Source organism: Neovison vison, chromosome 6 (assembly GCF_020171115.1).
Source record: "Neovison vison isolate M4711 chromosome 6, ASM_NN_V1, whole genome shotgun sequence".
In the NCBI taxonomy this organism is placed as follows: domain Eukaryota; kingdom Metazoa; phylum Chordata; class Mammalia; order Carnivora; family Mustelidae; genus Neogale; species Neogale vison.
Window position 1 is genome coordinate 90,440,587 of NC_058096.1, and position 144,179 is coordinate 90,584,765.

The window sequence follows — 144,179 nt, forward strand, 5'->3', positions numbered from 1 at the left end:
TTTTCCCTTTTTGAATTAAGGGTCTTTCCCATTTGTCATGTAATAGCCATTACTAATCTGTTCAAATAATTTATAAAGTTCTCACTTTCCATCAGTGCTTGCTATATTTTTTAATTCACAAAGAACAAACGGTATATTAATTTTGCTACCTTCCTTATCTAATGGAATTTCTCTTCCAACCCACCTTATGTGAGTCAACTGACATGTGGCAAGTACTAGTCTCACAGATGGATCAGTAATGACAATGACACAATTGCTGCATTTTGTAACACAGGTGCTTGGATTGGCTTTGCCTGCTGGCCAGCAATTCACAAATTTTTGGCAGACCCCCACAGTTGTAAAAAGCAGCAAAGAGAGAGCACATACTCATTCGGCTGGCTCTCATCCTACTCTGCAATGGGCCCTATAGTCGAGCCAGACTCACAGCTATCTTGCTTCTTCATCTCTGAATCACTGTCAGATTCTTAACCCCTCTCTGCAACTTGCAAAGAAACCATTTTGATTTAATTACAAATGTACAAATTAAGTAGTGAAATAATGTGTTCCTTCAGGCAATCTTTGCTACCAAAAAAAGTAGAAACTATGATCCTTGAAGACAGTATATTTTCTTCCCAATCCAAAATGAAACATTTTTGCGACAAACTTAAAAAATACACTTAAAAACAGATTTTCTTTAATAAAAGGCATGTATTTGCTATTAATTTTCAAGTTTAACCTTTGAGTTTCCAATCATACCTTTGACCTTCAAACTTGAAGATGTTTCTAGAGAGAGTGACTATTTATATGTATGTGGATGAGTATGAAAATAGTGTTCACTGTGAGCCATTTTTCAGCATGAGTGCATATGAAAATTTGTCTTTAGTGAGAATTTATGCACTGGGCTGGTTTCTAGGAATCTTAATATGAGTTGGAGATAGACTAACCCTTGAGGAACTCATGGTGGAGTTGATGAGAACATCAGCGTGACACCTTTCACTAAAAAGTATGACTAAAGTGAAGTAATATTTCTGGGGGAGAGGCAGTTGGGCCTGAATGGGTCAAGGAAAGTAATAGAAAGATACTGACATACACTTAGGGCTTATAGGGTATGCAGCACTTCCTTAGGAAAGTTTTCAGATGTAGGAAGTTCAAACAAAGGGAAATGGAGGAGCAGACTTGTTTTGGAAAATGGATTTTGGGTATGTTGGAAATAACTAAAGATGTAGTTGGACAGAGAGTCTTAGATCAGGCATGATCTAGTGGTTTATCCTAAGGAGTATGGGGTTTATTTAAACACAGGCCATGCAAATTATAAGCATGCCCAGAAAAGAACAGCTGAATTACACATTCTGTAATAAACTTGTTCCATTTCCTGACCTGCCCCATCTCAGTTGCCCCATCTCACTGCACCATGGTACATTGAGTGAATCTAGCCAAAATCTTAGAGTCATTCTGAAGTCTTTCTATTCCTTCACACCCTATGTATCAAAACATTAAAAAGTTTTGATTTCACCTTCAAAGCATGTTCTATCTTCTTATCTGAACCTTCACCCTTATTTTTCACTTTTAAGCCACAGTCATTTCCTGTTGGGACTATTATAAGAGCCTCCATATTGATCTTCCTGCTTCTGTATGCTCTACCTTTCCTGGAAATCCATTTGTCACACAACAGAATGATCTTTTAAAATCTGAATCAGATCACATCATTCTTCTTATTACTCCCCTAATAGCTCCCCATGATAGAATTTAGAATAAAATGCAAAGTTCTTGGGGTGCCTGGGTGGCTCAGTGGGTTAAAGCCTCTGCCTTCAGCTCAGGTCATGATCCCAGGGTCCTGGGATCGAGCCCCACATCGGGCTCTCTGTTCAGCAGGGAGCCTGCTTCCTCCTCTCTCTCTCTCTCTCTCTGCCTGCCTCTCTGCCTACTTGTGATCTCTGTCTGTCAAATAAATAAATAAAATCTTGAAAAAAAAATGCAAAGTCCTAATGCTCTTAGGAAACCCTACATGGTTCAATTTGATCTCCTGTGACTCGTGCTCTCTTTTTAAAACTCACTATCTTTTCATCAAACACAATAAGCTTATTTTTGCCTTGGGGTTTTAGCACTAGCCTAGAATGTTCTTTCTCAGGTATCTCTCAGCTATTTTCATTTCAGATTTAGGTATCACTGACTCAGGGGACCATTTTGACCATGCAACCCAAGTCAACCTCCAGATGTTCCTTATCAGTGCTCTTCTATGTAAAACCTTCTGAGTGTTTGGAAATGAGAATAAAGAAACTGCAACAGGATGTAAAACAATGTACTTTTTTTCTTTATCAAGAAAGTTGTGTAACAAAAAAATGTCAATTAGATTTTTTAGACTAATTCCACATTCACACATAAAAGTTACCCTCTTTTATATTTTGTGTGTAAGAGTATTACTTGCTTTGGTTCAGCAACTACAGCCAGTATGATAGAAATTCTAAGAAGAAGTAGTTTTATCTTGATCAGAAAACAGACCCCATGAGGGTGTGCCTGGGTGGCTCAGGCCACCCAGGTTGGTTAAGGAATGGACTCTTAATTTAATCACAGGTCATGATTTCAGTGTTGTAAGATCAAATTCTGTGCTGGATGTGAAGCCTGCTTAAGATTCTCTACTTCTGCTCTCTCTCTTTCTTTAAAAAAAAAAAAAAAAAAGTGATGGGCTGAAAAAGAACCTCTCTGGGCATGTATTCTGACTTTTTCCCTTTGCTACCCTCTTATTTCTTATCAGCAGAAAACAGGAGGAAGGGAGTGTATATGCATAACGCGAGTATCAAAGAAGTTCTGTCTGGGTGAGCTTATGATACCAAAATGTTGGTGCTACTTTTCCTTTATCTTGTGAGAGAAACAGGAAACTGCATGGGGCAGACAGGTCTTCCCAACCATTTTATCTATTCTAACAGCAGAGGATATAGATACATTCTGATATTGATTGAAGGAAACTGTAAGTGCCCATTTAAACATTCCATTATGGAAATTAAAAACTATAAATTGTATTTTTATTTAAGAAGTTTATTGGCTTTTTTTTTTTTTTTTTTTCCTGTAAAAGAATCAATACCTTGGTTGAGATTCTAGTGTTCTGTGCCACAGATCATGCAAGAGCCATTCTGGTATGGAAATGTTAAAAGGTAGTTGTTACTGGGTATTCGTAGATATTGAGGAAATTTAGTAAATCTCTTGCCAAATGTGGATTTTTTTTTTTAAGACCCTACTTATTTATTTGACAGAGAGAGACACAGCGAGAGAGGGAATACAATCAGGGAAGTAGGAGAGGGATAAGCAGGCTTCCTGCCAAGCAGGGAGCCCAATGTGGGCCTCAGTCCCAGGACCCTGGGATCATGACTTAAGCGGAAGGCAGACGCTTAACAACTGAGCCACCCAGGTGCCCCCAAATGTAGAATTTTGAATAACACTACTTTCAAGGGTCCTCCAGGATTAGTCTGCAGCAAAACAACGCTCTAAGTAGTTGAAGGCATTAACAGATCGGATGGGATTATTTAACATCTTCTGTTATATTGCTGAACAATGCCTGCCAAAAACAACAGTATGGGTATTTAATTGTGGTTGCATTTTCTTCCCTGACAATAATTAAACGACAGGTTAGGCTATCTTTTTAAAAGTACATGTTATTATTTGCTTTGAGTAGATAATATATGCACATGCTGCAAGGTATAAAAGGCATTCAAAGATAGAATATACAAACTAATTCTCAGTTCCACATTTTTATCACAGCCAGCTAGTTCCTTCCTCAGAGGCATTAACTGTAACATTGCCTAGATGTGTTTCCAGAGGTAACCTAATGTACATACAGGCAGACATCCCATGCATATTGGCCTTAAACAGAAATCATAATTCATCTGTAATATTGTGCACCTTGATTTCTTTCAATTAAAAAAATCTTGGAGGGGCACAGTGTGGCCCAGTCATTTGGGCGTCTGCCTTTGGTTTGGGTAGTGATTCAGGGATCCTGGGATTGAGCCCTGCCTTGGGCTCCCTGCTTAGCGGGGAGACTGCTTCTCTCTCTCCCTTGCCCCTCACCCTACTTCTGCTCTCTCTCTCGAAAAACCAAATAAAATCCTAAAAAAAAAAAAAAAAAAAAAAAAAATTGGAGATTTTTCCATATTCACAAATAAAAAGTTACACCTCTGACTGCTTCATGGTATTCCACCTTATGGATAAACCAAATTAGCTTTGATACTTTCTTGTTATTGGGTATTTAAGTTGTGTTCTTATCCACCTAATAAGAAATATTGTTTTTTAAGCCTTGTAGAATTCCTAGCATATGTGTACCATTCTTCTTCTTCTCCTGAGAAATAGTGTCCTTTCTTAGTTTACACACAAAGGTTGTATTTAACAAACTACTTCTTGAATTACATTAATTTTCTTTTTTCTTCTACTTCAGCTCTCAAGCTTAGCAAGATGATTGTGTTAGATTTCCTTTATAATTTTTTCCTACCAACATTTTTTTTTTATAAAACTATTATTTACTTTTATTTCACTTACTTTTCAATCCTATCATGTTTTCTTAGTGTTTCAGCTGGGATAATTATTTTCTGTGTTGCTTCTAATATGGACTTTATACCTGAGATTTTATTTTTTCCTCTTCTTTCCTGTGTTTTGCTAACTTATATGCTATCTTTCTCTATTATCTACACATCTGTCCTGGATTCTTGTATTGCTGCTTTGAACTATAGATCATGTCATTTTTTGATTCATTATTAAGATTTTTTTAATTTAACATCAATATATTTGATCACAATTTTTATCTGCTCAATGAAATCGTTTTATTCCCTAGTGGGTTTTTGGTTTTTGTTGTTGCTGTTGTTGTTGTTCACTTTCCCACTTTCCCTCTTATTCTAATATTTTTCTGTAAATGCTGTGCTGGTTTCTTCAGTGAGTTCAGTTCTGGGACCAACAATTTACAGAAATTTTATCTGAGGTAGGAGTTCTTCTTAGGACATTATATTAGAGCAACATTTCCTTAATCACTGGAATAAATTACTATATTCCAAATAAATTTTGATATTTAATGATGACATTTAAAATCTCTTGGCTTAATTGGCCTCCCATGTTCATCTTGGCTTTTATCAACAAATATTTTCATAAAATACTGAAAAGAAGCAGCATAGGATGAATTTAATATGTTTGGCCAACAAGAGTTGATTTATTCTAACTCTAGGTTAGCAGCACCAAGCTTCTTCACTCTTAATTGAAAAAGACACCTCAGTGAAAAATACTGGGGAGTCTTTAAATGCTACTGAACACATAAGCATATTATGTATTGTATTCTGAGAGCTATGGAGCCTATCACAAAGAAATAAAATCGTTAGTAGAAGTGCTACTCAAACTGAAAATTGCAGCGTTGTGATTCAGTAAAAATAATTTTATATTCTTATCTGATGGTGTTGATATTCATTTTTTTAATAGAAAAATTAATAAATATTTTGATCACCAGCTGATCACTATGTGCTCATTATTTAATTTTTCTCAAGCTAAATGTCTCCTTGAGATTGTGAAGAAAGGTTTTGACATACTCATCTCCCTGTAGTTTTTGAGGATATATCTTTTCTCTTCTTTTTCCAGCATAGGAAATTCTGCACTGGTGTCACACAGAATTCCAACATAAACCTTTACACTTTCAGGATTTTAAAAATCTTTACCACTCTAGGTCAGCACCATTTGGATTCTATCATTTAAACTAATCATGTTTCAAATACTGAAAACTGAGCCAGGCAAAGAATTAACAGACCTCTGAAGGAAAATCTTGGCAGATCCCAAGCCATGGAAGGCTAAAATAATGCAAACAAAACAAACAAGTAAAATGAAAAATAAATTGGAATGAGAGATTGCTAAAGCAATTTTCTGTCTATCACACCTGTTTTGGAGAATAAACTCTCCAGAATCCAGATAAATATCCTTTTTGCAATAGGGCTCTCCACTGGAATTTCTTGGGCCCTTTCAGATGTCAGATTTCCATACTGGTAAGTTAAAGTTATATCAAATATAATATGACTCTTCTTCCTTTGTCTGTGTCTGAAGGGTTAAACCAGGAATACCTACCTATTTCTGACAAACTTTATCTCAGCATTTATATCACATAATATTGTGTTGGCATAAACTTACGGAAAAATAATTCATCTAAAGATGTCTACATCTAAAAATAACCTGCTTTTGAAATCTTGTTAGTAAGGAAATCAATTTTAGAATATTTATGAATATAAAAAAATATGTTTTTAAAAGACTAAAGGGATTTTTTGCATTTATTAAATTATAACAATAAATCATGAAAAAATAAAAACTATGTGGGATGCAAAACAAAAGTTATGAAATTTAATGAAAATAATGGTGGTAATAAAAATAATGGATTACCTACAGAACTCAAATCTGGGAGAAGGAACAAACACTGGATGAAAATGTCCTGAATCAGAGTTTATTTCTGAGGAGAGGAATCAAGAAAAATGAACATGAGTCCACATTGGGACAGATCAGATAATCAGATTCATGTATAACATACTATGGAGGAGAGGCCAGAGTGCACAGAGTACACAAGGACATGTATCAGATAAAGATAGATTTCAACTAGCAGATTGAAATGCCTTTGAAAACCTAGAGGAAATTACATTAGATAAATAGTATTTAGATATACAGTGGTGAAATTTTATGTGTATGTATTTGTTTCCTATGGCTGCTGTAGTCTCTTAACACTGATCTGATGGTTTAAACAATGGAAATGTATTCTTTTGTAGTTCAAGAAATAGAAAATTTGAGATCAGTTTGACTGTGTTGAAACCAAGGTGACAGCAAGGCCACCTTCCTTCCATAAGCTCCAGTAAAGAACTCATTCTTTGTCTCTTCTAGCTTCTGGTGAGTGTTGGCAGTTTTTGGTTTGTGGCTGAATCACTCCAGTCTCTCTCCTCTGTGGCCACACTGCCTTCTCCTCTTTTTCTTTCTTTCTTTTCTTTTTTTTTTTAAGATTTTATTTATTTATTAGAGGGAGAGAGAGAGCATGCAGGGAGAGCGTGAGAGGGAAAAGCAGACTCCCTACTGAGTAGAGAGCCTGAGATCATGACCTGAGCTGAAGGCAGAGGCTTGACTGAACCACCCACGTGCCCCCCTTCTCCTTCTTTGTGTCAACCTTCCTCTACCTCTTTCTTACAAGGATACATGTGATTGCATTTAGTGCCCTGTGGATTGCCCATTCTCTTCCCCCCTCCAGATCTTCAACTTAATTATTTTTGCAAAATTCCTTCATGCAATATAAGGCAACATTTATAAATTCCAGGGGTTAGGAAGGGATATATTTTGGGGGGATATTACTCAGCCTGTGATTTATATGTATGTATGCATGCATATATAAATCTTGCAAGCATCCAAGCACAAGATACAGATTACATGCATGGAAACACAATTCTAATTGTCCTTAGAGTATTATTCTGTAAAGAATGCTATGGAGTTGAGAAAAAAAAAAAAATATTTGAATGGTCCTATTACAAATTCAACCAAATATTCATTTATTTGCAAAGGCAACCAAAAGATTTTCTCGGTTATAGAAAGTCTCGGTTTAGTTTTCTTGAAGAACATTTTTGTTGAATTACAGATGGATGGGAGATGACTCAAGGTTAGAAAGTTAAAAAGAGGGAAGTTTTTTATAAAAGTCTGGCAGTAAGCACTATAGCTCAACAGAGACATAAACATCAAATTATAGTCTCCATGCTGGAGTGCTGCTCGCTCGGGCCAGATTTACACTCCGTCTCTGGGTAGCCTCCTTCAGCACTGTGACTTTGCATACCATCTGCATGGTGGAGACCACCTGATTTATATTTTGAATCTAGGCACCTCCCCTCAAGTCTCCTCTCACTTAACAATGTTTTCTCTCTTTCTTAGATACCTGATAGGCAGCTGAAAGTTAACACACCCTGAACCAAACTCTTGTTTCTCTGTTTAGATCTGCTGAGCCTATAGCTTTCCTTGTCTCCGAATATGAAATCCATTTAACTAATTATTTTTTTTCAATTTATTTATTTTCAGAAAAACATTATTCATTATTTTTTCACCACACCCAGTGCTCCATGCAAGCTGTGCCCTCTATAATACCCACCACCTGGTACCCCAACCTCCCACCCCCCCGCCACTTCAAACCCCTCAGATTGTTTTTCAGAGTCCATAGTCTCTCATGGTTCACCTCCCCTTCCAATTTACCCAAATTCCCTACTCCTCTCTAACGCCCCTTGTCCTCCATGCTATTTGTTATGCTCCATTTAACTAATTATTTAGCCAGAAAATCTTGTATTTGTTGCTTATTCCTCCCTGTCTTCCGGAAAATCCTTTTGGCTATTGCCTAGAGCTCTAAGAACCATGACACCTCTCATTCCTCCACAGTTCGGACCTAGCTGGAGCTATTCTCCTCTCGTGCCTTGAGTAGATCAACAGTCTGGTCTGCACCCACTCTTGCCTTATCATAGTCTAGCCTCCAAGGAACCAGAGTGATCTTCTAAATGAAAGTATGATCATGACTATGTTATTTATCTGCTCAGAGCTCTGCAATGGCTTCCAATCGGCCCCTCTCATTACCTGGCTTATCTCCTACCACCCGCTCATTTCCTCCAGCGGCGTAGGCTTCCTGGCTGCTGTCTCAACACAGAATTTAGGAGGAAGTACACCCAGAACCTTGTCATTATCCCCTCTGAATTGTTCTTCCCCCCATACTTGCATGGCTGTGTGTCTCACCTCCTTCAAGGTTGCCTCACATATCCCCTGTTGTCCTGGCCCCACCATCATTCTCTATTTCCTTACCCAGCCGTAATTTATTTCTGGTTCTGACATTATGCAGGTGCTATTTATTTATTGTTCACCGTGTATTTCACATCATTTAATGTGGGCTTCATGAAAGCAGAGGGTTTTTCTATTTTGATCATTGCTTTATCCCCCAGGCCTGAAAGTATACCTGACAGGTAATAATAATAGCTGTCAATAGTTTTGAATAAACACATTAAATGAATAAATAGTGAGTAAAAATTTATCCTGATATATCCTGAGGCACCTTTAAAAAATATGTGTGTCATGTAATCATATATATGTTTTTATATATGTAATATATAAATATTCATGAATAGGTGCATATGGAGTTATACCAAAAGAATAAAAGATTATCTTTGGTCACTATGATTATAGCTTTTCTTTTTTACTCTTTCTTATGTTCTAAGATTTTTTTTTCAATAACATATATTTCTAAAACTAGGACTTATATGATGAGCATTTTTTTACAGATGAATAAGATAGAAAAAGAGAGGATAATTAATTGAGGTATGGATATGCAATCATTAAACTGTTTTGAAGATGAAAATACCTGCCTTTTTATATGGCAAAGAGTCCTCCTCTGAAGCTACCTTTAAAATTTGTTCAGTAGGAGTACTTTAAAGGGGAAAATATCCCAAAACATTCCTTCACGGAATTTCTTTATTTGAATCCAAGCCAGACTCACTTAAATTGGCGATGATGATGGTAATACGTTGCATGAGGACATTAATATGTAATAATTAAAATTTTGTTCTTTCAAGAGATAGTGTAAAAGGGTTAAAAGATGATTAAAAGACATCATAGAAAAAGAATATTTTTCAAATAATGAAAAATGTATATAGAATAGTGGAATTTCATATAGCAGTACCAACCAATGATCAAGAAGCTTAGGTGTTCTGGAATTTGATGCATTCCTTGGTAGCCTTCAATCTACTCTAACATAAATACTTTTTTGTCTCTGCAACTGACTGCAATACCAGGTAAACAAAGAAAAGACATGGTAGCCATTCTCTGCCTTTGAAAGCTCCAGAAATCTTGAAGAAGGAATGGTGTCCTATTTGAATTCTAACTTAATATTTTGCACATGACTTCAAAGGGACAACTCCAAGGGAGATTATTAAAATTTTATCTTTCATGGTTATGTGAAAATGTTAATTCACTTAACCAAAGAGAATATTATACACACATTTGGTTTAAAATTGAAATGCCACAGCAGATGTTAGCATTTGAGTTTTTCACTCACTTATTACCTTGCACAAAGATAGTAACTTCAAAATTAGCATATTACAATGTTGTAAAACAAAGATAACACATTTCAGCTAAAGAAAACCAAGGAAATATCTTTGAGAACAGTGGGAGAAGAAGACTCCTTTTGGACTAAAAATGTTGTTCTGTACCTGGGACTAAAGGCTCATTTCTGTTGATGGTGAAAAACAAAAGCTAAATCAAATTTTGTTCCTCTCAAAACTCGTATCTTTCTGGCAACACTTTGAAAAAAATAATATGAGATTACAATACAAATTACATGTAGTGCCTTTAAAGGAGTCCTTGCAAGGGAAGATTCCTGAAGTTTATGTTATATTAGCTTCATGATGTGTCTTTCTCTATGAAAATGTTGTTTGTTATCTGTTCCTAAAAGCCTATGAGTGTAATGGAAATTTGCATTACAGATTTGATGTAATCCTTTATATCACAAGTGACTTCTAGACCACAGCACAAAGATCTTTAGTTATTCTTTTACTTTCATGAAGGAAAAGAAAAGAGGAAAGGAGAGAAGAAAAAAAGGAAAAGAAAAGAAATCCTATATGCAAAATAGGAGAATCCATTTGTTCATGGCCATCCTAAGAGAAAAACAGTATGACCATGAAAATTTAATTTGACATAAAAGGAAAGAAAAATAACAGAAAATTAAGAAATATGCTAAAAACTTGACATTAACACAGGAATGCAAATTATTATCTGTGTAAGGTCTAGAGGAGAAAATCACCGAAAAGTAGGTGTTCAACACCTCATGAAATCAAGTTATGCTACCCTCTTAATTAGGTTGTCAGGGGTATCAGTCTTTCTGAAGGATATCAGCTATAAGAAAATATTTGTGTTTTCCTGATGTGGTCATAAAAAATTGGTAGAAATGGGAGTGTGCCCCAGGCACTTAAAAAAAAAAAGTGTTGGATTTTGGTTTAGATTATTAAAGAAAAAAATGTACTGGACAAAATATAGCAGGCAAGAAAGACCTTATTCAAGACTACTACAATAGTGGAGAAAGACTGAACTCTTGAAACAAAAGGAAAAGGATTGTTAAATGCTGAGGTGAGCTGGCAGAAAAGTACGGGGGGACCTTTGGGGAGGGTGGACCCATGGAAGGCATTGAGCACACTGGATTATTCTTGAGTTTGCAAATGTTTTTATCTGTGGTTGGGGCATCTGTGTTTGGCACTTGGCTCTCACTGAAGTTGGAGAGACTGGGAATTGGAGGCACTATGTCTTCTACTGCTGAATTTTAAAGTACTAATTTCCATGAAACAGGCAAACATATCAAAAAATGGGCAGAAGATATGAGCAGACACTTCTCCAATCAAGACATACAAATGGCTATCAGACACATGAAAAAAGTGTTCATCATCATTAGCCCTCAGGGAGAATCAAATTAAAACCACATTGAGATATTACCTTACACCAGTTAGAATGGCCAAAATTAACAAAACAGGAAACAACATGTGTTGGAGAGGATGTGGAGAAAGGGGAACCCTCTTACACTGTTGGTGGGAATGCAAGTTGGTGCAGCCTCTTTGGAGAACAGTGTGGAGATTCCTCAAGAAATTAAAAATAGAACTTCCCTATGACCCTGCCATTGTACTCCTGGATATATACCCCAAAGGTACAGATGTCATGAAAAGAAGGGCCATCTGTACCCCAATGTTTATAGCAGCAATAGCCACGGTCGCCAAACTATGGAAAGAACCAAGATGCCCTTCAACGGATGAATGGATAAGGAAGATGTGATCCATATACACTATGGAGTATTATGCCTCCATCAGAAAGGATGAATACCCAACTTTTGTAACAACATGGACGGGACTGGAAGAGATTATGCTGAGTGAAATAAGTCAAGCAGAGAGAGTCAATTATCATATGGTTTCACTTATTTGTGGAGCATAACAAATAGCATAGAGGACAAGGAGTGTTAGAGAGGAGAAGGGAGTTGGGGTAAATTGGAAGGGGAGGTGAACCATGAGAGACTATGGACTCTGAAAAACAATCTGAGGGGTTTGAAGTGGAGGGGCGGTGAGAGGTTGGGGTACCAGGTGGTGGGCATTATAGAGGGCACGGATTGCATGGAGCACTGGGTGTGGTGAAAAAATAGTGAATACTGTTTTTCTGAAAATAAATAAATTGAAAAAAAAATAAAGTACTAATTTCCGGGTCCTTCAAAAAGGCATTTTCTAAGAAGCAAAACTGGCAAGAGGCAGGGAAATTTGCATTATTTCAAAAGGGCAGAGAATGGATTTACAACTGCAAGATCTTTCATGTAAATGCTCTAAGAAACAGGAGGTCAGAGGCCTGCAGTCAGGAAGAAATCTGTCTAGAGTTTAGTCAAGGCGAGGGGAACATTAAGTACATCTTGCTCCAAACAGTGACTTTGAATTTATATTTCAGGTTAGATGATATATAGGAGTCACATTCCTCTGGTCACCACTACCCACATTTGCTAAAATTGGGAGTGGTAATTTTAGATGGGGATGATATACTGATGATGATAGATAGATAGATAGATAGATAGATGATAGAGATCATTTTCTTGGCATATTTATTTTCAAGTATTTTAGAATGCTTAACATTATTAAATACATTTTCATATTTTATTCTCCAGAGATATTGTTAATAATTTTTTTTTCTTCTTCTTCTCCCTAACCCGTTAAAGGAAATCAAAACAATTAGAATGGGAGGTCTCACTTCAGAAAAACAAGGTAATACAGTAATTGCCTCCAGCAAAATGCTTCTGCTGATTCTTCTGAGATGAAAAACAACTCTTAGTACTCACCTGCTTAGTTTAATAATCATTAAGTAATTAATCCTGACAACATTTCTTTATGAGTCTGGCAAGAACGAAAACTTACTTGCATTTTTGAGAGTTCAGAAGACCATCAAAACATTCTTACATGAAAAGTATACTAGAAAATGAGAATCAAAGTTTTGATTCCTTATCTTGAATCTAAATTACTATCATCAGTTATTGTTAAATGAGCCAATTTGGGTTACCTCAGTGCAAACAATTATCTTCTATAATAACCACTATTACACACACCACTATAAAATATTATACATATTGTATTTACTCATGTTATTTTTCAAACATAGCTCTCCCCACATCCTACATTTTTTTTTGGTAAAAATGATGTCTTGTACAGAGGAAGAAAATATGCACCCCAAATGTTTTCCATAAATTCAGTAATCTCTGTTATAGTTCCTTGTTTAGAGAAAAACTATTCGTTTCTCAGATATCAGTAATAGGTACATTTCTTTGTCACATAAATTTGCAAGTTTTATAGTTATCTGTTTCTCAGTACTAAAAGAATATGAATATCTTCCCTGTTCTTTAAATTAACCATCTGGAATGGGCCATTGGTTCCCAGATATTGCTGTATATTATGACGGGTCAGGAATCATTACCAGGGACACCTGGCTGGTATAGTCCATCGGAAGTCCAACTCCTGGTTTTAGCTCAGGTCTTGATCTCAGAGTCATGAGATTAAGCCTCGCATGGGGCTCTATACTCAGCTCAGTCTGCTTGGGTTTCTCTCTCTCTCTCCTTCTTACCCTTGCCATGAGTGCTCTCTCTCCCTCTCTAAAATAAATGAGTAAATCTTGAAGGAAGAAAGGAAGGAAGGAAGAAAGGAAAGAGAGAGAGAGAGAAAGAGAGAGAGGGAAAGGGAACGAATCTGTGGGGAAAAAAAAGAGAAAAGAAAAGAAAAAGAAATACTGGTGCCTAGCTCCCACCCTCATATTGTGATTTGATTGGTATTAGGTGGGACATGGATACCATGGATATTGGGATTTTTTTTTTAATAACTTCTGAGGTGAATCTAATACATAATGGAATTTAGGAATTATTGACCTAGGACCCATGATTGTTCTTTTTCTCTAGAGAAAGGGTTGTCTTTAAATCTGTCAAGACAAACAGTGCTACCATAGAAAAATAAATCAGTGTATTTCAACCCAATAAAATCAGGATCACCTGAGAAACTAAAAAATATTGATGTCTAGACACTACTCTCACATTCTAGTCCACCTGGTCTGGTGTGTGCAGGCCATAGTTATTGCCAGGGTTTCTAATGTGTAGCTGAGGATGAAGGTTGAAGATCACTGAATTAAGTACCCTATATATCAGTATAAACTTATTTAATAAATTCTATCTGTCTATCTATCCATCTATCTATCTGCAATTTTTTTCTCATGATCTCTTCTGCCTTAAAACTCTCAAGTACCCACACAGATCATTTGGATAGATTCAGTTCGAGGTGGAGGCTTTCTCCTTCTTCTGCTGCTCCTTCTTGTCATCCATTTTTCTTTTTTCATGCTTCCTCAGGTCTCCCTCGAGATTCTCACTTCAATTTTGCTCCTATGTAATGGAACTTAACCATGCTGTATCTTCTCATTTATCCACTCAGTCAACAAGCACCAGATAGAGTATGGCAGCATTGTGCACACAGTTCCTAGCTGGAAATCCACACACAGATGAATCTCATAATTATCAAGACATTGGCAGCTAATTGCCTTGGAAATTCAGATTTTTTTCACCTTTCAGGATAATCATAAAGAATTAAACTAAGCTATGAAAATGAGCTATGCTAGAGAAAAAAAAAAGACTTTTTTGGTGAGATGAATGAATTTTGTATTGTGTGTGTATTATACCTGTGTTATAATTCACCTCTAAAATCACTACGCCCCTTCTTTTTTTTTTTTCTTTTTTAAAGATTTTATTTATTTGTTAGAGAGAGAGAGAGATACAGAGCGCAAGCATAGGCAGACAGAGTGGCAGGCTAGAGGCAGAGGGAGAAGCAGGCTCCCTGCCAAGCAAGGAGTACGATGTGGGACTCGATCCCAGGACACTGGGATCATGACCTGAGCCGAAGGCAGTCGCTTAACCAACTGAGCCACCCAGGCGTCCCACTATGCCACTTCTTCATGACTTATTGTCTCATCAACTGGTAACTCTAATAGTGAGATTTTAGACCAAGGATAACACAGAACGAGGTAAGCTGAACTCATGGAAGCTAGGGCCTAAGGAAGGAATTTGCATCTTTCTTTTCCTTTCTTTCTTTCTCACCCTCTTTCTTTCTTTCCCTCTCTCTTTCTTTTTTTCCTTCCTTCCTTCCTCCCTCCCTTCCTTCCTTCACTTTCTTTTCGTTTTTTTCAGAAAAATTGAAATTTTAGATGTTCTTCACATTTGGATATAGTATTAGACTTCTAGCTTGACTATATAAATCTTTTAACTTTTCTGTCCCCTATAACCTGTAATGCCTTTCCTGCATTTTGACTGACAACATACCTCACTCAGTAGTTGGTCTGTTATGTGTCTTTTCAATCAATTTATAAGTAAAACATTTTCTAGTTACAGCAGCTTTTGTCAATGACATGGCAAAGTGACTGTTGTTTTATCAAAATTGGGCTTAATACAATCTATATTATATTATATGATTTAGTAATATTTTAATAATTATATATTAATACCTAATAATATATATTTATAAAATATAAATTATATTTCACTTCAGTGTCTCATGCATGATTAAATGATCATCATATGGCCATCATGCACTTTCCTTTTCTAATACTGATCTCCCATGACTTGCCATGAGTAGGGTTACACCCCAGTAAACCAGTTGTAAGTTGAAAATATTATAGGTCAAAAATGCATTTAATTAAAGCATTTAGTTTACTGAACTTCATAGTCTAGCCTAGCCTATCTGAAATGTGCTCAGAACATTTACATTAGCTTACAGTTGGGTATAATTGTCGAACAGAAAGTCCACTTTATAATAAAGTATTGAATGTCTCATGTAATTTGTTGAATACGGTACTGAAAGTGAAAGAATGGCTGTAAGGGTACACAATAGCTGTAAATGGGTAGGTTGTTTATCCTCATGATTGCAGAGCTGATTGGGAGCTGTGGGTCACTGTCACTGCCCAGCATCATGAGAGCATCATACCACATAGCACTAGCCTGGGAAAAGATCAAAATTTAAAACCTGAGGTATGGTTTCTACTAAATTCCTATTGCTTTCACACTATTGTAAAGTCCAAAAAAATCCTAAATTGAACCATTTTAAGTCAGGGATTGTCTATATTCCAAGTCCCTGTTATTCCCCTGTCTTGGGCCTATTTAATGAATTCTTCAATGTGAACATCTGCTGGACATGAATAGAGTAGTCCTGTATGTATAAGTGTATGTATTTATGCATGTACCTGAGTGTGTATATTTTCAAATCTGGTGTTTACTTTATTCTTCAATAATCTGAAGTTTCCACCAAGATTGAATTGATAAACCATATTGCGGGTTTACTCTGACATTAAGTACATTTAATTTATATATATATATATATCTTATTTTCCTTACCATCCTAATTTTAAAACGAACTCTTTGTAAAGAGAGCACCTTTGTTGCAATCAGTAAGGTTACAGACAAAACAGGAAATTTTACTAGCTGTTGAGTTTGTCATCCTTCTTCAGCAATGTCAGAGAGGCTCCATTTATTTGAATATTCTGCTAAACATGACACAGCTGTAATTATGTTAAGATTTATCCATGAAATTTAAATTCTGATTGGCCAGAAATTACTTACCTTGCCTTCATGCTGATAATATTTAGCAGCTAATTTATTTGAAAAATAAAACAAGTTATATTGGTATTTTTTTTGAAGGTATGTGACTTGTTACCTTAATCCTTCTGCATAGTACATGGATACCAAACCGCAAAGGATAATCGATTTTCAATGAACCCTATAATGCAAAGTTTTATGAAGAGTGCCACAGTGAAAGAAATAATGCTTTCGCTTAAATAATTGATCAAGCTAAGTGTTGTGATACTGGTTAGACTAATTCCATTTGTTCTATTGCAACCTTAGACACAATTTTCCGTCATACTTTCAATAGACGTCCCTTAAATTTTTACCAGAATTAGGTGATAGCCTCCGTGGCTTGTGTATGTATGCTAATATCTCCCTATACTCTGCTTTCTGGGAAGGGTTTTATGCCATTTTAGGTTTTAATGCTTCTGTACTGCTAGTATCTCAGACAACCAAAAGTTCTTTCATCTATGAGCCTGCTGAAAGGCAAATCTCCAAGTGTTTCCAGATACTTATTTCCATCACTTTATGCACAGATTTTTCCCTTGGCTTGGGGTCCCTGAATTAAAATCCTGCACTGAAACTGCCTTTTAAATGGAAATCATAGTAAGAGAATCTGTATAGACTCTGTTTTACAGTGTTTCCTTGAAAAGACTTAACCTGTCCTCATGCAATTGTGCTGGACACAGTGGATTCACAATAATTTACTTACAGAACAAATGCAGAGGGGTTTATGTGCTGGCTGACAGTTCTCATTGCATTTGGATATAAGCTTCAGAGGAAGTCAAATGTTGTCACAGTAAAATTCAAGAACAAACCAACTGGTTGTCCAAGGTAGGACAAAGTGATCCATGGGATCTTTTCCAAAGACTAGAACCTGTCATTTAAGGCAGGTTACAGGTGTTCTATAAATATAATTATGTTTTCCTAATTGTTGGTCTCATCAAGAGTGTCTTTAAAGGGTCTTTAATGCTGTTGAAGAGGCATCATCCTGTTGTTTTATGTGTCAGAGGGTTCTACATCAAACAGAGGCTCAAATGATTTGGAAAACATAATGGATCCTGGAAGAATGGTACTGAAACAAAGATGGTGGTATAGAATGGAATGTCTGCTCATTTGCCTATCATTTGTTTTTTGTTTTTTTTTTTTTGTCTGTTTTTGTTTGTTTTTCCGTTCATCATAGGCTGAGGGAAGAACTCTAAACCAAAGATTTCCATTTACACAGCACTGAAGTGACTTGATTTGTATAATAAATTCTCTCTCTAATCAGCCAAAGCTGATAAAATGGCCTGAAACTTTGAGTGAGCACGACAGACCATCCTGGATCTAACTATGAACATCCTTATGACCAATGAACAATGGGACATGCTTTAACCAGTGGTGTACAGACCTATATATTAAATACTTCGTCCTATCTTTAGTGCTGGATTTCAGTATTTAATTAACATAATCAACATTCACTGCCCTTTTCTGAAACTTAAAATCTCTGACTTCTTCCTGTTAATGAACTACCTGTTTAATTTATTCAACGGATGTGTTTGGTTGCCATGCCTATTAGTAAATGCAGCTTTGTAATTTTTTTAAATTATAAAAATGATATCATTTATCTGAAGAAAGTATAAAATTTCTTCCCTGGAATTAAATAATTTCTCTATTAAAATCCTAATATTTATTTGTCAAAGGCAAGAATTCCCCACCCCAGATCATATATGAGTTCTGACTTAGACTCCTGCTCATCTGCATGTTTTATTTTTCAGTTTCAGGAAGAGTAATTTACAGATGTACACCTTTGGGAGAGACTTTGGGAGTGGGGAGGTGAGGGAGGGGCAGAGTTGAAAGAATGAAGAATAGAATAGAATTTGAGGACTCAGAGCATACATATTTTAAAAAATAAAAACAGAAATAATTATATTCATTTATGTTTCGTCTCTTGGGAACAACATTTTGTTTTAGTCATTAGGTGTTTCAAAGTGACCAAGTCTTTTACTTTAAGGTTCTCTCTTGTCTTCAAATAAAAAAAAAAAAAAAAGGGAACCAATTATTTTCTATGCTTGTTTCAATATCCCATGTTGACATTAAGTTCATAAATTCTTAAGGGAAATAGTATTATAAATTAGTCTCCAATGTTTCAAGACGTAGTTCCTGTTAAAAAGATATCTTTTTATGAGTGGTAATGAAAATACACAACTAAAAGTAGAATACAGGTATTTTCAAGGGAAAAAAATCTATAAAGTTACTCAGGAAAGAGAGTTTGAAGCTGTAAATCATTTTAATATGCATATAATTAATTGTCAAACTTTATATTGTAAAATTTAATTAAATGTGTTCTAGCCATTTGGGTTTTGAAATGCTAGGTACAATACTAAGTGGAAGATGAGAAGAATCGATATTATCCTTCCGGCATTTTTGTTTCAGTTATATAATAGCTTTCTTACTAGGTATGTAAGAGAGCTACTGATATTTTTACCTTGATCTACAGGAAAACGAACATTCTATAAAGGGTAAATCTATTAATTAGAGACCTGCACAGCTTTCTTTCTTGCTAGTATAATCGTTAAATTGATTTTTCCAGTCCATCATGTAATTGTTCCAGCGATAGAATCCTGCTCTCCATTCTCGTTCTGCTTCATCAATGTTTCCTGTAAAACATGGAATAAGTTGTATTAATCTAAATTTTAATCTGTTTACATTAATTGAAAATAATTTTGATTATAGATGCCATTTTCTCCAAGTACACTGCACAATAATTTTTAATATTTCATTATTTATTATCAGCTTCTTTCACTACCTAGAAAGCTTTAAATAAAATTTTATACATTATATGAAAATGCAAGTTATATGTATGTATAAATTGCATATAGCATAAAAATATGAAAATGAATTGATGTATCACATCTAATTATATTATATAACATATATTTACTTTCATTTCTAAGAAGATATATAGATATTATTATCTTGAACTTCAATGCATAACAGAAATCCCATTAAATGCATCTCATTTACATATATAATTATATAGCAGACTTATTTCTGATGAAAATATTTATATATATTTATTAATGCCTAAGGGGTAACTCTGTAACTGACACTGCATGTAGATTTTACTCTCACTCTGTATCATATATTTTAATTCCAAACAATGCATAGTCATTGAAAGCAGTTTATGGAAGCTAGTACATGAAAGTAGTTTATTAATTGCTTTGCAAATTAGAAAGATGACTAAGACAATTACTGCTTTCCAGTAGTTTGCAAAGTGTATGCATGTGGCAGAATAGGGGAGTGTTTATCCCAGAAATATGTGAAGCAGTTAACCAAAAATGGTCTGCGTACTAAATCTGTTAGTATTTTACACATTTGTAGTTCTCTTACTTCTTAAACTTTTAGGATGCTGTGCTCTAGTCACTGAATTAAAAAATAAGATCTTAACGGAATTTCAGCTATTCTGAAAATGAAGACTCGACAATTTTTAAATATATTCTTTACAGATAGGCATTTTTAAAATTAATTACAACTCTGTAAGATATTAATTTGGAGAAGACAGTTCATGTGATCTCACTACATTATACATGAAAATGTGTCTTTATTTATACTAGTAATGATGGAGTGATTTATTTTTATATATATGAAAATCAAAATATTTAAAACATTTATACAGCTATTAAAATGTCCCCTGTAATTTAGGATATATGTAAGTTTGAAGTGTTCATACTGCTTGGACTTTGGATAAATATTTGGGAATATATACAAAAATGTCCCATTTACAGAATGGCTTTTAGAAGATCAATGGCTGTAATTATTTTGTAAATAATAGAGCTTTTCTAAAAAACATTAGATGTGAAAGACATTAAATATCACATCAAATGATCTACTCATTTGGTATTTTTTATAATTAAATGCTTTTTTAAATGTTATGCCAAATAAGCCTCTAAAGTTCAGAAAGAACAAACTTTTGGTATAACAAATAAGTGATAATAATCTACCACTTACTCCATGAATTTTAATACTCAGAGTAAAGGTCTTAGATTCGATTTTCTTTTCTTGTGCATAGAATACCAAATTCATTGACTCATGTAAATGTAAATATATTTCCTTGTGTATCATAATCTAACACTATACAGTTTAGTGAACTGAAATACTTTGTTTTTTAGTGTACAAATGCTTTGTAGGCCTGATTACTTTATTTAATAATAATGAACATTGGTTGAGACAATAAAACATGAAACATTTGATTATTTTCTAATACAATTCAGAACTGAATACACCACAGTGAAAAGTTAATAAAAATTTTGAGTCCCATGACATAAATCAAAACCAAACTTAGGTTTTTTCCTTCCCCCTACTTTTCTTCCTCCAAATTGGAACACTAAAGTGACTATAGACTTATTATCTGTGAGACATACATCTATTTGTTTTGTAGTTAACAAGGTACTACACTGTGAAAGAAGGGACATTATATAGTCTATGGAGGCACATGGGTTAAATTCCAGCCTGATCATTTACTATATTAGTGACATGAAAAAAATTCATAACTTTTGAAACTAGGTTTCCAATGGTAAATGAAGTAGGTGATCACTATTTTGCAGTGATACTATGAAGGATAAATTGGCTGGTATGTACATTATGAAATTGAGTTCTATACACCTATTGGGAGCTCCACTAATGAATTTATTGCCCTCTTGCAAATATTTATTCTTAACTTTTCTCCTTATTGAATCCATCTACAGCTAGATCAATACCAGTAGTTCATAAACATACTGACACAACTTTTTCAGGACTTTTGTGATCCTTGATTTGTCCATATTGTTGGCTTATTTGGAAACAAGAAAAAGTCAAGCTTTCTTCCCAACAGAAAGAATGATACTAATTAGGCTACTTTTTGTCTTGTCAATGAAAAAAGAGTGAGAGCAGTATTTCGCCAGAATAGAGTCTATGTAATCAAGTTTGAGACATTGAGAAAGAATACAGGAGAGGTGAGTCAACTCAAAATTATTCATGGAGGTAAAGTTAGAAGAAAAAATTAATTGGATTTTGAATTGTGCTAATCATTATAATAAAAAATAATTCAAGTACTCTGAGATTTCACTGAAAATCTCTTTTGCTCCCATTACTTGCTTATTTCTCCATTTGTTACCCAATTAATAAAGTTACCGAGGAATACATAATTCTTGATGCTGCTGATCAGAAACGCATTAGTTGTCCTGTTATGATCCTGAGTGTGGGATGAGAGTGAACCACAACTGCTACTGCAGAACGAACTGCTCTAAACTCAGGCGAGGTTTCGTGAACACTTCGCATACAGGCATACCCATTCCATGGCACTTCACTGTATTGTGCTTTGCAAATACTGCATTTTTTCAAAGATTTTATTTAAATAAACAGACAGACAGAGATCACAAGCAGGCAGAGAGGCAGGCAGAGAGAGAGGAAGGGAAGCAGACTCCCCACTGAGCAGAAAGCCCGATGAGGGGTGGGGCTCGATTCCAGGACCCTGGGGTCATGACCTGAGCCGAAGGCAGAGGCTTAACCCACTGAGCCACCCAGGCATCCCAAATACTGCATTTTTAATAAATTGAAAGTTGGTGGCCACCCTGTATCAAGTAGGTCCTATCCACACAATTTTTCTGACAGCGTTTGCTTACATCATGTCTCTGTGTCACATTTTGGTAATTCTTGCAATATTTCAATCTTTTCATCATTATCATATTTGAATTGCTGCAACCTCATGATAAAACTTTAAAGGATGAGGAGTTGCTTCCTTTGGATGAACAAAGAAAGTGGTTTCTTGAGGTGGAATCTATTCCTTGTGAAGATGCTGTGAAGACTGTTGATTTGACAACAGAGAATTTAGAATATTATATAAATTCTGTTGATAACATGGCAGTGGGCTTTAAAAGGATTGACCCCAGTTTTGAAGAAGTTCTACTGTAGGTCAAATGCTATGAAACAGTGAAACAGTGTCACAGGCTACAGCAAAATCATTCGTGAAAGGAAGAGTCACTCGATGTGCAAACTTCGTTATTGTCTTATTTGAAGAAATTGCCACAGCCACCTTCGCCTTCAGCAACCATTAGTCCTGATCAGTAGGAGCCATGAACATCCAGGCAAGACCCTCCACCAATAAAAATATTATGACTCAACGAAAGCTCAGATGATGGTTAGCATTTTAGCAATAAAATATCTTTAAATTAAGTGTCTTCCTTATTTTTTTAGGCATAATACTGCTACATACATAATGAACTACAGCATAATGTAAATATAACTTTTTTTTTTTTTTTAGTGAGACATAGTAAATAAAACTTTTGTATAGATTGGGCAAGTAAAAAATTTTTGACTCACTATGTTGCAATATTTGCTTTATTGTGGTGGTCTGGAACCAAGCTGCAATATCTTTGATGTATGCTTGTTTTTAAAATGAGACAAATGAAAAGCCACTGGATCTAATATTTTTCTGTACTGGGAGGAGTTGGAGGTCAAAGTGTTTTTTTCCTTTAAGTTAATTTATTCTTTCACTTTTAGTGAGAAATACTGATATCTTATTGACATTGAATGGGTCATTTCTCTATTTCTTTTTCCTTCTTTTTCAAACAATTGTGAAATATTGTGCAGTTACATTTTCTAGTGAAAATTTTGAATTTGATAACATTTAAAACAAATATTGCACATTTTATTTCTTGCCAGTGCAACCCTAATAGCATAGGCATATGCTGAAATATAGTCTGAACTTTAAGTGCTAGAATTCCTGTGTTTAAACAAGTCTTAAGGATCATTTTATTTGAGAACATTTATTGCTTAAATGTAAACTACTTCTCAAGTGGTTCTTATAAATCTCATTGGGTTTCCATCTTGAGTGAGGTAAACATTCCCACCTTTAAGAAACCCAGTCAATAGTTTTCCTCTGAAATTTTCCTTTACACATAGAACTGCTTTTTAAAAAAATGTAATATTTCCATAGGAATTTCAGCCCAGGTCATGTGAATAACCCCAATTCTCAAAATATTCAATACTGAAATGTGTGAGGTTTTACACCTTGAAATACACAAAATATGATAAGAACATGTGTTCTTTTTTTTTTTTTTTTAAGATTTTATTTATTTATTTATTTGACAGAGAGAGATCACAAGTAGGCAGAGAGGCAGGCGAGAGAGAGGAGGAAGCAGGCTCCCTGCTGAGCAGAGAGCCCAATGCGGGACTCGATCCCAGGACCCTGAGATCATGACCTGAGCTGAAGGCAGCAGCTTAACCCACTGAGCCACCCAGGAGCCCCAGAACATGTGTTCTTAATCTTTTTAATCACCCTACATTATTTATTTGTAAAATCTAAAAAAAAAAAAAAAATTCAAACTCGTTCTGTTTATTTATTATTATTATTATTTTATAATAAAGATTTTATTTATTTATTTGTGAGAGACAGAGAGAGAAAGACAGAGGCAGAGGGTGAGGCAGACTCCCCACTGAGCTGGGATCCTGATGCAGGACTTGATCCCAGGACCCTAGGGTCATGACCTGAGCCTACGATAGGCACTTAAACCAGCTGAACCACTCAAGTGCCCAAACTGTTCTGTTTAAATGTAAAACATTTTTTATTATTAATGAGGATGTGTTGATGTTACAACAATTCTATCATGCATTTACTGTACAGTTTATAAAATATATTTAATATAACCTTTTTGGGGTGAGTTACCTGAAAAGATGCTGAAGGCTAAAATTATGTTTTTAAGGTACTTTGGAACAATCCGAGAGCACGGTATTAATCCAGAGCAAGGCCTACTATTTCCATACAGCTCAGCGTTGCTCAAAGTAGAAAGGAGTTCGACACTGCCTAGAAGGAGTGGCAGCTAGCCAAAAACTTGGGAGCTTGTTTGTTCAACCCGCTTTATGGCGGCTGAGTATTTAGAGATAGGGATTTTGAAGTACATCTTCAAAAATTGCTGATACTTAAATTTTAATCTATCTGCAAATAAATTGCAACAGACCACAGCAGCTTGAACCAGAACAAATAGTTTGGCTTGTAATAAATTGGTCATTTAAAATCCTCCCCACCCTTTTTCATTGCCCTTAAGTTATGACCTTCTCATTTAAAAATATTTTAAGTAAAGATTAAAGACATGTATTCTGGGTTATGTTAAATGGTACCTCTTTTGGTCTCTGGCAGATGAAGCAGGTTACCTCATTGTTATGCACACCCAGAGAACACAAGGACAGCACTGTAGCTTTGCCAAGGGATGCAGAAACCCATCTCTGGATATATATTATGTCACAGAACATTTGGTAATACACAGAGCACTGGTATATCAGAAACATCTCCCAAACAGATGGAGTACATAATTATAATTTTGGTGAGTAATGTCTGATAATTAAAAAGCATATTAAACAATCAAATACAGCTCTGAGTTGCCCATGTTTGCCTGAAACTAACCCCCAACCTCTCTAAACAGGAAACTACGGCATCTACTCTATTGTAATATCTAACATGGCCCCCAAATTACAGAGTATTATGATGAACAGAGTGGTAAAGTCTAAGGAAACTGGGCAACAACATGTCAGATGGCTGAAAGTCAATTACTTTTACTTGCAAACTCAAGGCCTGAGGAGTCACATGGGTTAGAAACAGCTGGGCATTTTAAAACTGGCAAGTGAATGAGATATGTATGTCATTTTCCTCACAGCAGAGGCGATCACTCAAGCTGATCCTTCAAATTAATTTAAATATTTTCTTACTAATGAATTTTCAAATAACACTATAATCGGAACCAATTTTCCTAGATTTCCTTATATAAGCTTACGGAATCCTTTCCTTAAGATTAGTTAACTAAATTAGTTTATTGTATTGTGTAATATATGTGTGTGTTCATGATAAATGTCTCAAAGCTCAGAATATTTAGAAATATTCGGATTGTGTTTTTAAATATTTAAATTCTGGAGGTTTTTTTTCCCTCCCTTAGAAATCAAGAGTTCTATTTATCAATAAATTTGTTTTTACCTCTCTTTGAGTATAAATTAAATTCATTCTATATTTTTAATTATATTTTTAATTCTATACATTGCTTATTTTTTATTTATTCATTTTCTCATTAATTAATTCCACAAAGATGAGCTGAATAGAAAGTAGTGCCCTATTTTAGTTGCACTACTAGGTTTTATGTTCCTCTAGGGGAAAATCTCTACCTCAGTTTTCTTTATTTTACTACTAAAGTGCTGGTCATATAGTAAGCCCTTAAATATATCTAAACTTGCTAGAAGAAAGTTGTGAAAGAATCAAGTAGTTGTAAATTCACAGATTAACACCATCACTGTGCCTTGGATACTCTACCTTTTCTCCCTTTTACATAATTAACAACCAATTATTTGACGAAATACTAAAAAAATACACACCTGTCATTTCCAAGACTTTGGGAAAATATAGTGTCCAGAATCGGCATTGTTGAGCACGTAGTTTAGTGTATACCCTTGGTGACTCTGTATTCAAGGTTAAATATTTCTGGTCAGTGTTTTTGAAGGCAGGCCATCTTGTGCTATTGTTCTGGGTTCCATCAGGGTTTCTAAAAAATTAAAGAGAGATATTATAGTTCTACTGAAATCATTGTTAGAGAGAAAGAATATTGTTCTCAAAAACCAACAACAGCTTTAAAAAAGTCAGAAAAAAAATGTGGTTTTGTTTTGATGATGTAAAGTAAAAATGAACTGGGTGGAATGTTTTCAGCAACTTGAAGCACTAAATTATAAGTGTAAAACTTAAAATTTAAAGAATAACTTTTACATGCATTTCTGCTTAACAAACAGGGAGAAAAAAATATTTTCTATTTCAAGAATGCTAATGTTTTCTTCACACTTAAACACGCTTGAAGGGGCAGTGTTCCTTTTGTCTCCTTTTCTTCCTTTACCTCAGACCCAATCTTCTCTACTAATATCTTGCTTCCATGTCATTCTATTTGCCCTTGTCATTACTGCCTGAGTTAGTGACTGATTACATGTTCTATTAGGCAAGTAACTTCATTACTATAGGAAACTCCCTTCCGTCTCACTTTCAAGTTGATTTACATTCTTATAGATCTGCTCACTGATGAAAATGTTTCAATAATTCCCCAGTGGGTTCAGATAAACTTAACACACATGGTGCCATTCATATTTTCAAGCTTTCTCTCAGGTAGTCTTTGCGAGAGTCAACCAACAGGAATTAGGGACAGTTACTTAGAAATTCCCTCCTCTATTTCACTCCCTCGACTTTGCCCCAGCTATGAAGCGTGGGATTCCTTCATTTCCCAAGGGCATGGGCTAGCTCAATTCAGATTTTCTTTCTCATGTTCTCTTTTTGTGCTGATATTCCCCATATCTTTTATTGTGATTTTTACATCAAAAACACTTGATTTTATTTTTTTTTTAGAAATGTGTAGTTTGGGGTTTGTTTACAACTCTGTAACACTCAATAATATGGTGTTACCTAGGTCACACAAACACAAACTCAAAGAGTAAACATTTTGCAAGTGGCTCCATGTAGTTAGTCATTGCCAATTCTACTGATTTACCTTTAATATATTTTTATGTTATGATTATGAGCTAAACACTGCTCTAGGATCTAGAAATACAAATAAACATGGGAAACATAGTTTTCCCCCTGAAAATTTACAAGGAAGAACGTTCATGAAAACAAAGAACCAATATAAAGCAAACATAAACAAAGGGACACAAATTGTCAGAAGAGGGAATAATCACTAAATTTGAAAAGAAATAACCTGAAGGAAAGAGCTTTAAGCTGAAGTGAGGAGAGTAAATAGGAACTGAAGGAGAAAGAGACATTGGGAAAGCTAGAGAAGGGGAAGAGAATTACATCGTTCCAATTAATGAGTGTTCATCTTAGGTCAAAAGACAATGAAAAAACAAGTTTTCTTCGAATATAGGATAGAGGAGATCCTGTTAGAGTTACAGCTTTGGGATATTAGTGTTATCACATTAAGACCTGACAGCCTAGGAAAATGGTTTAGACTGTAACTGTAGGCTTTAACTATACTTGAGGGATTTTTGACTAAATGGCTTATTTTGAACATAACATTTTAGAAATACTGACCTGGAGGTTTTCCAGAATAACCAAGAAAGTTAAAAAACTAGTTACATGTACTTCTATCATAAACAGAAGACTGAAGTGATAAGGATAAGTAATTCATTCCTCTCTCTCTTAGATTCATTCTACCTTAAATAAAATCATGTAAGAAAAACTCCAGTTGAACTTTTCTAAAAGTTCAGCACACAAATTCCTTCTTTATTCAAATATCTTTGTAGATTGGTAACAGATAGAAAGCTGGTAGTAGTGATAGCAGATATAAGATTTCTTTTGGCCACAAGTCTGTAATCCCAGTAGATTTGGAAGGAGAAATAGGCATTCATTGAGCACGGTTATCTAGAACAAATTTTGCCATCAAGAACTTGTATCATATAAGAACCACAAATTCATATTTCATCATAGAAGCACACATGAATTCAGGAGCTTTGGAGATAAATAGCTTCTTGATGGACTAGTTGATTTTATGTAGGAATTAAATGATTAAAAAAGAATTATTAATAACCAAGTTATTCAAGCTAAACCAATATCATAAGAGGATTGAAACCTCCTGATTTAGGGTATTATTTGAGAGAGGTCATGAAGAAAATTTCTCCAGATCACAGATGGCACTCTTGTCTAGGTGAATTATGTAGTCTTTTCCCTTTCTTTTAAAGCTTTAGAAACTAACAAGTACAGCTGCTGGAGGCTGGATATTAAACCAGGAGAACCATTGGTCTGATTCGGTACAGCAATTCTTATGTTCCTAAATTGCCCACTTTCCTTCTAATTCCACTCTAATTAACTTATGGCACCATTTTAACTGCTCATTCTTTCCTGGTTTCTGCAAATGGTGACTTGAACAAAGCTGACTCGTACTCGAGTTCAAGAGCAAACCACTACTGGCACTGCCCCTGTTCATTTGACAAACTTTGTTCTATGAGATATCTCATGACATTCCAAAATGCAATTCAGAGATAATAAAATTCCTTTGCCTATGGATGCAGATATCGTTTTCAAAAAGTGATTGAAATAGCTATTAAAGTGATGGAACATTTTACTGTGTAATTTGAAGAAATCTTCAAAGACTTTAAAACTTAAGAAGAGATATAATTCTCTTTCTATCTGTATCAATTAAAGACTGTGAAATACAACACATTTTCCAGATACACAATTCTGAAACACTATATAATTTTAATCTCAAAATTATAAGGTATATTTAAACATCTTGGCTCTGTTATTTATCAAAAGTATTTCCTGTTCTTGTCACAAAATAAAGAGTTTGAAGTGGTAATACCTAAAATTTTCCATGAAATAGAAAAATCTCTGCTCTATTTTTACTATGAGATTTTTGTTCTACTTTGTGGTATACAAAAGTGGTCTAAAGATCATCCATTATACTTTTTCTCTTATGTAAGTTTGAAAAGTTTTGTTAGCTTATTTAACCAAAAGACAGAGTATTTTCCTAACATCTCTATTTCAGGAAATTACCTGCTTGTCAGTGATATTTGAGCATAGATTTGATATCTTATTTTATGAACAGATTTATAAAAAAGACATTAATTGACTCAGGATGCCTTATATGAAGTAGTATACATTCAGCTCCATGCGTCAAGTTTTCTTGGGATTATAAACCCCAGGATTCCCATCAATCCTAACATAGGAATAAGATTTTTTTGTTAGGAATTCAGAGGCAGTGATGTCTAAGAAGGTATACAATGATTATATTTCAGTGTACCTTACAATCTAATAAAATAAAGCCATAATTTGTAGTTGTAAATTGAAAGGCCAGATAAATATTCTACCATCCTGAGAGGGCTAAGGAAATACAGATTATATTGGATAATTTCTTAAATATACAAATATTTATAGATTCCTATTCTATGTCAGGTCACACTTAAATAAAATTATATTTTAATTTAAGGAATAGAGGGGCTGTAAGGGAATCTGAATTTGTCAAAACAAAATTCGTCTATTCATTCAACAAATATTGAGTGCATACTATGTCAGGCTTATTTAAGTCACAGAAAACCAACAAAGATAAAAATAGGAATTCTTGCCTGTTGCAGTTTTCTTTCTTTGAAGAAGATAGACAATAAATAAGACAAATAAGGAAAATATATAATATGTTAGTAAGAGTTGCTAGAGATGGGACAGTGGTTAAGGAGTGTGTAATCATGAATTTCATTGGCCTTTGCCCATAAATCTTCGGAATTTTGCACTGTACCTAATTGTTTATGCTAACAAGATGACTCATGGTGGGCACCTGATGGCTTTTACTAAAGGTATGATTCAGGGTGAGCCTGCTCACACTGATAATCTCAGGGAAGGAACAGCCATACCAGAAAGACCAGCCATGCGATTAGAAGGGTGGGACTTTGAGTCAGGTGATATCAACATGGCCTCCTGAAGTGGGGGAGGATGAAGATTGAGTTCAATCACAATGGCTAATAAATTAATTGATTATGCCTATGTAATAAAACTAAAATAACATTCTGGACCTCAAGCTCAGGTGAGCTTCCCTAGGCTAGCAATACTCCATGTGCACATTGCCACAATTAATGCCCTGAAGGTAATGCATCTCTGAGGTTACAGAAGCTTTACCTTTGGAATACTGTGAGTACCAGATCTTGTTTATGTATCTCTTCTTTGGATGAGTTCTTTTTTTTTTTTTTTTTTTTTTTTTTAAGATTTTATTTATTTATTTTTGTGAGAGAGACTGAAAGAAAGAGAGAGAGAGAGAGAGTACAAGTATGGAGAGGGCATTAGGGAGAAGCAGTTTCCCTGATGAGGAAGGAGCCTGATGTGGGACTCAATCCCAGAACCCTGGGATCACGACTTGAGCCAAAGGCAGATGTTTAACCAACTGAGCCACCCAGGTGCCCAGACAGGTTCTTTTTTTTCTTTTTAAATTTTATTTTTTCAGTGTTCCAAGATTCATTGTTTATGCACCTCTCTGGGTGCTTCCTCGTTAAAATGCACCACCAGGCTCACCCATCCCCCCACTCCCTCCCCTCCAAAACCCTCAGTTTGTTTCTCAGAGTCCACAGTCTCTCATGGTTATAAAATATCCTTTCATTATACCAGAATTCCAATTGTATTTATAGAACCCTCCTGAGTTCTGTGAATCATTCTAGGGCACGATTAAATCTGAGAAAGTCCTTAGGGATCTCAAATTTATAGCCAGCTAGTCTGAAGTGAGGTGGCCCTGGTAACCTTGAATCTGAAATTGGTATCAGAAATCTTGAGGCAACTTCAGGGCACCTGGGTGGCTCAGTCAGTTTAGCATCCAACTCTTGGTTTTGGCTCAGATCATGATCTCAGGGTTCTGAGATCAAGCTCCACATTGGTCTCCACACTTAGTGTGGAGTCTGCTTGTCTCTCTTCCTCTGCTCCTCCTTCTGCTCTCTCTCTTTCCCACTTCCTCTCTCTCTCATGAATAAATAAAATCTTAAAAAAAAAAAAAAAAAAAAGGAATCTTGAGCCAACTTTGAAGCCTGGAAGCCTGAGTGCTTAACCTTGATTTTGGTTACCTCTGGGTAGGGAAACTCTGCAATATTTGAATGGAAAAAACAAACAAACAAACAAAAAAACTTTTAAGTGGAGATTTGAAAAAGGAGGGTAATGAGCTAAACAGTGTTTTGGAGGAAGAGCATTTCAACAGAAGGAATAGACAGCAAAGGCTACAAGACAGAAGTGCATCTGGAGTTCTCCATGAAAAGTGAGTGGAAGAGTGTGGCTAGAGTGGAGCTAGCCAGGGAGGGGACAGTCTCAGGCAAGGTTGGAGTGGTGAGAGATGCCACATTATTTAGTGACCTGTAGGTCACTGTATGATTTTTATGTCTACTCTCAGTAAGAGAAGAAATAATTGGAGGGTTTGCACAAAGAAAGGATAAGATCTCACTTAATATTTTTCAAAAGATCATCTGGCTGGAATTCTGGGAATAGTCTACAGATACTATGGGAATAATTTAAGTGAGAGATGATGGTTGTTTCAACCAGGGAGGTAGTGGTAGAAATTGAAAGAAATGGTCAGATCTTGAATGTATTTTGAAGGTAGGCAGTGCCCTAGCAATTAGACAATGGAGTAGAAATAGAGAGAAGGCAAGGATGACACTAAGGATTCAGGCCTGAGAGATTGGAAGGATGAATGGAGTTGCCATTACTGAGATAGAAACTGCTGCAAGAGCATGTTTGAAGCAAAATATTGAGAATTCAGTTCTTCACATATGAAATTTGAGATCCAAATACAGATTGGAAGTAGACAGTTGGAATTTAGTAGTTAACCATTATTTTCTTGAGGGAATCTCTGCCTTCCAAATGGATCCATAAGCTTTCTAATGCAATATTCCACAGGAATACCAAAATTGTGACTCAATTTCCAAATTTCAATACAGAAATGATATTTAAAAATACACACATTGCAATAAATTAATTCATAGGATACACAGCACCTGTACCTTCCCAGATTGTAGCTCTTTGTTCGATGCTGATCCTACCATCTCTTCAGACAGGTCTGCCTTGATGACTCCATTAAAATAGCCAGTCTTGATTTCCTCATATTTATATATTTTTTTAAGTTTTCATTTATTTATTTATTTATTTATTTATTTATTTATTTTTTAAAAGATTTTATTTATTTATTTGACAGAGAGAAATCACAAGTAGTCGGAGAGGCAGGCAGAGAGAGAGAGAGGGAAGCAGGCTCTCTGCTGAGCAGATAGCCCGATGCGGGACTCGATCCCAGGACCCTGAGACCATGACCTGAGCCGAAGGCAGCAGCTTAACCCACTGAGCCACCCAGGCGCCCCTTAAGTTTTCATTTAAATTCCAATTAGTTAATATTAATTTCAAGAATACAATATACAATATATACAATATAGTGATTCAATTCATCACCTGGTTCTCATCCTAGCAAGTGTACTCCCCATCATCCCCATCATCTATTTTACCCATCCCCTCACCCATCTCACCTGTGGTAGCCAGCAGTTTGTTCTCTAGAGTTAAGAGTCTATTTCTTGGTTTGCCACCCTCTCTCTCTCTTTTCCCCTCTTTGTTTATAAGTTTGTTTCTTAAATCCCACATATGAATGAAATCATGTGGTATTTGCCTTGCTCTGTCTGACTTATTTTACTTAGCATAATAATTTCTAGCTCCATCCATGTTGCTGTCAATGGTGAGATTTAATTATTTTTTATGCCTGAGTAATATTAAAAATTGATTTTAACTGTAAATTTTTCTCTTTCCTCATTACTAAGTGCTATGACTTGAAGGATTACGTGCTCCCCAATAAGGTGATGGTATTAGGAGTCGGAAACTTTGCGAGACACTTCAGCCATAAGGGCAGGCCATCATGAATGAGATTGGTGCCTTTATCAAAGAGGCTTTAAAGGGATCCTTTGTCCCGTCTAGCATGTGAAGACACAGTGAGAAGGAGCTATCAATTAGGAAGAGGGTCCTCACCAGAAGCTGATCATGCTATAGTTCACAGAACTGTGAGCAATGAATTTCTGTTGTTTATAAAGTACCACATCTGTAGTATTTTTTTATAGCAGCCAGAACAAACTAAGACAGAGCATAAGCTCCATGCAAACCATCATCTGGTAGCTTTGTTTACAACCTGAAATTGTGCCTGACTTATAGTATTTAGGCAAGATATATGAGTAGAAAATTTTAAAAAAAAATTACAAATGATAGTTCAAGTTATCTAATTTTCCTTTAACTATAGTAAATATTCACATTTAAAAACTACCACCGCAATTTGAAGGGTTTGAAGTGGCGGGAGGGTGGGATGTTGGGGTATCAGGTGGTGGGTATTATAGAGGGCACGGCTTGCATGGAGCACTGGGTGTGGTGAAAAAATAATGAATACTGTTTTTCTGAAAATAAATAAATGGGGGAAAAAAAAACCAACTACCACCGCATGGAGAATTATATTTCAAAGATGACCTTTTCTCCAATTTTGGTAAAATTAGTATTTGGAGCCAAATAATATGAAATTCTTCTTCAAATAAATTTTTAATAAATCTGTAAGAGACTGTGGGATAGTTTTAACCTGTACCTTACATGCAAATTATTTTTTACCATAATAGTTTAACATTTAAATAAAATAATAGATAAGACAGCATAAGCTTATGCTTAGAAGATTGACATTTAAAAATGGGAGAAGGGGGGTAGGGTTATGGACATTGGGGAGGGTATGTGCTTTTGGGTAAATTGGAAGGGGAGGTGAACCATGAGAGACTATGGACTCTGAAAAACAATCTGAGAGGTTTGAAGTGGCGGGGGGGTGGGAGGTTGGGGTACCAGGTGGTGGGTATTGTGGAGGGCACGGCTTGCATGGAGCACTGGGTGTGGTAAAAAAATAATGAATACTGTTTTTCTGAAAATAAATAAATGGGGAAAAAAGGGAGATGTGCAGATTTACTATTCTTAGAAGAAAATTAGTAACCAATTGAGCAAAATTGAGCAAAAAATAAAATAAAAAGGAGATACTTATTTAGTATCATGATTAGTAGGGATAACAGCAGTGAAAATTTCACAAGTTGCTTCTATTATTTTGACATATTTATATAAAGAAGAGACAAAGCAATTTTCAAATAGTAAACAAATTTTCTCTATATTTAAATATGATGATGAACATGAATTCATAATAGAATCTGTCTCAGAAAAATATGAAAACACTGGTAAAGTAGTGATGCTAGTAAATAGCAAAGAATAAATAAAATACTGTTTCTCTGAAGATCATGGTCGCTGCTTCATTTCGTATACAGGAAACTACTTAGGATAAACATAGACTTCAAATACATTTTGAAGTAGTTTTGGATTCCCTCTAGAGGAATTTTCTGTGACTAATCCATTTATAAATTTGACTAAGTACCATCGCTGGTTTCATTTAATTAAGTGCATAAAATCTGTTCAATCTTTAAAACCTACCCAAAGATAGCTTTCTTAAATTAAATTAATTAATTGTACATTTATTCTTAATTATATGACCAATGAAATGGCCACTGAATTCTATTCAAACAACTTAGTATTAATTCATGAATGCATTCCCAATAATGTAATCATACTGGCTCTATTTTAACCTATAAGACTATATCCTAGGTTGATTGATTGGTTTTATAAAATGGGAAAAAAATCAGAGAAGGAGACAAACCATGAAAGACTCTGGATTCCGGGAAACAAACTGAAGGTTACGGGGTAGGGGGGTGGGACAGAGTGAGGTAACTGGGTAATGGGTATTATGGAGGGCACATGTTGTGGTGAGCACTGGGTGTTATATGCAACTAATGAATTGTTGAACAATACATCAAAAACTAATGATGTCCAATATGCTGGTTAACTGAACATAAAAAAAAATAAAAGAAAAATATCTATAGTAAAATGCCATAAATACTACAGTAGAAAACAAAACTTATACTGAAGTTTACGGATTCCTAGAAGCTTCTAAGATGAATCTTTAAAGACAAATGGAATCATTTAAATAATTTTCCTTTGCAGATATAGACATATACACACACAATCATGCTTATTTCTGTGTATCTGAATCCCAACATGTGTGTGTGTGTGTGTGTGTGTATTCTGCAACTTGAATATTAGGGGTACCAAAACAATTGAACAAATATCACTCACATACAAATTAATTTGTATCATCCTATTTAAACTCACTATACAAGTGCCAAATTGTATATGTAATAACTGTATTTTGAGCTTTAGAGCAAATCACATTTTACTCACTTTTGCATATTCAGCATCTATCATAAGCCTGCACAGAAAGTATATGCTCAATAAATGCTTGCTAAAACAACTAAATGAACAGCCTTCAGAATTTTGGAAACACTTGGATTAATTCAGTATCAGTTATAGAATACTAATTTTCACAGTGTTAGAAGAGAGGAATTAACTTTATTCACCTGTGTTAAGATGACAAAAAAGTCTTGTAAATAATACTCTTCTCAGATTGAAAACTTGAAAACTTATTGATTCTTCAAGTGCCTAATGTAATAATACATTTGATGTCAAAGTCCTACTTCAGCTGAGGGGGAGTTACAATATGCATGAGTTTCTCCTAAGCCTTGTTCACAGACTGAAATTCACCTCTTTTCCAAGGGCCATTTAGCCCCTCATCTAGCCTCACTGTAGTTTTTTAGAAAGGTTTTTATGATTGTATTGTTTTCCCTCTGCAGACAATAAGGGCAAAAATATTAGTCACTAAAGCAATATGCAGTGTATAATAATGTAGTTGTGCATAGAGAGTTTTTTAAAGAGGATTATTTGCAATTTAAATTATATTTAATGCAAATATCTAAATCTAGTTCACTTTTGTTATTTGCTTCCTTCCATCTCCTGACATTTCCATTGTAAACCATGGAGATGAGAGAAGTAATTATTGAAGAACTATTCCCTAGATTCATTGCTTTGTTAAGTTTCTTCCTTACTTCAACAGGTTTGTTTTTCTAGGCAGGAATCTGGGTACCCAGAGGGGTACTGTATTAGTACACCACAGAAGTTGTTAGTAATTCAGAAATGTTCTAACAATGACTTCTTGCATCTCAATCTGTTGTGTGGGTAGAGTCCATGGTCAAGTTGGTTATTAAATTTTTATTATTTCATGATTCCTAAGTAGTGGATTGGGATATATTCTCAACCTCACAGAGAAATAAGAATACAGAACTTTATGAGAGAAAGAGAGACCAGAAGAAAGGGAAGAGACAGGAAGGGAAGGGAAGAAAAGAGAAGAATCTTAAAGGAAATATGTAAACTGTAGGATCCTGTGACCCAATCTACTCAAAAGGCAAAAACATATCAATGGGCTCAACCTCCAATGGAAGAAAAAAGGGATAAAGATTTATTTTAACTCAGCATTAATAAAAAGGAAAAGATTATATTTCAGTTAAATAAATACCATTAGGGAAATGAGGTATGCTTAGTTGCAGGTCATTTTCTAACTTTTGAGAATAATTAGCAACTGTTGTAACTGAAGGTATGCAGAAGATGGGCTGAGGTTTCAGCACTGGCAATAAGCAAAGACCAGTTATGACCTAATACAGCTAGATATGTGCTATGAAAGTGGATGCCTGGCCAGTAGGAAAGAAACATCCAGTCTAAAGCATGATCCTAAAAAGTCAAGCTGCTGAATATTGCATGTAAAGGGAGACTTCTTCAGTGCTCCTTGGTATCAGGGACCTTGTCTAAACTTTTTTTTTTTTTTTTTTTAATAGCCCCTAACGAAGAACCTGGCACTGGTTATCAGTGCTGTTGAAATCAATCATATTTAAGAAAAAAAGTGGGAGTACATAAAAAATGCCTCAAACATGTCTCAAACTCAAACATGTTTTTCCTTTTAATCCAAAATCCTCCACATTTTCACCTTTGCTGAAGTGTAGTATTCTTTTCCTAAATTTATAAGTAGGAAGAAGATGCCCACTTTAAAACACATCTTCTTTTTTGTAAGAACTTTTACATTTCAATTAGTATTTCAAAGTGGCTATTAGACTTACCCCACTCTCTTAAATACTTCACCAAAATAGTTGGATAGAGTCATGATTTGGTTCCCAATGCCCAGTTGCCATTTATTGGGTTGCGCTGCTCATCTTCAGTTTTCATCAGCTGAAAGGGCAAAAGTTGTTAAACAGAAGATCTCTAAGATCTTCACTATCCGGTCAAAGTATGGTGTGATGGATGAACAAAGATTTCATGGGCTTGAAGGTTATTCTTTCTTCCATCCTCTGCATTGTTTAGACAGAAGGAATTGCTTAATTACCTGGAGAGTTAAAGAGGAATACCAGGCAATGTTTAGCTTCCTCCAGCTCTCCAGCTAGAGGAACTGGGCTGAATCTTAGACTGAATTGTTTGTTTACTTAGCATTTTTTAAAGTTTTTATTTAAATTCCAGTTCATTAAGGTACAGGTAATATTAATTTCAGATGTACAATACGGTGATTCAACATTTGCCTACATTACCTGATACTCATTTCAGCAAGTGTCCTCCTTAATCTCCATGACCTGTTTACCCATCCCCCAGCCCACTTCTCCTCTAATAGCCATCAGTTTGTTCTCTATGATTATGAATCTGTTTCTTGGTTTACCTCCCTCTCTCTCTCTTTTTCCCCTTGGTTTCTTAAATTCCATATATGAGTGAAATCATATGTTATTTGTCTTTCTCAGTCTACCTTATTCCTTAGCATAATAATTTCTAGCTCCACTCATGTTGTTGCAAATGACAAGAGATCATTATTTCCTTGTGGCTGAGTAATATTCCATTATGCATACACTGCCTCTTCTTTATCGATTCATTGGTTGATGGACATTTGGGCTCTTTCCATAATTTGGCTGTTTTTGATCATGCTGCTATAAACATCAGGGTTCACGTGCCCCTTTGAATCACTGTTTTTATAACCTTTTGGTAAATACCTACTAGTGGAATTGCTGGGTCATAGGGTAGTTCGCTTTTATTTTTTGAGGAACCTCTATACTATTTTGTAGAGTAGCTGCACCAGTTTGCATTCCCACCAACAGCGTATGATGGTTCCCTTTTCTCCACATCCTCACCAACACCTGTTGTTTAGTGTGTTGTTGGTTTTGGCCATTCCGACAGGAGTGAGGTGATATCTCATGGTAGTTTTGATTTGTATTTCCCTGATAATCAGGGATATTGAATATCTTTTCACGTGTCTGTTAGCCATCTGTTCATGTCTTCTGCCCATTTTTATTATTCATGTTTGGGTGTTGAGTTTTGTAAGTTCCTTGTATATTTTGGATAGTAACCTTTTATCAGATACATCATTTGCAAATATCTTCTCCCATTCTGTACATTGACTTTTAGCTTTGTTGATTGTTTCCTCCACTGTGCAGAAGTTTAGAGAGAAGAAGAAACGTTTTCTTCCTCCCTTCCTCCCCCCTTTCCTTCTTTTCATCCTTCTTTTCTCTTTTATTAGCTTGGCAAGTGCACCCAGATATCTTGCCTAATTTCCAAGTGTCAAAATGCACTATATTTGTACCTATTTTTGTTTTCTAGTGACACTAGGGCAACCACTATCATTTGGATAACTCACATGATTTCCCAGAGAGGCTATAGTCCAAGGGTCTGTAGAAAGTTCAAAGGCACTTTCCCATAATGGCAGTAGAGCACTTACTTTAATAAAGGGTGGACTTAGCATTAATTATGGATAGAAAATAATCTCAAATTTGAAGCAAATTGGCTTCTCTTTTGAGTGTTCCAAGTTCTACCAGTTTGCTCTTCTTTGTGTTGGTTTGCTCTAGTCTCTGCCATAAAGTTAATGGCAGCAATCCCACAGTTTCAGGAATAAGCCTAGGAAATGCCAAGAAAAAGTCCTGAAAACTTTGTTTTGTAGTAGCATGTATAAGTCTTAAAATAGCTTGATTTTAAGGGAACACTTAAACATTAGAAGGGACTTGGGAAATCAAATGCTCTAAGAAAATTATACAAAATCGTAATTATTGCAATTTTTTTTTCCTTAATGGGTAGTTTGAGCATATCAAATAATTCTTCTTGAATTCAAAGTTATTTTCTTTATATCACTATTCACTGGAGGTCCCTATATTTGAGTAATCACCTCCATTAGAGTGAAAAGCTCTATGAGAGCAGAGAACATGACTGTTCATTCCCATAGCCTAATATAGTCAGTGCTCAGTAAAGCTACTCAGTAAAAATTTTACTTACCAGAACCTGCTTAAGTAAGTAAACCATTACATTGATTGTATTGGAACTTAGTGTAATTTTTGTACAGATATATAAATATAATTTTTTTGATGTGCAAAGAAAGAAATTAGCTAATATGATGAATACATTGCAAAATAAAATTAAAAGTTATCTATATATGTGATTTTAGTTACATATTTATGGAGCATTGTTTCTAGGGAAAATTAAAAGAAACAAATGTGCTACATTAAGGTACATAGACAGTGATTAATATTATTTTTGGAGAAAACTGTCAGTACAACAAATAATTTAACTGTGTTTTATTGCAATATGCATATATACAGAGCTTCAAATGATGCTTAATGAATTTTCCAAAGTAAGCACCAAAGCATATTGAATTTCTAATCATTAAAATTGTTAGGTATACAAAATAATCTTATTTCATTTTAATGAAAGGTGAAAACCTTTGATCTAAATGATAGTAAGTCTGTCAGATATAACTGATAACTTATCAGAGATAACAGTAAATACCTGTTTGCCACCTACTATATAAAATATGATGTTATTTTTTAATAGTTTTCTATTAACTATTTGACCAATAATTAGTAAATTCAAAATTATCCTATCCATTTTTTGCCATTATTTAAAACTTTCATGATGCCCCATTCAGCCTTAAACTATTTCTCATTAACGTATTATATTTTATTATTTATTACTGTAGAGTTGGACAGTTGGAGTGTTATAGTCAATGATTCTCTATTTTTAAATTAACTGTTTTGGGGGTATTTTTTCTAACTTTTCTATTACTTAAATAATTTTTATTTTTTTACTCAAAGATAAATAATGTTAAAGGTTTCTTGAAATACTGTTGTCTAATCTCCTATGCAGTGTTTCATTTTCTCTAAAATGAATAGAGCACTTTCTATAATGGGATGTGCCTCACATTCTGGAGAAGGTCATTTTAACCCCTGACAACTCTATTGCTACTAACTCTACTTGATAGAATAGACCTGTATTTAGCCTCTACTAGAATTCCAGGCACTGAGGTTGTTTTTTATTCTTTCTCAAAGAGAAATATGTTTTTTTTTTCTTTTTTTAATACTAAGTTAAAAATGGTCTCTGAATGAATTTTATCCAAAGGTTCTCTGCTTTGTGCCCACATAGAATATATCTAAACTCTCTTTTATGACACAATTTTGTTTTACTTGAAGCCACATACACTGACCCCCTCAACGAACCCTTTTTTATATATCCTCCAGACTAAACGTAACCTCTTCACTTGTGAGACAATAAGGTTATTCTTAATTGTAGATGTATCACATGATAGTGTTTTACTGAATTTTTTAAATCCACAATAAAATATGAACCTCATTTTATTTTCAAGAAGCTGATTATTATTTATTTTGAATTTGTTTGCCAGTTTTTGCCAGGAACTCCTTTCTGGATAGTAGATATAGCATTGAGTAGGACTGAAAAGGTCTGTGATCACAAAGATCAGTGAATAGGACTGAGAAGTTCTGTGATCACAGAGATTTATTTTAATCTGTGGAGATAGACAATACATAAACAAAGTAATGGATATTAAAAATTCAGATAGTAATATTGTCTTTGAAGAAAGATAAGGAATACAACCAAACATCTTTGAAAAAAACATGTACTAATTTAGAAGTGGCTATTTATTGAGTCATAGAAAAGAGTTTGAGGTGAGCCGAAGGATATTGAAAGCAAACCTTACTTTATGTACTGCTTCTTAGCTATAGTTTCCTGGTTTTTCCTTATGAAAGGAAATGTGAGAAGGATGAACAGAGTGGACTGTGCAGTTCTCATAGATGCTAAATACAGCTCAGGCAATTCCTTCCAGACTTTTCCTTAGTGATGATGATGAATGTAATTTCTGAACGACTTGCAAATTGCTGCCAAGTCAGTCACAGGATTTTACTTCTTATATTCAAAGCAGATGTACCATAATAAAAGCTAAAAAGATAATTATTTTCTACTGGCTAGTATGATTTAATAACTTGTGAATATAAAGGAAGTGTTCCTTGGACACTTTTTCATGAATTTTATGCAAAAATATTTGAGGTAATGCTGAAGAATTAAAAATATTTTCTCTATTAAATTGTATGCTATTTTTTGATAAGAGCTACAGAAATAATTATCATGCTATAATCAAATATATTTTTAACATTTTATGTCCAGATGTAAATATGAAATAAATATGTTGTGAAATTTACAAAATTAATAAATATACATTTGAAATTAGAAATCCTAAAATGTCCTTAATCTGAGAGGTGGGATAAAAGTTTATTTTCTACATAGTAAGCTATATAAGGAAAGCTATATACTTTCTATAGTAGCTATATAAGGAAGATAAGGAATATTCCTGCCAACAATACATTTATCTCACAGTTTAAAGTTTTCTAAACTGCTATTTCAGGTACCATAATTTAGAAACAATTTTGGTATCAAGAAATGAGGCAGAAAAAGTGTTTATGAAAAATGTTATTGGCTATGTGACCTTGGGCAATTTGCCTAAACTCTCCAATCATCAATTTATTTGTAAAATAAGGCTATTAATGCATTTTATATAGATTAGTTGTAAAGAATGCATGAAATATCTATGCAGAATGCTTAGAGTCATACCAGGGTCTTGATAAAATATTTAATAAATTCAAGGGTGATTATGAAGTGGATACAAATAGCATCAGTGAAGATAATAGCACTGTTCTACAACACCAAAACCATTCTGGCTGCTGCTTTTAGGCTTTCCGCAGTAGAATACCTATGACTGTATGACTCACTGGACAGGTTTTTCCAATAAAGATGTGAGGTAGGTTTATTAGGGAAATAGAGACCCAGAGGAACGAATCACTGTGGAAACTATATGGTAAACATGAACTTCAGCATCAACTGCATCTTCCTCTAATGGCCATGTTCATGCTCTTTCTGATCCATTATAGTTAGCTGGAAGTTCAATAACAAAACAAGGTTATTTTTTGTTGGAGGGGAGTGAAAAACAAAGAAACCCATAGTTCAGTGTGTGTTTAGATTTTCAACTTTTATTGTGATTTATTTTTAATATTTTTAAAATTAAAAAGTAATGAAAATGAAATAGTGTTTCATCTTTCAAATATATGTGTAATTTAAAAAAAAATTCATCCCAACTTTTTATTAAAAAACACATTCCTTCAGATGTGCATTTACCAGTAATTTATCTTATTTGCACATTGATGAGAATGTTATCCATGACAGCACTTTTTAAAAAAAGATTTATTTATTTATTTGAGAGAGACAGACAGTGAGAGCAAGCTTGGAGGTGGTGAGCAAAATGGACAAAGACTCTCCAGCAGACTCTGCTAAGTGTGGAGCCTGGCATGGGCTCAGTCTCAGGACCCTGAGATCATGACCTCACCCTAAATCAGGAGTTGGATGCGTAATTGACTGAGCCACCCATAGGCACCCCTCATGACATTGTTTTTAATTTAAATACATATTTTTTTGCTATCTATCTTTTGTTACTATCATCATTTTCTATTACATTAACCTGCATTTTGTCTGTGTAACTTGAAAAAAAAATGTTTTAGGTGTGTTTGTTTCCTATGCTATAAAGCAGTGATTCTTAATGGGAAGCGAAATAAGAGAGGAGAAATAAGAGAGGAGAAAACGAAATAAGGAGACACACCTATTTAGGGGTTGTTCAGATTTATTTGCAGAGCTTTTTAAAATTGCACATGCTCACTTAGAGATTTTGATCAAGGTGTATGTCCTCTTTTCTATCTTTACAGTCACAGTCATTGTGATCCAATATTCTAGAGGCCAGTAAGACCTCGCTATTCAATTGTTTGCAATAAATTAAAAAATCAAACTGCTATTTGGTTCTGGGCTTGCAAGAGATAACTTTGACTCAAATTTTCTTTCTGCATCTATCCACTCCCTTGACAAACATATCCATTCTCAGTTTTTTTTTTTTTTTAAAGATTTTTTATTTATTTGTCAGAGAGAGAGAGAGGGAGAGAGAGCGAGCACAGGCAGACAGAATGGCAGGCAGAGGCAGAGGGAGAAGCAGGCTTCCCGCCGAGCAAGGAGCCCGATGTGGGACTCGATCCCAGGACGCTGGGATCATGACCTGAGCCGAAGGCAGATGCTCCATTCTCAGTTTTAACTATGCTGGTACATGATGAACTCACAAGTCTCCACATTCTTTCATCCACAACACCTTGCTGGGCTCTAGCCAGGAAATCCCTGCCACTGCATATACACCTACATTTATCATTCTGCTTTTCTTTCAGCATTATGAAACCACACTACATTTAACCTCCCCAATGGCACCCTCTGTGTTCTCAGATTCAGTTAATGTCCCCAACATGCACCTATTATCACATAACACCCCGAGGGGCCGCAAAATGTGTGGTTTGAAATCACAAACTTCGAAACCAGAGTCTGCTTCTAAAAACGGCTTGAATTTGCATGATGTTATTCAACTTCTCAGAGCCTGTTTATCCATACATTTTTAATAAGTGATCTCAAGAGGACCACAAGGTTGGCTGGACCATACAAAGCAGAAAGAGAATCTTAATAGAGACGGCCATAGAACATGTGACATAGGCCCTTTTAGATAATGATAAGAAATTTAGATTTTATTCTAGATAAAAGAAGAAATCACTAGAGAGCTATTATCTAGGCAGTGACGAGATCCGGCTAACATTTTGAAAAGATAACTGCAACTATAAAGAAGGAGAATAAACTATAAAGAGACAACAGAGGAACCAGAGAGACTGGCTATTGTAGTAAACGAGAATAGGTACGTCGGTGGTACAGGACGGGCTTGTATCTGAAACAGTGAGACCTAAATTATATTATATATATATATATATATATATATATATATAATATTAAATTATATATATTAAATTATCTATATATGTATATATTTAATATATATATTAAATTATCTATTTTGAAGATTGAACCAATAGAATTCACTGATGTAGAATGAAGAAAGTAAAAAATTAAAGATAGGAAAGATTGACGTTTTTGAACAACTTACACATGTCAGAGACATTTATAGACCTGCAAATGGAATTAATGAACATATATATAGTGTTTAAAATCATCAAAATAGAAGAGCTTACTTAGGGGAGGGTATAGAAAAAAAAAAGGGAAGAGATCTGGAGAGGTTTAGTGCTAGCGAAGTTGAGAAGAATCCATTGAATTACTTCTTTACTTATTGAACAATTGGTCATTGACTATGGCATCTATTATGTGCCCAACAATGTTACAGGTACTGGATATACAGTTCTGAACAAAATAACAAAAACCTCTATTTTTCTGGATCTTATATATTGGTGGGAGATCGAGATGATGTATAAAATCAATCTGCTAGATAATACACATGAAAAGGACAAAAGTATAGAGAAGGAAAATGTTAAATGCATAGCAAATTGAGACCGTGTTAAGACAATCAGAAAAGGCTCCCATAACTTTTGTATAACCTAAGAAAATGAAGAACATATTTGTGCAAATATCTGGAGAAGGAGGCAAAAAGAGATCAGTGGGGAAGAACTCTGCAGATGGTCAGAGGATAAATGAATCGAAGGAGACCCATCCATTCAAGAAACAGCAAGGAGACAGCAAGGTGTGGAATGGAGACCATGCTGAGAGGAGATGAAGGTGGAGCGAACATAAGAAAACAAACACCAGGCAGAAAGTTAGAGGGAAAAATACATGTGAGAGATGATGGTGGTCTGAGCCAAAGGCATAACAGTGAAATAGTCAAGAGTCCTAAACTCCTTCCATTTATTTGTTCTATGCTGTAGTACAGACACTGCATTCTTGAACTAAGCAGTTTAGTATGCCTCTCCCTCTCCCTGAAATGGCCATATTCTTACCTAGCTAAAACACTGCCATACCAATAAATTTCACAATAATTTCTTAGTATCACTGAATGCCCAGGCTCTATTTATGACTATTTTAGATTTAAAGATATGCAATGAGCATTAATCACTGTAAGCAACATATACTCTTCAAGGGAAGTCTGGAGTGGTTATATTCCTAAAGGTCAAGTTGACAGAATTTACCAACAAACAGGATGCAGGGAAGGATGAAAAGGCAGACAGCAACACTGATCCTGATAGTTGGGGCTTAGGCAAAGGAAAGAATGGAGTTGTTCTTAACTGAGATGAGAAAGCCTGTGAGGAGAATATTACAAGAAAATTATGGCTATTTAGTTTATGATATTACTAAATACCCAAACAGATACAGATATAAGGTCCAGAGGTTCAGGGGAGAGGTCTGGGCTTCAGATACAACTTTGGAAGAAGTCATTGGTATATTGGTGGTAGTTAAAGTGATGAAATTGGATAGGATCACCTATGGGATGAAAATATACAGAAAAGAGAACACATCCAAAGACCAAGTTTGGGAGTGCTACAACATGCATTGGTGAGAGGAGAAGAAACAATAAAGGGGATGAAAGTAGGTTTGGAAAGGTTAGACAAAACCTGGCCATGGCTGGGTTCATAGAACCCAACTAGAGAAGATGCTTCCAGGAGGTGAGAATGTAGGAAGGTCAAACAATAGTGACAGGTTAAGCAAGAAGATTGAGAAATGATTATATAATTTGCTTACTATTATGAGACCATCAATTTGAGGTGACTGGGGTAATGGGATAATGAAATTTACAATGAGAGAAGAAAAGTAGGCAATTGGTAGAGAAAACTCATTTAGAGAGTTTTGTTGTCAAAGAGAATAGGAAAATGAGAAAGTAGTGAACAATGTGAAGTCTTTTTTTTTTTAAGATGAGAGATATATATTAATAAAATAATGGGAATGATATATAGAGAAATAAATTGAACAATGTGAACAATGTGAAGTCTTTTTTTTAAGATGAGAGATATATATTAATAAAATAATGGGAATGATATATAGAGAAATAAATGATGAAAGAGAGAAGGACAATAATCTTAAGAGCTAGTTCTTGCATTGTCATGAGTGGATGGGCTGTATAGAATCCCACTCACAGTAGGGATGGGAGACAGAATGTTAACTACAGAAGGAGGAAGGTAAGATACAGAGGCATGAATTCTGATAGGTTGATCGATTTGGTGAGCTGACCAAGTGTGTGTGTGTGTGTGTGTGTGTGTGTGTGGAAAATGCAAGTTTATAACTGAAATTATGATGGGAAGCAGAATTTTTAAGCTTTGAAGAGTGAGAAAATATAAATATTCTCTAGAAAAGCTGAAGAAATAAATTGGCTAGTGACATTTAATACCAGGCAATATTAAAGATCTTGAGTTTAAATTCCTGAATTTATTAGCAATGTGTGTGTGTGTGTGTGTGTGTGTGTGTGTGTTGACATTAAACTGTTTGGTTGCAATTATATATTTAGACATAAATAATACTGTGATTCCTGCAGGTGAGAAATATTGAGAAGACTCTAAGCATTGGATGGATTATTGTTATGAATGCTAAAATATTTAGAGATGGTTATGTGATTTATGGTACAGAGAGGACAAGTGTGCTAGATGCTGGAAATCTCTAGTGAATGAGTAAGATTCACTAGGATTTAAACAGATAATACAGCAAGAATGGGGAGTGGGTAGCAGAGTCTGACAGTGTTTCACAGAATTCACAGAATTCAGAGTTGAATTATTCTGAGGGAAGTGGGAGGAATGATGCTTTGGAAATGGTGATGAACACTCAGGTAGATATTTCTACAACACTGTGGTACATGAATACTGGAATAAAGACAGAAATCACCTGAATGGACTGAAGGTAAAATGGAATCTTCAGGATCAGTTCGATATCAGTTAATACCAAAGAATGAAGGAAATGTTTAAAAACTGAAACTGCAATGAATTTTGTTGCCAGACTGGGAATCCCAGAAGGGACAGTAGGAGGGCTTTGGAAGCTTAGAAGAAGTAGAAATTTGATTAGCTCATATTTCAGTATAGCTTCTTAAAGACACATAAATACATTTCCAAAGGGATTTTAAACACAAGATTATTTCATAGTGGTATAAGATGTTATATTACATATTTTGAATAATCAACTTAATGGTTTCACATATATATATATATATATATATATATATATATATGGGCAGAAGAAGAGACACTTATCTCTTCATGTGATTCTGGAAAATCTAAGATACAGCACAGATTAATGACACCAATGACCTAGATCATTAAATATAAAGGTAATTTCTTTGGTGCTTATTTTGCTAATTTTTTACCTTTCTTTTTAAGAAATTTACTTCCACTGCCTTTAGAAACACCACAAATTTCTTATTTTTATCTTTTTCCTTCTAATTTTCTAGCCACTCCTTCCTACTCTGAATTTTAGGTTCCTTTTCCTTTTCATCCTTCCTAATATCAGTTATTGTTAAGCATTATAGGCCCGTTAGGTTCTCATTGTACATAAAATATCTTAGTAATCACACCCAATTTCGTTAATTAAATTACCATTTATAACCAAGTACCTACCAACTTATTCCCTTGGGTGTTTCATAGGCACTTATCCAATGTATGAAGAACTGAAAACAATTTAACCCTGTCATCCACATGTACCTAACTCAGGAAGTGACCCTGGCTAGTCAAGTCAAAAAACTGGGTAACGTTCATAGATTTCCCTTTCTTCTCTAATATCCTTTATACCTATCTAAGACTTACATCCACTGAACCTCTCAAATCCAGCATCTGGCTGATCTTTTCATTCTCAAAAGAGCCCTTCTATTCTAGGCTTATTATTGCTGCCCTGAACAACTAAAACCCATCTCCAAATCATATTCCCTGTCACCTTTCTTGCTCACCTCTAGGCCATCCTTTTCCCTGTAGGCAGGATGATCTTACTAAAATGCTAATTTAATAGTATTCTACCCAGACTTAAACAAAGAAGCAACAAAACGAAATGTTTCCACATGGCACCCTTCTGATATAATCCCAAACTAGTAGGATTGACACAATAATGAACTGGTTTCTGCATGTCTCTCCAGAACCACGTCTTCCCACACCGGCTTGCCTTCTTTGTTTTCTCTTGTCCTTTCTATCACCTTTGGGTCTTTGCAAATACTATTTCATCTTCCCAAAGGTCTATTTCCTTGAGAAAGGTTTCCATAATACTCTAGGACTCACTCGAGGTTCTTCTAGTTGTATTTCACAGAGGTCTATTTTTCATTCATGGTGTAGTCTTTTTCACTGTGCATGGTAAATTGCTATTTGCTGCTCTCTTTCAGCAGTAAATGGTACCTCCTGGATGGTAGGACTGCATTTTTTTCTACCATGTATTTCTACTGATTCCACTGCATTTAACATGGTGCCTGGCTTATAATTAGTGCTCAACAGTTTTTTTTTTCAATGAATAAAATTATAAAATATTATAGAGATGTGGGGCAAATTTTAATATAAAATATTTTATTTTTTAAAAAATATTATATATATATATATATTTATTTATTTGTCAGAGAGAGAGAGAGAAGGCACAAGCAGGCAAAGTGACAGGCAGAGGGAGAAGCAGGCTCCCTACTGAGCAAGGAGCCGGATGCAGGACTCGATCCTAGGACTCTGGGATCATGACCTAAACTGAAGGCAGCTGCTTAACCAACTGAGTCACCCACGCATCCCTAAAATATTTGATTTTTTATAATCATAACTTTTTATGCATAATATTGCATGAAGCAGAAAGGGACTAGAACCAGATGCCTAAATAATGATATAATCATATCATTAACAATAAGGATTATGTAGTTTATTTTAATCTGTCTGAATAATAGTCAAAATGGATAAAATATTGTTCTGATTGTTTTAATGACCAAACTGGGTTCTTTCCATGGCTGTGTTGATTGAGTATGCAGAACAAAAAATTAGAGAAGAGCGTGACTAGAGCACTGTAACCTTATAGAAACACCTATCATTTTATGTGGGCTATTAGGGAAGGTGGATGGATAACATTAAGCCCATGTAAGTGAAAATAGGTACAAAAAGTAACTAAACCAATTTCTGTGTGATTTCAAATGAAAAACTTTGAATTTTTTTTTTTTCAACTTTTAGGTTAAGACCACACTGTTGCCAAATTTGAATATTCATGTCCCTCTTGTGCTGAACACTAACTACAACTTAAATGCAGGACATTTTTCAAGTTTGTTGTTGTTGCTGTTATTGTTATAAAAGAAGAACATAGGATGAATTAGTAGATTTTAAAGATTTTTTTGACATTCAAAATGCTTTAAAATACTACTCCCTTATATCTAAAACTAATAATATACTATATGTTAATTAGTTGAATTTAAATAAAATAAAATAATATAAAATAAATATCTTACATCCCATTATTTATATATCTATATAATCATACATGCATAACCTTTTAGACCCAATGCTCATGTTTGGCATAAGTTTAACAAGGATACATAAGGCCAATATTTGTGGGTATATTATAATCCAAGCACAGCATAATTTCATATTACAGTATCTTCCAAAGTAAAGCACATATGTTAATATTAATACAAGTTCTCTAAGAAAAGTGACATCATTTTATGATGATCAAACATAATAGTAAAAGCTGACTTTAAGCATGTCTAGTAGAGCATGGCCCTTAGTTAAATTTCTCAAACTGTTAAGATTTAAAAACAAAAAGTGGGGGTATCTGGATGGCTCAGTTGCTTAAGCATCTGCCTTTGGCTCAGGTCATGATCCCAGGATCCTGAGATTGAGCCTCACATCAGGCTTCTTGCTCAGTGGGGAGTTTGCTTCTCCTTCCCCATGCTCTTGCTCTTTCTCTCACTCTCTCTCTCCCTTCTTCTCAAATAAATGAATAAAATCTTTAAAGTAAAAAGTAGCTACTTTTAGGTACTAAGCTAAGTATTCTTTTATTATTATAATTTATTGAAAAATGCCCATATCTGGTATTTTAAAGAAGTCAGTAGAGTTTTATACAATCCTCGGATGGTACCTATATTTATGATTATCTATATTATTAAAAATTATTGTTCTTATTCATCTTTATTATTTGCACTGTCCTTAATGTGGTATCTTCCCATGATGAAAAATGTTTAACTGATATTTCATGGAAAGAAGCATAGTACTGTGAATAGGCATGCACTCTAATAGTGTGAGATGGTATGTCTTCTTATTCTTTTTTTTTTTAAGATTTTATTTATTTATTTGACAGACAGAGATTACAAGCAGGCGGAGAGGCAGGCAGAAAGAGAGAGGGGGGGAAACAGGCTCCCTGCTGAGCAGAGAGCCCAATGCAGGGCTCGATCCCACAATCCTGGGGTCATGACCTGAGTCGAAGGCAGAGGCTTAACCCACTGAGCCACCCAGGTGCCCCTGATGGTATGTCTTCTTAAACAAGGATGTGTACTCTAGCCATGAACAGTCTATGCTACAAAGCATTGAACATTGGCATTAGTTCCTCCAGATTTTGTTTAACCCCCCTTTCTCTGTTATCTATCATTTCAAGTTATTGAACATGTTCAGATGCCCTTCATAATGTCATGAGATTGTCACGGTTCTCTAATTGCTAGAAAATCTTTACTTTCATGCTCAGCTTCAGTGAGGGTCCTCTGCATATATTTGTAACGGTTTTCGTTTAAAATTTTTAGTTTTAATCAGGACAAAAAATGATAGAAAGAGAAGCTACTGTGAATTAAACAAGACAAACTGAAAAATTATGATCAATCAGTGCTCTATAGCATGTTGATAAGTAAGAGAAAGATACTTTGTAGGTAGACTCTTTTTGATGTTGAAATAATTTTTATATTCTTTTACATATTGAATTATCAAATATTTGTGTTGATCGTTTTACTATAATCATCTTTTCTCTTCTGGTTTTCTTCCTTATTAAGTAAATAATTTTCAGTTCCTGATCACTAAAGATCGAAGATCAATTTTGATTTTTCCATCTTATTTTCCATTTGTAGATATCTGATTATATCAAGAATAGGTTCACAATAAGAGAACTTAAATATGTATACCAATATTTGGTAAAGTCAACACTGCTTTACAGTGTTCATTTTTGTCATTTGACAATAAATATGCATTTGTAAGTTTTAAGCTAATTTTCTGTAAATGTCTTAACATAAGGAAGGCCAATTGTAAAGATGATGTTCAATTTAATGTTTAAAAGTAATAATTTTTCTCACTGTTACATTATTTATTCATTATATATAAATGATGTCTATTGTACTAATAGTAGAAATAGTAGAAAAGAAGCGTAATTCAATAGAGAAGGTATAAAACAATCAACGTGGCTCCATGTAATAATTTCAGTAGAGATCAAAAAGCCAATCTTAATTTACCCATAGTCTATTATAAGCCTAAGTAATAGAATATCTGAACCCAAATTTGATGGAGATGATAAGATTAGGATTTGTACTTCATTGAATTTTAATCATTTTTAAAAGTGTTAGGTTTCTTTGACTTCTATAATGTTTACTTTGTAATAAAACCCTTTATATAATTACAAGGTCTGAATAATTTATTTCTAATAACTCAAATTTATAAGTAAGCAGAGCATTGTAAATTGTTGTTTTTAGTAGCAAATAATTTGAAAATGAAATCTGAGATTGACAAGTCCAGTGTTATAAATAGAATAGAATGTTAGAAAATCCTGTAAATAATGTTTTTGTTTGTTTGTTTGTTTGTTTATGTTATTTCCCCCTCATTCTTTATTTCAGGTTTCATTAATATGATTCAAAGTCTTCAAAAAAATGTTTTCATAAATAAATGAATTATTTATAAATAAAATGAATTATTTTATGAAACATTCATTTCCCAGAGGCTATCTTTTCTTAGGTGGAAAAGGAGAGTAAAAGATTAAAAAATAAACAATAAAAAACTCAAGTTGAATATTCAGAGCTTTGGAGATTTCGACTGAGGGAAAAGAAAACCTTATTTCTGTTGTAATCTTAATATTTTGATCAACCTTTGCTCTTTTGATGTTAATGTTTGCTCACCTCAGCTCAGGACACTTAAATCCTAAACTTGCAAACTGAGCCCTGTCAAGCCCTAGAGCTAATCTTGAGGAATGCAGCCAGGATTTAAGAAATGGAAGGTGTTCCTTCAGAGCCCCATTCTCCAGGCCCTGCTGGCCAGATACAATTGTGAGGGCCAGTTCTCACTACAATGTTCTGTATTTCCTTCTGTTTTCCCTCTGACTTAATATGTCCTTTACAGAACCTTTCTCAGCTTTTGCCAAATCCTGCTCAAACTCAGAACACTCTGTAGGCCCTCTGACTTGCAGTTAGAGTCGCCAGATTAAGCAAGAACCAAACAGACAACAACAACAAACAGAACTCCCAGTTATATATGAATTTGTTGCTTAGCTCAACAACACATAATTTAATTCTTTTAATATAGTATGCCCTGTGCAAATTTATGAAGGATACCTAACACTAAGAAAAATCATCTGTTGTTTAGCTGAAATTCACATTTAACTAGGTATCTTGTACTTTATCTGGCAATGCTACCTGTAGTATGTGTCTGGAAATATGTCAGCTACTTTGCATAAAGTTTTTTTGAATTTACATGCTAACCCAGAAGATAGGTATTAGCACCCCCATATTAAAGATGAGGAAACTAAGGACAAAAAGGATTCAATTATTTGCTCTTTCCCTTTCCCAGTGGCACACACAATCCTAATAGAGAGGGGGCGAAGTATAGGGAAGAGAGAAGTATCTGTGTTCTCCCATCAGACCACAGAATTCAAATTGGGGATCTTGGGTTTTCATTAATACCTGTAGGAATCTGAGGCAGCTTGAGCTCTGTAAGCTTCAGTGCCCTATCACACCATCTGTTGATGACCACCATACTTCCTTAGAGAGTTGCATAATGGAAGTGAAGTCCTGAGCAAACCACCAGAACATGTTAACAGGTAATGTATTTTCATTGATGCTATTAATACAAACAATAGTCTAGGCTTAAAATTGTTAATCCAAAGGCTTCTCAGGACTTTCTTAAGCAGATTCTTACCACACAGTAAGGCCAAATTACTATTACTTATAGGTCCCTTGCAAAGAGTGTTGCTTAAGGCCTCAGTTATTTTAATTATAACCACATTAATCTTTGTTAACAAATTAATTTTCCTGACAGGCATTGCACAATATTTTCTTGAGTGTGAAAGGATACCTAGAAGGCATTCCACAGCATGTTATTTGATCTCAGGGTTAATATTGCATTATCATTGTCACTAGCTGAATAGGAAAATGATGGGACTTCAAGTTGGAAAGAAATAGGGACCCCATCTAGGCTCTGAGGTTATTTCAGGGGTACAGACACTGAGACAGAACAAAAATAAAGACAAGGAAGCAAAACCAGATGCCCTGTCTCAACTGTGAGGGCTCAAATATTTTTCTAATAATTACAGTGTAACTACAGAAAATAGAAAACAACCACAAAAAAATGACCAGGCCTTGAAGAAGTTAACTATAAAGATTAATCAGACCTAGCAAAACCTATCTATAGATCATAGATGTCACAGAAAACAGAAAGACTCTCACACAATGATAACATCATGTCCAGTTCCAGATCCGTGACCCATCGGTAAGTTCCTGCTAAAATTCTAACAAAAGTTCAGAGATAAAAACCTTAGGTGGCACCCCCGTCAACCCCTCTCACTCCTGAGAGTTTTTCCTTTATCCTTGTTTAATAAAACTCTTTGCTCTGCTCACTCTCCTTTGTCCTTGAGATTCACGCTTGGACTCTGTGAGAAAAAAACCTTGCTTCCCTGCTTCATAGCTAGGGTATCAGAGGTTACGTTCCCCCTAGTTGCTTGTCTTGCTGTTCCTGTGACCTCTCAGACTGTTGCAAAGTTGCTTGCTTTCTGCCTCAGCTCTCAAAAAACTACTGCTTCTGATTTGTTTCTCATTTTAAAAAACAAACGAATTATTCTTTTAGAATTTGTGGCACATTACAAAGCCAAAAGATTCCAAATGATGAAATACCACCTTCTCAGTGGAATAAATATCAAAGAAATATCTCAGGATAGCTTTTTTTTTTTTTTTTTTTTTGATGTTCCGATTATTTGGGTGGTGGTTTTGTTTATTTTCTCTTTGATTTCCTATTCTTTTTTTTTTTAAAGATTTTATTTATTTATTTGACAGAGAGAGATTACAAGTAGGCAGAGAGGCAGATAGAGAGAGAAGGAGGAGGAAGCAGGCTCCCTGCTGAGCAGAGAGCCCGATGCGGGACTCGATCCCAGGACCCCGAGATCATGACCTGAGCCGAAGGCAGTGGCTTAACCCACTGAACCACCCAGGCGCCCTGATTTCCTATTCTTGATTCCATTAATTTGTGCTCTGCAACATCCAAGTTACCGGCAGCCTGACTTCTAACTAAGTAGTGTACATTATATGGAGATTCATTGTTTTCTAAAACAGAAAATAAGTAAATAAGTACAATTAAGTAGATGGTTATGAGGCTGATACAAAACCAAAATAGTCACATTAATCACTCATTGTATTAGTCCCATCAGCACATAGACATGTTGCAATATCGCCCATCAAAAAAGCAAAACAAGGGTGTCTGTGTGGCTCAGTCAGTTAAGCATCTGCCCTTGGCTCAAGACATGATCCCAAGGGCCTGGGATCGAGCCCCACTTTGGGCTTTCTGCTCCTCGGGGAACCTGCTTCTCCCTCTCCCTCCACTGCTCCCCCTGCTTGTCCATGCACACTTTCTCTCTCTCTCTCTCTCTGTCAAATAAATGAATAAATAAATAGATAAAATCTTTAGGGCAAGACCCACAGCAAATATCATCCTCAATGGGAATAAGCTTGCAGCCTTCCCATTGAGATCAGGAACAAGACAAGGATGCCCACTTTCACCCCTCTTGTTCAACATAGTATTAGAAGTCCTAGCAACAGCAATCAGACAACAGAGAGAAATAAAAGGTATCCAAATTGGTAATGAAGAAGTCAAACTCTCTCTCTTTGCAGATGACATGATTCTTTATATGGAAAACCCAAAAGACTCCACCCCCAAACTACTAGAACTCATACAGCAATTCAGCAACGTGGCAGGATACAAAGTCAATGTGCAGAAATCAGTGGCTTTCTTATGCACTAACAATGAAAATACAGAAAGGGAAATTAGAGAATCGATTCCATTTACTATAGCACCAAGAACCATAAGATACCTGGGAATAAACCTAACAAAAGAGGTAAAGGATCTGTACTTGAGGAACTACAGAACACTCATGAAAGAAATTGAAGAAGACACAAAAAGATGGAAGACCATTCCATGCTCTTGGATCGGAAGAATAAACATTGTTAAAATGTCTATACTGCCTAGAGCAATCTATACTTTTAATGCCATTCCGATCAAAATTCCACCGGCATTCTTCAAAGAGCTGAAGCAAATAATCCTAAAATTTGTATAGAATCAGAAGAGACCCCGAATCGCTAAGGAAATGTTGAAAAACAAAAACAAAGCTGGCGGCATCACCTTACCTGATTTCAAGCTTTATTACAAAGCTGTGATCACCAAGACAGCATGGTACTGGCATAAAAACAGACACATAGACCAGTGGAACAGAGTAGAGAGCCCTGATATGGACCCTCAACTCTATGGTCAATTAATCTTTGACAAAACAGGAAAAAATATACAGTGGAAAAAAGACAGTCTCTTCAATAAATGGTGCTGGGAAAACTGGACAGCTATATGTAGAAGAATGAAACTCAACCATTCTCTTACACCGTACACAAAGATCAACTCAAAATGGATAAAAGACCTCAACGTGAGACAGGAATCCATCAGAATCTTAGAGGAGAACATAGGCAGAAATCTCTTTGATATCAGCCACAGCAACTTCTTTCAAGATACGTCTCCAAAGGCAAAGGAAACAAAAGCGAAAATAAACTTCTGGGACTTCATCAAAATCAAAAGCTTCTGCACAGCAAAGGAAACAGTCAACAAAACAAAGAGGCAACCCACGGAATGGGAGAAGATATTTGCAAATGACAGTACAGACAAAAGATTGATATCCAGGATCTATAATGAACTCCTCAAACTCAACCCATACGAAACAGACAAACACATCAAAAAATGGGCAGAAGATATGAACAGACACTTCTCCAATCAAGACATACAAATGGCTATCAGACACATGAAAAAATGCTCATCATCATTAGCCCTCAGGGAGATTCAAATTAAAACCACATTGAGATATTACCTTACACCAGTTAGAATGGCCAAAATTAACAAAACAGGAAACAACATGTGTTGGAGAGGATGTGGAGAAAGGGGAACCCTCTTACACTGTTAGTGGGAATGCAAGTTGGTGCAGCCTCTTTGGAGAACAGTGTGGAGATTCCTCAAGAAATTAAAAATAGAGCTTCCCTATGACCCTGCAATTGCACTCCTGGGTATTTACCCCAAAGACACAGATGTCGTGAAAAGAAGGGCCATCTGTACCCCAATGTTTATAGCAGCAATGGCCACAGTCGCCAGACTATGGAAAGAACCAAGATGCCCTTCAACGGAGGAATGGATAAGGAAGATGTGGTCCATATACACTATGGAGTATTATGCCTCCATCAGAAAGGATGAACACCCAACTTTTGTAGCAACATGGATGGGACTGGAAGAGGTTATGCTGAGTGAAATAAGTCAAGCAGAGAGAGTCAATTATCATATGGTTTCACTTATTTGTGGAGCATAACAAATAGCATGGAGGACAAGGGGTGTTAGAGAGGAGTAGGGAATTTGGGTAAATTGAAAGGGGAGGTGAACCATGAGAGACTATGGACTCTGAAAAACAATCTGAGGGGTTTGAAGTGGCGGGGGGGTGGGAGGTTGGGGTACCAGGTGGTGGGTATTATAGAGGGCACGGCTTGCATGGAGCACTGGGTGTGGTGAAAAAATAATGAATACTGTTTTTCTGAAAATAAATAAATTGAAAATAAAAAAAAAAATCTTTAGGGCAGGGGGGAGCAAGAACAATTGTGAAAAAATTGGCATTCCTAGAGCCACTGAGCAATCACTGCAGACAAACTGCCTTATGTGCCTTTGTTTGCTCTGGGCCAAACCTTTGTACTTGCTAGAAAAGCAAGTGCTTTAAGCAGTTGTTTCAGAAATCGGTGGGAAAACAGATATCCTGGTCACAAGACTGAGACTTGTGGACTTTCTGAAGATAAAATCTTCAGTCCACTCGTGTATAACCCGGAGTAATCTGCGACTTAACACCTGCAGAAGCAGACTAACAACCACAGAAAAACTTTGTCTTTCCTTCAACTGATATAATTACCCCCTTCTCTTTCCTCACAAAACTGCCCTGTTTTCACCTGTAAGTGAAACACTATTTGGGTCTCTCCCTGATTCTGTGCTCCCCAAATTGCAATTCTTTAATCCCAAATAAATACTCATTTCCCTCTCATCCTGGCTCTTAATTTTAAATTGACACAATCAAAAAGGCTCCTGCCCTCTTTTCCCTGCCTCCCAGATTTGATCTCCCTACTTGACTTCAGAGTAAGCCTCTTCGAAAACTTGATTCAAACTGAAATTTCTTGTTCCTCTTCTTTTTTTCTCTTTGGAATCTCCATTAAAGTTTTAGTTCCCAACCACTCCATCAAAAATCCTATGCCTTTGCCGCCAATAATCTCCACATTTCCAAACCCAAAGCTCTTTGTGTACAGTTTCATGTAGTTTTCATTATATCCATTCATTATATTTAATACTTTCATTACCCCTTCCTTGATACGTTTTGAAATGAAATTACCCTATCCTTGAAAGGTTTTCTTCATTTGCTCTTGGAGAGGTAACTTGTTCTCCTAGTTGCCTTTCTAACTCATTGGTTACTCATTCTCTCTGCTGGTTGCTCTTTTTCCTCCTGACCTCTAGGCTAGGAGTGCACAGGCATCTGCTCCGTCCACAACCTCTATCAATCTCGTGGCTTTAAATACCATCCTCATGCCCTTAGATACCAAATTTATATCTCTAACCCCAACCTTTCCCCTGAGTTCTAGACAACAGTGTCAGAATTGTTATTTTATTGCTCCAAGTATCTATAAAATAGACATCTTAAACCTACAACATTTGAAATAGCACTTTGGGTTACAAAATCCCAACCATCTCCTCCCATAGGCATCCCTATCTCAGAAAATGGCACTTCTTGTGGCTCAGACCAAAAATTTTGGGACATCTTTGCCATCACTTACTCTTTCACATCCCACACCCAGTCTGTTAGTAAATCCTACGAGATCTTTCTTCAAAGTACAGGTATGTCTTGTTTTATGGTGCTTCTCTTTGTTGCCCTTGACAAATACTGCATTTTTTACAATTGAAGGTTTGCAGCAACCCTGCCTCCAGCGAGGATATTTGCATATTTTTTTTCCAGTAGCATTTGCTCATTCTGTGTCTTTGTGTCACATTTTGGTAATTCTCACTACATGGCAATTTTTTTTCATTATTTTTTATTATATTTGTTATGGCTATCCATGGTCAGTGACCTTTGATGTTACTATTGTAACTGTTTTTGGTCACCACAAAGATTGCCCATTTAAGACAGAGAACTTAACAGATGTATGTATTCTGTCTACCAAACATTGCTTACCCTCTCTTCAGCCCTGTATATTATATGACCCAACCATACAAAAAGTTTTAACTTGTGATTAACAAGTACTCTATAAAAAATGTAGATTTTCATATCAAGGACTTTTACAAAATGTCTGATTTTCATACCTCCAGAAACATTATGAAACCAGTACAAGCATGATTGGAATTATGGCTTTTAAACAAGCAAGGAATTCTAACACTTGTAATGCCATTGGGTTATTTTGTTGGTTTGTAATGTTTTACCAGATAAAATATATTTTGGTAGCTAATATTTTAACTCTAGTCATAAAAACAAATATTATTTTGGTAGCAATCCTTAGAGACTGATACACCAAAAATAATGTAATTTGTATAAGATAAAGACTCAATTGCTTTTATATAACAAAGGTCTGTAGCAATTAAATACAGGCATTTCATTTACAATAAATCTACAGATTATCCTACCAGGTTAATAGTATCTATCATGCTAATAAGAAGGAGTCTAGGTAAAATATTAACATATAAATAAAAATCAGGTGGAGTAATGCTTTTTAGCACTAGGATCTTGAGTGTTATTGATTAGGAGGAAAACTGAAGCAAGAATAATTTCTTAGAACTCATAAATCTAAAAAAAAACAAAAAAAAACCCAAAAAACCTCATAAATCTGACCAAACACATTTTAGTTATATCTAATTATGAAAGTCAGAGAAATTGTATTTTATACAGTAAAATACTTAAATTCACATTTTGGCTACTGCATTTTGTTACTTAGTGAAATATGACGTATTACTTCATACCTTACAGGTCTTCTGAAGTATTGCATTTATATGTCACTGAAATAATGACTTTGATTTTTAAAATAATAATTCATTAATTCTACTGTCAGACTGAACTTTAGATTTACAAGTGCACTGAATGCTATATTTTTTCCCAAATACAGAAAACATTTCGAAAACCATATAGAACAAATCACATTGTTATTTCCAAGTAAATAACTCCTGTTAATGTGATTTTCCATGTTTTAATGAGCTCCCTTATACTATAAAAGCATTAGTTCTCCCCTACTTCACTGTGATAAAGTATTTCAAAACATTTAGTCAAATGTATTTTAGTTTTATAGCTATCTTCATAGATGCAACCCCTGCATAGATGCAGGGATCTGGTATTTTCTTCTCAGACGACTGTCACTGATGGTAAAATATCGCAGCCCTCTAAAACGGGTTTGCAAGTGATCCTATGTACACATTAAACTGTCCCATAATGTAATTCCTCCTTTTCAAATAAGTTACACTAATGCATGTATATATATTTTTTAAAAATTTTATTTATTTATTTGACAGAGACACAGCAAGAGAAGGAACACAAGCAGGGGGAGTGGGAGAGGGAGAAGCAGGCTTCTTGCCTAGCAGGGAGCCTGATGTAGGGCTTGATCCCAGGACTCTGGGATCATGATCTGAGCAAAAGGCATAGGCTTATCGACTGAGTCACCCAGGCACCCTGCATGCATTTTTTTAATCTACAAAAAATCTGTTAAACTTAAGGTACTTTACACTGCAGCTACTATTCATTTTTTATTCCTTACAGAGTAATTTCACATCTAATTCCTCGGGAGGGGGGCAGAATTTGAAGTGATAGAACACTGATGCTGTCATGATAGCAATAAAATAAATTCAAGGGGATTGGAACTCTGACCCTTTTGCAAAGTCATCAAAATATTTCAGTTAGGTTAATTATGATAATGTACCACAAATAATTATAGAATCAGAGGGTAAGGATTTTTTTTCTTCACTCTGGAAACCACATGAACTATTATCTGTCAGAAAATCTAATTATAAGCCTGATAATAATTGCACTAGATGGCCAGATGACAGCCTTTCACAAACTTAAACTTGTCTCTACATCTCATGACGTCTAATTTTAGTCTGTTCTCTGCCCTTACCCTTGTAACATTAACCAGGCAGGTATCAGCATGCTAACATGTTAAAATTATTAGTTTGCAACCAAATGCATTTCCTAAGACTGTTTAATGACTGCTTTCAATAAATCATGGTGAAGGCAGCCTGGTGAATGGATAATACAAGGAAATGAAAGTTAATAGTCTAGAGTCATAGTTAATCTTTGTTCTGTCACCTATTAGCTCCAATTCACTTTTCTTCTATGGACCACACACTTCTCATCTGAAATGTTAGATAATGTCATCATTCTGGCATTTTTTTCATTCTAATAATAGAACCCATACACTTCATACCTTGCAAGTGTAATGATATCATTCACATTAACACAATCGTTACCTGCTATCCTTTTGCTATATTTAAGGCAACTCTTATTGAGAAATGTGTTGTAATGAAGTCCCAGAATATTTATTTTGTTAAGTTAAAACATACAACAAAAATAATTTCAAGTATAATTTGAAAATTAATTTCTTGGTGAAGAGATTTGTGCAAACTTTACATAATGAATAGGGACACATACTAATTCCTACAGAAATTTAGAATGAAAAAGCACTGGTTTTCTACTTACACTTTCTTTGACTTTCCTTAGTTTTTCTATTACCTTTTGAAAATATAAAATGATTGCAGGAGGGGGGAAAATAAGAACACACAAAGAAAATACACTCACTTAAAAAATAAGTGGGGTTGGGGTGCCTGGGTGGCTGCTTGGGTTAAAGCCTCTGTCTTCGGCTTGGGTTATGATCTCAGGGTCCTGGAATCGAGTCCAGTATTGGGCTTTCTGCTCAGTGGGGAGCTTTCTTCCTCCTCTCTCTCTGCCTGCTTCTCTGCCTACTTGTGATCTCTGTCTGCCAAATAAATAAATAAAATATTAAAATAAATAAATAAGTGGGGTTGAAATAATTGTCCTTTCAATCACTTTATTTTGTGTGTCATATGTAAGTAAACGAGATAGAATCACACCTACTAAACACTAATATTATTAAATCTACTTTGTATTATAAATATTACAAAATACATTATTATTGCATGTCTTCCTACTAGTACAGTGAAGTTACAACAATGTCTTTGAAGCACCCAATCCTTAATGCATGTGTGTATATGAAGATATATATATCTCAAATATTTTAAATCGGAAACAAAGTTTACTGCATTAGAAGTCTGACAAATCTCTAAATCATAATCGTTATAATTACAATTTAGTATATTAAAGCATGCCTATTTTTAAATTGTCTCAATTATTAAAAAAAAAATTTCGTGCACTAATTATGGCTTAGCATTTAATTTAATCACACCTACTTTCCAGTACAGAAATCAGAAACTGTTCTTATTGTTTTTAATGGACCAGTGAATCATGGGACTGAAAGTCGTATATTTTTGTTTCCTTCTATTAAATTGTTCCATCTGTGATAAAGTTTTTTCCAGTCTAAAGGAATAAATAGGAAATAAATAAAATACACAAAAGTAGCAGCAGATACGCTATAATCAAGTTACAAATACTTTGTTAAGGAATTTTTTTGGTGTCATGATATTAAAATAAGACAAAAGTATGCCATAACATTTATGTCTGGCCAAAAAAAAAAAAAAAGTCAGGAAACATTATGCACTTCAGAGAGATTCTGAATAAATGGATTATCACCAAAAAGACAGAAACCAGTTAGCTGCTTCAACTTTTAGTTTATCTTTATTTGTTTGAAAACTTCATTAATTAATTCCTGTGGAGCTGGGAAGTAAACAACTGTACATTTGGGGGGAGAAGGCAAGTTCGATCTTATGTAAGAATAGATTGAAGTAGTTTGTGCCTGGTAGGGGGAAAATATGTTTTGTTGTTGTTGTTGTTGTTTTAATTGTAAGGGCGAATGCAATTCTCTGTAAATGATAAGTTAACATTTACATATGTCAGTAATGGAGGTCTATTTATATCCCCATTTTATAGATAAGGAAAAATAGTAGGGAGTTTGAAGTAAGTTGCCTAAGGTGATATAAACATAAGATCTGTAGAAAGATGAACACTGGATACATAAGGGCTGTCACATACAATTGGGATGACTGTGTAACTTAGCGGTGAATGGCTCCCCTTGAAGTTGTACACTGGAGGAGCTCTGAATATAGTACCTGGAGAGGATACAGTAAACAAAAGATTATCTGACACAGTGGGAAGCAACAGGAGGGGTCCTGGAATAATGATCCTCCACTATCTTACATTATGCTACTAATTATATTTTGGCTATTTTACTTTCTTTAGCTGCTCTGGTCTCTCTGATAAATCAAGTTTGAATTCACCAATTTCCTGTATAATTGGGATAGTGCTGAATGGATGTTATTAAGTTCTGCTTAATTTAATTTCTTGCCCATCAGGTTATTGCTTAGGGGCGCCTGGGTGGCTCAGTCGGTTAAACATCTTCATCTGCCTTGGCTCAGGTTGTGATCCCCGGGGGTCCTGGGATCTAGCCCCACATCAGGCTCCCTGCTGAGCAGAGAGTCTGCTTCTCCCTCTCCTTCTGACCTTCCTCCTCCCTTGTTAGTTTTCTTTCTCTTTCTCTCAAAAATAAAGTTATTGCTTGGATGAATGATTGATGGATACATATGTGAATTGATATTTCAACATATAATGGTATAGAGTATTGGGTGTAATGCACAATGGACCTGTGTATTATTTGGGTAAGGTTTTAAATTCATTTTCAAAGATGGGATTGAGGGAAAAGTAGGAGCAACCCAAGTACATATAGGTGGTAATTACAATTAGCAAAGGTTTACATGATATTGTGGCTTCTGTTTTGTAAGGAATTTAAAGTACTACAATAGAGATACCATATCTGAATACACTTTAGTGCTATCACAAAATAATGTTTTCTCATTTTTGCCAAGAAGTCAAACTAAAAAGACTTTTATATGTCTTGAAAATTGATAAGATATTCTAAAGTAACTGCAAAAAAGAGTTTCATGTAACCAAATGAGAAATACAAAGGTTAAGATTCCTTTAAAATACAAATGGGGGAAGTTTGGACTTTTGTGTTTATCCACGATGGAGTGATTTAAACTAGCTTAACCTTTTCACCATAAACAATTATAATACTGGACAAAAACAAAAACAAAAACAAGGCAGTGAGTTTGAGGAACCAGATAACTGGCAGCACAAGTCTGTGTTCTTTGAATGCAGGGAACTCCAATGTAAACCTGTGCTTACTGCAGTTACTTACAGGAGAAGAATTTCTTGTCCAAGATGCAGGGAGCATGAGCCTAAGCAGTTGAGTAGCTTCACTGAGGTCAAGGGACAGAAATAAGAGTTCCTGGATACAGAATCTGCAATCTGTGGAGCCCGACTCCAAGAAGGAAGGAGTGAGGCTAAAATTCTCTGCAGGGATTTCCTGCAGATTTTTGGCTGAGGCCTGGGATGATTACGTACAGGGTGAGAGTCTAAGAGGCAGAAGAGAGAGAAGCAGCAGTGGGGCTGAGAGCAGAAGAGAGATGGGAAAAGTTGGAGAGCAAATAACTATCAAAATGTTGTCAACACTTCATTTACATCACATTAGTACCTCTTTAATACTCAGCTGGAGGCAAAGCTAAACCTTACAAGTAAGGAGTACAGGGAGATTTGGTCTACCACATCCTAATAGATCCTGAAACCAAGTACCTCTAACACCCTAAGTAAAGACAGACTTTTAAACCTGACTTTTGAGTTTAATTCCTACCAAGTTGGAGGATCTATAAAATATCTTGGACCTCCCCTGGATCCACTCCAACATAATATAAAACCATGCCTATTACACATTTGAAACAAACTTCAGTGTATATACAACTTTTAATCGAATCACCTGGTAAAAAAGGAAAACATTCTTCAGTGCAAGCATACTTCTTCTGAGAGGGATAAAATAATACAGTTTTTGCTGCATATAATCCATGAAGTCCACTATAAAGTTGATAATTATAAAGCATGCAAAGAAATAGAAAAATAGAAACTGAACCCATGAACCAGATATTGGTTGAGCAAACAAAACCTTAAAACTGTTTTAAATAAGTTCAAGAACTTAAAAAACAATATATTTTTAAATAGGAGACAGGGAGGGACTCTTCTCAAAGAAATGAAATTGTTTTTTAAAAAGGAAATTTTTACCTGAAAACTAAAACAAAATAAAAAACTCATGGGATGGGTTCAGCTACAAACTGGAGAAGGTTGAAATGCTCAGTGAGCTTGCGGAGAAATCAATAAAAAATACTTAATTTGAATAACAGAAGCAAAACTGAAGAAAAGGGAATAGAAATTTAGTGACCTGTGAAATATTAAACTACCTAGTACATGTATAGTTGGAGTCTTAAAGGAGATGAGAATGAGAAGGAGGCAGAAAGAATATTTGATGAAATGCTGACCCAAAATACTACAAATGTGACATTAAAATCAACAAGAAGAGTCTTGGTGAAATCCAGACCCCCCCCAAAAAAAAGTTATACTTGGAAACATCATGGACAAACTATTGACAATCCAAGATAAAGAGAAAATTTTAAAATCAACCCAGAGCGGGCGCCTGAGTGGCTCAGTGGGTTAAAGCCTCTGCCTTTGCCTCAGGTCATGATCTCAGGGTCCTCGGATTGAGTCCCACCTGGGGCTCTCTGCTCAGCAGGGAGTTTGCTTCCTCCTCCCTCTCTCTGCCTGCCCCTCTGCCTATTTGTGATCTCGCTCTCTCTGTCAAATAAATAAATAAAAATATTTTAAAAAATGTTTAAAAAAAAATCGACCCAGAGGCGTGGAAAAAAAAAAAAGACATTGCATACAGGGAGAAAATCATATGAATAAAATCTCACTTCACATCAACACTAGAGATACAAGAAGATAATGGAAAAGAAAAAAAAATCAGCTCAATACTCTATATTCTTTTTTTTTTCTTAAAGATTTTATTTATTTATTTGACAGACAGAGATCACAAGCAGGCAGAGAGGCCAGCAGAGAGATAGGAGGAAGCAGGTTCCCCACTGAGCAGAGAGCCTGATGTGGGGATCGATCCCAGGACTCTGAGATCAGGGCCTGAGCTGAAGGCAGAGGCTTTAACCCACTGAGCCACCCAGGCGTCCCAGTACTCTATATTTTTAAAAAATATCCTTCAGTGGAGGTAAAATAAAGGCATTTTCAGATAAAAGAAAGCTAATGAATTTGTAGCTAGTCAACCTACACAATGAAAAATCCTTAAGAAAGTTCCTCAGCGTGAAGGGAATGATACCAGATGAAAACTAGAATCCACAGGTAGGAATAAACATTAGAAATGGCAATTCTGTGGGTAAATATGAAAGACCATTTTTCCTTTTCTTTTATAAATTTGCCTAAATATAACTGATGGTTTGAAGCAAATAGTTTTTTAAGAGAGATTTTATATTATGCATTGCCTAAACATATAACAGCAAGGTGAGGAACACTGAGAATACATGAAATAATGTTAGTTTCTTACATTTGTGAAGAAGTTTGGGTGATGTAGAAAATGGGAAATGTGAATTGTGAAGAAAGTGGAAAATGTCAGTTACAAAATGCAGAATGTTTCAGTTTAACGTAAGTTGACTTTCAGAAATTAAAGAAATAATTGCTAGCCCTAAAGCAAGCATGAGAAAAAATATTAAAGGCAAATTAAAATGTCTATATAAAAATCAAATGGAATAAAAAAGACTTTCAATTAATGCAAAAAAAAAAGCTGCAAAGGAGCAACAGGAAGAATGAACTTAAGAAAAGGAAGATGATATACTTAAAATCATATTGATAAACACATTAAATGTCAAATGAATTAATCATACCACCTCAACTGTAAGGGAGATTTCTTTAGAAATCTAAGTGAGATAAAAGGATAGAACAAAATGTGAAACATAAGTATAGAAAACTTGACATGTTTATCTTGATATTAAACAAAGCCAACTTTGGGATGAAAAGAAACACTTTGTGATGATAGAATGGTCAATTAGTCAGGACTACATAATCCTAAATATGCACAGAAATTAATAATGTAGATTTAAAATACTAAAAGAAATTAGCAGAGCTAAATGGGGAAATGAGTAACACCACAATGACAGCTGAAGATGTGAATACCTCTTCGTATTTGAAACAAATAGGCAAAAATATTAAGGAGAATATAAGAAGACCTGAGCAACTGTGAACTAACTGATTTACAGAACACACCATACCAAGTAATGGAAGAGCACATAAACTAATCACCCATCCAAATTGTAAGGGACATAAAGCATTTTTTTAAAAAAAATATATTTCAAAGGGGAAGATCTTACAGAGTATTATCTGTTACTAGAATGGAATTAACCTAGAAATCAGTAACAAAATATCTAGAAATTATCCAAATACTTGGGAGTTAAATAACAAGTCTACTAAATGACCCATTGGCAAAATAAAAAATCACCAAAATTATTTTGAATTTAATTTTTTTTAAGGTAGGCTCCAGGCCGACACAGCATGGAGCCCAACAAGGGACTTGAATTAATGACCCCGAGGTCAAGACCTGAGCTAAGACGGAGAGTCAGACACTCAACCAACTAGGAACCTCTTATTTTGAATTTGATTATAACAAAAATATAATTTATAGTAGACATTATTTACGAAGGAGAATTTGTTAAAGCACTTAATGAACCATGAACTTGAAAACTCGTTTTTCTGAATAATTATTACTGCTCCTAGTTCTACTTTTTTACTTTCTTCGTGTGTTATTTTTGTGATATGAAGAAATAGGAATGTGCAGTTTCTCCATCTTGGGATAACTAACATTTGCAATGAATAGTTCTTTGTTGTGGAGGCTATTCTGTGCTTTGCAGGAAGTGTAGCAATATCCTTGGGCTCCTTAGTAGCAATTCCCCTTCCCAGATGTGGCACTCAAACACAGATCCAGACATTACTGAATGTTTCTAGAAGTGGGAAGGTGAGGAGGGGTCAGGAAATTAATCTCCCTGCATTGAAAACCACAGAACTAGAACTTTTGTGGTCACTTTTGTAGTCAGATAGATGGGGATGGATTTACAAACTGTACATTTACCAACCTTTTTTCGTTTGGAGTTTTCTTAACCATTCTAAGCTTCTGTATTTATTCCTAGGTATACTTTAAAGGAAGATAATGTATACCAGGTGATTAACATTGTGTTTGCCAATAAGTGAACCCTCAACACATATGAAGTATTATTTTTTCTGTTTCACTGTGCAAATATGGACTGTAAAGAAACTCCTCAATGAAAATGACATTTTGTGATAGCCAAACTACTTCAAAAAGTTTACTTTAATCTTTATGATTTATAATCTCATTGAATGAATTTATCATTATAATTAAAATGTGTCAACCTTCACATAATCCCATGAAATTATGCTAATCATGGAAGTAGATTAGAATTCAACAGTCTATTCCATTGAGCATTGAAGAGTCTCTCTTTGAACTGTTGCTGTGTGTCAAGATATTCATTACATCTGATTCTCAGTATTCTCCATTGTGACATAAGAAAGTATAAATGCTTTGATGATTTCAACATGCAAAATAAAGTTCTTTAAAAATTACAGGCATCAATAATTTTAAGAAAAATATCTCCTTAAATACTCTCTAGAATTGTAAGAAAGAATTTAAAACATAATAAAATGATTTAATATGGATATAGTCTTTCAGGCGAGAACAGAATGAGACAGAAATAACTCTAATGCTTCTCTAGAAATGATGATCTTCAGCAGAAAATGACGTGGAGAAGTCATAAGATATTGCACAACTACAATTAATAGCCCACGTGTCTTGAACATATGTATGTTTTTTACTCATTCTAGCCTTAACCTGTTTTTGTTCAATGGTTTGACAACCAAATATTTGATAAATATGTCACATACCCACCCAGTACTTTAATAGTAAAATCAGTTTCTCTTTTCAGAAGCTAGTTCAGCCTAGTTTGGGAAGCTCAGCATACAATGAAAAAGCTCACCCAGACAAGTTACGGTCAGTAACTTCTGTTGAGAGTGAAAAAGAGATCTGAAGCAATTACAACTCTAAGAATTGAAGATACGCTAGGTGAAACTTCTGGCTGCTCAGGACCTTAAAAAAAGAGTAGGACTCATGTCATTAAAAAGGAGAGGGGCAGCTGTTCTAAACAGGATGCAGAACAAGAACAAGACTGGAAGGTATATTAAGCTTGAAATCTTTGGCATTCATGAGATAACTGGCCCACCAAGAAACCAGGTATTGTTGGAGATTGTGGGTTGCAGTAAGATTATAGATGTCTTTTAATGACAGAGAGAAGAATTTTTGCTTTAGACACAATGGATAGCATTAGAAATTGTTGAGAAGAATTATACCATATAAGAACTTTGTAGAAGATATATTTAGTGACATGAAATAATGAATTTCAGATGGAGGTTTGAAGAGAAAACTAGAACGCAATAGCATCACTATCAACATTCTCCCCAATTATAAAAGATAATATGACAGATTGGATTAATGCATCTATTAATTTGTGAGTTTCTGCAAGTACTCACAGTATTTTAAAAATAGATGCTCAAATTTCTATTTCTTTTGTTTTTCTCTTTGATACGAATTATTCCAATGTATAAAATTCTTTTGGGGGTTACAAAAAACCCCTTATTTTCTATACACATACATTTGTATATTTAAGAGACACAAATAAGAAAATATATTTGAACAGATTATTTTCTTCTGACTCTTGGGGACATAATATCAGAATATTTATAACATATAAGGAAAAAATATGTTCTTCTATCATACTTCTCACTAGGTAATGTCAGCTATATGATTGCTCAAGCCAAAAGCAGTTTAGCTAAACCTGAAGACCCTTATAGCTGCTCCTGTCCAACACAGGTCACCTGAAAGCTCTGAATAAACCTATTAGGGAAAAAATTGATAAAATGCCAAATTCTGCGTTTGTATTTGAAGTAATCTGAGGGCCAACCCCAACACTGTTTTGCCCTTTGATTTTCCTGAATGGCAATGTGTTTTTCCACCTAGCAGTTACCACTACCTTTGCTTATGAGTATGAGGAGAAGATACATTCCTACACTTCCCTAAACCTTGAAACACTATAAACTTTGAGGTTAAAAAGTATGGTGACTATAACTTTAGCTTTCAAGGTTAACATCTATTTGCATATAAACTTTGGCTAATATTACTACAGTCCTTTGCAGTATTTTAGAAATGAAATCAGAAAATTTTTTTATAAAAGTTCTTCATGATTTCTTTTAACCACCCTGATGTAAGAAATTGAAATTCATTATATAATATAATGAAATAATATTATTAATATTATTTAATAAAATAAAATTATAAAAGTATATTATATTATAGAGGGCACGGCTTGCATGGAGCACTGGGTGTGGTGAAAAAATAATGAATACTGTTTTTCTGAAAATAAATAAATTGGAAAAAAAAGTATATTATAAAAACCACAATTATAAAAATTATTTAAAAAATTATAAAAACCAAAAGTAGTTTATGGTCCAAAAAGAGTAAATAATTAAAACATTTATGTGCCTTTAATGACACCTATACCAGACAACAAACAAAGCTAAGCAAAAACCAAATAAAATCAAACAAGAGCAATCACAAAAATCAGCACTTACCCATATTTTGCAAAATTTGCCCAGTATTTCATTATGGATCTACTCAAAATTTCCTCAGCTTTTGTGTAATTAGCTCTTCTTTCCAGAGGTAAACCAAAGACAAATTCAATTTCGTAACCATGCATCACTCCCATCCATTCTGGCCAAGGAAGTTGGGAGGATCGGTGTTCAAAATAGTAGAAAAAGGCATTATTTCCCAATTCTGAGAACTTTTTGGTGAACTCCAAGGCAGGGCATATGATATTATAATCCCCAAGAACATCATCCAATGCATCACGGTATTTTTCAGCTCTCTGATCATCTAACAAGTCCACATAATAAAAAAGGATTGATTCCCTTCCAAATTCACTCACTCCTGGAAAATACATCTTTAAACCTTCTTGAAAGTCTTTTCTAGTTATGATACTGTTGTTATCTTTGCTGAAACCTGGAGCACGGTATACTAAAAATGCTGTCCCTTCATTTTTATTAACACCCACCAAGATCTGTGCTTTTTTGAACTGTCCAAGTTGGAGTAGTGTATCTGGCATGTCAGTGAGAAAATCGCCATCCACAATTGGACCAAAGTTTACAGACAAAAGTGGATCAGAGGGGACAACCAAGACTTCATTCAGTAGAACTTCCTGGGGATCTTTGTTTCTAAGGCATTTGATTATCTCTGTCTCATTTTCTTTAGAGCAACCAATATATTTCGCTAAGGTCAATGTTCTGTTCCTGGCTTCATCAGGAGACATCACTGCCCAAGGGGCATTAGAGGATCCACTTTGCAGAATGGCTCTGGTAAACAATGGCTGACTTCTAGGAGAAAGTAAATGAAGGCCAACTGAACCTGCTCCTGCACTTTCTCCAAAGAGAGTTACACTTTTAGGATTTCCACCAAAGGCTGCTATATTTTTTTGGACCCACTGAAGTGCCAACTGTTGATCAAACAAGCCCATGTTCCCTGGTACCTCGGGATTTCCTGGTAAAGCTAAGAATCCTAGGGCACCCACCCTATAGTTCATTGAAACTACAATAACTCTTTCAACCCAAGCTAGAAATTTGCCATCATAAACAGGCAAAGATGATGTTCCAGTTTGAAAACCACCACCATAGATCCAGATCATTACAGTCGCATTTTTCGGTTTAGGTGTTGGAACCCACACATTCAGATATAAACAGTCTTCACTGAGATCCGTGTTTGGGTTCCACATCTCTGATCCAGGGAAACCTGGGAAACTCTGATCTGTGTTCTGATAGCAAGAATTTGCATACTTTGTGGCATTCCAAGTATCGGACCACTTGGTCAAGAACTGTGGCTTTTTGAATCGAAGTCTACCAAGAGGTGGCTGTGCGTAGGGAATTCCAAGAAAGGCTGTTACCGTGCCACCTAGAACAGGCAAGTTGATCCCTCTGACTTTTCCATTCTTGGTGGTAATTATGATGTCTTCTTCTGTGCGTGACTTCCCAATAAGCACCCAGAACAGAAGAAACCGCAAGAGAAATCGGATGCTTATGATTGTACACTTGCTCTGCATTTTGGTTTCTGAAAGAGAGGTAATCAGAAAGTTTTAAAAGCTTCATGCATCAAGTATTATATTTTATTTATGATAATTAACTGAAATACAGTAGTTCTTATTAATCCTGCCAGTTATGAAAACTAATAAATCTGCTACTACTATAAAGATTTTGTTAAACAGAAACACACACACACACACACACACACACACAGAAAATGCTTGGGGATATTTCAATTTTCAATTTAGAACAGGAATAAGTGGAATGGAAATTACCAATTATTTCACTTTGGGAAGATTCATTATCAAGTTTCTGTAAGGAAGATTTAGTATTTTAAAGAGGAAATTTGTCCTGGGTATATATACTTTTTTTTTTTTAAAGGTTTTTTATTTATTTGTTTGACAGAGAGAGATCACAAGTAGGCAGAGAGGCAGGCAGAGAGAGAGAGAGAGAAGGAAGCAGGCTCCCTGCTGAGCAGAAAGCCCGATGTGGGACTCGATCCCAGGACCCCGAGATCACGACCTGAGCCGAAGGCAGCGGCTTAACCCACTGAGCCACCCAGGCGCCCTATACTTTTTTAATCATACACAGACCCACCAAAACTGGCATTAAGTGGTAGTCAACTCATGAAGATATCATTTCTACTTCAGTTAGAGGAGAAAATATAAGCTCATGTGTTCTCTGAAATATGTACAGTTCTATTCATGGTCAGCTGACTCTTGACAGACTGTGAAGTAGATTGAGAACATTTAAAGGTCCTTAGACTTCTGTTAGTAGCATTTTCTTTTTCCATGGTCCCTCCTGTGGTTCTTTTTGCCTCCTGGTTTCTTCCTCTACACAATCCAGAAGAGAATTTGGACAATCTATTCATTGAATATTAAGTAACAAAAATACAACTGTTGTCATCGATTTTAAAAATTGTGAATACTGACAAATCTGCTGCTACTGTAAAGAACTATGGGAAAAACTGGGAGAGAGGACTGTGGATATATACCAGACAATTTTCCTGAAAGCGAGTAATGAAGAAAGCCTTCTCTAGCTGAACTACAATGTTAATGGGAGAACCAGCAGCTGATAATACAACGTTTGAGCAGATACTTCAAAAGAATTTTACATGCAGGGATTACTCAATGCACATCTGTTATTTGTTAATTGATCAAAGTATATGCAACTGGTGAGGTTACATGTGTTAACATGGTCAGATTACTTGCATTTTGATAGTGGACAAAATAAGTGAGATTGAGAGGACTAATGCTGAGGAATTACTGGAAAGAGGAGAAGAAAAAGGAATCTTTGAGACTTATGAAATCAAAACTATTTGATATTTTATTAAATAATATTTATTGATGACATGAAAAGATTGCTTATGGAAATCAAAGTTTTGTTAAAAACTCATAATGTGGAGCACCTGGGTGGCTCAGTGAGTTGGTTTCAGCTCAGGTCATGATCTCATGGGTCATGAGATCTAGCTGCATAGGGCTCTAAGCTCAGTAGGGAGTCTGCTTCTCTCCCTCCCCCTTCTACTCCTGCCCCCCACTCGTGCTCTGCATGCTCTCTCTTCCTCAAATAAATAAATCTATCTTTAAGAAAATTCATATTGCACACCAGAATTTCTTTAAAATTAATAAAACCTAAAAATCAGATTCTGAAACTTTACATGACAAAGAGGAACACAAAAATGAAATGCCCATATCATTTAAAAGAAATAACATCTTTGTATAACTGAAAGAAAACCTGATTAAAACAGTCAAATACAAACACTGATTTTCATGCACACAATAATAACAAAGGTCCATAAATGTACAAAATTTTTTTCTGTATTATTTTTTGATACTGTAATTTTAAATACAGTCTATGTGTCTAAGGTGCCTAAGAAGCTAGTGCTGTGAGCATTGAGAATTTGTATTAGTGTTTTTTTTTTTTTAACTTAGATTGTCTCAGAAGGTAGAGAGAATAAAGTACTATTCTGAAAACTCTTTCAGGGTTAGGATTCTCACATTTTAAATCAACCTCATTCACCGCTGTTAATAGTACAGTTATTGGTCAACAAGTATTTTTTGAGTCCCCCCAAAAGATCTGGATAACCTGATCAGTTGTATAGTATTTTGTTTAGTGTATTTATGGGTATTTCTATATCTATATATCTATATATTTACATCTAATTCTATCAATGTCCATATATGTATTTATATGTGTGTGCATGTATACACACACATATATGTCTATATATAATAAGTATAAAAATAATAAGATTTTAAGAAATAAAATCATGACATTATTTTATGTTATCAGTTTTGATACAATTGAATCTGTGTTAAGACTATTAAATATATTATTGAACTATATAATATTTTAATACTATTCTATACTATCATGGTATTTATGATTTCTATACTATTATGATATGATATAATATAATATTTATAATATAATATTTATTATACTAATCTGATTATTATATAATATAATCATATCATATCATATCATAATTCCATGATAACATAACAATAATGTAAAGGTTCTTATAGACTTAACACTTATTAATGAAATTTTGTATTTCTGACAATTTAGGAGTTTTAAAGGCATAGCTATCATAGTCTTATTTTTTTTCCTTCTGATAATTTCCGAGGCCTTTCAAATAGATGGAGGTGACATTTGGAGAACAAAGTGCTGCAATGGATTTTTTTGTTTCTTTTTAAAAACCTGCTTTGGAAAGAAAATAGGAATTAAAACACAAAGCGGGTTTATTCTAAGCTGCATTTCAACAGATTAATTGCAGCATCTCTGGTTGTATTCATTTCTCCCTGTGGCCCAGTTCAAGCAATGTTCTTCTGAGTCTAAAGTAAAGATCATCTGTTTTTGTGTGTGTGTATTTGTGGTTTTATATAAATATCATTTTACCTTTATAAAACAAACACCTAATGTTAATAACTTCTGGTCTCTGTTAATTTTCAAATGTTTGTTATACAGTTTAATAATTTTATTGCACAGCAAGTATAATATTACCAAAACATTTTGGTTTTGTATGTATTTAATAAGTGTAATAATTTTCCTTGAATATTTTAAAACATATCTCCTATAAGACATAAAAGTCTATAATCTCATTCATATGTCACCTAGCTTGATTTTCTTGTATGTTTTTATTTATATTTGTGCTGAATAGATGATGTTGTATAGTATGATTAATGTGAATAATAATCTTGCTTTCTCAGCTACGATCTATGAGTCCTCACCTCACAAATAATGTAACTAATAACATTCAAAGAGTATCATGGTAATCATATATTCACTGAAAGAATGGTAATATAATTCCAGCTCACCATCATGTTACCTAGTGGAGCATTAATACACCATACTATAAAGTCTAGAGTTTAATATGAAAGTATGTATATGCTCACATACATATTATTAGTGTAGGGTAATATTTTTATAGTTAGCTGCAGTACTGATTTAAATAAGCATTATGTTGTTCTTTTCATAATCTGGTATTCTCTATTCTAACAGGTTGCTCTGTATTTTTTGTATATGTTACCACAGTATTAAATAATCAAAAGATGAATCACTAAGAGAATGTGATTAGTCTATATATCTAAATCTTTATTAATAATTAAATCATTAAATAAAACTTTTTTTTTCAATAAATTTTGGTGCAAGCTGGTTGGTGTCACATTTGATAAACAATTTAAATTCTGAGAATACATAATACATGATAAAGAATGGGAAAATTTTCATACAAACTACCACTGAGTATCTGAAATAGATCACTTAACTTATGCTACAGTTTCTGAAAGAAAGGCAAAGAGTCTTTGTTTGGAATTGCAAGAGAAAGTGAATGATGGGCATGGGAAGAAGGAAATACCTGAAAGATAATGAAGACTATAGTATTCCAAAGTTGTCAAGTGGTCTAGGATATCAAAATCTCCTGGTGATTTTTGGGAAATATTTCAAACTTTTAACAATATAGCATTGAAAATAAAAAAGGCAAAAAATTACTTTTTTTCATTTTTTATTTAATTTTGAAAGTAGTATCAATTTTAAGAAATATATGTTATGCCATAAGACATGGCTAATGAAATGATTGGAAGAAAGAGCTATTTAACTTGCCATATATTTGCCATGGTTGATTATCAGCCACATTTTCAAAATGACTGGCCACCCAAGGACTTCTTAAAAGATGGTAACAGTTTTCTCTGAGTGTAATTTTCCTGTTTTTTAAAAAAGTTATAATATGTATTTCTATATAAAAGCAAACCTTCATAAAATAGTGGGACAAAAGCCATCTAGATAATGTGATCTAGAACAAGCGCCTCTGAAATGTATTTGTTCAAATTAAACAATTAAGCCTTTATACCAAACCTAAAAAGCTTGTTTTGTTGCAGGCTATCTGAAGTGGGGAATTAAGGAAGTCTGTTTATAAATAGACTATACCACAGGGATCTCTCAGATACCCACTAGTCACTAAAAGAACGTGTACAGAGAAAAGACACTATATTAGGTATGAGAAACCTAAGATCCCTATCTGTCCTTAATCAGGAAGAACATTCACAAACTTTTCATCAGGCAAATAATTCAAATGTTTAATATTAGAGAGATATCTTGGATCTTCTTTGAAAGTTGAATCTGGTGTTAGGTTGACATCTATTCAATTATAATTCTCTAACATCCTTCAGTTTTTATAAGAATGAGCAGATTTTTGTCATACAGCATTAATATGAATACAACATAAAATTTAAATATGTTATTAATAATTGTTGTCAAAAAATGACTCAAAGTAGAAACTAAATTGATAAGCAAGATGTGACTTGTAAAGATATTATTAACTCATATTTTTAAAACTGGCATAGATGTGGAATAGATCTCAAATATTTTCCTACAGTTAAAGAGGCAGGACATTAAAAGTAAACAACAATAAAACAACAACAAATCAGGAAAACAAAACTTAGCAAATCTAATGAGCAATTTTATTTGTCATTCAAAGGTGATGTTATTTCAAATTCACAGAGAAGTCTAAAGATTTTCATTTAAAGTATAAAGCAACTCTTTAAAAACACATGCTCATCCTTAAACAAGTAACTATTTACATAAATGAAATATAATCATACTTATCATAAGTATGAGATAGTTTAGATTATGCAAGCCATTATACAGACTAGTAACTCCTAGTTGAGTCTATTATTATGTAATATGTTCATAAAAATTTGGAAGGTCTACTTTTGAAATAAAAAATAAATTAGAAATAATAAACAATGAAATAATTCTGCATTTCAGTTTACTTTTAATCATTCATGCATTTTATACTCAATGCTTAATTCTCTGATTAAACAAGAACTGATGCCATCAAAGTAAAGGTAGATTTACAAGACTAAAATATCTGTATTTGCTCATTGTTTCTATAATAGTAGAAATAATAGCAAATTAACAATATTTTGCTACAATTTAAATGCACTAATAAAAAAAAAAAAAAGGACAATTAGAACCAAGGGGGTAAAGATTGTAAATCAAGTTAGGAAACATAATTTTCCTTTAGATATAAAAAAAAAAAAAACTTTGACTTTATTCTTTGCCAGTTGATAGTTTTAGATGACAAAATGTTGATTAAGAAAAGTACCCTGTCAAACCAGACAATAAGAGAACTATTCATTTCATCTCACTTCAAAAAAACAAACAAAAAACAAAGAAAAAAGAAAATAACTAAGACTAGTCAAAGACCACTTTTGTTACTCTTTTCAGAAGAGAGAGAGATTCACTGAATCGTGCATTTAAGGGTAAAATACAGCATAAAAATGTTTTCCCTTAGGGAGCGCACTAAGAACATATACCACAGTGATTCCACAAGTGCTACGGTCCTTTACACAAAGTTGAATAAATTAATTATCTCCTCAGCAGTTAAAATGGACTCAGTTTGCATTCCCTGAATAATAGGCAGATCTTATGCATGTGTCTGCTTGCTTGCTTCATCTGTCCCATTTGCAATAACTGTTTTCCACAGAGTACCAAAGGGGCACAGCAAACAAGTGAAGGGATAACAATCCTCCTTACAGAATGAGCTTCACAGTAAGTTGCATCTCTACAGGAACATGTAAATTCAGAGCAGCTTACCTGACTCACTGCAACAAAGATGATAAAGTTTGCAAGGAGTGGAAATCATGTAATACTTCAGGGAAAAGCAGTATGCAGCTGCTGCTCCAGCCTGTAAATTGGACTGCACTGACATTACAATCAACTGTTACTGACAAAGCTCGCGAGAGTTGGCAGCAGCAACTTGATCTAGAGGCAGCCAATCTTTACTTTCTGACATCTGTTCAGAGGCTAATGGTATGAATGCAATAGTGATTCATTTACAAAAGTATTACCAGATTCATGCTTTACGATTGCAGCCGTTCATTTCAGAGTGAAGAAAAAAAAAAAAAAAAGATACAGAAGCTTCTTTAACTAACAGAAGCTGAAACTGAACAGAAAATGCATGTGTTTTCCTTTTTAAATACCACCAGAACTTTTAAGGTCTTTCCCCTTTTTTATAGAATATACATTTGCGGGGTGTGTGTGTGTGTGCTCATTTTAAGATTTAAAGACGTACACATGGTTCTAAAGAAATTTAGTACTGAAATTCTTAGTACCTTCAACCTGTGCCTTTCATGTAGTTATAAAGGAGTGCAAAAGAGAAAACTGGAAACAAAATAATTACTCTGTAAATAAAGCTATGCAAATCAAAAGATTAGTTACATTAATTGAATGAATGTCTCTGTTATGTATATCCTTCCAAGCCCTGTATCCCAATACTTAAGTTCTATAAATCTCAGCATTGGTAATTTTCTGTCAGGGGTCTTACAGGCAGTCAAATGTGATGAGAAGCCACAATTTTCTGGTCAAGAAAAAAAAAATACAATGAACAATTTTCAAACTCTTAAAAAGATACATCTGTCAGCAGGAAGAATGTGAATTCTCAGGGATGTCGTTTTAAATTTCAGGCTTACCTTCCTTGAAATATATTTGGGAAAATGAAAAAGAAAAACTTTTAATGCTTGATTTCTCAACACAGTTACATTCTTTATCTCTTGCAAATGATAGCTTTCACTTTTAAATCTCTTACTTTTTGGCTCACTATGGACTAATTAGTAGGCATGTAATTGTAGGTAAACCTGTTTTTGTTTTTAATACTGTGCTAAAATTTCAAACATGCAAGTGTAAGAACTGTCATTTGTTATTGATACTATCTTGTGCCAATCATTATAGTTGACAGTTACATAAATTATTTTACTTTATTCCAAAAATATATGTTAAATATCATTAACTGTGCTTTTCAGATGAAGGAGCTAAGGCTTATAAAGATAAGATACTTGTTGTATATTTTACCACTAGTAGTTGTTGTAATCAAAATTTTAATTTAGATCGTCTGATGTCATTTCATGTCAATTGATTACAAGTTAATAGCCACTTTGGTCTTAAAAAATATCTTTTCTGCAAAAATTGCTATTCAGGAGTATTTATGAGATTAAAAAACCTCCCGATCACAATGATTTGTAAGGTTTTAGAATATAGTTCATATAGACAACCTAGTCACATGAAAGTTATAAAATATATGGTTTACCTAAAGAAGGAAGGGCTTTTTAAAAGGTGTATAATGACAATTAAGCAATGCTTTATAAATTGATGGGATTTCTGTTTAAAATGTAGTCATTCTGGCCTACAGCCATATGAACCTGAACACACCTGATCTCATCTAAAATGTAGTCATTCTGGGGCACCTGGATGGAGCAGTTGGTTGAGCATCTGACTTGGTTTTCAGCTCAGGTCTTGGTCTCAGGGTCGTGAGATGGAACCCCACCTGGGGTTCCACACTCATTGGTGTGGAGTCTGCTTGAGATTCTCTCTCCCTCTGTCTCTGCCCCTCCTGCTTGTGCTCTCTCTCTCTTTCTAAAATAAGCAAATCTTAAAAAAAAAAAAAAAAGGTGAAAGAGAGTTAATTGGTTTAGTAAGTGTGATTTTGTATGCAATTGTCAAAATTCTCTCCAACACAGCTCTTCTGCACTGTTTTCCGTGCTGGAGTGGCTTATTCTCACATCTGACAGTTAGTCAAGGGATGTTTTTGGTTGTGAATTTCGGCAGAACATTTTCCATTTTCCTCATACCGACTCCCCGTGTAAAATATATCACGTATATAAACATATTTCCTTTTCATCATTAAATAGAAAGCTAAGCAATAAAATAATCTGTTATAAGCATATTTTTTTAAGTTTTTATTTATTTGACAGAGAAGGAGGGAGAGAGAGAGAGACTACGCACATGAGCAGGGGAAGAGGGAGAGGGAGAAGCAGGCTCTCCGCTGAGCAAGGAGCTCAATGTCCGACTCAATTCCAGGACCCTACCCTGGGATCAGGACCTGAGCCAAAGGAAGCCACTTAACTGACTGAGCCACCCAGGAGTCCCACCAGATTTTTATTTTTAACACATGTTTGAATTGTCCAACTAGCAATATCAACTGACTACAAAAACTGGCTATTTTTCCTCAACTCAGCATTTTTGCTTCAGTGGGCTACCTTTAGCTATGACTGCCCCTTTAGTTTGTTTTCTCAGATTTCTCACCTATGCCACATTACCTGATGCATTATTTCAGTGCATTTTTTTTCCTCCTGTTTTATTTGAGGGTCTCTTTGTGGCTCAACATACAACAGCTGTTTTACTTCACCTTTTTTTTTTTTTTTTTTTTTGTACACATATATCCAGCGGATCATGTGGGTCGAATGCCGTGAGAGTCTTGTTTCAGGGTTAGGGAAGTGTTATTCTGCTACTTGACACCGTGGATGATGAAGATCATGTTGCTGTCGGGTATGCCTTGAAAGTGACATTGCTAAAATACCATAAGACTCTTGACAAGCATTAACATTGCTCAGATTTTGCAAGCATATATGCTGAAGCTCTGGAAAGACAGCCATTATGGTCTTGACTCTGCTCATTTGCAGTTAGCCTATGAGGCTGGCTTTTTGCTTCTAAGCTTTTATTGTAACTTAGTTACCATGGGCTGTTTCTTTCTAGATAGCAGCACTCAAGGAGATTTGAAAGAGTGGGAAATACTAATCCTGTATTATACATTAGTCTTCCTTAGGCATATATTGATGTCATAAGATACCCTAATCTTTTATTAATCCTCTGTATGTTGTTGTCATTTTTTTGACAAGAATAATACCTTCTCTAAAGAAAATACGGATTACAAAAAGTATATTTCTACATTTTACGTATCACAGAGATGAAAAAGATCATTTGCTGTATTTCATTCTAGGCTTCTAAAAATGTATGCATATAATTATAGAGTTATATATATAGCAATAGTCAAATAGGTATCATAAATTTGCTTCCTGCTTTTTATTTTATTTCATCATATTAATTTTTATTAAGTACTTTGAAGACTGATGTATTATAGTGAGCATACCATAATTTATTGCACCATTTATTATTTTAATGATAATAATTTTAAATAAAAACTGTAATTTGCAAACACTGTGCTAAGCAGCTTAAATATATTAACTCATTTAAAACTCAAAACATTTTTTTTAAGATTTTATTTATTTATTTGACAGAAAGAGATCACAAGTAGCCAGAGAGGCAGGCAGAGAGAGAGAGAGGAGGAAGCAGACTCCCTGCTGAGCAGAGAGCCAGATGGGGGAGTTGATCCCAGGACCCTGAGATCATGACCTGAGCTGAAGACAGAGGCTTAACCCACTGAGCCACCCAGACACCTTTTAAATAAGTATAATTATTATCCTTATCTTATAGTGGAGGAAATTTAGACACAGAGGGTTTCATATAGGTAATAAAAGTATTTTCTAATATATTTTCTTGTAAACACTATTACAATTGACATTTTTGTGCATGTATACTGAGGAATAACTTTTGCTTATTTTCTTAATTTTTTTTCCTAGATGTGGAATAACTGACTATGACTCATACAAAGTAGCTGTTTTTGTTTGTTTTTTGTTTTTGTTTTTCTTTTTGTGTTGTTGTTTTTCTTTTTTCTTTTTTTTTTTTCCAATCTTCTGAGATTCTCCATGGACTGTTTCCAACAGTTTGGACAAAAAGGGGACCTCTGAATCAGAATAAATTTGATAAAGTCTCTGGAACTAAGAGACTATATATTCATGCCTGGATATAATGGGTGTTTAAATGTGGATTTCTGGAAAGATTTTAGAAGTAGGCTTAGCACTGCAAACAATAAAATTATTTAAGAGTCAGTGGCAACAATTGAGGTATGTGAATGGCTCAGTAATTAAGCGTCTGCCTTCAGCTCAGGTCATGATCCCAGGGTCCTGGGATGGAGCCCCACATCTGGCTCCCTGCTTGGCAAGAACTCTCCTTCTCCCTCTCCCATTACCCTCCCCACCTCCACTTGTTTCCACTCTCGCTGTCTCTCTCTCTGTGTCAAATAAATAAATAAATCTTAAAAAAAAAAAAAAAAAAAAAGAGTTGATTGCAACTCATATGAAAGTGCCCACAGGTGATTAGAGATGCAACAAAGTTCTTTGGGAGTTAAGGAAGACTGAAAGATGGGGAGTCTGAAATAGCCCTGTGCTATTTAAGGGACATACAGGAATTTTGCGTAAAAGAGTTCTGGAGAGAGGTTTATATGCAACCAAGAGTCTGGTTAGGATCTTGAACCCTAGACTCGAAGAAGATAATTAAAATCAAGAAAAATTCATGGCTTCTAAGGTTATGTGGTACCAAGCTGATTTTTATGGAAGTTGCAAGGGCAGGAGAATCAAAATAAGGAAATACACTTTGAAATTAAATCACACAGTGCTTGAGCAAGTAAAGGAAAACTCATTGTTTTAAGCAAGAAGAAAGAGAGAAAAGGAACAGCAACCTTTTTTGTTTAGAATCTGATTTATTGAATTGGCTTAAATTTACTCTTGCCCAACATTTGATTAATCCTAGAGTTCTACTTTCAGAAAAACTGTACAGTAACATGCCACAGAATCGACCAAGGGCTCTTTAAACATCCTGATTCCTAAAAAGAATCATGCTGGACTTTGGCTTTAGTAGATCTTCGATGGGATCTTCTAAACTAGCCTCTTACAAACCATAAGAGATGCTGAACTCTAGGACACAAACCGAGGGTTGCTGGAGGGGAGATGGTGGGGTTGCCGTGGGTAACTGGGTGATGGGCAGGCATTAAGGAGTGGACTCAATGTGATGAGCACTGGGTGTTGTATGCAACTGATGAATCACTAAATTCTACTTCTGAAACTAATAATACAGTATATGTTAACTACATTGAATTTAAATAAAGAATTTTAAAGAATAATTAAATAAACTAGCTTCCTATATGGGGTTGATTGAGCAAGTTCACAGATCCCACTCTAGGAGGCAGAGTCTCAGGCGTGGGCTCCTCAAGAAATTGTTACCCCCCTATCATATGTATCCTTATCTTTTCCCTCCTAGCCACTTATGTGCCATTACACCTTTAAATTTAAGCTATTTGGAAACAATGTTAAATATAGTCTTTTGTAGTAGGCTTTCATATAACTGATGCTATCAAATATTTCTCTTCAACTTAATTTCATTGCCTGTATTTTAATCGTTTCTAAGGTTGTACTATTATTTTATTAATTCATTTTTGTTATAAAAGTGGATTGCTTTAAATTTATCAGGGGAATAGTAATATAAAAATGAACATAACATTTGTAAATATTTTTATACATTTCTTATTTTTCAGGGGATAATTACTTAAATCAGAATTGTTCAAGAGTAATGTGCACTTTATGACTAAGTTTGTATGACCAGCTACCTCCACAAAATGTTATCAATTTATATTTCCACTGCAATTTAAGAACATGTTCCTTTTCTAATGCTCAGAAGAAAATTGATTATTATTTTCCCATTTCACATGATAAATAATATTAGTATGTTTAACTCAGTTGCTTACTGATACGATTGACTATGTATTTTCTTTTCTTAAATATTTATTTATTTTAGATTGAGAGAGAGAGATTGGGGAGAGCGGTAGAGGGAGAGGGAGACAGAACTTTGAGCCAAGTCCCTGCTCAGTGTGGAGCCTGACACAGGGCTCAGTCCCAGGACTCTGAGATCATGACCTGAGCTGAAATCAAGAGTTGGATGCTCAACTGACTGAGCCACTCAGGTGCCACACAACTATGTATTGTCATGTGTTTATTAGTTTTCTGAAATGTAATTTTTACTTAGATATAATTTCAAATATGTGGAAAAGTTTCAAAACTGTGTAAAGAACTCTCAGAGACCTTTACCCAGATTCCCATGTTACTATTTTAACCCATTTTCAATATCATTCTCTTTCTTCATATGTATGTATAGAATAATATATGTATATAGACACATATGTGTCTATATTTTTTTCTGAATTATTTCAGTATTATTTGCAGTCTTCATAATCCTTTATTCTTAAATAATCCTCTAAGATCTATGGAAATCTACCTGTCCTCTGGCAGTAGATGTAAGTGATTCCCATCAGCAGTCTGACAAATAGAACACCAACTAAATAACTCTGCTATTGAGGGACAATTTTAACTTTAAAAAGGGCCACCAGTAAATGGAAAATGAGTAATATGCTAGAAACAAAAAATTTGACAAACCCTGATGAACATACTGAGTCAGACAAAAATTTACAATTGATGTCAAAATCGTCAGATGTATGACTGATGAAGAACTGAGTATATTTGATATTCCTAAGAACCCACACAGAATACATTCAGAAAATTAATAACTTAAGCAGGGGGGTCAAATTTAGCCTCATGGATGGTGTGATCAGTCGAATACTGAGCATAGCACAATACCTAGTCTACCTAAAAAATTTTAAGTTGCGTGTTTTATCATCAAGCTTTAAGATACGACTTAATATGAAACGAAGAAAATAAATTAAAAAATAAAATACATCACAATAAAGTAACCAGCAACTCCCAAAAGTGGGACGCTTGGGCCTGGCCATTTCTTTTTCTCTTTTCTTTCTTTTCTTTAAATTTAATTTTTTTTTTCAGTGTTCCAAGACTCATTGTTTATGTACCACACCCAGCACTCCATGTAGGGCCTGGTCATTTCAACAAAACTGAAGAAAGATTCATTTACAAAGACTAGGTAGCATGTAAGGGACGTAATCAGATGCAGTGCATGTTGAAGACTAGCAATGGGTTCTCGAATATTAGAAAGGATATTTTGGGGGTCAGTTTTGAAAATCTGAATAGTTATTGGTGTTACATTAGATGAGCATAATTGTGGTGAAAATTCTTGATTAAAAGAAGTGGGTCACAGAACACTATGAAAATATGATGCCACTGTGGTTTGTGCACATAACACACACACAAAGATTCTAAAGGATAAACATTTAAGATATTAACAGTGGTTGTTGCTGTACAGTGAGTATATATAATACTTACTTCTTAATGTTTGCTGCTCTCTGTTTTCTGTAATGCAAAACTATTGTTCCTATAATCCTATAATCATTATTTATATATGACTAGACAGAAAGTCAAAACTAAATAACAGTTTAAAAATTCCACCTTGGGACACCTGGGTGGCTCTGTCGGTTAAGCCATTGCCTGCAGCTCAGGTCATGATCCCAGGGTCCTGGGACTGAGTCCTGCATCAGGCTCCTTGCTCAGCAGGGAGCCTGCTTCTCTCTCTGTCTCTACCTGCCACTCTGCCTGCTTGTGCTTTCTCTCTCTCTCTGACAAATAAATAAATGAAATCTTAAAAAAAAAAAAAAATTCCACCCTGAACTTTTCTAATGATTTACCTTGTGTTAACTGGTTCAGAGAATTGGAAAGAGGAAAAACTACCCATTTGATAGTATTAAAATAATACAAACTTCATGGCAAAATAAGTTAAAGACAACAAAAAGAAAAAAAAAAAAGAAGAAGTTGCAGTTTGAAGAAGCGGACCTAGTAGATTTTAGTATGGGTAAGGTGAAAGAGCTAACAGGAGCAGAGTAGTTTGGGGAGCCGTCTTAAAGAGTACACATGTTGTGGAGTTGTGTGTCTAAGAAAGACTTTTGGAAGGGATGATATTTGCAGTGAGGTATAAATCTCTTTTGAGAATCCTTGAGTTTTTTAGTAGACTAACATGGTTTTTCAATGATTCTGCAACAAATGTGTGTGTGAGTGTTGTTACGCAATGATTCTGGAGCAAACATGTACATGAGTGTGCGTGTGTGTGTGTGTGTATAAGTAGTAGAGAAACACTGGCCGCACAATATGCAGAGTGAGGCCTGAGATGGAAAAGACAGAGATTTATGGTCTATAAAATAAAACAGTTGTGTTACTATATTTCTGAGGTGGGAAATTGTAACCTTTTGCTTTCTTCATTTCCATAATTTGAAAATGTTCCCAATTTGCATGTAACATGTTTAAATCAAAAATAAACTTCATAGAAAATAATTGTGATCATTATAAGAGCACATTTTGGAATCATTCAGTGACTTCTGAGACAAGAGTTTAAAAAGAGCTTCTGCTGACACCTTCCCTGGCAGAATCTTGCCTTCATTCCCAGGATCATCCCTCCTCAGCTCTCCCCTACCCCCAAACTTAGAAGTCTGTTGTGTCTTCTTTTCTTTCCCTTCATCCTCTTTGCAGTATTTCCAGATACGTCTGTCTACTTTTTAGAAACAAAAACAAAAACAAAACAAAACCTTATTTTTATCACCTCAGGATGACTTTTCAAATACCAGCACTTAAATCTAATTTTTGGAGAGAGTAGGGAGAAAGAGAGGCAAAAGCCACAAGGTAGACGACTGAGATTCACGTTTGTTGTGCAACGGAGTACGAATGGGATGCCAAGACAGCCTGACATTTAGCAAAGTGCCGGATCGCTGGGACATTATTGCAGTTACTAAATATAATCAGACAAATAATAATTAATCTTACCATGTCCTAGTACCATCTGGATCTTAATATTGTTTTCCAGTCTGTTCATATCTGGTGATCACATTCACAGAATAATTTGACCATATAAAGAAAATTTATTCAGAGTATATTCTTAAATATTGAGAAGCTTATTTTGGCCATGAAAGACTTAAAATAATTTGCTGCTTCCAAGCAATGGTACTACCTTTGATTTCTTCCCTAAACCCATCAGGTGGCACTTTAGTTCTTCTCTGTGCAATCATTTCTCTGATGTCAAATGTCTGGTTTTGTTTAAATAATCAACATGACATAAAACATAAATTAGTGCTGCTAACCCCAATAAACATAATATGAAAGGCAACCTCTTTCTAGCCTTACAAAGTATTCTGCCATAAATAGAGATACCTAACTTATTCAGTAATTATTAAACTCAAGGACGTAAAAGTTTATGTAAATCTGTATCACCAGGCATAGAAAAGGCTCAAAGAGCCCTCAGTGGAGACTATGTGCTTCTGTTTTATCTATTTTGTTCGGTTTTGGGGAAAATCACATGAAATGATGCATGGAGAGCATGTAATAAACTATCATATTGTTATATAGCTATATTTTATAGCTTATAAATGTACATAACCAGAAAATATTTTAATTTTTATTGCTAATCATACTATTTCCCAAAGCACAATAAAATTGTATTGTCAATAATGATTAGAGCCACTCTTCACACTTGGTCTTACAAAAGAGAGAAATGCCCTGCTTCTGTTATAATACCTGTCAGTGAAGGATTTCCGGAAGTAGCAATGTCCACATACAGGAGCAAACGCAACCACAATTAAGGGTAGTTACCACGATCTTGAGGAGGGGTGGCCATATCGCAAGAATATATTACTTTTGGAACAAGGATGTGAAAATTGAAGGATGGGTACTTAGTCTCTTTCTCTTTCTCTTCCCTTTGATTCAATCACTCAAATAAACAGTCATTTTGAAGTGAATGTTGTAGCCATTGATTACTTCAGTTAAAACATCTGAACAGGCCAGCTAAGTGGTTAGAGAAAAAAAGAGAGGGCATGCTTTTAGAGTAAATACCTTACCATACTTTGTTTTCTTTCTTTCTTTCTTTCTTTCTTTCTTTCTTTCTTTCTTTCTTTCTTTCTTTCTTTCTTTCTTTCTGTTGTTATTTGTTTGTTTGTTTGTTTGTTTTGGCAGTTTGCAAGTCGTTTTTTTCAGAATTTTGTGTTTTGTCTCCTGAATCAATAAATACTATACAAAACAATGTAAAAATGGCTACCATTTTCCCTCCCCTGACCCCCCTACCTGGGGACAATCCCCTGGGCCATTTAACTCAGGGATTCTCCAGATTTGGTCCAGCAAATGAGGTTGAGTGACACTATGGCCCCTTGAATACTCAGAAGTGTTCAGCCGGGGTTGGGGAGAGCCTCAGAAATTTGGAGGTTGACTGAGTTATGGATTAATGGTTTGGGGAGAAGAGAGGGTGCCTGGAGCAAGAGAATGCTCCAAAGAAAAGGGGGTCTAAAGTGTTCAAGTTTCCTTCTTTTGCTTCAAAAATGACATTTATTCAAAGAGAAAAAAAAAAAATGACAAGATGTCCATCCCTTGGCTCCCCTTCCTCCCCACTCCTGCTCCTCTTCAGCCTCCCAGACTGAAACCTGGGTGGGAGTAGGTAGCAGAACATCCCCTCAGATGAAGTCAGTGACAGACACTAAGGGGCATCTCCTCAGTGGAGGTGTTGTAGAAGGTCTCAATGTCTTGAAGAGTATTCTTGTCTTCCTCTGTCACCATGTTAATAGCCACACCCTTATGGCCAAATCGTCCACCACAGCCGATTCTGTAGATATGGTTCTCCCTGTTGATTGGAAGGTCATAGTTGATGACTAAAGAAACCTGTTGCTCATCAATGCCTCTGGCCTAAGTCGGGGGGGAGGACACGTCAGCATGAGAGCAAGGAAGGGACACAATCAAGCCAGAATGTACTGCAGTGAGTGTAGGCAGCCAAAGGAAGGCAAAGGAAACAGACATGCCCTCTCCCCCAGCAACCTCAGGCATGCCTGATTTTCTTCCAAGTTGCTACTTTCCTGAACTGAGGGGCTTGATCAGGCCACCGGAGAGGGAATCAGCTTGGATTTACGTAGTTTCTTAAGTTAATCTTCTTGTGGCACCCTCTTGTATTTGAGTTAATAAAATGGACATAATTTTATCTTTGTATTCTGAGCACCTTGCAAATTCCTTGGCATACAGTAAATAGTGTATAAAAAGATGGTAGTTGTTTGAATGTACAAATGAATGTATAAAACATATACAACAATTTACTCAAAACTGTTTAATGTACAGTGTGCCTATTTCTCCAAGAGTTTCATTGTTAGAAAGAGAAACTACATTTTTTTTTTTAATAACAAATGTTTCCTAGCACGGAAGATACCTTTAAAGATTTCAACTGTTCCTCGTTATCTACTACAGGAATTTGTCAGTATCTTTCCTGAGGTGTTTTATGAACACCTTCTATTCCAGCTGGGTACACTCAATGCAGCAATTTATTTGAAGGTCAGTTGGGTGTCTTTTGTCTAAGGAATGCAATAGGAGATTTGGATGATCAAATTCAACATGTTCAGGAACTAGTCAGGTATATTCCTGAGGTGGTAGGAATGCCGATTATGGTATTATGAAATATAATTGCAAAGAGAAACTTCGTGGAATGTATAGGCACAATGTAATTATCACTGAAATCCACACCTTACTATTATTGCTTTGTGGAAGATTTGTGTAAAATTTCACCACCCCGAACTTAACAACAGTTGATTATTTATGATGTTCTGAAAACAAGCCATTAGTAGTATTTTGAAAGCATTTTGATAAGAACTGACGTTTTTACTTGAATATTACAATATTTAATGGAACCCCATTTCCACAAATTGCAGACTTGTATACATTACAGAAGTGTCTGGTACACTTCTGGTATATGCCTTTTTTCCCTGCATGCTGCCTTTTACTTTCAGATGTTTAAAAAAAATAATATAGGCCCCTACCGATAGATTAAAAACTAATCAATGAGAAATATTAAACATAACTAAGTGGTAAGAACTTAGAATTAAGTAATAAGAACTTAGAGTTTTCAGTACCATCATTTTATGTAGTGATCTAGATGTTAATAAGTTTTAAATATTCAGTCCCAAGTAAAGAACAGTATCCTTTCTTAGAGATCACTCTATATACAAAGCAAGATCTTCAAAATCTCATTGGAATGACTACTTTTCATCATATTTTCTGCAATGCATTGCCAAGTCATTTCTTCACTTGGTAGGATAAGCGTGGCATAGATTTATTGACTGCATAGTCTGGACAGTGACATTGTGATGAACACAAACCTGCTTCTTGCCACTCACACTTCACCTTACAGTGTTGCAGCTGTGCTTAGCAACAAAATGCCAGATGGCACGGAGACATCAATTGATTAGTACTCAAGAGCAATGTCACCTACTAGAACAGACTACAGACAAATCAACAAAGACAATGCTATGTTTGCAGGCCTGAATGGAGAAGTCCTTTAAGTAGATTTATGGCTACATTTTTTCACTGTGTGGTGTCTGGAAATTTTTGTTTGTAGGCTAAGACTACAATCTAAATTATATAACCATGCATGTTTTCCTGGAACCGTTTTTTTTGTTTTTTTTTTTTTTTTAGTGCTTAATCCTTGTCTACACATCTAGAAGGATAGTATAACCTAGTAAAGTTCTTCATTGTCATGACTGCAAGTCCCAAATTATTCAAAGTCTTCATCAAAGGCATTCTTAGTCACCTTTTTGTGATAATCAGTTAACAATGTAAACTGAGAAGAGACAATAGAAGTATTGCCTGAAAAATTCTGGAGTTCACAAGCTTTTCAGCATGAGTTATCTATCCACAAAGATTGTCCTTTATAAGTAAGCCTTATTTTTATGGAGGCATTTATTATCATATTTGGAATCATTTTATAAAACATATCTTGAATTGTTTCCATTCAAACTTTGGCTATTAGCTATATCTGATGGCCTTAGAATGGATGCCAATATTTGAAAAACACATGTCAGTTTTCTCACCTTAGCTTTAATAAAAAAGCCATATTGACCTTTCAAAAAAATATTCCTGGGAAACTTCTTGATTATTGCAGCTTCTTAAACTTATTTTAAGAGAGATTAGTATGATAGTGAAAATTCTACTTCAATAAATACAATTAATTGCTGTTTTTTAAAGATGCATGGATTGCCTGTAACTTTTTGTTTGTTTGTTTTTAAGATAAAGAGTGTGCATTTACTTAAGTGCAAATATAATACCACTTTGGGCATAGAATTGATCTATTTATCTGAGATGTTACCAAAATGCCTCACTTGTAGGAAGGGAAAGATTTACTTGAAAGATCTAAGAAGATTATTGGGAAAAAGCCATGAATCCTGACTCCTTCTGTGTTTTAACTCTGAAGATAAGATTTTGTTATCTGTAACTGAACTCTGCTCTCTTAGACATATATTCCTGCTGATGGTGTTGACAGAGGAGTGGCCCTTACATTGGCTTATTAAGTATAATTTGATCTCTTTGGGTTTAAAAGAAGTTGCTTTTCTTTAAATACTCCGTCCATAAGTAGTTTAAGCATACCATCAGGGCTATTTCCCTCTTCAAAAGGTCTCTTCAGACCCTGACTTTCTGTTTTGACACCTTAGTTCAAAGCGAAGCTTTCTATTCTCCGCGGAAAGCATTGTCTGTACATACCTCCTTGCCTGACCTGGCCCTGACAGTCACTCTTGAACTGATGGCTGCTCAGGTCCACCTGGTTTAGCCTGGTTTTGGGCCGTCAAGCTGATGATACTGACGATGACTGCTCAGCTCTCCACAGCCTTCCATCTCAAAGTTTCGAATGCTGGTCCTCCCTATTCTGACTTTGGGCACCTTGCTGGTCAGGAGTTCTCATGAGAGTAACTCATGAGAGTACCTAAAGAGTTCTGTAGCTCTTGCCTGCTTCAAGAAAGCTCTGAGTTGGATCCCTGTGGCACCATCTCCAGCTTTCCTTCTGCCTACAAATTGTGGAGCTGCTGCTTTTATTTTTCTGTGGCTAAAATGTGCCCCAGGTTCCAGATCTTCGCTTTCAGCTTGCTCTGTGTCTTATCTTGTGTCAATTTTATCTTCTCCTCACCAGCCCCCTCCCCAAGTGGGGACTTTGGTCCCTTATCCGAAACCATACTCAATATCTTGGCAAGCCTTCTCTTCTATATACTTGTATTCCTGTTACTGTTACACACATTTATTTTTCTTTCTGAGTCACAGTAAAGCTGTCCTGGTATCATTTATATACTATGTTCTCTCTACACTTTGGTTTTGGCAAAAAGCTATGCTCAGACCTCTAAATTTTATATTGATATTTGGAAAGGAGGTCTTAAAATGTAGACAAAAATTAACACCAAAGTCGATTATCTTCTGGTAGATTAAAAAAAATCTAATTTGAAACTCAAAATTAACCAATAAATACTTTATTTGGGCTGAATTTAAATTTCCTCTGATACAATGCATAATCAGTGGATATGGAAGATTATTTGGAATAGAATTCTATTGCTTTTTCTGCAAAAATATTACCTCAGTTGCATCCTATCCCTGTAAAACACTATTTCCTTGAAAAAGACACTTAATCTTATGCCATTTTGTACTAGAAGTTGAAAGCTAAGTATTGCCCAACTTGATTTTTCTATCACTTGCCATTTCTCCATCTGAACACTAGAAGACATTAGTCTTACCCTAGAACAGTGATTTTCAGTGATTTTCAATTTGCATCAGAATCACCTGCAGGGTTTGGTGAAGAAAATTCCTGGGACCTAGTCTCAAAAGTTTCTGATTCAGTAGGTCTGCAGTGGGCCCAAGAATATTCATTTCCTTCACAAGTAGCCATGCTAGCAGCATAGGGAAATCTTTCCTTAAGCAGTTATGCATCATTTTACTGCATCTGATTCCAGAGGAATGCAGGTGTCCTCACATCCTAAATAATGACAAGACTCTTCTCTGACTTCCCAAGACATCTCGAGAATGACTTAGTGTCCACCTTACAGCACACCACCTTACAGCACATTTTCATTTTGGCCTCGTTATAGAGGCAAATCTTTTCCTACAAAATCCAACTTCTTTGGTCCAGAGAATAAATTTTCTGTAGACCAAACACCTAGGGATTGAGCTGTGAAAATTTGTATTCTGTAACTGAAAAGAGGCACTGTATTTTGAAAGTTCAGATTCCAAGAAAATGTTTAAAGGTTGTTTTCTATGTCCTTACTTTTCCTTTCTTTTTTCCCCCTTTTTACTTTTTAAGATTTTCTTTCTTTATTTGACAGAGAGAGAGAGAGAGAGAGAGAAGACAAGGAAGGGGAGTAGCAGACAGAGGGAGAGAGAAAGGATTCTAGCAGAGTGGGGAGCCCACACAGGGCTTGATCCCAGGGCCCTGGGAGAATCAGATGCTTAACCAGTTGACCCACCCAGTCTCCCCTTCTCCCCTCTCTTCCCTTCCTTTCCTTTCTTTTCCTCTCCCTTCCCTTCTTCCCCTTCCCTTTCATTCCTTCACCTCCCCTTCTCTTCCTTCCCCTCCCCTTCCCTCCTCTCCCTTTCTCTCCCCTCTCCTTCCCTCCCTTCCTTTCTCCTCACATCCCTTTCCTTTCCTTTCCCTTTGTCATTTCTTCCTCTGCTTCCCCACCCCATAACCCGATTCTTCCTTAGCATGATATCTTATTTCCCCTCAGAGTCACAACCTTGGGTTCAAATGACTAGGTTTCTATTCCCCGCCCGCCCCCCACCCCGCCCAGGAACTAGTAATGCCTCTGTAGTGCCAGTATAAATCCCCATAAGTAACAGGTCTGAATGTTTTCATCTCTGTTGTCCAGTAGTAGCTAAGGTCTTTCCCTTTATATCATTCTAATTTCATAAACCCACTAGTGTTATTCAAAAGGCTTTCAAGAAGTCTGGAAGTAAATACTGAAACATGGTGTTGGTCAGCTGGACGGAGCTCTGAAAAATGCCACAGCAAAAGTGAGAATCACTTCCCTGAGATGATTCATGAGCAACCTGTGGGAAGCTGATGAGAAGTAGAACCTACATGACTCTTCAGTCCAGCATACATGAAGCATGTGCTCGAGTGGGAAATGATACGCTTCAAGCATTGGTGTGAATCCCATGTAGTTCTATCATGGTGGTGTGACCCATGCTGGCCAGGCTTAGAATGCTATATTTGCTTCTCCGTACATGGCCTCCATTAAGTCTCATTTTATAACAGTGCCACCTAAACCCCATTCTGTGCCAGGTAAGCTACATCTTCCTGGGGCCAAGTCATGTATCTTCTTCTCTTGGCTCTTCAATTCTTGTTCAGCAGCTTATGTTCTGTGTCGTTAAGGGCCTTCACTTTTGCTTCTCAAGAATATTCTATTCTCTTAACAAAGGCCAGCCTTTATAAATGAACTCTCAAAAGCCTACAATGGGAGGATATTTCTCTTTCTTCTATTCCTGCCATAATAAAGCTTCTCAAGGCAGTGTGCATAGCTCAGGTATGGTCTGGACCTTCTGTAACTAAGGCAACATGACCTTAGGTGTAGGAAGCAGTAACTTTGATTCATTGCTATAATTCAAGATAAGGAAGAGCTAAGGCATAAAAATTAACATAAATGCAAAGAGCAGTAGTCAGTAAATAATGCTTCAAAACAGATATGTGCTGCAATTTCACAAAAGGATACCTCTTAGTTGTAAGAACATGATAATCCAGGACACAGTTTCCTTCTGTGTAGATATAGGGTCCTATCTATCATTCTAGGCCCAGTGCTTAGCACAGTGATTTTAATATTACAAATTTCAATTTTTCAAAAATTGAATAAATTAATGGAAGAGGTAGATATATATATATACTAGGGCATCCTGGGCTCTCTAATTTTTTACATTTGTGGAAAATGACAATAATCTCAGTATTGGGGATTCATTTATAGTAGAGTTTCTCAAAGTTTTGGGATTTCAGATTCTTCTATATATCTAAATATAATTGAAGAGATCAAGTAGCTTTTTATTTGAGTTATATCTATTAATATTTACAGCATTAGAACTTAAAATAGAGAAATGTTTAAAATATATATTATTCAAAATAGTAATAAACCCATTGCATATTATTTGAATACATTTTTATTTTTTTTTATTTTTTTAAAGATTTATTTATTTACTTGACAGACAGAGATCACAAGTAGGCAGAGAGGCAGACAGAGAGAGATGAGGAAGCAGGCTCCCTGACAAGCAGAGAGCCTGATGTGGGGCTCGATCCCAGGACCGAGCCGAAGGCTGTGGCTTTAACCCACTGAGCCACCCAGGTGCCCCTTGAATACATTTTTAAACAAAATAACTCTACTTTGTAGATTGCAAAACAATTTGGTCAGAAGACTAGTAATAACTTTCTTGAAAAATCTTTCTAATGTCTGTTTTAATAGAAGACAGTAGGATTCTCACATCTGCTCCACATTCAACCTGTTAGGACATCACATGCCATGTAGCTCTGGAAAACTCCACTGTACGTTCATGAGACAAAGAGTGTGGAAAAGGCAAATGAAGTCTCAGTGTTATGAGAGTAGTTTGATATTATGGAATACCTGAAAATCTCTCCCAGGAACCTGGGGATCCCCAGACCACATTTTGAAAATGTTGACCAGATTATTATTTGATAGTTTTCTTGTTCCGTTGTAACCCCTAAACACAATACCTTGACAAAAGAAAAATAAGTGAAAGTAATGAGTGAAAGAGAGGAAAATGTAGAAAAATACAATAAACTCAAGGAATTAAAAAGTAGCTCCTACATTTTTCTATTGACTCAGTAAAAGATTATTATAGTCTTCTTATTTGGAAAATGACAATTTATCATTCACATAAAAGAGATCAAAATATTGTGGAATTTATAAGTTCCAGTTTTAACACTGATTATAGCCATTTGTCTCAAGGAAAGTCCCCGATAAGATTTAAATATTTTTTTTTAAAGGGACATAGATGATTTTGTACATCAATCAAATTTGTACATTGTTTAAGCAACTCTCAAGTGTACCTAGGTTAAAAGTGTCATGAATTCAGTCTAGAAATATACAACTGAAAGACAGGTGGCACCTAATTTAGCTTGTGATTCATCACCATTGGTTTCCAGATGTAAAACTCAATAATGACTCCCAGTGTGATAAATATGTGAACATATGAGGATTTCTCTTGTATAATTTAGAAATATCATGTTGAAAATGAAGTTAAAATAATTAGTAATATTTGTTCATGTTCCTTATGGTTCCATATCTGCTCTACTGAATTTTTAGAAAGTGTTTTTGTATGTATATGTGGTATGTATACGAGAGACACACACAGAAAGAAAGGTACCGAGACAGTAAATATAAGTAAATTAGGGCCTAGAATATGCTAGGATCCATGTGTTTTTCTTGGTGTATAAATCAGAGGAAGTCAGAATTTGTGTTTGGAGTTGAGACTCAGGAACTAGAATATTAGAGACTTAAATATTTCAGTAGTAAAGGGCCAAGAAATAGATTGTTATGATCCGTGTTTCTACCAGTTATTTGTATTCATATTATGTCAAGTGATTTATTTGCCTTCCTTAGGAATCATCACTCAACCTTCTAAGTCACTAGTTCCCTATTAATATCATCTTAAAGTCCTTTACAACTCAAGTTGAGTGCCTCTGTGCCTTTGGAATACAAGATTTTTTCCAGAGTGGTCCAGTTAAGCTGCTATTCTGTGACCTGTATTTCAAGGAGAATTAACATAGCATCATAATTCATATATATTCATGTCAATGTTTTATTCTTCACTCAAAACAATATTTTCGCCCTATAACAAGTTGAAGTTTTTCTCATCACAGCCTGGAGAGCACTATGGTTGAAAATTAAAACCATGTCAAGATCTGGAAAGCTAACTTTGCAAACTCTTTTAAACCGGAGTATTTTCAACTCTTTTTATTAGAATGGATAAATTCGAAATTGATCTTTGTTATCAAAAATTTCTGCTAGAAATGTTGTGCCTGAAAAGTTGGGACCACTAATCATATTTACTTTTTAGGGAGCACAGCATCCTTAAAGCAAAGCAGCATCACTAAACGTTACTAAAAGATACCTCACCATATAAATGTCTTTCACAACAGAAGGCTCTGTCATTTTCTGAATGTGCAAGTGGTATGTGATCATGAACATCTCATTAAAAGCATCTGTGCTAAGTTTCCAGATTCATCCCATGATTTCTACATATTGGATAATTTATCATAGTGCCATCTGCTTAAAAAACATAGTTGCCAACATGGATGGATTATCAAGAAAATAAATTATTTTGTGTCTTTATGTAAATGCTCTTGATAATATATGCATGTGAAGTCTGTATAGATCATTAGCTTTTAAAGGCCAAATAACATTGCAAAGATGGAATAACCATTAAAAATAAACATAATTTCAATCAAAGCAATAACTCTTAACTAAAATGGTAACCAAGTGTTATTTGTTCTGGTCAGTTCATGAAAAAAAAACACAGTATAAAAAGTTTAAAAAATTGGTAATATTTTGGGAAAAATTTCTGTGTATCTAGAAGTTTTTTCTCTCTCTTGCCATTTGTACTGGTAATATTCGGGCAAAACTTATTTCCTTAGAAACAGGGTATACACACATGATTATTTAATTTGTATGTAATTATAACTTTTACTCCTAAGCACACTGTGAAAATAGAATGTGGCTCATCTGAGATCTAATATCTCACAATTCTTTGAGACTATGACCTTAAACTGTAGTTCATAGGAAGTCTGGCCATAAGAAATTTTGAAGTCACGTAGACTGGTTCTTTTATTTTATGGATGGGGAATTTATTATTCAGAGTGATTAAGTATTCATTATGACAGAGACAGTTGTATTAGTCTGGGTTTTCCAGAGAAACAGAAACACAGAAAAAATTTATATTAAGATTTTAAGAAATTGGCTCACATAGTTGTAAAGGTGCAAATCTAAAACCTCCAGGGTAGGCCAGCATGTTGGAGACAGGGCAGAACTGCAACCTGAATCCCAAGTCAATGCACTGATAGAATTCCTTCTTGCTTAGGAATGCTCAGTCTTTGTTCCTTTAAGTCCTTCAACTGGTTGGATGTGGCTCACCCATATTATAAAGTAGTCTGCTGTACTCAAAATTTAATTATTTAAATGTAATCTATTCAAAAATAGTCCTTTACAAAATCTTCAGAATAATGTTTGACCAAATATCTAGGCATCATCACTGAACCAACTTGACACATAAAAATTGAATTTTTATGGTTAATGTATACACTAATGTGTTAATGTGTACATTAACCATGACATTAACGTACATGCTCCACCTTTCATACTTTATTAATAATGATTGGAGAACTCTTTGGGTTTTTATATATTTTCTTCCACAAATATTTGTTACACAATACCCTCCCTTTAAGGAGCTCAGTGTGAAATTGCCATTACAAAGTATATTTTTGAAAAATGTCTTAAGTACATGACTTCTCCATTAACTGGACTAAGATGCCTTCTTAAGTTAAATAACCAGTTTTAGGGTGTTATTTAAGTACTAGAAAACAATTTTGTCTAGAAGTTTTTACACTGCTTATAAAATCTGTTTGTGATCTTTACTCTAGATCTATTGTGAAAGGAAAGAGACATTAGTTTGTTAGAATAAGAATAATAGTAAAACATTTGCACCATAATTCACAAACGTTAAGAGGAACCTTCTCAAATAGACTAGGTGACAACACATTTTAATTAAAGGTACATTTTAGCCCTTAATAGACCATTCTTTATATTTCTGTGTCTATTTCTGGCATTCTTTCTCTGTTTTTCAACTGGGGACTATCCTTCAAACCAAAATTTAACCATTTCCTGCTCTTCTTTTCTGTTGGTTCCCTTTCTCTATGTTCCCAGGTTGCAATCATTTACTAGTTTAAGCAGATCATTATTTCCTCAACAAATATATTTTTTTAAAGATCCTATTTATTTATTGGACACAGAGAGAGAGAGAGAGAGAGGCTGAGACCATGCAGGGGGAGTGGCAGACAGAAGGAGAAGCAGTCTCCCTGGTTAGTAGGGAGCCAGATAAAGGACTTGATTCCAGGACACTGAGATCATGACCTGAGGCAAGGCAGACACTTAAATGACTGAGCCACCCAGGCGTCCTTCCTCAACAGATATTTTAACACACTTAGGTCTCTACGAAAAGTATTTATATTGTCAAAGTACTAAGTAAAAAAATGTATGCAACTATGAAAGGCAACTTTTCAATCATTTAGGACTGGCCTTGGGGAATTTATTAACTTAAATAGATAGAATTCAACTTCCTAATGAGAGTAAGTGTAGATTTCAATGTGACAGCTATATTTGTTAATGTCTCTTCCTTCTTTATTAAAAAAGTAATGTTTATCCAATGTTATGTTTTAAAACACAATATCAAGGTATCCTTCAAATATCTCTCAGAATAGTTGAGCATGTGGTGTTTGATTACAACAATTGTATTAAGAGCTGAATGAAATATATTTGGGATATATAATGTCTACTATTCTAGGTAGAAAATACTTGATGAAAAGTATTGTGTCTCATTCACCTTTTTCTAAGTGACACCTGTCATCTACTATAATTGATAGTACTGAACAATTGTTACTTTAAAAACACTAAATAAAACAGATATACTATATGACTGCTATTAAGAAGACTGGATTTTGAATTTCTACCAAGGCTAACCATAATAGAATTACAAATTTATTTTTCTATATTCTCAGTGCTTCTTAAACTCTCATTTTGCCACTAACAAATATTTATATGTCACCAAATTTAGGGGCCCCATGCTATCTTTGTTTCTTCCCTTTAAAAGGATTCTGATTTAAATATCACTCATTAGCAAGTGTTTAATAATATAAGTGTATTCATCACTAAAGATTTTTAAAGACTATATCTAACATAGAAATAACAACTCAAGCAACACAATGTAAATTTGTATAAATAGTGAAGGCTATATTTGACATGTACCTCTTATTTTGAAAATCGTGAGCATAGAGTATTATTAATACCATATATGTGGACAGAATTGCATATTGTAGTAAACATATTCACTTATGCTCTCAAATGTCATCCCCCTCCAAAAATCTGTGAGACATTTATGGCTCTTAGTGTTAACTGTATAAAGAAAATCTAATTGCCAAAGTTTTCAAGAAGGATTACCAAAGTCGTATCTTCTAGTTTAGGAATTAGCAGCTGTCCAATCCTAGTATGGCAAAATGTGGCTGGGAAAGTAGGAAAAATGACTTACTTTGGTAAAAACCACAGAGGACTGTTGACGTGACGACATCCTTTAGTGTTTTACTATGGGCAAACCACGAGGGTTTGAAAATTCATTGTATTCAGTATTGCTATGTAGCAAATTACCACAAACATAGAGGCTTAGAACAAAACAAATTTTTCATCTTAAAATTTCTGTGGGTCAGGAGTCTGGGTCCAGCTTAGCTAACTTATTTGCTTAAAAGTTATAAACTGGGGCGCCTGGGTGGCTCAGTGGGTTAAGCCTCTGCCTTCGGCTCAGGTCATGATCTCAGGGTCCTGGGATCGAGTCCCGCATCGGGCTCTCTGCTCAGCAGGGAGCCTGCTTCCCTCTCTCTCTGCCTGCCTCTCCATCTACTTGTGATTTCTCTCTGTCAAATAAATAAATAAAATCTTTAAAAAAAAAAGTTATAAACTATTTGCTTATAATGGTATAATAACTAAATATCACGGTCTCACAAGGCAGCAGTGAAGGTCAGCTGGAGACACACTTCTCTGGAGGCTTGACTGGGGAAGAATCTGTTTTCAAACACACTTAGGTTTTTGGCTAAATGTTGGAGGTCGTCCTGCTAGTGGCTTTTGTAGTTCCTAGAGGTTGCCACAATTCCTAGTCATGCTGACTTTTCCAACATGCTGTTTAACTACCTCAAGCCAACAAGGATAGTCTAGAGCAAGTGTCCTCACAAGATGGAGTTTTATTTAATGTAACATAACCATAGGAGTGACATCCATCATCTATCTTTGCCAGCTTCTATTGTTTAGAAGCAAGTCACTGGTCCCATCCACACTCAGAAGGAGAGTTTTCTGCAAAAGCATGGGCAACAGTTGGCTGGGATCATAGTGCGGGAGTGAGGGACCTCAGAGGATGTCAGCTGGATTCAGTTGTGGTAGGTTTTATCAGTCCCAGATGAAAACAGCTGAAGTAAAACCTTCTCTCAAGTCTTATACCACTAGCAAATGATGACGCTAAGACTTAAAAATAAATCTTTCTTATTCCCGGAATGAAAACCTTAGTATGGTGGAAAGTTTATATCTGGCTCTTTTTCTTGGCTCTGGGACTTCTATTCCACATTTCAGCGTCATAAGCCAGTTTCGCCCTGGCTTCAACCCCACCCCAGTTTCATCCTTGGCCTCCACTCAGTATTCACTGCACCTTGCTGGTGGGTGATGTGTTTCAGATGCCTGCATTCCACACCTGCTTCTGAGATTTAACATACAGAGAGGCAAACCATGGGAAATAGGCCCTTAGGATACTGTCTGGGAAGAGAGGCCTCAAGACAAGCAGAAAATAAAATAACTCAATAGAGAGCGAGGAAAATTGAAGAACAAAAAATATGATTAAAATGAAAAAAAGAAAAAAAGCACCTCCTCCTTATGTTCTGCATGTTATATCTGGGATTTTTAAAATTGCAGACATGGCTATAAGTACAAAATTGTAGGTGGCAAATGAGTACCCTGAGGGCTGCATATTTTAAAAATGTAAAAATGAAACAGGCTGCTCTTTATTTCTCCCCCTTTGTGCACGAGAAGAAGTGACCCTGGATGTGATGTAAGGATCCGGATGAAGAGCAAGAAGTCCGACTAAAGTCCAAACCGTCGTTGACGTGAAGGGGCAAGAAGGTGAGGTACAGGCCTGAAGTACTGGGAAGCCTTATCACACAGGATCCTGTAGGCTGTGTTTGGGTTTTTACCCCGAGTGAAATGAGAAGCCATTGGAAGATTTCGACAAGCCGCAAGAAGCCTAGAGGCTTCATCAGCCATGTTGTACCTACAAGCAGGCTTCCCTGTCCTCCTGCATCGCAGATACCCGTATCCACTCCTTTCCACCTCCAAGTAATAATAATCCTATCAGATATACAGAAGTCTTCTGACCTTGTCTTAACCCAGCAGCAGATAGTCATGTGTGTCCTTGAAAATGGTTTGGAAAATAATATACGGGGATTGACAAAGACCTTTTTAACCAAACATTATTGGATGAATTGCTTTATAATTTCATTAATTTTTCATGTTGGTATTTGGCATTATAGTAACATTTTAGAAGTCTAAGTCTGCAAAGAACACTTTTGATGGATTTGCACATCACCAAAATCTAATGATAGAGATCTGTGTTGCATAAGGTCCAAGACTGAAGCCAGCGATGCCTACAGTTCATATCCTGTTTCACATGTTTCCTGCTTATGTATTTTATCTCCTTCTGAAACTGGGAAGGACCCTCTTCTGCACTCCTGATTTCAATGTTTCCTGAACATTTATTTCTTCTTCTTCTACCACTTACTTTTACTCACACACATAGAGACAATTGTCTGGTTGCTGGGTAAAAGGTAGGATTATGAAGATTTTGGGATTATGAAGTTTGACCTCTCTATTAAAAGATAGGGGCACTGAGAATTTTATCTCCTCTGCCATTCCATTTCAAACCAGTGTAAGACCAACCTAATCAGGGTGTTTGTTCTACAGACTTTATCCTTTCCAGCCTGAACTGAGGTCGGTCCTTTTGACTCTCATTTAAACTGTATACACCAAGGTAGCCTTGAAAAGCTAATATTTGGACTTTTTTTGGTCTTTTTCTCAGTGTTAGGAATGTTGGAGGTGGTCAGGAGTGTTTATTAGGTCTCTTCAAACCCCAGATACTCTTCACAGATTAAAATCTGACATTGGTCTCAAGATACAAAATATTTGGAACCAGGATAACTAAAAGAGGATATCCTTGAGAAGCCATGATTTTCCATTGTTTGCAGCTATGCACTGCAATTTTCCTTGTAAATCTCATTTTGCAATGGTAAAATGCTGCTATTAGGTGAGAATATTGCCACAGAGTCTAGGCTTCAATTGTTCATCTCTTTTGATTGAGCTAGAAGAAGTAGGCATATAATTTATGTCACACACAAAAAAATGAGCAGTATAAAACTCTATCTTAAAATGCAAACAGAAGACATGAACTCTCTTTTTAACCGATGAAAATTTATATTTGGGGAATACATGCAAAGATCCTACTTGTGTAGTTTCGTGAATTTTTACCATTGCACAAACCCATAAAGCCAGCACCTCAAATGAGATACATAACATTTCCATTACTTCAGGAACTTTGAGGTAGCTTTTACACTATACAATTTTTTTTTACATTATCTTTTTTTTTTTTTTTAAGGGGGATAAGGTCTACACAAAAGTGGGAAAAGCTTATTTAGAAAATACGAGACTATTCAGGGTTAAGTGCAGTTCAAAAAGCATTCCTCCTCACAAATCACATGGGGGGACACTATATGTCTTATCTCTGCCTATAGAATGTCATTTATGAGACTGTGTTGTGCAAATGGATGCTTTGAATGGAAAAAAAATGGGTGAAAAATGTAGAACATTTATTGAAATAATAAGCCCCCAAAACAATATGGCACTTACTTTGGTATTTCTAAAGTGGTATATCTTGTTGAAACATTACTCTTGGACACAAATAAACTATCTGTCTGGTGTTCTGAAGGCACAAGTTTTCCTGTGGTATCTTTAGCCTTGTTGGTAGACCAAACTGCAGGATAGCTAAGTGACAAAGTGTCTCTCCATCTTATCAGCTGTGTGTGGCACAACAAGTGAGTATAGAGCTATCTGTGTGGGTGGTTCCTCCCTGTAGAACATCTATTACTCTTGGGATATTTCTCCCCTCTCCCTGCTTTACTGAGAAATAATTGACATTAAGATTGTATAAGTAAGAGGTATACAAGGTGATGATTTGATACCAGTATATATTGTAAAATGTCTACCACAGAATTAGTTAAGACATTCCTATCATCTCACATAACTACCATTTGTGAGTGTGTGTGTGTATATGTGTATGGTCAGGACATTTAAGATGTATTCTCTTAGCGACTTTCATGTATATGATGTAGTATTGTTAACTACAACCAGCATATTATACTTGAGATCCCTAGAACTTACTCATCTTATAACTGGAAGTTTGTACCCTCTGACTAACCTCTCCTCATTCTCACAACTTCCAGTCTCTGACAACCATTCTGTTTTCTGTTTCTGTGAGTTTGTCTTTTTAGATTCCACATATAAGTAATATTATACAGTATTTGACTTTCTCTGAGTTATTTCACTCAACATAATGTGTGTTTTCATCAAAAGGAAGGAAATATAAATTCACTCTTGAAGATTAACAAATTACTCTTTCTAGACATTTCAGCTGAATTTTTCCAGCTAGACATATTTTGATATTTTTTGCTCCCTTAAAATGGCTTAGCAAGCTGCAATGTTTACAAAAATGCAAATTGCTTTCATAAAATAGCTCTAAAGATTTTATATGTTAAGAAAATGATCAACCAAGAAACAAAACAAAACTCAACTCAAACAAAATTTAAATGAAAAAATACTATCAAAAGAAATAGTAAGCATTAAGGGAAGCTGCTTCTAAGTATCTTTAATATAAAGTGCTATTCTATGCCTGTTAGGTGATGATGATGATGACAATAGCAGAACTTAGTGGCTCCTTCCCAGTGCCAGACTCTGAGCTAAATGTTTTGGATGAATCACCTCATTGCATCCTCACCTAGAAATAGGCACCATTCTTATTACTGGTTTGTGGTTAAATAAACTGAGACTTAGCTGTATTAAATTAAGTAATGTCCTGAGGTGGCTTAACTGAAAAGTGGCAGATCCAGTAATCAGAACAAAACACGTTCCAGAGACCTTGAACTCAACTCTCATAACAATGTTTCTCCAGATATAAGCCATGAACCATTTGCATCAGTGTTAATGAAAAATGCAAGGTATTCGACCTCACACAAACTCTTTTATGTATATGCTCAAAGCGAATAATTGAAATTGGCCAAGTTCACAGTAATTCTTAAAACATAATTTCTGTATATATGCCTTCATAGTAGCCAACATATCTGCAAAGACAAATGAATAATAAGAACCATTTTTCTATTACATCAGTTTTTGGAATGGGATAGAAATAATATGTGTCTACTTTCATTATCTATGAAAATTGCCTAAATATGATGGCATTAGGAGATGTAACTTGTTTTTACTAAATATGGAGTTCTTCTTAATGTATTATAATCCAATGGTTCTCAAATATTTGCCTGACCTTCCACACACCTAAGTAATAAAATGTGCTGTTAGTAAGAGTGGCTGACTTTAGCAGGGAGATGAAATAGCGTGTCTATAAAAAAAGAACACTGTTGGTGGGGGGCCTAGTTAATTAAAATGATCTCCCTAGATCACTCTGATACAACCCCTAGTTTAGCTGAGATTCCTTAATTTCATTTTTGTCAACCACTACTATTGCTCATTTCAATAATGTGCTCTTTTGAATCTTTGTTAAAAAAAATGATGGGGGGCGCCTGGGTGGCTCAGTGGGTTAAGCCGCTGCCTTCTGCTCGGGTCATGATCTCAGGGTCCTGGGATCGAGCCCCCATCGGGCTCTCTGCTCAGCGGGGAGCCTGCTTCCTCCTCTCTCTCTGCCTGCTTGTGATCTCTCTCTGTCAAATAAATAAATAAAATCTTTAAAAAAAAAAAAAGACGGAATGTATGACTGACAATATTCATAAAAGTATTTATTTGTAAATCAAAAGTCATATATGTAGTCACTGAACCATGAGACATTCAGAAATGAGCCAAGAAGAGAGTCATTTTATCTTCTTTCATTAAAGGAGGATCAAAACTTCTTTGCTATTCAGTGATGGGGAAAGTGTGTTGTTTCAACACAAACTTATAGTTAATAAATTTTACTGTGTGAATTAAAATATTTACACAAAAGAGACTTATCAAATATTGTCCATGCTGACATAGCATATTCTATTTGATATGAACAGATAATTTACAGAAAAGTTCAATTATTCCAGAAATCATATTGCACTCCATCACTACAAGTTCTAAATATTTTCATGTTGAAAAATTAAACCAGTTCTGGTTTGGTCTGACAGATATTCTCAAATCACATTGTCAGATATTTGAGTTATTTATTCTGAATAAAACCATAATGCCAAATGTTGCTACAAAGTATAGAGGAAAGTGTCATATCCATTAAGACGAAGTCAGTAATGATCCATATGTTAAAAAGCTGTAATTGTCAAGACTGAATCATTACTTACGAACTTGAGTTTTATATATTCATGAATATATCAGTGACATTAATTCTTCACCTCCTTTTGGATCTATAGAGAAGAGTGATATAAAAGAAAAAAAAAATACTACTACTTTTTTGTCACCAAATTTCAAGCATTTTTTTGAATTGAAAAAAAAACCCTTATTACAATGGATGTCCCTTATACATGTCTCTATAATCATAGTTCTACATTTCCACAGAGATATAGGTTTTATCACAAGAGTGTTGGAAATCATCATTTTCTTTGTATCTTTTTCACAGAGCATTATCTCTTGAAATCTTGTCTGTATCGCAGCTGGCTGTGACCATCTTTTATCAGCCTTACTGAACTATAAGCTCTTTGAAGGTAGAGTCATAGTGTTATCTTTGTTTCCACGTTTGTTGCATAGAGACTTAGCAGTGGTAGATTCTGAGTAAAAAATGTGCTTTCCTGTATTTGTTCTTCACAGGAATGACCTGAACAGAGAGGTTATGAAAACAAGTATTCCATTTCTGTGCGGTAAACCATGGGAGAGCCAGGACCTGTGGTTTCTACAAGCCGTTATCACAGAATGTGTCTATTTACAGTTGTCCTAAACACTCGTCTCAACAACACAAACACTTAGAAAAAATTTTCTCATGTGGATATGACTGCATTAAGGTTTTTCACGTTTTTCTCTCTGATACATTGTGAGAATTACTTAATAACTTCTTCACCACCTGCTCTATGCCTGGCACAGAAGGGAGAAGAAAATGTAAGCCTGTTCCCTGCAGCTCTCACAGAATTTCCTGAGTGTCTTCAGAACTGTAGCAATCAGAATTCAGCCTTAGGTTACCCAGTGAGGAGCACGGCAGTGGAGGGTGGGGTGAGAGAGAGGTAGAGTCTAGACGCGTCATCTGAGACGCGTCATCGGAGTGACCCTGTTACAGCAGTGCTTGGTACTGCTGAAACATAGTACGTTGTTTCAAAATATATTTCCAGCAGAAGACTGTGGGTCATACATTTACTGTGAAGTCAGCTCTCTTCTTCAACATTTCAAACAGAGTCTGAATGGGTTTTTATTTTTATGAAGGATCTTACAGTAGAGATTTTATGACAGAGCATTAGGGTTGATGTTCTGGGTTATGTGGAATGGGAAGGGAGAAGAAGCTGAAGTAGTAAATCTTCCAGTGTCTCACACGACCATGTTTCTATGTGTCTGGAACATGTTGCCGAACCAAAGTCAGAAGATCTGAGCAGGATTCATATCTCTAAACTGAGGTCAGAGACAAAGGTTATGGAAGTACAAAGATGGATTCAGTAAAATCCCAAGTTAAATACTTGTTCTCAAATAGAATTAATTTATCTCTATTACTGCACTTGTCAAACCCAAATTAGACTAACATTTTATATATTAGTGATCTCAAATTATACTTCCATTCTATGGAAATAATGGATAACACATAAATAATATCTTCCCATATTCATTGAAAATTGTGAATCCAAAGTGTACATTGTATTTCTGTTAGCATTAATATGTTGACTATTAAACCCCAACACCTAGACCTTTCAGCAAAAGAAAATTTCCTTTCTTTTACTAAAAGAGAGCTGTGAAGGAAAATATAATAAAACAAACTGATTTTTAATTCCAAACTATAGATTCTTTTTGCATTTAGCTAATCTACTTAACAATACAGTGTGATCTTAAATAGCTGTTCAAGAATGTGAACCTAAGAGCCTTATATAATATGTTACAAATAAATTTTATTAACTTTTATCTGCAGAGATGGGAATGTGGTTTGATATAATTGAACAAATGTGTTCAGTGAGTGCTGGGACAATAAAGAAGGAGTGTGCCTTAACATACGATGTTTCCAGAGGAAAAAAAGAACAGGAATTATTTTCTTTCATTAAGAGAAAATGAAGTGAGATAATTTTCTAGTGCTGGTCCTTAAGCAGGAGCTCACCTCATTTGTACCAGTAATTTTTCTGTATTAGTTATCACATATATTCTCTCTGAATAGAGGAAAAGATGAACATACTATGGAAACATGAAATAAAATTATCAGTGCTAAAAAAGTTTTCCATATACCTTAATTATAATTCATCCTTTCTGCTCCCATGTCCTATTTAATTTATTCAGCACTTTATTCCTTTTTATTCAACACTTTAATACTTTTTGCTTTTTATTGAAATAAATCATCTTAATATTAGTATCTAAATATAATAATTGATAGAGTTTTAAAAGTCAGACTAAGAATCTATCTTATCCTCCCTTATCTTTCCTTCATAACCTATTTTGGGCTCACAAAAGACCTTATAATTATTAACAGTAATTCAGTGATTTCCCAATAGTTGGCTAGTATAGGAAGAAGTGCAGGAGGTAGAGAAAATAATGCTCTCATGCATTGAATATTGTCATTATCCGAAATGATCCTCAATTTTCAAAGAATTAAGAATTAAATAGTTACTAATAAAAAGAAATTGGATGTAATCTTCTCCTTATTCAGAGGCAGAACCTGAGAATCAACTAAATAGAACTTCCTGATTCTGTTAATCTTGCATTAATCAGCAAGATTGCCTTAGAGAGAAATTACTATGACTCTAGTGGTGAGTCAGACAATTTTACCAATAAAGATTCAGTCACTCTTTGAACTTTTAAAGTATTTGCATTGTGGATGTACTTACGCATTCTAGTGTTTCACCAATATATACCCAGTTTGCTAGAGTGAAGAAAATGTGTTCAAGCTTTTAGTCACATCAAAAAAGGGAGATTTAAAATTTAGGTGATAGAATTAACTAATAACTGGCATGGGCATTTCACTAAATCTAAATTATGAAAAAAAAATTATCTCCTTGGGGTGCCTGGGTGGCTCAGTGGGTTAAAGCCTCTACCTTCACAGGTGATGATCCCAGGGTTCTGGAATCAAGCCCCGCACTGGGCTCTCTGCTCACTGGGGAGCCCGCTTCCCTTCCTCTCTCTCTGCCTACCTCTCTGCCTATTTGTGGTCTCGCTCTCTGTCAAAAAATAAATAAATTCTTTTAAAAAATTATCTCCTGTAGTGAAATGATAGACTATAAATATACTAAATCAAAGCAGAGTTCTGTTGAGTCATCTTAAAAAGGATGGTAGCACTATGGTATGGCTGACCAGATTAAGCTTTAATAAAAAGAATCTTTAATAGAGAACAAAGTGGAAGGTAGTTACTGAAGGAAAAACAAGATATCATCAAAACTGAATTAATTTATTAATACACATACTCTATGGTCAAAGGGTTGTGCTAAATTTTAAGAATAGAGAAGTAAATCCTATCCTCATGGTTATAAAATTGAATGAATACACCAAAATCAAATAAATAAACATATCATAAACAAATGTGTTTATAAAATAATCACATACTTATAATACGTGTATATAATATATATTCACATATTCAAATATTTTCCCATATGAATGTATGTACATATGTCTATATATACAGGGCTATCTTGGGGATATTGCAGTTCAGTTCCAGACCACTGTTATAAAGCAAATATTGTAATAAAATGAATCCAATGAAATTTTCTGGCTTCCCAGTGCATATAAAAGTGATGTTTACAGTATACCGTAGCCCACTAAGGGTGCAATAACATGATGTTAAAAGAAAAACGTACATATCTTAATTTAAAAATATTTTATTGGTTAAGATATTAGCTATCCTCTGAAATTTTTAGTGAGTTGAGTCATAATCTTTTTGCTGATAGAGGATCTTGCCTTGATGCTGATGGCTACTGGCTGATCAGGTGGTTGCTAAAGGCTGGGGTGGCTGTGAGAATTTCTTAAAATAACAATAAAGTTTGCCACATCCATTAACTCTTCCTTTCATGAATGATCTTTCTGTAGCACGGAAAGCTATTTGATAGCATTTTACCCACAGTAGGACTGCTTGCTTTCAAAATTGGAGTCAATCCTGTCAAGCCCTGTCACTGCTCCGCAACTAAATTTATTTAATATTCTTAATAGTTATCATTTTCACAATTTTCATAGCATCTTTGCCAACACTAAATCCATCTCAAAAAACCACATTCTATATTCATTCATAAGAAGTAACTTTTCATCCATTAAAATTTTTCATGCGATTGTGGTATTCAGTCACATCTTCAGGCATTACTTCTAATTCTAGCTCTCTTGCTATCTTCACCAGAACTACAGTCACTTCCTCCACTGAAGTCTCAAACCCCTCAGGTTTCCCATGAAGGTTGGAATCAACTTCTCTCAAACTCTTGTTCATATTGATGTTTTGACGTCTTCTCATGAATCGTGAATGTTCTCAATCACATCTAGAATGGCAAGTACTTTCCAGAAGGTTTGTAATTGACTTTGTACAGATTATCAGATTCCATCAGAGGATTCTTTATCTATGGTAGGGCTATGGCGGCCATAGTCCTTTAAAATGTATTTTTTTAAATATTTTATTTATATTATTTGAGAGAGAATGAGAGAGAGAGAGCATGAGAGGAGAGAGGTCAGTAGGAGAAGCAGACTCCCTGTCAAGCAGGGAGCCTGATGTGGGACTTGATCCCAGGACCCCAGGATCATTCCTTGGTCCACAGGATATTGTGTTAGCAGGTGTGAAAACTATATTAATCTTATTATACATCTCCAACAGAGCTCTTGGGAGACCAGGTCCATTGTCAACAAGCAGTCATATTTTGAAAGAAATCTTTATTTTGAACAGTTGTTTTTCCATTTATAAAGCACAGGCAGAGTAGATTAGCATAATTCTTAAGGACCATAGGATTTTTGAAATGGTTAATGATATTAGCTTCAACTTATAACCAACTCCACTAGCTTCTAATAAGAGGGTCAATCTGTCCTTTGAAGCCTTGAAGTCAGGCATTGACTTCCTAGATGAAGGTCCTAGATGGCATTGTCTTCCAATATAAGGCTGTTTGGTCTACACTGAATATCTGTGGTTTAGTGTAGCCACTCTCATTAATCATCTGATCTTCTTGATAAGTTGTTACAGCTTCTACATCAACACCCGGGGCTTCACTTTGAATTTTTTTGATATGGAGATGACTTCTTTCCTTCTACCTCATCAGCCAACCTCTGCCAGTTTCCACCTTCTCTTCTGCAGCTTCCTCACCTGCTTCAGCCTTCACAGGTTGAAAAAAGTTAGGGCCTTGCTCTGGGTCAGTCTTTGGCTTAAGGGAATGTCCTGGCTGGTTGGATCCTCTATCCAGACCACTCAGACTTTCTCCATCCTAGCAATAAGCTGTTTCACTTTCTTATCATTGGTATGTTCACTGGAATAACATTTAATTTCCTTCAAGAACTTTTCCTTTGCACTCACAACTTGACTAACTGCTTGGTGCAATGTCCTAGCTTTCAGCCTATTTCAGCTTTCAACATTATTTCTTCGCTAAGCTTAGCCATTCCTAGCTTTTGATTTAAAGTGGGAGACACTGAGACTCTTCCTTTTATTTGAATACTTAGTGGCCATTGTAGGGTTCTTAATTGCCCTGATTTCACTCATGCTATGTGTCAGGGAATAGGGAGGTTTGAGCAGAGGGAGAGAGATAGGGAAATAGAACACAAACAACATTCCTTGATTAAGTTCGCTGTCTTATATCAGCCTGTTTTGTGGTGCCCCTAAGCAATTCCAATAGTAACCTCTAAGATCACTGATGACAGATCTCCACAAAAAATATAATAATAAGAAGAAATTTTGATGTATTGTGAGAATTACCAAAATGGGACATAGAGACATGAAGTGGACAAATTCTTTCGGAAAAATGGTGCTAAATGCAGGGTTGCCACAAACCTTCACACTGTAAAAAACACTGTATCTGTGAAGTTCAATATAGCAAAACACAATGAAGTGGTGTATGCCTGTACTGTAAGGTAAAGTAGTTAAGTTAACAGATAACAGAATGTTCTACTTTAGATCGGGCAGTCAGGGAACATAGCTCTTGGGAGTTAATATTCATGTTAACACCTGAGGGGCGTGCAAAAACTAGCTAAAGGAAAAGGGGGAGTGCTTCAGGCAAAGGAACAGCAGGTTCAAAATCCTCAAAGTGAAATAGAGATTTATCTGTTGGATAAAAGGAAAGCAGATCAGTGTGACTGGAACCTAACAAGGGAGCAACCACTGAAAGATAATTTTGTGCTTTTTGTGAAAGTGATTTTATCCTTCCAATTATTTGGGAGCACAAATAGTGTTGACTCTTTTTTCACATTACATATAAGCTACAAGTAATTCTTGGTAGGAGACGCCTCTAAATATTTCCCATTTCTGCCTGACTTTACCCCACATGTTCCAGCTCTCATTATCTTTCATGTGGATTCTTACAAGAGCTTCTCAGTTATCCCTTCATTTCACACTTGTTCTGCTTCCCTCTATTTTCAACGTGGCAGCCATTTCTCTAACTGTCTCTCTACCTCTGCTGTCCCTTGTCTTTGCTCACACAGCTTGCTCCAATCACACTGAAAAGCCATAAATGTACACAAAGTTTTCCCAGCTTTAGTTTCTCAGGTCTCTTTTAATGAAATTACTTCCAGTTTTTGACAACATACATGTAAATGTTTACTATCATTGTTCCTAAGTTCTAATTAAATATTAGCAGCTATAAACATTATTATTGCTGATTGAAAATTGGCTAGTCAAGAGAAACAAAGCATGCCGTTCACAAAGACTTACTTTTCTTGTTCTATTTCCAGTAGTTGCCATAAGTTATCATAATACCATTTAAATTTAAAAAGCGCATTTTCTTTTGTAAGGCACCTAGTCCAAAAAGTTATTACTTTTGTATTAATTTTTGTAGTAAATCTGGAATGAGTAGACAAACAATACTTGTTTTAAAAAGTTTTTTTTTTTTAATTTTTTTTTGTTTGTTTATTTGAGGCAGGGTAAGCACAGAGAGACAGTGACAGGGAGAAGCTGACTTCCCACTGAGTAGAAAGCCCAGTGTAGGGCTAGATTCCAGGACCCTGAGATCATGACCTGAGCCAAAGGCAGACGCTTAACTAACTGAGCCACCCAGGCACCTCAAGCAATACTTTCTTTCTTTCTTTTTTTTTTAATTGAAATATAGCTGACACACAATGTCTCATTGGTTTCCAGTATACAACACTGTGATTCAGTAACTCCAAAGGTTATTCTATGCTGACCACAAGTGTGGCTACCATCTGTCACCAAACACCATTTCAATACCATTTACTATATTCTCCAGGCTCTACCTTTTACCCCATGACTTACTCATTCCATAACTGGAAGTTTACTCCTCTTCTCCCCTTTCGTCCATCCCCTCAGCCCCTACCCTCTGGTAACCATCAGGTAGACGAATAACACTGAGACTCACTTTTGAGATGTTAGTGATTGAAAAGTTACAAAAATAACATCCCTTAAGGAGAGCTGCACTATAACTCATGGGCACACGGACTTCACATGGTGTATGGCTCCTGTATATTATAGAATGAGTGAAAATAACATGAGTTAGCCTCCACAAACACTGAAGCTGAAGAGTGTAATCAAGAGGATATTGCAACAAATGTATGGTCTTCCTTTATTACTCATTTGCAGTTTTTCACTTTCCATTTCTCAGCCTTGCGTCAAGTATGTGAAAGGAAGTAAAAAGGGGACTTGAAGAAAACAACTAACTCCAGAGTGACTCTCCATATGTTATTTTCAGACTATTTGTTACTCTTTATATTTTTTAATAGTATTTTTATTTTTACTACTAAGGAATGGATAGAAGATACATCATGATAAGGACCAATCATGCTTAAAAAAATAATGCTCTGTGTGCAGTAGTGAGAAGGCTATCGATTTCATTCTCTGCAGTACTTATTACTTACTTGAAAGAAGCATGATGGGGCTTTATTGCCCCATCTGGTTCATTTTAAAAGCTGGAGAATTATTTCCAGTCTCTACGCATTTAAAAAAATGGGGCATCTCACATGCTCTATATTCTAATTAATCAATTATTTATGAAATGATAGCACAAAGGGAAATATACATAACAAGGTTCTTAAACCCCTTTCAGGAAAAATTTCCTGCCAACAAAGAATTTAACTGTGTGCATAATATTATGAAATATGCTTTTCTGTACTGGTATTTGAGCTCTACAAGAGGAAGGGTACATTCCTGATAAATAATAATAGAAACACATTATCATTTAAAACTCTTCATAATAAGAAATTCTTAATGGGTGCTTCATGTGAATTCATGCTCCTTTTCTGGCAAAAATATGTAATTTGCTAGACAAAATCTAAGCTTCATTATATATGAATGTAAAATATGTCTATTGTAAAGCAGATTATTTCTCTCCAATGTGTTTCACAAAATTTACCACAGCAAAAGTACAATTCTTCGTTTATCCTAGAGCCTGTTTCTCCTTTTTAAATAAGACATATTTAAGCATTAAATTAAACTAGCTATTTTCACTATTCAGGAAACTATGATCATTTATTTTCTAGTGACATGGAAGGCAACATATAATGGGACCTTATAGAACATAAGTAGAGTGTAAAAATATACAGCAAAAAAAATCAATGGCCATATTATATCATCATGTTACATGACTTTCTATGAATTACACATATTGTCACTAATTTAAAAGAAATATGACCATCAAACAATGTATAATTAGGGATAGATTTCTTGTATACTATAGGAAAATGCATACAATTTATATCTTCTAATAACATAAATAATTTTAAGCTAAATTCCTTTTTAAAAAATTTTTAAATATTTTATTTATTTGAAAGAGAAAGAAAGAGAGCATGAGTGGGAGTGGGGAGCAGAGGGAGAGGGAGAAGCAGGCTCCTAGTTGAGCAGGGAGCCTGACACAGGGATTGATCCCAGGACCCCAAAATCATGATCTGAACCAAAGGCAGATGCTTAACTGACTGAGCCACCCAAGCTCCCTTTAAGTTAAAATTCTTAATGAAGCACTAACTGATTAGATATTTTAGCTGGGAAGTCAGTGAGAATATACATATTTGTTCAATTTGAAGCATTATAAATAAACCATAGAACCTGTTTTCATTTATATACACATATAAATGCATATTTCAATTAATTACCTATAAACATGTATATATTTAACATGTACACACATGGATGTGTTTATTATATATGTTATATATATATATGAAAAATGGTGACAAAATATTCAAGAATGAAGTTTGTGATACTCATCATCTACCTTATGCTGAAGAAAAAGCAGAATTGGCAGAAATGAATTTTGTCATTTTCTCACTCATTAGTGGGATTGACAGCAATACTTTCAATCTTACTTGATTGACAAAATAATTAAAACCTCGGTATCTGGGCCCCAAGCTATATGGTAGTGGGTTGAATACAGTCAAATATCTGGTCCTAGACATCAAAACTCTCGTAACCAGGTTCTAGAAACAAAGCATAAATGTACATATAGTGAACTGAAAGTCACATACGTGCCAGCCAAGCCAGTAACTGTTGACCAGCCATGACTCATAAAGAGACTTGCTATGAAAGCAGAATTCAAATGGAAGCTCCAAGTGCAATCTGGGCCACTGCTATCCTCTTCTTCCATATATTGACCTGGAGATGTGGAGGCGAGGACAGGCTCTGAGAAGCAGAACTGAAAGATAAACAGAAATGCCAGGAGATACACATGTAGGTCAAAAGCACAAGGAGGTGAGGCAAGTGATTTGTAAACAGCAGCTAAGATCAAGCAAAAGCCATGAAGTGCAGTATAGGTTTGCAGACTAAAAGGTGAAGAGTTGATAGTAGCTCCAGGAAGGGTGTAAGCTGAGACAAAAAGAACTGACTCAATTTTAATGATAAAGCATAACACTTTCCCACTATTGTGGAGAGGCTTGAAATACATTCAGGAGTCCTTGAGACAGTTTAAGTTTAAGCTGCGGGGGCTGGTCATGTTCCTGGATCCCAAGGCATGAGCTGAAGTTGGGTGGCTGACATACCTGTTCTTTTTATTCCATGTGTGTCTTTACAGTGATTGTGGTTACCTCAGGTATTATTTTCCTATTGCTATTGCAACAAATTACCACAAACAGAGCAACTAAAAACAATACAAATTTATGCCTTATAGTCTAGAGGACAAAAGTCCTAAGTGGATCTTGCTGTTTGAAAATCCAGGTGTGAAGGGCATCTGGGTGGCTTCGTTAGTTGGTTGTCTGCCTTTGAGTTGGACCATGCCAGGGTCCTGGGATCAAGCCCCAAGTTGGGCTCCCTGCTCTGCAGGAAGCCTGCCTCTGCCTCTCCCACTCCCTCTGCTTGTGTTCCCTCTCTTGCTGTGTCTCTCTCTGTCAAACAAATAAATAAATAGATCTTTAAAAAAAAAAAAAAAGAAAAGGAAAGAAAGAAAAAAGAAAACCCAGATGAGAAAAGCAGCATTCCTTCAGAAAGAAACACTCTAGGGGAGTCTACATTCCCTTGCCTTTTCTAGCTTCTTGTCTTTTTTCATCTCTTTCTTCTTTCTCTTCTTTTTTTAATTGAAGGATAAGTGATATATAACAACCTCTTAGTTTTAGATGTGCATTGCAGTGTTTCAATATTTTTACATATTACAAGATGATGCCTATGATGTCTAGTTATCATCTAGCCCTATACAAAGTTATTACTATATTATTATCTATATTTCCTGTGCTGTACATTACATTCCCATGACTTATTTATTCTATAATTGAAAATTTGACCTCTTCATACACTTCCCCAATTTTGCCTGCGCCCTAGCCTCTCCTTCCTCTAGTCACCAACAGTTTCCCATACTTATGAGTCTGTCTCTGTTTTGTTTAGTTTGTTCGTTTGTTCTGTTTCTTTAGATTCCACATATAAATGAAATCAAACAGTATTTGTATTTCTTTGTAAGCCTTAGAGTAACACTTTCTGGATCCATCCATACTTTCACAAAAGGCAAGATTTCATTCCTTTTTATGGTTAAATGATGTTCCAGTACATGTGTGTGTGTATGTATATATACATATATACATACGTATATATAAATGATGACTTAACCATATGAGATAGATAGATAGATAGATAGACAGATATCTCACATCTTTTTTAGCCATTTGTCTATCAAAGGACACTTAGGTTGCTTCCATATCTCGGATATTGTGAATAATGCTGCAATAAAATAGGTGTACATATATCTCTTCAAATTGATGTTTTTCTTCTCTTCATAAAAATACCTGAAGTGGAATTGCTGGATCCTATACATCTCTCTTATAATTTTTACTTTGGGATAAATATACATTTATATCTGTCATTCTTACATATGAAAATGAGTAATATTGCTAATATTCAAAGTAAAAACTAAAGTTCCAAAAAAGAAGAGAACTGTGTCACTTCTATTCAGAAGGCTTTATGGTTTTTTTTTGGCTTAGTACTGACAGTTTCATCTTTACATATAGCCTAAATCAGAGTTTGCTCTATTGCTACTAGATATGTGTACCATATTCTCACAGAAAAGAGAGAGAGAGATAGAGGAAGGAAGGAAGAGACAGAGGGGAGGGAGAGAGAGAGAGAAAGGGAGGAAGGGAGGGAGGGAGGGATAAAGAGAGGGAGGGAGGGAAGGAGGAAGGAAGATTTCAGTTTCATTTATGAAGCCTTGTTTTGGAAACGTTCTTGTTCTACTAATGCATTAGTGATATATGTTCACGCCAACCATAGCCACCTAAGCTCTAATATAAGAAAATAATAAGTGAGGCACCTGGGTGGCTCAGTCAGTTAAGTGTCCTCCTTCATCTCAGGTCATGATCCCAGGGTCCTGGGATCTAGCCCCACATGGGGCTCTATGGCCAGTGGGGAGCCTGCTTTTCTCCCTCTCTCTCTGCTGCTCTCCCTGTTTGTGCACTCTTGCTCTCTCTCTCTCTCTCTCTCTGTGTCAAATAAATAAATAAAACCTTTTAAAAAGAGAGAAAATAACAGTGACTATCTGAAAACAAGATCTATCTTGAATACTATTGTCTTTGAAACCAGACAGTAGATGATAAGGCACTTGCTGTAAAAAATGGTGGGAAGCAATTCAAAGAATGATTTTCCATGTGCCAGATACTTGACATAATTTAATTTCATAACAATACTACATTCGCATGTGAGGATATTGAGATTCAGAGAGGTTAAATGTTTGTGGTCACATAGATAGAAATTGGTGGTTGGTGTGTGGAGGACAAGCCATGGTATTTTCATTCTTGCTACCCCATCTCTGAAACTCTATATTAAATAGCATCGCTGCTCTGAAACTTAGAAGTTGAAATCTCGTGTTCTCCAATGTCCAGCCACCCCAGTGCCAATATTTTATAAATATTAGTGCAGCTGGGATAGGAAACTGACTCTTGTTTTTCTTGCGATAATATAAAGATTCTTTTATAACACTGTTTTTTTTTTTAATTTGACTTAATTTGATTTGGTCTGATCTGATTCAGGAACAGGCAAGCACATCCATGAGGTAAAGCACACTTCTTGGTAGCTAAATACTTTAAGTTAATGCATACCATTCAGTGGTTTTGATTGAACTGGTTATGATGTATATTTTAAGTGTAAACACCCAATAAGGCCTCACTGTATCAAAAAAAAGGTAAGAGTCTAAAAGGCAACAATAGTTCTCTGCACCCCAATCAGCAACAACAACAAAGAAAACAACAATAAACAAAAATGAAACCATATCAGTCAGATTGTTGGTGTGTGTAAATGGTTCTCAAACCTGTCTGCACATTTGAATGATCTAGGGTAATTTTTTTTTTAAACTGGTATCTGGACCCTTCTATCATGAAATTCTGATTTTAATTGATCTGTTGCGAAGATGGAAGATTTACATGTTTTAAATGTCACTTTGTATTTTTATCTATTATGGATGCTGCTTTAGAACCTTATTATAAACAGTAATGTTTCTCTCTGCTTGGCAGCACTGCCATACTTATTGCTGTTAGAGTAAGTTATTAAGTTAAGAAAAGATTCTTCAAAGGACAATAGACATGCTAGACATTTCAGAACATGAGAGGTTCTTACTCTCTGCCAAAATAAAACTCTGGGACCACATGATAAAAACACAAACTTGGTTATTTTCTATGACGTCTATAGAAACCAATGCCATTTAAATCATGTTATCTTTTCATTCCATGAATATCTATTTTTAAATTTTGCTTTGTTTTTCGGTGGTAGCAGTGGATGAAAATACTTTCAGATTACCAATTTCCAAATGGGCAACAGTGGAAACATTATTTCTATTTGGCCATTTGATAAAAGGTGAGATGCCGGAAGGAAGAAAGAGAACAAGGAAATTTTGCCTTTGTTATGAGGATTTACAATTATAGCAGGGTCATGTCTGGGTTGTGTTTTCTAAGATGGCTTTATATTTTTATGTGCTCCTTCCAGGCTTTCAGAACATTGTTACTTATCCTGTTAAACAGACAAAGGGAAAGCCAGAAAGTATATAATTGTTCTTGGACTGGTTTCTTCTAAAAGGTGTTCACTTGGGTCTTTGCTTTATAATTTAAATGTTAGCATTACTATTGTAACAATATTTGTATAGGCCTTTAGAGAAATACTTAAAATATTGCAGCATGTGTAGGTTCCCCCCCACAAGCCAGCATTTCCAAATCTGTGGTTTTATTTGGGAATTGACTAGCTCTTGTGGTTAATACCCTTAGATGAGTGATATATGTCTGAAGAAATTGTTTCAAGTTCAAAACTACCACCCACCGCCTCAGAAAATAAAGTAAGAAAATAGTTTTTTTAAATTGAAGCTGGAAAGCAAATTTTTTTACTGGTAATGCTGGGTAAATAAGGGTGGAGAGTTTGAGCCCTCTCTAGATTAACTAAATCAGGAAAAAATGAAAGGAGTAAATCTTATGAGTTGTATGTGAAGTTAATAGAGATCCATCTGTACTTGTTTGGTTTTGACCTTTTTCACATAAAATAGGAACTAGAAAGCTACTATTTTTAAAAAAAGAATTTGCAGTCCTTCAGAATGGAAACAGTATTTTAAAGCATACTTGAGTTGAAACATCTCAGGACTGTCCTCTTCTGAGGACTGGGCTCTTAGGAGTAAAAATTGTCAAATCAGTAGGTGAGTTCCCTGGCCCCATTGTCCTTTCCCATCATTATGGGAAAACATCAGTTTTCAGATGGAATTCAACCAACTACACGATGCCCTGGCTTTGAAACACTCTCACAGGGGGGCAGACTGGCACTCGCTGTTCTCAATGTTTTTGGCAATTTTACGTTGATATCTCACTATAAGCTCACATGCCCATCCTTAATAATTATTTCAAATTTCCCCATCATTCTTTTTTTTTTTTTTTAAGATTTTATTTATTTATTTGGCAGAGAGAGATCACAAGCAGGCAGAGAGGCAGGCAGAGAGAGAGGGAAGGAAGCAGGCTCCCGGCTGAGCAGAGAGCCCGATGCGGGGCTCGATTCCAGGACCCTGGGATCATGACCTGAGCCGAAGGCAGCGGCCCAACCCACTGAGCCACCCAGGCGCCCCTTCCCCATCATTCTTAAATTGAGATTAACTTCATCTCCTTCAACCATTTCCAAAACTGACTTTGCTATGGATCCATCCTCATTTTCCCCACCTATTATAATAGAAAAGTATGGTTTACACTCTGAGCCACCCTTATACCTGTGTTCTAACTTCCATCTTCACTGCTCTCACATAAAAGACCTGGTATAATAAATGCTGATGTGTGTGTTGACTGGCCCAAAGTCCTCTTTGACAGGGAATGCTGCTTCTTTACAGTTAATACAAAGAATCACATTATATTAGGGTATCGGTAAGAAGTGATGATTTTATCCACAATATTTTTTAACCAACAATTTTTATGGGAATTTAAGGAGAGCTTTATGTCAAACACTGAGTAGAACTTCACTCAAAGGCCTAATTTAAAACATTTGTTATCTATTCCTTGGCCTCTTTAGATTTTTGCCAGCATCATGTCCCTATTCCCTCCTTTGTACAAAAAGAGCCCAGCCGTTCTGGTCCTACTTTTCCCACTCCCAGGTGTTCCCTATTAGATCTCAATCTTTCTCTTTTATTTCATGCAAGTAAAATGAGCTAAGTCAGATTTCTTTTAAATACATACGTGCTTCATTCCTTCACAGCTATGCAGAAAACAACCATATTGACCATACCAATCTGTAGTCAATAGATTAAGAATTCTCTACTATGAATTTTCCGTGTAGCAGAAACCACTGTCCTTAGGATGAATGGGATATTACAAATAACCCCAAGGTTGTTCAGCTACAAAATTATTCATTTTCAATTCTACACTGAAGTCTTTTTTTTTCATTTGTTCTATCCCAACCACACTTAAACATGCTTTGACAGCTTCTACACGAAGGGCTAAAACGAACAGTCACACATTTGAACCCATACCCACATGCATGTATATAGTCCACAGGCTCAATGACTGCCCATCAACAGATGGTTCCCTAATTCCATTCTCTGTGTGCTTAAAGGACATCTCATATAACCTCGAACACAGAATGTCCAAAATCTGCTTTATCAATTTTTCTCACAAATGTGCCCCTTCTCCAGGTTTCTCTATCTCAATAAATAACTTGTAATTACTCAATCTTGGAAATAGTTTTGATTCTTTTTTCTGTGCCCCATTGCGTTTAACAATCTCCAAATCCACTCGAACAATTCCACCTCTTCAAGGTCTCTTAAACCATATCCTGTTTTAGCATACTGCTGCTAGCACGAGTTACCACATCTTTGCTCCTACCCCTGCAATAATCTTCTATCAGTTTCCCCGAACCCACTCTCCCTGATCCAAAACATTATTTTTGAATTAAAATTCAGTTTTGTTACTTCTGCTTTAAAATTTCCAATGAATTCCCACTGCTCTTCTTAAAGAATCTGAAACACTTAATGGAGCTTATAAGGGTCTCCACACGAAGCCTTAACTTCCTTCTCAGAGCCATGTCACCGGACTCTACACTGAGATATTCTAGACTCGTTTACAGTGCCTCAAAGAAGACACATTTTCAGGTAAGTCCAGTGCTTTGCCTATGCCATATTCTCTGTTTAGATTGAGCCAATCCACCCAATTCTGTAGTTTCCCTTTAATACTGCCTATTTTTCCTTATGATCTCAGCATAATGCCATTTTACCAGAAAGTTTTCCTGAACCTCACAGCCTAGGTTAAAACCCCCTGATATATCACAGTGCTTCTGTTGGCACATTACCCATGCAGTTATTCCGTCTAGATTATCTACTCCTTGAGGATAGCTACTCTCTGTCTTCTTCTTTTTTTTTTTTTAAAGATTTTATTTATTTATCAGAGAGAGAGGGGGAGAGAGTGAGCACAAGCAGACAGAATGGTAGGCAGAGGCAGAGGGAGAAGCAGGCTCCCTGCTGAGCAAGGAGCACGATGTGGGACTCGATCCCAGGACGCTGGGATCATGACCTGAGCCGAAGGCAGCTGCCCAACCAACTGAGCCACCCAGGCATCGCTCTCTGTCTTATTCTTGACTGTATTCCAGTGCCTAGGATAATATGTGATTTACAGAATTAATTTTATAGCTGGCCATAGGGTCTAAACACATAGATTATTAATTATATATATAGACATATGTCTATATATGTATACTTTTTACAGATTGGATCCCTTCAGTGGTATATTAAGGCATGCACCTATTTAGGGAAAATCAGAGACACAAATCATCTGAGGCAATGCAGGAGTTGACGGGAATACAGTGTTGATGCACTGAGTTTACTGCAACTTTGCGCCGTGCATTATATTATGCATTGAAAATAGAAAACAAGGACGCCTGGCTGGCTCAGTGGGTTAAGCTGCTGCCTTCGGCTCAGGTCATGATCTCGGGGTCCCGGGATCGAGTCCCACATCAGGCTCTCTGCTCAGCGGGGAGCCTGCTTCCTCCTCTCTCTCTCTCTGCCTGCCTCTCTGCCTACTTGTGATCTCTGTCTGTCAAATAAATAAATAAAATCTTTAAAAAAAAAGAAAATAGAAAACAACACATCAAACATATCATATATTGTCATTGGCCACATTATGTATTATAATGTGGTGGTGATCGGTATTTTGCTGTCTTCACTTATGTTTTCAGACTATGGCCATACTGTAGAATGAACATTTTGAACTGAAAATGGTAGACTTGCTTATAGTCCTCACCTGAAAAAACACTGGTTCACTGCTTTTTTTCACCCTAATAAACTTTCAGGACTAAGTGCTGGGAAGACTGATCTCCTTGGACAAATAGATCAGTGAGTAATAAAGACAGAAAGGTAAGGATTTGACAAGTTGCTTTTGGAATAAAAGAGGAGTGTAAGAGGCATTCTGGCTTCCAGATATGATCTTAGAAAGAAGTATTAAAAAGTATATGGAGAGGAATGCCTTTTTAGAGATCACATTTATGGTTCCTTTTTTTTTTTTTTTTTTTGCCCCTGAGACATACTGAGAAGAGATTTTATTTCAGCCAGGGATTCATTTGCAGTGTTCATTAGATGCAAAATATATATGAGTACATATATATACACACATATAACATATATATATATATATATATATATATATATATATATATTTGTAACTTGCTCCTCATCCTGAATTTTGTAACAAAGGAAGAAGAGGAAAGAATATACAGTTACTTCAGAGACTGAAGAAGTCATAATAATTGCTCTTCCCAAGATAGTGATAGTTACTACAGGGGAAAAAAAATACATACATACATATATGTGTGTGTGTATGTATACAAATATATGTATACATATATATGTATGTGAATGTGTGTATATATATGTATGTATATATGTGTAGGTATATATGTATGTATATATATGTACATATATGTGTGTATATATATATATATGATTACAATTAAAAGCTTAGTTTAAGTAAAAAGGAGGGAATTATTGGCACTGTTTTATACACTATTGAGTTAAGTTCCAGTATAAATACTGCTTACATCCTTTAATGGCATTGCTGGTCATTGTCATCTGGCACAAATGCAAATGTCTATGATATGAGAGATATTTCGGTGTTGGAGAGCTTCTCCAGGGCAAGTCACAAATGTCAGAGAGGCCTCAGACATACACTGTTAACTGGGTCCCACCTGAGTACGCACCTGCCAAATTTGCTTCAGAGATCCTAATATTTTGGAGTTGGGGAGGCCAAAACAGAGAAGTACTTCACATAGAAGCACCAGGCTATGTAGCCGTAATGAGGAGTGGGTTTCAGGTACCATATGTTCAAGTTATTTTCTGAAAAGCATTTCCTATGGCAGTTATTGATTGGATCATTTCCTTGAAGTCCAAATACTGAATCCTATTATCACCTTAGAGATACAGTGGCTCTAAGAAGAGTCAGCTTCTGCTATGTCCAAACAAAGGGTTCATGTAGAGAATGCTAGACATAGCGGTGCCTGGGTGGCTCAGTGGGTTAAAGCCTCTGCCTTCGGTTCAGGTCATGATCCCAGGGTCCTGGGATGGAGCCCCGCATCTGGCTCTCTGCTCCGCAGGGAGCCTGCTTCCTCCTCTCTCTCTCTGCCTACCTGCGATCTCTCTCTGTCAAATAAATAAATAAAATCTTAAAAAAAAAAAAAAAAGAATGCTAGACATAGTTAGGAAGTGCTCCAACTTTTATGAAGTTCTGTCCAAGGACTTCAGGCAGTTCATAGGTACTGAATCACTAGAGGTCATTCCCATCTACATTTTATGGATAGAAGATGTCAGAACGTGAAAACGTAAGAAAGAAAAATGACACTATTCCTGCTCCTCTCCTAGGTTTCCACCAAATGACCATCCCCAAAGTCCCCAATCCTGATAACTTTTTTTTTTTTTTTTCCAGGATACTCGGAGAAGGAGCGGTCTCAGAAGGCTTTTTCATATCTTGAATGTGCTCAGAGAAAGTGACATAAAATAATGCTGCAAGATGTTTGACTCTGTAGGGAAACATTATGCTCTTTGAAATCAATAATTTGTGTGCACACAGAAAACATACTGATGTTCTGCGTATTCTCTGAGCTCCATGGCCCTGTGCCTTCTCATCATGGAAGTGCATTAAAAAAAAAAAAAAAAGAAAAAAGAAAAAAGCAAAAAAGTTCTATGGCTGTGAGTAGATTATGGTAGTCTGAATAGGCCCGTTATTAATAAATTTGTCACAATATATCCCGAATTCAGAGTGTCCTAGGGTGTTTATGAGGGAGCAGCTGATTTTCAGCACAAGATTTGAAGAACAGATAGAATTTAATACTTACTGCTAATGAGAATAAAGAAAAATGCCTTTGTTGTCTCAAAGGGTTTTATTATTTTGACAGGATGCTCAAAGGCAGTGCTTCCCAGTCTTCTTTCTAGCACGAAGTGCCTAGAGATAACACTGCTACAGGACACAAGAGTCATTGAGAGGAATGTTGCCAGCAAGAAGATTGCCAGGCCAGGTAACCCCAGAAGCCACAAGCCCAACACTCGATAGTGATGAGACGAAATGTATCAGCACTTAAAAAGAAAATAAAACGAAACCCTCTTTATTAGGGCAAGGTTGACAAACAAAAAGGTGAACATACTTAATGCATATGATTCGATGAGTTTGACAAGAAGTATATATTGTGAAACCATCACCACAATCAAGGCCGTAAGTTTATCTATCACCTTCAAACACTGCCTCCTGCCATCTTTATTTTAATTTTTTTAAATTAATTTTCTCCTCTTTTGTGGAAAGAGCACCTAACAGAAGACCTACTCTCTTAGCAAATTTGTAAGTATGAGATAAAGCATTGTCAGCTTTAAGCCCTATGTTATAGAGTAGGTTGCCAGAAGGTATTAAGCTGGCACCTTGAAACCGACACTTCCCCACATTCCTTTCCTCACATCCCCTAGTAACCACTATTCTATTTTCTGGTTCTATGAGTCTATTTTAGGTTTCTCATAAAAGTGGGATCATGCGGTATTTGTCCTTGTAAATCTGGGCTTATTTCCCTGAGGTGATGTCCTCTAGCACGTAACCCTTCCCTTGCACCAGCCTGCTCTAACCTAGACTGGGGACCTCCTGCCCCAGCTATTTCAAGGCACTTGTTACTTTATCTTAACAGACAAGTTTGTCAGGATCATGATCTCACTGGAAGGCGAGCTCAGTATGTTTTCAAGTTTATCATGGCATATTAGCTTGTAATGTTTCCTGTTGTGATCATTTTCTTGAATCAGTAGTTTTTCCAGCTTCGCTCAATAGATTATCTACAACTCTTTTGTGTTTGTCTTGGTTCAACTTGCCAGGATGTGATTCTAACTTAATCGCTCTTTTTAAGGATCCAGCTTTTGGTTTATTTAATTTTCTTTAGTTTGTTTCTTGTTCTTTGGTACATCGATTTCTACAGTTACCTTTATTGTTTCATTTCTTGTTTCTTTTGGTGGACTCTGGCCTCTTTATTTTATTGATGGATTAATTGCTCTTGGCTTCTTTAAAATGAACTTTTTTTTTTCAGTTGAGAGTCTTGCTCATTTAAGAAAATTTATTGTGATTGTGGAATAATCTACATATAATAAATTGCCCTTCTTTATGTAAAATTCTGTAACTTTTGATAAACACATATACTTGTGTTAACCACAATATTCACAATATAGAAAGTTCCATCACTCCTCAATTTCTCATGTCTTTGTAGTTGACCATTGCCCTATTCCCTATTTTTAATCACTGATGTGCTTTCTGTCTCTATTGTTTTGTCTTTTCCACAATGTAATATAAATAGACAAAGGTGAACTCTACCTGGATTATAAACCTAAATTTGAAAGATTAAGCAAACACTTATAGTGGAAACTAAAGGAAAATATCTTGAAGAATCTAGAGGCAAGAAAAAACTGTAATTTTTTAAAAGCACAAAACCGAAAGCAAAGTATTATGAATCTGATTATGTTATCTCCATTTAGTGGGGGGTCACATAGAAAAAGTTAATGTACGACTGAAAGAATGTAAGAACTTCTGTATAATGGCCCAAACGAAAAGGGAATATTTAGCAGATTGAAGGAGTTTCTCTGAATTAACAAGTAAACGCATGATCCCAAGCCAAAAAATGGGTTATGAATAGGTTATTCCCAAACCGGGAAACCTCAAATCTAGGAAGCCTATAAAGAGAGATTAAAAATAATTAATACTTGGGGCCACCTGGGTGGCTCAGTTGGTTAAGCAACTGCCTTTGGCTCAGGTCATGATCCTGGAGTCCTGGGATCGAGTCCCACATTGGGCTCTCTGCTCAGTGGAGGGTCGGCTCCTTCCTCTGACTTCTTCTCTCTCATGCTCTCTCCCTTTTACTCTCTCTCTCTCAAATAAATAAATAAGATCTTTAAAAAATAATTAACATTTGGGAAAATGCATATTAATGCAATAATAATAAAACTGTAAGGCTATATTACTGGCAAAAAATGTAGTTAGGTAATGCCAAAATTGGCAATGTGGGAATATATGGAAACTTCTAGAGAAGCCATAGGGGAAAGCAAACTGGCACCATTTGGTCAAATTAAATAATTCATATAACTCAGCAAATCTCCTGGAAATGTAGTCTATTAGTAAGTATAAAATATATAAACTATTTTTTTTTCCCAATGCTCCCAGTGGTGTCAGCCAGAATCAAACTGGGACTGTTACTCTGGGGAAGTGAATTGGTATTTTGTAGGTCTGTATGGAGACACAGAAAGATTGTATTTTAAAGAGATCGTGTGATTATAATTAATAAGAGGAAAATAAATCTGGAGAAATGTGACCTGCCTAAGATCAAAGAGCTGGTAGCAGTAGGAACCAGAAGCTAAGCCTTTCAGCTTCCTTTTCTTGATCTTTTCCTAATGCTGTGTGGCTTACCATGATAGGTGCTTCAAACCAATTAAATCAATTCATGTGGGCCTGCACATCTCATATGTATAGAACCATGACCTAGGAATAGCCATTTAAGTGGGGTTTCTTTCTCATGTACCCTAGGCCAGCAATCTATCTCTCCCCCATTTCTGCCCCTTTCCCTTCAAAATCCCCGCTTCTCTCTTTGCTCTGGTACAAGAGAACTGTGGAATTGATGTTGCAAATTTGGAAGATCATGCTGAGGAAATAGATGAAAATAAATCCACAATTTTGTTTAACATGATGAATTCAGGAATTTGTCATGGTTGTGTTATTCCTGTCTCTTTCCACTTTGTCTGCCTGCCTTTTTAGTTCTCTCTTGTGTCCCCTCTCTCCCTACCTGTCTCTCTCTTTCTCTTTTTTCTGTTTTGTCATCTCTGAGATCACACTCTTAACTCTTGAGAGGAAGGTCAAGTAAAGCAGAGTTAATATTATTGTATACTACAATATCTGTTATTAATGCCTGTGCAAATATTTTGTAACTTTGATAACTATGTAGCTATATGTCAGTAAGGAAGGAGAAGAAATAAAGGAGTAACTCCTGGGAATTTGCTTTTAAAGATTTTATTTATTTATGTAAGAAAGAGAGAATGAAAGAGAGAGCATGGGCAAGGGGGACAGTCAGAGGGAGAAGCAGACTCTCTGCTTGGCAGGGAGTCCAATGTAGGGCTCGATGCTGGGACTCCACGATCATGATCTGAGCTGAAGGCAGTTGTTCAACCAACTGACCCATCCAGGCACCCCTCAGGGGGAATTTTTAATCTGAGTTTCACTTTGATCTTTTTGACTACAGGATCTTAATTCTAGCTGTCTTAGAGAACACATCTGCCAGGGAACAGAATCACATTCATTTTGCAAAATGAATAAAGGGGGTATGAGGTCATGATTTAATATGGTGATTAATTAATTACATGAGTTAATAACTGCAAAGTGCTTAGAACTACATCTGAGGCATAGTGCTTTGTAAGTGTTATTATTATTATCATTATAAGTGTTATTATCCTTAATATTACCAGAGGAGTCAAGCGTAGATTTGTCCTTGTACTTTAAGAGCAAAGACACTTTTTCTGCCCCAGTACTAGATGTCATAAAGTCCGCTTCACTGGTTGAAACATAGATGATATTAGGGGATGATTAAAAAAAAAAATTCTAGGATGGAAAACAAGAGATGGAGGCTGGCAATAAGCTTATGGGGACCAGCACATTCAATAGACAAAGCACCAAGGACTCCCAATTCTTTCTACCTACAATATGTTTGCCACAAATTCCTTCAGAGATCATCTTGGGAGGAAAGCAGGAAAGAGCAAGGATATTTGAGAGAAACATTTTTTCCTGGAAAGTAAACATTAACTGAAAGGACTATGCAGTAAAGAGCCTTCCTGCTGTTTTTCCTTTACTCCCATGCCGCATTTGTAGTTTTCTTCTGAGCATCGTCATGCATTCTTCCTGCAATAGGTCACCTCATTTGGCAATGCACCTTCTCACACTCTCAATCCATATGGATAGCCTGAGGGGAGAGAATCTATATCACACTTCTGACAAATCAACACATCTCTTTCCCCTAAAGGAATAAAGATTAGCTGTACACCTATGATCTAAACCAGTCTGATATGAGAGTGATATTTTTTATTTATTTATTTATTTATTTATTTATTTATTTGTCAGAGACAGAGGGAGAGAGAGAGAGAGCACAGGCAGACAGAGAGGCAGGCAGAGGCAGAGGGAGAAGCAGGCTCCCTGCCGAGCGAGGAACTCGATTTGGGACTCGATCCCAGAACTCTGGGATCATGACCTGAGCTGAAGGCAGCGGCTTAACCCACTGAGCCACCCAGGCGTCCCAAGAGAGTGATATTAATTCAAGAACAGGAATGATAATATTGTTCCTAGAAAAGAAATTACATTTGTAATTTGCTTTGTATTTATTGAATGTGAGTGTATCTGGAATTTAGGGGCTTCACCAAACTGCACATATGGTTTCATTTCTGTGGTCCCACTTCTTAACTATATGTAAATGCTTTAGCTAGAACTATCTTCCTACTTTGCAGCACTAAGAGCAGATGATAGTTTTTGTCTGACAGAATGCAGTACAGAAGACTTAGTTTACTTGACAGCTACTCTTTCTAATGAACACAACAGTTCCCAGGATGATTCTGAAGCAGTGCATTCAAACTCACAAAATCCTTTCATTTGGAACTTATTTTATCTACTTTTATTTTAGTAGTTATATATGCCTAAGAGTAATATACCCTTCTAGATCATAAGACATGATTGTGTGCTGTACTTTATATTCCATGTTATGGGTTAAAATTAATTTTCCCTCTCAGATATTTAATAGATTGTAGGATCTTTGTTTTCCACTGGCATTTTCCCCACTTACTGCATTGAAAACATTAGTTGCCTTGGATATAAATGTCAAATGGACAGTGTTTGGGAAATTCAAATGATCACTGAAATAAATTTCTAGGCCCAAGATAGAGCCCCTCTTGCTTGGGGAACCACATCAGTGAACCAACACTTAGATAACTTTCATGTTCATGTTAATGCTTCACCTGACCAGAAACAGAAACAATATATGTAATCAGTCAATCTGCAACAGACAAGAATCTGTAATCATTTCCTTGCTCTAATATGAGGTCAAATAGGCAAAGCCATCCAATCAACTTAACCTAAATACTCATTCCTTACTCTTGGACTGTTTTCCTAAAGCCTGCCATCCTGTTTCTTACTTTGCACTACTCTGGATTCTTGAGAGTGGAGATGGCCCACTTCATGAAGTGTGAAACAAAATTTGCTTAGCTAAATCATTCTCTTTGATTATGTTAACATGGTGTGACATAGCTTGTACTAACAAAATACATCCAAATGTTTCATATCACTTACAATTTTGTGTTGTAAATGTACCCAAGAAGGAGGTTTTCTTATGAAAGGGGAAGCAGAGAATCAGTCAGTAGAGAATCTCAGGGGTTGATGTACCAGGCAATATAACCTCCACTTCCTCCCCACCGTGTGTGTGTGTGTGTGTGTGTGTGTGTATGTATATATATATAACAGAGCAACATGGTATAGCTGACATCAGGGTCTTTTGACATTTCTAGAGACATTCCACTGAGTTCTGGAACGGAGGTCTACCTTATCCAGACACCAGCAATGGGTAGGGTGATGTAAAGCAGTGCTGAGAAAGCTAATTTCATCTCATCCACTATTTTGTTTCTGAATTTAGAATTTCCACAAACTTGCAGAGAAAATATTCAGAGAAAAGATAATTTTGGTGATAATAGGGTTGTAGTTATTGTTTCTTATTTCTCATTCATCTCAAAATAAATGAATGAATGAATGGCTATAATTTACAAAAGCCTGAACATCATGGTAGCTTAATTTGGCTGACTTCAGATTGAGGAATGAAATTGGAAACCACAGAAAATACCAGATGCTAAAGCTTCATCAGCGACTGGACTTCAGGGATCACCTATTTACAATATCTAAAATAGTTATGCTTATAAAGGAGGTACTCAAGTATTAGTTAAATTGATTAGTGAATGAATATTTGAGATAGTGCCGAAGAAATTGTAACAACACATATCTGAATGAGTACTTGCCAATGGTCATTTGTAGAAGCAAAGTTATTAAACCACTATTACATGGAACAAAGTAGGTTACTGAAAGATTTGCAGGGTCAATTATTACTTCCTTTTGTATAAATTCAATTCATTTTATATCTGAGAAGAACCTGGGTATGGAAAACAGGATTTAGCTCAATGAACATCTGCAATAGACACATTCAGAAGGAGGATCCAGCAGAAATCCCTCTCATTAGAAAGACTACTTGGGTCAGTGGGTGCATATTCTAATTTCTGTTTATTCAAAATGATATTTAAGGCGTGCCTGAGTGCCTCAGTCGTTTGAGCAAGTGATTCTTGTTTTTGGCTCAGGTCATGATCTCAGGGTCATGGGATTGACTTCCACATCAGGCCCTGTGGTCAATGGGGCGTCTGTTTGAGAATGCTCTCTTTCTTTCTCCCTCTGCCCCTCCCCCTGCTCATGTACTTTCTCTTTCTCTTTCTAAGATAAATGAATAAGTAAAATCGTTAAGAATGTTATTTAAAAATATTTTCTTAAATGAGGAGTCATGTGTTGAGCCATATATGAAATATCTACAAGTAACACTGAAGAGTACCCACATTCACTCATTTCTCTTAGCATAATTAACCTGATTTAGTTCACTGCCTACCCAAAACCATGGATAGTTAATTTTATAGGAACAAGTCTTTTAATACCAGAAAATGTTAATACCATGGAAGGCAATGTGAAATGATCAAAACTATTTTTAAGGATTTATTTATTTATTTTACAGAGAAAGAGCGCAAGTGGAGGAAGGGCAGAGGGAGAGAGAGAGAGAATCCTCAAGCTGAACCCCCACTGAGTGCAGAGCCTGAGGCGGGGCTCCATCCTAGACCGCTGAGATCACGACCTGAGCTGAAATCAAGACTTTGATGCTTAACTGACTGAGCTACGCAGGTGCCCCCAAACTATTTTTTTAAATCAGAGGTTTATGTGTTATCTCATAATAAAATACTGAAAAGGAGATTTAAAATTATTATTCAGTCATATGGATTTCAATAAAAATAGATAGTTTCTCTGGAGAAAGACGGTTTTTGTGCTGTTAAACAAAAATCTCCTAAATTTTTTATTTCATCTTGTTTCTTCCTTGTAAATTTTTCATATTTCTGTTATTTACTATAGTAGTACACAGATGTAATTCTCAATTATATGCATAGACATCTATTAGAATTCACATTCAAGTCTTTAGGTGATAAAAATACATGTCAAAAATGCTTGGAGACCCATATATTGATTGTTCTATCCAATATTTACCTCAGGTATACGGATCTCTAAAGCAGCAAGAAGGCAGTTCACAGGATAAACATTTCTGGGACCAAGACAGATTGAGGAAAACTGCAGCAGGAATTCACAAGATAAATTGAAACACCAGCTTGACATTTTTCTGTTGTCCTCTCCATCCCCTTCCCTCTGAGTGTGCAAATATTTATGTCTTTCAGAACAGAAATGTCACATGTTTTTAACCAGTATTTGATGAGATAAAGCAGAAGTTAGGATTCTAATACAGAAACTATGACTCCAGAGCCAGGATTTTAATGACTAATTTTTCTTCTTTGTTTCTTGCACTCATGATTTGTATTTCACACTCTTGTTAAAATTTGTTGAAATGTCAAGAACCATGTATAATAATATGGAGTTAGAGCACTATATTTCTATTCTTTTTTTACTGCAGATGTTTTCAGTGTTTCTTATTGAACACAATATTGGTTGTTAATTTGAATTTATATTAATATGCTGTTATAAAACTATATATAATATATATGTAGTTATATGTGGATATAGAAAGAGAAAATTATAGTAATAAATACTATTCAACAGTTTCTTGTTTTCTTAAATTTGGAGAAGATTTACAAAAAATTATGTGTTGATATTTATCTGTCATTAAGTCTTTTATTAATAGATTATAAACTTGTTTCCCCATGCATTCACTGGATTTATTAATTTGCTAAATATACTATGGAGCTATCCTTGCATCTTTGGCATAAAACCTATTTGGTCATTGTATATTCTTAATATACATGTAGATTAAATTTAATAATACTTCATAATTTGTCATAAAGATCACAAAAGAATTTATATATGATTATTCTATATTCATCATCTTTTTTTGGTTTTGTTTATTCATCTTACTTTCACTATGCAATAGATCATTTTGAATAATGTATGTATTTATTGCTCTTTCAGTTTGAAAGAACTGGTCTATGAAATAATTTTCCACAGTGTTTTATTTTATTATTATTTTTAAAATTACTTTTTATTATGTTATACTAGTCACCATACTACTGTATCATTAGTTTTTGATGTGGTGTTCCAAGATTCACTGTTTTCATATAATACCCACTGCTCCAAGAAATACATGCCTTCCTTAATACCCATTACCAGGCCAACCCATCCCCCCACCTGCCTCCCCTCTAAAACCCTCTGTTTCTTGGAGTCCACAGTCTCTCATGGTTCGTCTGCCCCTCTATTTTCTCCCCCTTCATTTTTCTCTTCCTTCTCTTAATGTCCTCCATGCTATTCCTTATGTTCCACAAGTAAATGAAATTGTATGATAATTGACATTCTCTGCTTGACATATTTCACTCAGAATAATCTCCTCCAGTCCCATCCATGTTGATGCAGAGTTGAGTGTTCATCATTTCTGATGGCTGAGTAATAGTCCATTGTATATATGGACCACATCTTCTTTATCCATTTGTCTACTAAAAGGCAATTCTTTCCACAGTTTGGCTATTGTGGACATTGCTGCTATGAACACTGGGGTGCATATGGTCCTTCTTTTCACTACCTTAATATCTTTGGGGTAAATACCCAGTAGGTGCACAGTATTTTTAAGTGGAGTGAAATTTTTGATAATATGTTTATTTTATTTAGATCCTATTGGACTTCAGGTTTCCTAAACTTTCTAAAGTTAATTTTGGAGATTCACATATTTTTACAAAACTAGGATTTCATCTAAACATACAAATTTATTTTACAATAGTATATGAAATATCTGAGTTCTTTTATTTCCTTTCGTGTTTTTGAACTTTAATATTTAACAGCTTGACTGAGATATAATTAACATACCATACAATTCCCTGATTCAAAGAACATTATTTGGTAGTTTTAGTATATTCACAGGGTTGTATAACTGCCACCACCATCTAATCTTGAAACATTTTCATCACTTGAGAAGAAAATCCAGTAAAAATTAGCAGTTACTCCCCATTCCTCTTCCACTCCTAAGCCCAGTGAACCACTAATTTACTTTTTATAGATTTGCCTCTTCTGGATATTTCATGTAAGTGGAATAATATAATTTGTGGCCTTTTGCATCTTTTCTTTTTTTTTTTTTACATTTAGTATCATATTTTTAGGGTTTATCTTTATTCCAGTATGCATCAGTACATCATTCTTTTTTATGGTTGAATACATTTAATTACATGGATAATTCATCCATTATTGTACACTGGTATTGTTTCTACTTTTTGGTTATTATGAATATTCATGTGTAAGTTTTCATATGGATCTGCTTTGATTTCTCTTGTGTGGATACCTAGGAATGGAATTACTGAAGCAAATAGATTTTTATAAGATCATAACAATGGTATTAGTTTAGAAAGTCATAAGAAATAAATCTTAGAATGTTTGTTGGATTCTTTATTCCTTCATGCTTTAAAAAAAAAAATTACATTCTTTCTGCTTTTCAAGGATAGTGCTGAAATTGGAAGAATAAATGGACATTAATGTATATTTCAGGGAGACTTTTTAAATTTTACTCATTTGTGAGAGACCAATAGGGAAATAAGCTATTGATTTTTTCTCTTCTTTTTTTTCAGAGAGATGCCATGTGAGCTATGAATTGGAGCGATACAAGAAATTAAGAGTTGAAGCATGGGGAATTGCTAAAATCTTTATGTGGAAAGTATATAGCACCAAACAAAAATTATCTGTGTGCAAGTTACAATTGATTTTTATCAAGATAACAGATATATGCTAGAATGTTGTGATTTTATTATTATATTCTTTTTCAAATGAATATTTTTAGATTAACTATTATTGAGTCACTAGGATGTATATATATTCATGTATGTTTATATCTATTCATGTTTATACACACATTCACTTGTTCAAGAGATATTATATAATCTATGCATCAGCATATTAATGTCTAAAACTTGAGAGATCCAAAAAAACCAAATTATTTTTTCCTTTCTGCACAATGTCTTTCTTAATCTTCCTTGGCAATGTTATTAAAAGCAACCAAAATATTTAAAATCATATGACAGAGCACTCTGAATTATCTTAATTCTTTCCTTTCCTATGGGACCCTGTATGGTCAAGATTCTGCTTATTAGTCCAGAATCACTCCATGTTACTTCCTAAACATTATGATTAATGATTAATCCAATTCTAAAGTAATATCCTTCTGTAACCTAGAACGCTTGGTTGACTTTTTCTTGTTCTCCAAGAATCTATAGATTCCCTCCTTGATCACTAGGATTTCTAGAATAGAAACCTCCATTCTCAACTCTGTTTATTTTCTTCAAAGTATTTATCAACATGAGGAATTAATTAATTAATTAATTAAGCTCCAATAAGGAAAAAGGTCATGTCTATTATATTCACCTTGAAGAATTATTGATATCATAGAATAAATATTTATGGATTGAAAACAAACACAAAGTCAAATGAGGGTTAAGCTCCTGGGAATCCATAGGAAGATTAATAAATGAATAAGTATACAAACAAATAGAAAACTATTACCTCTGACTCAAAATGAGTGAAATTTACTAAATTTTTTAAAATAATACATTCTTGTTACTATATGTGTAAATTGCCAAAAGTATAAAGTATGGCTTTACTAGGTTCACAGAATTTACAAATGTTAAAAAAAAAAATACCTTAAAAATTAAAATTAGGGGAGCCTGGGTGGCTCAGTGGGTAAAGCCTCTGCCTTTGGCTCAGGTCACGATCCCAGGGTCCTGGGATGGAGCCCTGAATCAGGCTCTCTGCTCAGCAGGAAGCCTGCTTCCTTCTCTCTCTCTGCCTGCCTCTCCACCTACTTGTGATCTCTGCCTGTCAAATAAATAAATAAATAATCTTTAAAAAAATATAAAAAATTAAAATTAAATGTAAATTCAGGCTGAGAAAACTTGTCTTTTCTTGTAGTAATTGTGAAGGATATATAAGATTTATCCTCAAGATAATCAAACACATGCATAGTAGAGAGAATAGTGAGCCATGACAATTCAAGACCATACATTTTTCTTAAATATGTTGACATTGTTTGAAATATTTCTGGATCTTCTCTTGGGATAGTATTTAGATGCTATAGTACATTCTTTTTTTTTTTTAAGTTTATTTATTTATTTTACAGAAAGACAGAGTGTTGGGGGAAGCAGCTCTCAGCTTCTATCAATATCCACACAGAAGTGTATAGCCAAACTTAGCAATGTATTTAAATGGTGAGGGATAAAAAAGAGGAAAAGTAAGTTTGCATCATTGCTCTTTTTAATTCAAGTATTCAAAAATATTTTAGGATGGACAAGTTGTAAATTATTAGTGAGTATTGCCAATAATATTCTATACACTAAAAGCATATATAGTAATAAGACACTACTAGTAGGAAAAGTCTAGTTATAATGACTTGAAGATCTTAACATTGTATGGATACAAAAGGAAATGTAACCCTAACATACTGCTTGGTATTCTTTTTGTTGTTTTATGCTATCTGTTTTTCTTTTTCTTTTTTTTTTCATATGTTCTTGTTTTTGTTTTTAACTTTGTAAAGCATTACATAAACAAAAATATAGCAAACTTAGGAATGAGTATAAGCTAAAAGCTAAAAGAAAATGGGTCCTCAAATGTAGAGAAAAAAAATGGAGAGTAGTAATACTATTGTTCTCATCTTGCAGAGTAGAAAGACAATTTTACTGAAATGATGGTATAAACTTAAGTTATAATATTTTAAAAAATTACAGATACAGGAGTGCCTGGGTGGTTCAGTTGGCTAAGTATTTGCCTTTGGCTCAAGTCATGGTCTCAAGGTCCTGGGATAAAGCCCCACATTTGGCTCCCTGTTCAATGGGTAGTCTGCTTCTCCATGCGCCTCTGCTCATGTTCTCTCTTTCTGAAATAAATAAAATATTAAAAAAATAGAGATACTACATATATTATCTATATATTATTAATAGTATTTATATTATACTATATAAGATCACATTATATTATAAGTTCTATATTAATATATTATATATTAGATTAATTATAATATAATATGACATGATGCAATATTATAATATATTACATATTATATAATATATATTATTGTATTAAACTGATTAGTACCTGGCAATAAGTATATTCTATATTAATTATAATTACATTGACATGTAAATGTCATTAATATATATGAAATATTGTTACTCTGGTGTGTCCCTGAATACAGACCTCATGAAAGTTGGCTGCCCTTGTTCTCTGGATAGACTTTAGAACAAACCAGCCCTGAGAAGTATTTGTTATTCTGGTGTGTCCCTGAAAAAAAAATTTATATGTGAAATATATCATTATACACTGTATTTATAATTAATGGATTAGTATATTAATAATTATATTAGTGATGATTATAATATAATGTAATAAATATTTGTAATATATCAATAAATTGGTATAATAAACAATATTAATGTCATAATTTGTATATAGAACTATGAAGAGATGATTGAGATCTTTTACATAGTGAATAGAAACAGCCACTGCTGTGAAAGAAACTATTTCAAAATTCAGTGACTTAAAACAATCATATAGTTCTCCCTAATGTGTCTGCAGGTTGTCTGGGGATCATCTGACCTATTCTGGGATCCTTTGGACAGCTCTGCTTCAAGCTGTATATCTCCTTGGGCTTGACTTCTGCTGTGGGTTTAGCTTATTTAATGCTTCTTGGAGAAAATTCTTTCCATGGTGAAGTTAGAAACAGAGAACATGAAGAAAACACAGAAAAACTCCAAGGTCTGTAGTTGAAAAATCACAAAAATCCTGATTAATACACATTTCATTGGCTAGAAATTGTGGCCAAGCCACAGTAGTTAAGAAATGAAGGCATATGCTAAAGATGAAAACACAGATGGGGGGTCAATAATTCAATCTACTGCATTGTAACCATCTGAGAAACTAAAACCCCAAACAATGAAAGTATAACATCTATGGGGTGTGGTATTAGAAGAGAGAAAAGATGAGGTGGGTGATTATTCCTTTTTATCTTAAACCATTAGGTACCATTTTGATTAATAGAACAATTGTATGTATTATCTTGTTAAGCAGGGAAAAAAGCATACAAGAGCAAAACATATGTGTGATGAAAGAAAAATAAATGACTATTATTTTAAATTGGCACTTTCATATATTTGTTATTAGAAAACATAAAGAATTCCTGAAACCAAATTTTAAGTATACTATATTTTATCCATGTCATATTAAATCACTGAAACTATAATTAGTCCGTTTAATTTCCTTTATTTTTTTCTAGAAAGTCACTTTTTTAAAAATAATATGAGTAGGATTTGATAAGAATAAAGGCTGAAAATAATATAAAACTATGTTATAATATGTTATGTTTATACTCAAGACAAATTATTTAGAATGATTTTGATGAGGCTATCTTTCATTTTGGTTTTGCTGATTTTATACTATTATATTACTTTCATACTTCTATTATGCCAGATAAATATTATGCAATAAGCAACATAGGAACAAACGTCTCTGTCATTGGTAGACAAAGAATTTACTTGGAATATCTTGTAATATCTCTATATTTTTACCAAATCTTCTAATTTCTAAAAAAGAAAATTTATTTTAGAAGAGCCAAAATATATGGAAAGTAGTTTGACAAAATGACCCATAGTTTAAAAAGAAGTTGAAATCCAACTGCTCTCTTTTTAATACAGGCATACTTCATTTTATTTCATTTCATTTTATTGTGCTACGTAGATGTGTTTTTTACAAATTATGAGATTGTGGCCACCCTACTTCAAGCAAGCCTATCAGCACCATTTTTTCCCAGCAGCTTGCCTCAGCTACCCAACCTCAGGAGCCAATACCCAGCACTCATCAACACTGAGCAAGACCCTCTGCCAGCAAAAAGATTATGGTTATGACTTGCTGAAAACTCAGATAATGGTTAGAATTTATGCAATAAAGTGTTTTGAAATTAATGTATATATATTTTTTGGGATAATGATATTACACATTTAATAGACTATAGTATAGTGTAAATGCAACTTCTATATGCATTGGGAAACCAAAGACTTTCTTAGACTCATTTTACTGTGATATTTATTTTATTATGGAGGCCTGGAACCAAACCACAGTATCTTGACGTATGCTTGTACTATGAGTCCTTTCACTTATAATAGCTAATCTTTGAGCATTTTCTATGTTCCAGACACTGTATCAAATGTTCACATGCATTCTTAACCACAATCTTCACAATTTCTCTGTAAGATAGGTGCTAATATTTTTACCATTTTATAGAAAAGGAAATTGAGTTTCTCAGGGAGATTAATGAATTCACAAAAGTCACATAATGAGTAAATGTTGAAGTAGCAATTGCACTGAGTTCGTCCTCTTCAATTTCTTGTTCTTAACAATGATCCAAAAACTCTGTCAATGTAGTTCGTGTATTCACATTACCAAAAAAAAAAAAAACAAAAAACATATATATATATGAAAGATCCCCCCCCCCGGGTTTAAGCACCCCGGAATGGACCTCTCCTCAGGAGGAGACCCCGGGACCCAAAAACCGAGCCGAGACCACAGATCAGATGCAAACAGCACGAGGTTTATAGAGTAGTCACAGGTACCTGTGGGCGATCAAGTCTTTTTTTTTTTTTTTTTTTTTTTTTTTAAAGATTTTATTTATTTATTTGACAGAGATTACAAGTAGGCAGAGAGGCAGGCAGAGAGAGAGGGAAGCAGGCTCCCCGCTGAGCAGAGAGCCCGACGCGGGACTCGATCCCAGGACCCTGAGATCATGACCTGAGCCGAAGGCAGCGGCTCAACCCACTGAGCCACCCAGGCGCCCGGGCGATCAAGTCTTAAGAGGACTCGCGAGCCAGCCCTTTGTTCAGGGCCTTTTTATGGGGTTTCGGGAAGCGGAAGCATTCGTACAGAAGCATAGTTACAAGGTTCTCATTGGCTGGTTTGAATGTAAAGGCATACTTGGCGCGCCCGGGAGTGGGGATACAAGGTCTTCATTACTCAGCAGAGAAGCATCCTGCCTACGTGACTAGGCGAACGTGGCTAGGAGGCTGGTCTCCCAGCATATCTTTTGCAAGTTTACTTATCGCTTTTGCAACATGTTGTTGCCTTTTTTTAGCCATAGGGCCGTTAAAACAAAGGAGGGTTGTTTAAGCAAGGGGAAGGGGGAAGAGGTCAAACAAAGGAGGGTTGTTTAAGCAAGGGGAAGGGGGAAGGGGTCCTTTCATATATATATATATATATATATATATGTATATATATATATGGATTGCAAAGTTGGAACATTATATAAGGTGAATATACACATTGGAACATTATATAAGGTGAATATACATATATAAGGTGAACATTCACATTATATAATGTGAATATACACTTTATATAAGGTGAATATACACATATAATATATAAGGTGAATATACACAATCAAGAAAAGGGGGAAACTCAATCAAAAAAATACTTGTAAATTTTCTCTAAAAAAGCCATCCTAGTCAGAAGGATATCCAAGGCAAATCAAAGTATTTCAAATAGAAAATGGAAGATTCCAGAGTGAATTACAACATGAGTAGGTGGATGGAAGTGAAAATTTAGTAATCTTACATTTTAAAAAATTATTCTGAGCAATCAAAGACCCATGCATTGAAAGAAGCCTGGAGCCTATGTGTTGGTAGCTCTTTCTTTAAAGAGTTCAGATTGTTAAATGTAACTATTTTAAATAATTTTTATTTTTGCCTTTATTCTGTCACTTATCTTCTGCTCCGTTTTTGGTTTTGTTTTTTACCTAAGTCTCTGTCTCTTAGCACTTTTTTTTTTTTAAGGATTTTATTTATTTATTTGACAGAGAGATAGAAAGCACAAATAGGGGAGCAGCAGGCAGAGGGAGAGGGAGAATCAGTCTCTCCACAGAGCAGGCAGCCCAATGCGGGGCTCCATCCCTAGACCCCGGAATCATGATCTGAGCTGAAAGCAGCCTCTTAATCAACTGAGCCACCCAGGCACCCCTGTCTCTTAGTGCTTTTATCAACAAGAGGATAAGATAGAGAACTCAATTAATTTCAGAAATTTTGTTGACAGACCTAGTAAAAGGTTTAGCAGGGATTAAACTACTGGCTTGCCCCTTGATCTCCCAGGATTCAATAGATTATAGACATCATTAGCTATTAAGAGGGAATGCCTTATTCAAAATTATAAGTGCATGGAATGGATCAGAAGCTCTGCAAGGCCCATGGCATTAAGAATCCCCCTTTGTGCATCCAAAAAAATTAAAGAGGAAAACCATCGCCATTATGAGTTGGCATTAAAAGTGCTTTCAACTATATAAAAAGGTTTTAAAATTTCTTCTTTTCTATATTCTGATCCATCAGCTCACTGACCAACAAATATGAGGCGTAATTGCTCTTAAAGGTGTCAAAACTTTCAGAGTATCTGTATCATCGTTACAGCAGTTAAGTTTCCAATGGGTTTGCATTCCAAATACAGATGGTCCTTAATTAAAATCAAGAAGCCGGGTCACAGCCATAAACTCTTTCCTCAATGAAATCCCCTCCTTCAAACACAAGGGGCATGAGCACACAGAGATATTTTCTTTGTTATATAGAACAATGGACGCTTTGGTTTTTCTATTACAATTATAAATCAATGTATTACTGATCATGATGTCCTTAATGTTCCCCTCAGCTTGACTAAATTTTTGATGGGTTTATTCTTGGCTTTAGTACTGTGGCCTCCCTTTTCTTAGAGCTTTTAGAGAACTTGTAGTTGCAAATTCTTTCTCTGACCCCTGTGAAATGTACATAAATCCCCGTAAAAGTCTCTTGACAGTTTTATTACTCAGGGAACGTCTTCTTCAAGGACCTGGGAAACCATCCCTTTGAAATATGATCATCAAGGAGATAGTGTTCCTATCTCTTAGTCTCTGTGGGACTGTAGAAGCCTAACTGTGATGGGTACCTCCCTCCCCATTATAAAAATGTCTCTGTCCAGAAGATACGAGGAAGTTGAACATCCTTTGGGTCCACTCAGCAAACAAGGTGGCCTAAGAGGTCCCTCCACTTGGCTTTTAAAACTTTTCTTGAAGTCCTTTGTTTCTGGGTAGTTGATGGTTTCTCTCTTCCCTCTTGCAATGGTCTTGGATAAAATTTTTCTTGCCTGTTTAATTTCACCCAGTGCAATTTTACTTTGACATTGCTCAAAATTCTCTATTGTGGAGACCTATAATCTTTTATACATTTTAGAGGTTTTTGTCCTCATATGTGGAACACATAAATATATATGACAGTTACAAAATTAAATCCTGTGCCTTTGGCTTAAAATAAGTTAGTGGTCAAAAGACTCCGTGAACTTCTAAGCTTCCTAAACCTTGACCACAGAGTATTATCATTTTACTCTTTTTCTCCAAAGGTAATAATAAAAACAGTTAGGGGCAGTTGAAATATGGCAGAGGCTTATCAAAATTTAAATTCTCTAATTCAGGAATTGAATGACTGGTCTATAAACTATTATATTAAATGTCTTATTACTAGTTCCTTTTAACAGTCCTTTACCTTTTAATGTTAAAAGGGAAACTGCCTTGAACCACAACTTTAAGTTATTTATACAAAGAAAACAACAGCAAATAAAGGAGAATGCTATATTGTGAAAACCAAGATTGCGAGAATGGGTCTGTTGGCTTTAGACACTTGCTGTACCCTTTAAGGGTTATTGGAATGCCTACCATCAACTCCACTGAAATTTTACTATTATTACAAATTCCAGTATTTCCCAGACCAAAATGCTGGTCAGTGAAGGACTGTTAGAAGATAATTTTTTCTGTTTTAAGAACTTTCAGTTTGAGGTTCAGAAAGGAATTTTCAGGAGTTCAAATACCTTTTAAGGTGGGCTTTTATATGGTAGTATTTTTTGAAAATAGTAGAAAACAAGTAAAAACAACCACAGTATAAAGACTAAATGTAACTTTCTTCCTACAAGAAATGTTAACACACAAAATATGTTTCCCTTTTTAGATGACAATGCAAGTGTACTTAATGAACCTGTTTTTTGGAATTTTGTTTTGTTTTATTTTTTGTTTTGTTTCATAGATGGAGAGTAAGAACCACTTATCTCCCCTTTTTTCCATTCCTTTTCATGTTCCTCCTTAATCTTCCTCAACCCTTTCTTTGGCTTGGTTGAAGAGCTATGGAGGTTCCTCAGCTGCATGGTTGGTTTCAACATTTATTAAGACTTGGGGATAAATGGCAGATAAATCATTCAAGCACATTTTTAATCATTGCTAGATATATTCTTGCCCAACTTTTGTTATCAGCTGTTTCAAAAATGGCAGGGTT

At 35.3% G+C, this 144,179-nt stretch overlaps 1 protein-coding gene and 1 non-coding gene across 2 annotated transcripts; both read right to left on the reverse strand.

The window, feature by feature from the left end:
• Nucleotides 1-18,363: 18,363 nt before the first annotated feature.
• BCHE (butyrylcholinesterase) lies at nucleotides 18,364-78,108 on the reverse strand. Its single transcript, XM_044255097.1, has 4 exons — nucleotides 77,994-78,108; nucleotides 70,398-71,922; nucleotides 26,018-26,184; nucleotides 18,364-19,281 (listed from the first exon to the last, which is right to left on the reverse strand). The coding sequence occupies exons 1-4, from the start codon at nucleotides 78,106-78,108 to the stop codon at nucleotides 19,157-19,159; spliced, it is 1,932 nt and encodes a 643-aa protein (XP_044111032.1). The 3' UTR covers nucleotides 18,364-19,156.
• A 10,645-nt stretch (nucleotides 78,109-88,753) lies between these two features.
• On the reverse strand, nucleotides 88,754-88,897 carry LOC122911059. The gene has a single exon (XR_006385384.1). It is a non-coding gene; the product is annotated as a small nucleolar RNA SNORA67 (small nucleolar RNA).
• Between the last annotated feature and the right edge of the window lie 55,282 nt (nucleotides 88,898-144,179).

Bases quoted from the DNA above. Each gene is read 5' to 3' on its own strand.
- BCHE (XM_044255097.1), bottom strand. From the start codon at position 78,108: ATGTCAGTGCAGTCCAATTTACAGGCTGGAGCAGCAGCTGCATACTGC. The intron at 71,923-77,993 runs GTAAGCTGCTCT...CCTCTCTTTCAG, and splicing joins TCTTTGTTGCAGTGAGTCAG to AAACCAAAATGCAGAGCAAG. The intron at 19,282-26,017 runs GTGTGTATTTTT...CATGTTTTACAG, and splicing joins CAAAGTCTTGGAAATGACAG to GAAACATTGATGAAGCAGAA.